The 112,319-nt window shown below is 48.5% G+C and overlaps 2 protein-coding genes across 7 annotated transcripts; one reads left to right on the forward strand and one right to left on the reverse strand.

Annotated features, from left to right (window-relative positions):
• Positions 1-9,441: 9,441 nt before the first annotated feature.
• LOC143827096 (dynein axonemal heavy chain 3-like) lies at positions 9,442-86,426 on the reverse strand. Its single transcript, XM_077316341.1, has 33 exons — positions 85,152-86,426; positions 83,208-83,307; positions 82,538-82,675; positions 78,126-78,227; positions 72,139-72,364; positions 70,856-70,925; positions 67,837-68,014; positions 63,110-63,299; positions 61,284-61,479; positions 60,943-61,068; positions 55,130-55,325; positions 52,321-52,500; positions 50,478-50,614; positions 50,203-50,308; positions 45,790-45,968; positions 44,703-44,887; positions 41,980-42,103; positions 39,612-39,765; positions 36,383-36,527; positions 35,130-35,341; positions 32,491-32,582; positions 31,792-31,906; positions 30,831-30,947; positions 28,328-28,507; positions 24,861-24,997; positions 24,357-24,558; positions 23,048-23,140; positions 20,727-20,837; positions 18,714-18,828; positions 16,585-16,783; positions 12,050-12,160; positions 11,295-11,408; positions 9,442-9,546 (listed from the first exon to the last, which is right to left on the reverse strand). The coding sequence occupies exons 3-31, from the start codon at positions 82,568-82,570 to the stop codon at positions 12,058-12,060; spliced, it is 4,203 nt and encodes a 1,400-aa protein (XP_077172456.1). The 5' UTR covers positions 82,571-82,675; positions 83,208-83,307; positions 85,152-86,426; the 3' UTR covers positions 9,442-9,546; positions 11,295-11,408; positions 12,050-12,057.
• LDAF1 (lipid droplet assembly factor 1) lies at positions 83,349-107,316 on the forward strand. 6 transcript variants are annotated; one of them, XM_077316345.1, is made up of 7 exons: positions 86,584-86,668; positions 95,290-95,520; positions 97,541-97,623; positions 98,379-98,517; positions 103,040-103,208; positions 104,553-104,691; positions 106,270-107,316. In XM_077316345.1, the coding sequence occupies exons 4-7, from the start codon at positions 98,446-98,448 to the stop codon at positions 106,361-106,363; spliced, it is 474 nt and encodes a 157-aa protein (XP_077172460.1). In that variant the 5' UTR covers positions 86,584-86,668; positions 95,290-95,520; positions 97,541-97,623; positions 98,379-98,445; the 3' UTR covers positions 106,364-107,316. The 6 variants fall into 6 exon arrangements, with proteins under 6 accessions (XP_077172458.1, XP_077172457.1, XP_077172460.1 ...); XM_077316347.1 differs by lacking the exon at positions 97,541-97,623; XM_077316343.1 differs by lacking the exons at positions 86,584-86,668; positions 95,290-95,520; positions 97,541-97,623 and adding an exon at positions 83,349-83,490.
• Positions 107,317-112,319: the final 5,003 nt, after the last annotated feature.

Genomic DNA, 112,319 nt, shown 5'->3' on the forward strand with positions numbered 1-112,319 from the left:
TGCCATGAGAAGGGGAGGAGTCAGCTACAAAATGGCTGCTTAGGGAAGGGGAGGAGTTAGCTACAAAATGGCTGCCTAGGGAAGAGGAGGAGTCAGCTACAAAATGGCTTCCTAGGGAAGGGGAGGAGTCAGCTACAAAATGGCTGCCATGAGAAGGGGAGGAGTCAGCTACAAAATGGCTGCCTAGGGAAGGGGAGGAGTCAGCTACAAAATGGCTGCCTAGGGAAGGGGAGGAATCAGCTACAAAATGCCTGCCATGAGAAGGGGAGGAGTCAACTCCAAAATGGCTGCCTAGGGAAGGGGAGGAGTCAGCTACAAAATGGCTGCCTAGGGAAGGGGAGGAGTCAGCTCCAAAATGGCTGCCTAGGGAAGGGGAGGAGTCAGCTACAAAATGGCTGCCTAGGGAAGGGGAGGAGTCAGCTACAAAATGCCTGCCATGAGAAGGGGAGGAGTCAACTCCAAAATGGCTGCCTAGGGAAGGGGAGGATTCAGCTACAAACTGGCTGCCTAGGGAAGGGGAGGAGTCAGCTACAAAATGGCCGCCTAGGGAAGGGGAGGAGTCAGCTACAAAATGGCTGCCTAGGGAAGGGGAGGAGTCAGATACAAAATGGCTGCCACGAGAAGGGGAGGAGTCAGCTACAAAATGGCCGCCTAGGGAAGGGGAGGAGTCAGCTACAAAATGGCTGCCTAGGGAAGGGGAGGAGTCAGCTACAAAATGGCTGCCTAGGGAAGGGGAGGAGTCAGATACAAAATGGCTGCCATGAGAAGGGGAGGAGTCAGCTACAAAATGGCTGCTTAGGGAAGGGGAGGAGTCAGGTACAAAATGGCGGCCATGAGAAGGGGAGGAGTCAGCTACAAAATGGCTGCCATGAGAAGGGGAGGAGTCAGCTCCAAAATGGCTGCCTAGGGAAGGGGAGGAGTCAGCTACAAAATGGCTGCCAAGGGAAGGGGAGGAGTCAGCTACAAAATGGCTGCTTAGGGAAGGGGAGGAGTCAGCTACAAAATGGCTGCCATGAGAAGGGGAGGAGTCAGCTACATAATGGCTGCCTAGGGAATGGGGGGAGACAGCTACAAAATGGCTGCCATGAGAAGGGGAGGAGTCAGGTACAAAATGGCTGCCTAGGGAAGGGGAGGAGTCAGCTACAAAACGGCTGCCATGAGAAGGGGAGGAGTCAGCTACAAAATGGCTGCTTAGGGAAGGGGAGGAGTCAGCTACAAAACGGCTGCCATGAGAAGGGGAGGAGTCAGCTACAAAATGGCTGCTTAGGGAAGGGGAGGAGTTAGCTACAAAATGGCTGCCTAGGGAAGGGGAGGAGTCAGCTAAAAATGGCTTTCTAGGGAAGGGGAGGAGTCAGCTACAAAATGGCTGCCATGAGAAGGGGAGGAGTCAGCTACAAAATGGTTTCCTAGGGAAGGGGAGGAGTCAGCTACAAAATGGCTGCCTAGGGAAGGGGAGGAGTCAGCTACAAAATGGCAGCCTAGGGAAGGGGAGGAGTCAGCTACAAAATGGCTGCTTAGGGAAGGGGAGGAGTCAGCTACAAAATGGCTGCCATGAGAAGGGGAGGAGTCAGCTACATAATGGCTGCCTAGGGAATGGGGGGAGACAGCTACAAAATGGCTGCCATGAGAAGGGGAGGAGTCAGGTACAAAATGGCTGCCTAGGGAAGGGGAGGAGTCAGCTACAAAATGGCTGCCATGAGAAGGGGAGGAGTCAGCTACAAAATGGCTGCTTAGGGAAGGGGAGGAGTCAGCTACAAAACGGCTGCCATGAGAAGAGGAGGAGTCAGCTACAAAATGGCTGCCTAGGGAAGGGGAGGAGTCAGCTACAAAATGGCTGTTTAGGGAAGGGGAGGAGTCAGCTACAGAATGGCTTCCTAGGGAAGGGGAGGAGTCTGCTACAAAATCGCTGCCTAGGGAAGGGGAGGAGTCAGCTACAAAATGGCTTCCTAGGGAAGGGGAGGAGTCAGCTACAAAACGGCTGCCTAGGGAAGGGGAGGAGTCAGCTACAAAATAGCTGCCTTGATAAGGGGAGGAGTGAGCTACAAAATGGCTGCCTAGGGAAGGTGAGAGTCAACTACAAAATGGCTGACATGAGAAGGGGAGGAGTCAGCTACAAAATGGCTGCCTAGGGAAGGGGAGGAGTCAGCTACAAAATGGCTGCCTAGGGAAGGGGAGGAGTCAGGTACAAAATGGCTGCCTAGGGAAGGGGAGGAGTCTGCTACAAAATGTCTGCCATGAGAAGGGGAGGAGTCAGCTACAAAATGGCTGCTTAGGGAAGGGGAGGAGTCAGCTACAAAATGGCTGCCTAGGGAAGGGGAGGAGTCAGGTACAAAATGGCTGCCATGAGAAGGGGTGGAGTCAGCTACAAAATGGCTGCCTAGGGAAGGGGAGAAGTCAGCTACAAAATGGCTGCCTAGGGAAGGGGAGGAGTCAGCTACAAAATGGCTGCCTAGGGAAGGGGAGGAGTCAGCTACAAAATGGCTGCCTAGGGAAGGGGAGGAGTCAGCTACAAAATGGCTGCCTAGGGAAGGGGAGGAGTCAGCTACAAAATGGCTGCCTTGATAAGGGGAGGGGTCAGCTCCAAAATGGCTGCCATGAGAAGGGGAGCTCCAAAATGGCTGCTTAGGGAAGGGGAGGAGTCAGCTACAAAATCACTGCCTAGGGAAGGGGAGGAGTCAGCTATAAAATGGCTGCCTGGGGAAGGGGAGGAGTCAGCTATAAACTGGCTGCCTAGGGAAGGGGAGGATTCAGCTACAAACTGGCTGCCTAGGGAAGGGGAGGAGTCAGCCACAAAATGGCCGCCTAGGGATGGGAGGAGTCAGCTACAAAATGGCTGCCTAGGAAAGGGGTGGAGTCAGGTACAAAATAGCTGCCTAGGGAAGGGAAGGAGTCAGATACAAAATGGCTGCCATGAGAAGGGGAGGAGTCAGCTACAAAATGGCTGCCTAGGGAAGGGGAGGAGTCAGGTACAAAATGGCTGCCATGAGAAGGGGTGGAGTCAGGTACAAAATGGCTGCCTAGGGAAGGGGAGAAGTCAGATGCAAAATGGCTGCCATGAGAAGGGGAGGAGTCAGCTACAAAATGGCTGCCTAGGGAAGGGGAGGAGTCAGCTACAAAATGGCTGCCTAGGGAAGGGGAGGAGTCAGCTACAAAATGGCTGCCTAGGGAAGGGGAGGAGTCAGCTACAAAATGGCTGCCTTGATAAGGGGAGGGGTCAGCTCCAAAATGGCTGCCATGAGAAGGGGAGGAGTCAGCTCCAAAATGGCTGCTTAGGGAAGGGGAGGAGTCAGCTACAAAATCACTGCCTAGGGAAGGAGAGGAGTCAGCTATAAAATGGCTGCCTGGGGAAGGGGAGGAGTCAGCTATAAACTGGCTGCCTAGGGAAGGGGAGGATTCAGCTACAAACTGGCTGCCTAGGGAAGGGGAGGAGTCAGCCACAAAATGGCCGCCTAGGTATGGGAGGAGTCAGCTACAAAATGGCTGCCTAGGAAAGGGGTGGAGTCAGGTACAAAATGGCTGCCTAGGGAAGGGGAGGAGTCAGATACAAAATGGCTGCCATGAGAAGGGGAGGAGTCAGCTACAAAATGGCTGTTTAGGGAAGGGGAGGAGTCAGGTACAAAATGGCTGCCATGAGAAGGGGAGGAGTCAGCTACAAAATGGCTGCCTAGGGAAGGGGGAGTCAGCTACAAAATGGCTGCTTAGGATAGGGGAGGAGTCAGCTACAAAATGGCTGCCTAGGGAAGGGGAGGAGTCAGCTACAAAATGGCTGCCATGAGAAGGGGAGGAGTCAGCTACAGAATGGCTTCCTAGGGAAGGGGAGGAGTCTCCTACAAAATGGCTTCCTAGGGAAGGGGAGGAGTCAGCTACAAAATGGCTTCCTAGGGAAGGGGAGGAGTCAGCTACAAAATGGCTGCCTAGGGAAGGGGAGGAGTCAGCTACAAAATGGCTGCCTAGGGAAGGGGAGGAGTGAGCTACAAAATGGCTGCCTAGGGAAGGTGAGAATCAGCTACAAAATGGCTGACATGAGAAGGGGAGGAGTCAGCTACAAAATGGCTGCCATGAGAAGGGAAGGAGTCAGCTACAAAATGGCTGCTTAGGGAAGGGGAGGAGTCAGCTACAAAATGGCTGCCTAGGGAAGGGGAGGAGTCAGGTACAAAATGGCTGGCATGAGAAGGGGAGGAGTCAGCTACAAAATGGCTGGTTAGGGAAGGGGAGGAGTCAGCTACAAAATGGCTGCCTAGGGAAGGGGAGGAGTCAGGTACAAAATGGCTGCCTTGGGAAGGGGAGGAGTCAGCTACAAAATGGCTGCCATGAGAAGGGGAGGAGTCAGCTACAGAATGGCTTCCTAGGGAAGGGGAGGAGTCAGCTACAAAATGGCTGCCTAGGGAAGGGGAGGAGTCAGCTACAAAATGGCTGCCTTGATAAGGGGAGGAGTCAGCTACAAAATGGCTGCCTAGGGAAGGGGAGGAGTCAGCTACAAAATGGCTGTCATGAGAAGGGGAGGAGTCAGCTACAAAATGGCTGCCTAGGGAAGGGGAGGAGTCAGCTCCAAAATGGCTACCTTGTTAAGGGGAGGGGTCAGCTACAAAATGGCTGCTTAGGGAAGGGGAGGAGTCAGCTACAAAATCACTGCCTAGGGAAGGGGAGGAGTCAGCTATAAAATGGCTGCCTGGGGAAGGGAAGGAGTCAGCTATAAACTGGCTGCCTAGGGAAGGGGAGGATTCAGCTACAAACTGGCTGCCTAGGGAAGGGGAGGAGTCAGCTACAAAATGGCCGCCTAGGGATGGGAGGAGTCAGCTACAAAATGGCTGCCTAGGAAAGGGGTGGTCAGGTACAAAATGGCTGCCTAGGGAAGGGGAGGAGTCAGATACAAAATGGCTGCCATGAGAAGGGGAGGAGTCAGCTACAAAATGGCTGCTTAGGGAAGGGGAGGAGTCAGGTACAAAATGGCTGCCATGAGAAGGGGAGGAGTCAGCTACAAAATGGCTGCCTAGGGAAGGGGGAGTCAGCTACAAAATGGCTGCTTAGGGAAGGGGAGGAGTCAGCTACAAAATGGCTGCCTAGGGAATGGGAGGAGACAGCTACAAAATGGCTGCCATGAGAAGGGGAGGAGTCATGTACAAACTGGCTGCCTAGGGAAGGGGAGGAGTCAGCTACAAAATGGCTGCCACGAGAAGGGGAGGAGTCAGGTACATAATGGCTGCCTAGGGAAGGGGAGGAGTCAGCTACAAAATGGCTGCCATGAGAAGGGGAGGAGTCAGCTCCAAAATGGCTGCCTAGGGAAGGGGGAGTCAGCTACAAAATGGCTGTTTAGGGAAGGGGAGGAGTCAGCTACAAAATGGCTGCCTAGGGAATGGGAGGAGTCAGCTACAAAATGGCTGCCATGAGAAGGGGAGGAGTCATGTACAAACTGGCTGCCTAGGGAAGGGGAGGAGTCAGCTACAAAATGGCTGCCACGAGAAGGGGAGGAGTCAGGTACATAATGGCTGCCTAGGGAAGGGGAGGAGTCAGCTACAAAATGGCTGCCATGAGAAGGGGAGGAGTCAGCTCCAAAATGGCTGCCTAGGGAAGGGGAGGAGTCAGCTCCAAAATGGCTGCCTAGTGAAGGGGAGGAGTCCTCTACAAAATGGCTGTCATGAGAAGGGGAGGAGTCAGCTACAAAATTGGCAGAACACCAGCTGCGGACAATAAGGACTGAGTTATGAAGTGAGAGCACCTGTCTCAGACAATCAGGACTGAGTCAGGGAGAACACAATCCTGAGCCAATCAGGACTGAGTCAAGAAGTGAGAGCACCAGCACCAGACAATCAGGACTGAGTCAGGAAGTGAGAACACCAGCCTCAGCCAATCAGTACTGAGACAGGAAGTGAGAGCACCCGCCTCAGCCAATCAGGACTGAGTCAGGAAGTGAGAGCTCCTGCCCCAGCCAATCAGGACTGAGTCAGGAAGTGAGAACACCATCCTCAGCCAATCAGGACTGAGTCAGGAAGTGAGAACACCAGCCTCAGCCAATCAGGACTGAGACAGTAAGTGAGAGCTCCTGCCCCAGCCAATCAGGACTGAGTCAGGAAGTAAGAACACCTGCCTCAGCAAATCAGGACTGAGTCAGGAAGTGAGAGCACCTGCCTCAGCCAATCGAGACTGAGTCAGGAAGTGAGAGCTCCTGCCCCAGCCAATCAGGACTGAGTCAGGAAGTAAGAACACCTGCGTCAGCAAATCAGGACTGAGTCAGGAAGTGAGAGCACCCGCCTCAGCCAATCAGGACTGAGTCAGGAAGTGAGAGCTCCTGCCCCAGCCAATCAGGACTGAGTCAGGAAGTGAGATAACATGCCTCAGCCAATCAGGACTGAGATAGGAAGTGAGAACACCATCCTCAGCCAATCAGGACTCAGTCAGGAAGTGAGAACACCAGCCTCAGCCAATCAGGACCATCCGCCAGCCAACAGACTTGTTTAATCACAGATCTCCAGAGGAATTTCAAAAACACTGGCACGAGGACTTGCAATGCCTGTAAATTTCTATTCTATAACTTTCTCTGACTTTGGAATACTGCAAAAAAAATTCTATAAAAAAGGGACTGGTAGAATCAGGAAAGGCGGATGTTGCAACCAGATTAGCCTTACGGTCAATTCAAGAGGACAGGCAAAAAGACATCCTTCTTCATATAAAATAAAATCAACTTCAGAGTTTATTGCCACCCGATGCCATTACGGCCACTAGTTTGAAATGTCTTCAAAAGGATGGTGGGAGATTCTAGATGACCCAGGAAGTCCCTTCCAACTCTATGATTCTATGCTCCTATGATTCTATTAACACATTCTTGGACAACAGGCTGCTGTTTCTGATGGATGAATGGAACCTCCATGTTCAGAGAAAGTTTACCTCTGAATACCAGTTGCTAGAAGGCCATACCAAGGGGAGCCTTTGCTTTTGTTTGTATGCCTCCTCTGGGCATCCAGCTGCCCCCTGTAGGAAACACTGTTGCTGAAAAATCTGGGCCCCTAATTTATTCTGAGAGGGCATTTCTCTCACAAGTTGTACACGCCACCTAGGCGTTTCCGGTTTATGGCGAGCCTGTGGATTAATGTGCTCCAAAATGTCTTGCCTTGCTCCAGTCTTGCAAACTGAAGTCTGTAGCTTCCTTTATCAGCTCAATAAGTCCTAATAACTAATCGCCCAGTCAATATCTCCCTGTTTCCTGTTTGAATGGCAGCACGTAAACCTCGGGATCGGTCACCTTACCTGGAAGAGGGGAACATCCTGTGCCAGGAATTTTGCTAAGTTAACATCCAGCAGTGCCCTGAGCAACAGGACACTTTCATTCTCCTCCGGGTACTTCAGTTTCAGGTTCCCTGCTGCTGTCAGGACGGATTTCACCGCACGCATCCCGTAGTCATAGTGATGCTGTGAAGACAGCTGCTCCGAGCAAAGGCGGTAGGTTGCGACAATTTTCTGGGCAAGGCTGCGAAAGAGGAGAACATGCTGACACTTAGACACCGCAGGGGGAAAAGCGGGGAAAAGCTACTGTTTGGGGAAAAGGGATATGGCCAAGTCAGCTTGTTTTAAAAAATCTAGGGCTATTCAACATGTCCTGACCTGGGTGGTCCATCCGAGTCTGTTCTTATCAGATCTCAGGAGACCACCAAGGAAGTCCGCAGTCTCTGCGCAGAGGCAGGCAATCGCAAACCGACTCTGAATCCCCGGATCATTTAAAACAGGGGCTAAAAATGTATTCAGATTTCTCCCTCTGCTAATGGTCATGTTTCAGCTGATTTGGGGAGGCTGGGTTTTCAAGGCAGGAGACATTCAGAGGCGGATTCATTCATTCACTCATTCATTCATTCATTCATTCAGCCATCCATCCACCCCTCCCTCCCTCCCTCCTTCCATCCCTCCCTCCCTCCCTCCTTCCCTCCTTCCTTCCCTCCCTCCCTCCATCCTTCCCTCCCTCCCTCCCTCCCTTCCTCCTTCCCTCCCTCCCTCCCTCCCTCCCTCCTTCCCTCCCTCCCTCCCTCCCTCCCTCCCTCCCTCCTTCCCTCCTTCCCTCCTTCCCTCCCTCCCTCCCTCCTTCCATCCCTCCCTCCCTCCCTCCCTCCATCCCTCCCTCCTTCCCTCCAACCCTCCCTCCCTCCCTCCTTCCCTCCAACCCTCCCTCCCTCCCTCCTTCCCTCCAACCCTCCATCCCTCCCTCCCTCCTTCCCTCCAACCCTCCCTCCTCCATCCATCCATCCCTCCCTCCATCCTTCCCTCCAACCCTCCCTCCATCCCTCCCTCCTTCCCTCCTACCCTCCCTCCCTCCTTCCCTCCAACCCTCCATCCCTCCCTCCAACCCTCCCTCCCTCCATCCATCCCTCCCTCCCTCCATCCCTCCCTCCCTCCCTCCCTCCCTCCCTCCTTCCATTCATCTATTCATTCACAAGCAAGGCCAAGTTCTAAAGGCGGCTTTGAGGTGTGAACAACTTCCCCTCTGGGTGGTAGTGAGTGACAGGTAGGTTTTTTAAATGTGAATTCGTTACCTGTAAAAAAAAAAAAAAGACCCCAAAAGCACACACCCAATTTAACTTACCTCCTCGAGTCAAGGAATCCCATGGAATAAAGTGAGATTTCCCCAATCAAAGCGTAATCCGGGACCATCATGGCTACGGTGCGGAACAATGCCTAAAGAAGCACAGAAAGTTGAGCGGGGAAGCAGCTAAGTGATCCCGTGACCTATTGAAAAAGGTTCCACAGGGAAACAAAGGCCTGTTTGGTCTCTCAAGGTGCTGCTCTCTAGAATCCAAGTACAGGGGAAATGGGTACATTTTATCAGGAACCAGAGGTCGGAAAAGGGTGGGGCTGGTTCAGGCTACCGTCTCATCTTATCTTAAAACCGCCCGCGGCGCCCTAAATAATTCACTAAGGGCAGAGTGGGAGGAGTTAGGGCGGGCTCAGTCCGTGATGAGGAAGGGTGCCGATTGGCTCCTTCCTCCGGACTGGCAATCGGAGGGTCCAATCGGCAGGTGCTTTGCACCTGCCGATTGGGCCCTCCGATTGCTCGCCCGACCCCCCCAAAAAACAAAACAAAACAGAATCCCTGGCCAGTCTGGCCTGGAAGAAATTTGCCTCCCGATCCTAAAGTGGCAATTGGCATTTCCCTGGGCATGCAAGAAAGGCCCACAAGAGCCAAGCACTAACACAATCCCTTCTGCCCACCCACTCCCTAAGTTCACAGGATCAGATGAAGGGAAGGCAGCTAGAGAAAGGGCCAAGGAAGACTTGATGGGGGTAGCATCTGCCCTGTTCCCATATAAAGCAGGAGCATTAGGAAAGGATGTGTGAGAAGAACAGCAATCAATTTCAGCTCTGCTAGAAGAAGGAGGAAACATTTACCTTCAAGTTATCAGGAAGTTCTGCCCGTCCGGCATACCCCGGATTCATCGTGATGAACACTGCACAGGTCGGATTAAGGGAAATCTCTGTGCCCTCAAAGATGAACGTTCTGAGCTTCCGCATAATGGCCTGCTGGATGCTGAGGATCTGCTGGGCCACTACAGACAGCACTTCAACCTACGCAGACAAAACAAAAAGTCATACATCTAAAGGGCAGCTAGGTTGGAGTCCACTGCCACTTTAGAGCAGAGGTGGTCACACTGTGGTTCTCTAGATGTCCACGGACTACAATTCCCATAAGCCCCTGTCAGCACATGCACATGCCAGCACATCTGGAGAGCCACCGTTTGGCCACCCCTGCTAGAGGCTAACAAGACTTTGGGGGCGTAAGCTTCGGATAAAGGTTCTTTGACTCTCGAACGCTCATGCCCCCAAAATCTTGTTGGCTTAAGCTGTTCTAGCTGTTCTCCTGCAGGTCAATGTGGCTGCCCTCTGCTATCTACAAATAAAAACCAAAATTGGAGTCCAGTGGCACCTTCAAGACCAACAGAGATTTATTCAAGGCGGGAGCTTTCAAGCGCATGCACGCTTGAAAGCTCCCACCTTGAATAAATCTTTGTTGGTCGTAAAGGTGCTCTTGGACTCTTGATTTTGTTGTGCTACTTCAGACCAACACTTGAATCTACATATAAAGACATCATCAACTAAGAGGGGGGGGCTGGCAGGAGGTAGTCAGGTTTGGAGGTCTTATGCTGCAGAGCATCCCTGTAAAGCGACCCCCCCTGGGGTCATGTCCATGGGTCATCCAGGTCAAACAGCGTAGTCCGGCCATCTCTGAAAGGGTGCTCAGGGAGCAGAGCCAAAATCTGAACAGGGAGCTGTCCAGCAATGGCAGCCTGGACAGCTGAGAGCTGAACAGCAAGTGGCTGAAATGGGTCACAGACACACGGCCTTGGCAGCTCCCAAGAAGCAACTGGCAAGGTTCATTGCCCTATAAAGCAACTTTTCTTAACCAGGGTTTTGTGAAACCCTGAGGTTTCTTGATGGCCCTGGAAGAGCTTCCTAAATTGGGGGGGGGGGGAAGTTAATTGATTTATTAGGTGATATGACCATATATTAACCCCCCACCCCACTCCCAAAGATGGCCAATGATGGGCCTGGAGGGATGGGAAGGGGAGGGGCCCCAGGTGGGCGTGTCTACAGCTCTGCTTCCCAACCATATTCATTCCGCACAATTGCGCCCCTTCTGGGGTTTCTGGAAGCCTGAAGGGGTGTCTCAACAGTAAAAAGGTTGAGAAAAGCTGGTCTGAAGTGACACAAATCTCCTCTTAATGTTTGTTTCCTGCAACACTCTCAACAGAACCACCCCCCTGGAATAAATGTTACCTGCATCTATTTTTTTTTAAAGTCTCACTGTGTTCTCCTGCTTACATGCCCCATTTTTGTATGCCAATAAAGGTTTTCCGACTCTGAGTCGTGTCTCAATTCAACAGCTATAAAGAAAACTTCCCTATGCGATACAATGGCAGGGACTGTCAAACAAGCACTCGGGTCAAAAGAAGAGCATGGTTGCAAGTTAAGCTTAAAGGTAAAGGTATCCCCTGTGCAAGCACCGGGTCATGTCTGACCCTTGGGGTGACGCCCTCCAGCGTTTTCATGGCAGACTCAATACGGGGTGGTTTGCCATTCCCTTCCCCAGTCATGACCGTTTACCCCCCAGCAAGCTGGGTGCTCATTTTACCGACCTCGGAAGGAGGGAAGGCTGAGTCAACCTTGAGCCGGCTGCTGGGATCGAACTCCCAGCCTCATGGGTAGAGTTTCAGACAGCATGTCTGCTGCCTTGCCACCCTGCGCCACAAGAGGCTCTCAAAGTTAAGCTTAGCAGACCGTAATGGTGATGAGCACCTCGGCTAGAACAATGTTACCTCGATTCTGTTGAACTCATCGAAGCAGGACCAGGCTCCAGCTTGGGCCAGCCCTTTAAAGAATTTGCCCATGGCTTTGTAATCAAGCCCGTCTGAACAATTGAAGACAACGCACTGGAAGAAATGATAGAGAAGGTGAAAGTCCAAGCGGCTACAGGACCGCTGTCGGCCTGCCTTGGGTTTTACTAGCTTCCTTTCTCCCTGGCAGGGATGCAAATTGGCTCACATCAACCTCTTTTCTTCCATTTGATCCTAACAACCATCCTGTGAAGGAGGTTAGGATGAGAATGTGTAGCTGGCCCAAGTATGCCCAGCAAACCACCATGGCAGAGTGGGGGGTTCCGTGATATTACTGCTTGGTCAGAACAGAAGAAGAAGAGTTGGTTCTTATATGCCGCTTTTCTCTACCTGAAGGAGGCTCAAAGCAGTTTAGTCACCTTCCCTTCCTCTCCCCACAGCAGACACCCTGTGGGGTGGGTGAGGCTGAGAGAGCCCTGATATTCCTGCTTGGTCAGAACAGTTTTATCAGTGCCGTGGCGAGCCCAAGGCCACCCAGCTGGCTGCATGTGGCGGAGCGCAGAATCGAACCCGGCATGCCAGATTAGAAGTCCGCACTCCTAACCACAACACCAATCTGGCTCTTAGAGTTTCACCCTTTGTTCAAGTCTTCAAGAACGTCTGATGGCCTCTGAAAGTTCTCCCCCAAAAAAGAGTATCTCCAAAGAACCTCCAAGAGAGGCTCAGTCAAATGGTACCTGCTTAGCTAGTGCTTTTGCAAGGTCTTTGGTAGTTTCCGTTTTACCGGTCCCTGCAGGGTCCTTCCGGGGCGCCCCCAAGGTTCAGTTTCAAAGCTCCCCATTAATGTTCTAAAGAGAAAGGTGGGAAAAAGCAAGAGGAATATGATCCACAGGCTCTGGGCACTGCTCTGTTTCTAGCCCTTTATGCCATGTTTCTTCACACAGCTTGCGACACTAAGGAATATGTTTAAAAATATTAAAGGTAAAGGCATCCCCTGAGCAAGCACCGGGTCATGTCTGACCCTTGGGGTGACGCCCTCCAGCGTTTTCTTGGCAGACTCAATATGGGGTGGTTTGCCAGTGCCTTCCCCAGTCATTACCGTTTACCCCCCAGCAAGCTGGGTCCTCATTTTACCGACCTCGGAAGGAGGGAAGGCTGAGTCAACCTTGAGCCGGCTGCTGGGATCGAACTCCCAGCCTCATGGGCAGAGCTGTCAGACTGCATGCCTGCTGCCTTTCCACTCTGCGCCACAAGAGGCTCTTTAAAAATATTGTTGTTATGTGCGAAGTCGTGTCCGACCCATCGCGACCCCATGGACAATGATCCTCCAGGCCTTCCTGTCCTCTACCATTCCCCGGAGTCCATTTATGTTTGCACCTACTGCTTCAGTGACTCCATCCAGCCACCTCATTCTCTGTCGTCCCCTTCTTCTTTTGCCCTCGATCTCTCCCAGCATAAGGCTCTTCTCCAGGGAGTCCTTCCTTCTCATGAGGTGGCCAAAATATTTGAGTTTCATCTTCAGGATCTGGCCTTCTAAAGAGCAGTCAGGGCTGATCTCCTCTAGGACTGACCGGTTTGTTCGCCTTGCAGTCCAAGGGACTCGCAAGAGTCTTCTCCAGCACCAGAGTTCAAAAGCCTCAATTCTTTGACGCTCGGCCTTCCTTATGGTCCAACTTTCGCAGCCATGCATTGCAACTGGGAAGACCATAGCCTTGACTAAACGCACTTTTGTTGGCAGGGTGATGTCTCTGCTTTTTAGGATGCTGTCTAGATTTGCCATAGCTTTCCTCCCCAGGAGCAAGCGTCTTTTAATTTCTTTGCTGCAGTCCCCATCTGCAGTGATCTTGGAGCCCAGGAAAATAAAATCTGTCACTATCTCCATCTCCATTTCTTCCCCTTCTATTTGCCAGGATTAAAAATATTATCCCACCCCTAAATAAACAAAAAAAAAAAAGCGCAATGAGAGGCTGATAAACTAACCTACAACATTTAAGAAAAATCAACACACCGACAATTCTTTTTCTCAAGCGGGGAAGGCCTTCCACAAGTTGAATGGGGAGGAGTAAATCTTGAAAGAAGTCTACATGCACGCAAATTAACAAGTGGGTGCAATGATCATGTAGCATAGCCAACTGTTGCACTGACAGGGGTGTTTTGGTTTGTCGGTAGACGTGTTACAAAACAATTACCGTGTGTTTCTGTTAAATCTTTGAGTCAAAGGACAGAAATCAAGAGCATTTTCCTTTGAAGGATGCCATACTTCCAATTGTCCTTTCTCCCTCCTGTTTTCGTAGCTCCAAAAAGTGTTTGTATGCCCCTAACTAAAGCCATGCAATCTTGGGATGTGTTTGCAGATATTTCCAGTCTTAAATACATATCCTGCATTCTGCAGGGGGTTGGACTAAATGACCCTGGCAGTCTCTTCCAACTTTATGATTCTAGGATCCCCCCAAAATAACTATTTTTCAGATATATTCAGGTATCTGAATATATTCCCCCCCCCACACACACACACATAAAGAAATGAAGAAGGCAACAAGGGTGACTGGGGGCAGATGGAACTGGACCCCGTGGTCTAATCTGCTTGAAACTTGGGAGGTCCACAGTGGACAATCAGGACTAGAACCCTGAACATTTTGGCTTCATTCACTTGAAAACCAGCCACTCCAGCCAACCAGAAAGTGCCCATAATGCGACATTTCCCAAACATCAAACAAACCTAAACACAAATCCCAAATTGATACTGGCGATGCAAAGAATCTGCAAGACTGGTATGGAATCCGTTCTTGGAACCCAGATCTGGAAAATACTGGTTTCTTTTCCAAAGGGACACCCCAGTACAATCCCTAGTGCCAGATGGGGACTGGTAGTTGTGTTTCCCTGACGTTGTCCTTTTCGTTTATAAAATACGTCACACCTCAAATCAGCAACGGAATGCATCCCGATCAAAAGCCATCTATTCTGGGGGGGGGATCCAATGATACCGAACTTCAGCAGAGAAAGCTTCAGGCTGTGTGTTTTGAGCAGATGAGGGATTTATGTAAGTCTCAAAGCCAGTTCCTGCCCCTTTACAGCCAAACCCACAAAGTTTTGCTGCATGCTCACAAACGCTCGTACTCTGAATAAAACTGTTGGTTTTAAAGGTGCCATCGGTCTCAAACGTGTGTCATAGAATCATAGAATCACAGAATCATAGAGTTGGAAGGGGCCATACAGGCCATCTAGTCCAACCCCCTGCTCTATGCAGGATCAGCTCTTAGAATCATAGAATCATAGAGTTGGTAGGGACCATACAGGCCATCTAGTCCAACCCCCTGCTCTATGCAGGATCAGCTCTTAGAATCATAGAATCATAGAGTTGGTAGGGGCCATACAGGCCATCTAGTCCAACCCCCTGCTCTATGCAGGATCAGCTCTTAGAATCATAGAATCATAGAGTTGGTAGGGGCCATACAGGCCATCTAGCCCAACCCCCTGCTCAACGCAGGATCAGCTCTTAGAATCATAGAGTTGGAAGGGGCCATACAGGCCATCTAGTCCAACCCCCTGCTCAACGCAGGATCAGCTCTTAGAATCATAGAATCATAGAGTTGGAAGGGGCCATACAGGCCATCTAGCCCAACCCCCTGCTCAACGCAGGATCAGCTCTTAGAATCATAGAATCATAGAGTTGGAAGGGGCCATAGAGGCCATCTAGTCCAACCCCCTGCTCAACGCAGGATCATAGAATCATAGAATCATAGAGTTGGAAGGGCCCATAGAGGCCATCTAGTCGAACCCCCTGCTCAACGCAGGATCATAGAATCATAGAATCATAGAGTTGGAAGGGACCATACAGGCCATCTAGTCCAACCCCCTGCTCAACGCAGGATCAGCCCTAAGCATCCTAAAGCATCCAAGAAAAGTGTGTATCCAACCTTTGCTTGAAGACTGCCAGTGAGGGGGAGCTCACCACCTCCTTAGGCAGCCTATTCCACTGCTGAACTACTCTGACTGTGAAAAGCTTTTTCCTGATATCAAGCCTATATCGTTGTACTTGAAGTTTCAACCCATTACTGCGTGTCCTCTCCTCTGCCAGTACAAGAGTGTCAGTACAAGAATGAAAGACAAGCAGTCTTGGGGTGAAGCAAAAACAACCCCCAGTCCTGTATTTGACCCTGTTCCCACGTAGGTGTGTACCCAAGCCCACGGTTCTTGCTGCCAGTCGAGCCATGGAGCTCTAGTCACTGGCCTCATTCGAAAAAGCCAGCTCACAGGTATTATGTATCTGGCAGCTCTGAGGAACCAAGCATTTGAAATGGTCCCTGATGGAAGGAGGACACAGTCATTGTATACACAGTCATTGCTTTAAGATGCTGAGGGCTGATCCTGCGTAGAGCAGGGGGTTGGTCTAGATGGCCTCTATGGCCCCTTCCAACTCTATGATTCCATGATTCTATACATTCACGGCATCAGAAAGGCTGAAGGACGGGGACTGAATCTGATCCTTTAGGGCCAAGCCTTGCAGATTTTTAATTTAGTCCGGTGAGCTACACAGGGCCAGAATGAATTGCTGGAATTATTTATCGGTCTGCGGCAGGGAAGAAACCGAATCACAAATCTCACGCCAGAGAGGCACGGAGAATGTCTGTCCGAAATCCTGCCCGATTATGAGCACTAGAGCCTCTGGAAATGGTTCGATCCTTGCTCCAGTGTATTTGACAGAGAGACACCCCTTTGCCTGCGTATTTCACCGCAAGGCAGCGCACAGTTTCAACGGCAAGGGAAAAATAAATCCCAGCTCGGTGCGCTATTCCTGTAAGCGTCAGGCGTCTCCGCTCAAGGGGAAACGTTCCAACTTTTAAGTCTCCTCTGAAGCTGGAAACAATAAGACTCACACAGACACCTCGTTGAGACTTATGCCTGGTTTTACCACTTCCTCGGTTGAAACATTTCCTCTTCAGCTTTCCCCACTGAGGACTGCAAGTCACTTACAAAGATACGCAAAAATCCAGCTCAAAGAAGCCATACAATGCAGGAGCAAGAGAGAGCCCTTGCAGAAGACCAGCGGGATCTCAGATGCATTATGTTTTTTCTATGTCTTGGCGAGAGCCCGGTTTCCCATCTGCTTCTTGACTGAAATGCCCAGTGACTGCAGGGAAGCACTGCCTCCTGTCCCTGGCCTCCTGATGCTCAGCCTCCTCCTTACGTTGATATTCTAGCTGAGTCCATCGCGGTTCAAAGCCAGCTCCGCTACATCAGAGCAAGTTTTGGGGGTTTCGCGTCTCCTTACCTGTAGCATCGGTCGGTGAGGGGCGTGATCACCAAGCGCAACGAATTCCCCAGGTACTCGTAGCCGTATCTGGCTTCCGTCGTAATCATCCGGACCGTCACGTCCCCGTCTTCCCAGTAATATCTCAGCTGAGAAATCCACTGGAAATCGTTCAGGTCGGAAACTCGGTCTTCGGCCAGCTTCGCCACCACGTCACGAGCTGCAGAAGCGAGCAGGCCTTAGAAACCAACTGGGATCTTGAGGTTAAGCATTTTATTTTTTAAATATAGATTTCTATTTCTTCCAGAACAGATAGAAATAGAGTAGATACATCTAGTAAGCATTGGTGAAGCAATTGTTTAGAGTCTAATCATATTAGAACCCGCTCCTTTCTCCATCTATTTTACTTTTTTAAATAGAATCATAGAACCATAGAGTTGGAAGGGGCCATAGAGGCCATCTAGTCCAACCCCCTGCTCAACACAGGATCAGCCCTAAGCATCCTAAAGCATCCAAGAAAAGTGTGTCTCCAACCTTTGCTTGAAGACTGCCAGTGAGGGGGAGCTCACCACCTCCTTAGGCAGCCTATTCCACTGCTGAACTACTCTGACTGTGAACATTTTTTCCTGATATCTAGCCTATATAGTTGTATTTGAAGTTTAAACCCATTACTGCGTGACCTCTCCTCTGCAGCCAACAGAAACAGCATCCTGCCCTCCTCCAAGTGACAACCTTTTAAATACTTAAAGAGGGCTATCATGTCCCCTCTCAACCTCCTTTTCTCCAGGCTGAACATTCCCAAGTCCCTCAACCTATCTTCATAGGGCTTGGTCCCTTGGCCCCAGATCATCTTCGTCGCTCTCCTCTGTACCCTTTCAATTTTATCTACGTCCTTCTTGAATAGTTCAGGTAAGGACCCCATTGTTCCTGAAAGGCTTCTTCTGGTTTTCCATTAACCACTAATGTCAATTTGGCCATCTTGGCGAGATCTGCCAATTTGCTCAGCCAGTCTTCTATTGACGGTAGCTCCTGCATTTTCCATTTTCTAGCCAGCACTAGCTGCCGTAGTCTTGTAGAAGAATAGACTTCTTGTGTGTGTTGGGAGGCACTGCGGCAGTAGACTTAATAGGAGGTTAAGCATTTAGCTTTCCTACATGGCTCTGACTCACAGGGGCTTTCCAGAGGGGGGGGGGGGAGAGAGAGAGAGAGAGAGAGAGAGAGAGAGAGAGAGAGGGAGGCCTTCTCTGACCCGCTATCAGACTGGGAATGTCTGAGATCAGGGGTGGCCAAGTGATGGCTGTCAAGATGTCCATGAACTACAATTCCCATGATTCTCATGGGAATTGTAGTTCATGGACATCTCGACAGCCAAAGTTTGGACACCCCTGCGTGGAGGCAGAGCGTGGAGGCAGATGCGGGAGCCCTTCACAAACTTCCCTGCTGAACAGTATTGGTCACTTAATGTTGTTGATCAAAGAACTAAAACTGCACTGGGGAAAAATTCCTTACCAAGGAGCTGACCTGGATAGCCCGGGAAAGCCCAAACTCATCAGATCTCAGAAGCCAAGCCCAGGCTGGCACGTGGAAGGGCGACCTCCGAGGAATACCAGGATCATGATGCAAGGCCAAGCAACACCAAACCGCCTCCAAATGTCGCTTGGCTGACCGTCAGACCATCTTAGCATCTCCTAACTATATTTCACACGTGCCACACGATCAATCAATCAATAAGCCTTACCAAGGAATTCACAAGCAGAGATGTAGCAGGCATGGACCGGGGAGCTAAAACGGCCCTGGAGCAAGCTAGGCTAAGTGGCTGGCAGCTGGGTCTGTTCTTTCTGCAGGGCCACGGCCAGCGGCCCTCCAGGGGCCCACTGGGAACTTTCCCTGTACGTGAACAGACCAGCCTGCTTCTGCAGGCAGGGATTCAGCTAAAGTGGAGAGCTTTAAAAGAGGTTCAGTGGGATTCAAGAGACTAACTGAACTTTCGAGCCGCAATCAACGATGCTAAAAGGTGTTTTAGCCCCAGCTGAATGACGCCTAACCAAGCCCACGCTTCCTCCCACGGCCCTCGTGTCAAGAGGCACACGGCTTCTCCGTTTGCAGCCGGCGGCCCCTGCATTCTCCCGTTCCTTGGCCCGACTGCTTACCGTGCACGTCGATGACAGTCAACGCCCCCAGGGTCAGCCGGGCCCCGCTGGACAGCTTTCCGCGCACCAGTTCGACAATTTCTCCAATCTGTATGTTGCTTTTCTTCAAAAAAAGCTGACACCCCCCCAAAAAAAATTGAGAAGCTGTTGCTCCAGGGAAACCACAGCATAAGAGACACAGGCATACAACCTCCAGTGCCCTCCACCATCCCCTAGTGCAGATCAAAACCCCCTTCAACATGAACAACCAGGACTGAGGCTCTTCAGACTTGGAGGCCACCCAGGATTTGCAGAAAGGGGGACGGGGTGAACCTCCACACATGGTACAGGAGATGGCTTTAGCAACTCAAGGTGCCAGGCAGTTGCTTGGCGGTGGTGGCCATCAGAAACAGGCACAAGGGGGTTGAGAACCAGCTTCAACTTGTTTCTTCAGCATGTCTGCTTCTCCCCACACTTTGCCGGTCAGCAGGCAGCAAAGCGGGAGGGTAGACCAGGGGGCGAGCAGGCCGTAACACCAAGCAGGCAGCCACAGGGATGGAAGACAGAGAGGGCAGGTAGGCAGGTGAGTTGGGCACGTGTGTGCATAACTGGGCAGAGTGGGAAAGCCAGGTGGGCACGTGGGAGAGCCAGAGCAGGACTAGGATCATCCTTCTCCCCAGAGTCCTCATGTAGCCCGATCTGGTCAGATCTTAGTCCTTAGATTGGGGACACCCAAGGAAGACTCTGCAGAGGGAGGCAACAGCAAACCACCTCTGCTTTTCACTTGCATGAAACCCCCTTGCTGGGGTCACCGTACGTCTAAGCTAAGCAGGGATGGTACTTAGATGGGAGACCCCCAAGGAAGGCTCTGCAGAGGGAGGCAATGAATGGCCAGCCACCTCTGCTTTTCACTTGCCTTGAAAGTCCCTTCCTGGGGTCAACATAAGACGAGCATTGACTTGACAGCAGTTACGAGAGCCCCCCAGGCCCCGCCCACCGCTTGTGACCGTTTTATTTGCCTTCCATAGCTCTGCTTCTTGGACCAGAACCCAGCCCAAACGAAGCACTGTTAAAGTCCTTCCATTCCAGGGGCAGAGTTAGAAATGCATAAAAATATCCACCCTGCAAATGGATGAAATTTAAAACTGCTTTGGACAGATTGTGCCCTTTCTTTAAAGATAAGTGGTAGATCTATGCAGAACCTGTGGAATCTCTAGAGTGGCAGGAAAACTGGAAAGTTTAAGGCTTTGCATCTAATAATACTTTGAAAAGTTTAAAAACATAGAGATTGCTCTCTCATGAATTCTCTAACACCAATTTGAACTCCCAAGACAACCTCAAACAACATCTCCAGGGAGCCCAAACTGATGTTGCAGGTTTCTAAAATCTCGTTTGAGGTGAGTGGCTGAGGATCGGAGAAGGGAGGAAGAGAAGCGGCAGGACGGGAGTGCAAGAGAGGGGAGGGGGGGAAAGAGAGGAAAGCAGCGACTGGTACAGGCTGAGAGGAAAGGAAGTGGAACAAAAGGCAGTGCAGAATTAGGAATAGGAAAATAGGAATAGGGTGGAGGGAGGGAGGGAGGGGGGGTGGGGGGGGGAGGGAGGGAGGGAGGGATGGGTGGGTGGGTGGAGGGATGGGTGTAGGGAGGGAGGGAGGGAGGGAGGGATGGAAGGATGAATGGACGGACAGATAGGCAGATAGACAGATGGACTGGAAAGCCACATTTTGTCTTCCACTGCCTTAGATTCTCTACTTTTTAATAGAATATACATATGGGCTATTTGTAACAGAATATATGTATATGGAGTATTTTCACAATACAGGGGAATGCAGTGATCAAGTTTTGTGTCACCTGTTGCATGAATCATCCACACCTTATGCTTTTTGTTCCGCAGCACTGTAAATACATTTATCAGTAGACACACACACACGCACACACGCACACACACACACACAAAACTCATTTGTACCAAATGCAATCTTAAAACTGACCGACTCTCAGCATTTGGTTGTTATTTTTTTTTAAACAGGCTTACTTGTAATGTCCTTTGTACTATGGCTTCTGACACTTCCTTTGTCCAGAAGATGGATGACACAGAGATGACTATTTGTCCAGGCCACTGGAGCACCCAGGTTTTGCGGGGAACCTTTTAAAACACAGCGACAAATCTCAGCGGTTGCCTTGAGCGTTACATCATTTGAAAAACAAGCAGGGAGTAAGCATCGAATGAGTATGTCAAAGAAAACTCCCTCCGTGCCAAACGACAGCGACAGAGCTCCCTGCATTCTGCACACGACGGATAATGCACTTTCAGTGTGCTTTTGCAGCTGGATCGACCTGTGCGGAACAGGAAAATCTGCTTCTCAAATCCGACATGTGTGGAATGAGCCCCGGCATTTGAGGTGAAAGAGAGGGTTTGTCTTTTAAGCTGTCGGTGAGCCCACCTGAGAGCATCTCCAGGACTTGCCGTCTGCTTCTTAAGGCTCCTTCGCGTATTACAAAAGAGGTATGCAGAAGTGTCTTGTTTGTAGGAGGCTAGCATGAAACGTGCACATGGACAATTGCTCCTGGCCTTTTGCCAGCATGTGGGCTACAGTGAGTAGGAAGCTGCTGACCTTCACGGCTTCTAATGCGCCCAGGGCCCAAATAAACAGCTCTCCTGTCCAGATCTCATTTTATACACGAGTTCCACATTACACCAAAAGAGACAGCTTGGTATAGTGAAGGGGTAGTCAAACTGCAGCCCTCTAGATGTCCATGAACTACAAATCCCAGGAGCCCCTGCCAGCAAATGCTGGCAGGGGCTCCTGGGAATTGTAGTCCATGGACATCTGGAGGGCCGCAGTTTGACTACCCCTGGTATAGTGGTTAGAGCAGCGCTTTTCAACCTTTTGACCGTGGAGGAGCCCCTGATATAATTTTTCAGACTTTGAGGAGCCCTGGAAGGGATGTCACCTGGCCACGCCCCAGAAGTGACATCACTCCCCACACCTGTAGCCCTCCTTTGCTCCCTCCTTTACTATTCCTATGGCAGATCTGCCTCACGTATGCCGGGAAGAAGAATAGGAGCTAAGAGGGCAGTTCAGAACAACCCCCATACCACGGCACTTTAGAGCTCCCACAGATGCCTAACTGGGAATTACTGGGCTAGAGTATTGTCCTAGGATCCTGGGAGTCCCAGGTTCAGATCCTGCCTCTGCCTTGGGAGCTTGTTAGGGGGGACCATGGGCTAGTCAAATTCTCTCAGGGTTGTTGTTCTAGGAGAATGGGAGAGGGCATAAACCTGCTTCTTTGGCCATTATATCTTCTTTAGCCACCAAAGGCTGGTTCTGTCCTTCATCACGTTTGTTTTTGCTATAGGGGTTAAAAAATGAGACTGCTTTGGGCTAGGGGTTAGAACGCTGCCGTGCTTTAGGGTGTGAATTAGAGTGCTTGCCATTTGCTCTCTGCTGCATTACTGTACAGCGGTGTCTTATTTTCCTTGTCCCTGGGATGTTGGATCTACAGCCTGGACACTTCACACCCAAATTGGTACAAGGGGGGCTGGTGGGTACTGGAGGCCAAAGCTGCCTAGTGCCCATCTTTCCTTTCGTCTTGGCAAAAGCCTTGTAGGAGCAGCCTGTTATTTTCCAGTAAGGAAACTTTTCTCCTGAGTGGAGTTTGCTTACTGTGGCAATTGGCTGAACAGAGGGGAGAATTTGCTTTTGCCTTATATCTCTACGTTTACAGTGGTTGTTCATTTAGTTTGAGGAAGAGGGCCTGCACTTGAAAGCTCACGCCTTGAATACACCTTTGTTGGTCTTAAAGGTGCTATGGTCTTCCCAGTTGCAATGTATGGCTGCGAAAGTTGGACCATAAGGAAGGCCGAGCGTCAAAGAATTGAGGCTTTTGAACTCTGGTGCTGGAGAAGACTCTTGCGAGTCCCTTGGACTGCAAGGCGAACAAAGTCCTAGAGGAGATCAGCCCTGCCTGCTCCTCAGAAGGCCAGATCCTGAAGATGAAACTCAAATACTTTGGCCACCTCATGAGAAGGAAGGACTCCCTGGAGAAGAGCCTAATGCTGGGAGTGATCGAGGGCAAAAGAAGAAGGGGACGACAGAGAATGAGGTGGCTGGATGGAGTCCCTGAAGCAGTCGTTGCAAACTTAAATGGACTCCGGGGAATGGTAGAGGACAGGAAGGCCTGGAGGATCATTGTCCATGGGGTCGCGATGGGTCGGACACGACTTCCCACCTAACAACAACAACAAATTGGACTCTTATTTTTGTTGTGCTACTTCAGACCAACACGGCCACCCACTGGAACCTATCCTTATGGGACCAAGTTCATCTTGAAGAACAAGTATGTCGCTATTACCTGGGCATACCCTCCAATGCCATCTTCTATAACATTTCGGATGCTGGACAACATCATTTCTTCGACCTGTGATAACCATTTCTCAACCATGCCCTTGAAAATGAAAAAAAGAACGAAAATCATAAGGACTCTATGGAGATCTAAAGAAAACGGGGCTTAATTAGGACATGAGGGAAGAAATTCCATCAGTGTTTAAGGCTCTGCGGCAGAAAACCTTCAAAGGGAGAATGCAGGGAGACGCTGCTGAGATGGAATTTATATGCAACTGTCAAACTCTGACTCAACAAGGACTTTGAATAGTTATCTCACTATTAAAAACCAAGTGTCCATCATACCAGGTTTAAGTACACTGTTCAGATTCATGAAATTTTGCCAATTCATGAGTGTTAGGAAGTGGCCCACATCACTCTGATGGTCAATAATTCACACTTTTGACTGTTTTTTGTTTTCATTTAAACTCTGAATTATAATCCCATCATCTATGAGCCTTCTTGCTCTCCCACAACTACTTTTTAAACTTTTTGTAGCTTTGGTATATACATCCCTGCCTGCAGAATGTTAATGCTTCACACATCCACTGAAGTAGGTTCTGGCTCACAAAAGCTCTTGCCATTTCAGGCTCATAATCCAATCAATTTTTAAGGTGCTACCGGATTCTGCCATTTTGACTGGAAGGACTGTATTCTTCGGCAGGGGTAGTCAATCTGTGGCCCTCCAGATGTCCGTGGACTACAATTTCCATGAGCAAACGCTGGCAGGGGCTCATGGAATTGTAGTCCACGGACATCTGGAGGACCGCAGGTTGACTACCCCTGTTCTACAATACAGCCTGCCAAGGAGCATTTTTCTCAGTGTAAATTTGCACTCTTGCGAACACGACTATCAGGTCAATGAACACAAGATGTATGATGAGAATCTAGGCCAGGGGTAGTCAAACTGCGGCCCTCCAGATGTCCATGGACTACAATTCCCAGGAGCCCTTGCCAGCATTCGCTGGCGAATGCTGGCAAGGGCTCCTGGGAATTGTAGTCCATGGACATCTGGAGGGCCGCAGTTTGACTACCCCTGATCTAGGCACACAGAATAGAAGAAGCTGGAGTTACTGGTTTTGTTGTAAGTCTGCGCCAGGCTAAACCCGATCATTATATACTTACAAGATCAGAAGACTGGCTGTACAGATGTTACGACCCATGAAGCAATTAGCCGTGCAGCCTGAAAAACCAACCTGTACAGTTTTATGACGTTGTGGGAGTGCATCATGGATATATTATGGAACGATACTTAAAGAATAATGCGGAGGAAAATTTACTTTGGCCTGCGCCGGGTAGATCTTCCGGATAAAAGGGACGACTTCCTTCTCCGAACTGATCATGCCGGTAATCTCCAAGTCCTCCGTGAACTCCAGCTTGGCGATTCCCTCAAAGCACTTTTTCAAGTGGGGCTGGACGCGGAGAGGGTCTTTGGTCTCAGACAAAATCTCCAGCAGTTCATCATTGGAAAGGAAGAAGAATCTGTCCAAGAGACATTTTTGGGAAAACACGAAGGTTGGTTTGTTTTGACACCAGGAGCAGGGACGCGGAGCTCTGCCTTGTGGCTCTCTGGCTTTAAGAGGGTACGTTACATTTTAGCGCAGGGGTAGCCAAACTGCGGCCCTCCAGATGTCCATGGACTACAATTCCCATTTTTAAAATATTTAAAAAATTAATCACCTCCTACCCATTTGGGAAACCCTCTCAGGGGCTTCATGAAACCCAGTTTGAGGCAGCATCCCCGGACTTCCTTGCCTTCCAGGTCAGGGCGCTGAGGAGCCTACCTGGGGAAAAATAACCTTTTCTTTTCCAGGTAAGTATTCAGGCCCTTCTGGATGTCTTCCAAAAGTATATTAGCTTCCCGGAGCCTGTCTAGCATCTTCGGCTGTTCGGTCGCAATAAGCACTCTGGTATCTTTCACCTACAAAATAGCACAAGATATTTGGTACATCCATTTGTTTTGTAAAATCAGATCCCTTAGAGAGTTATCTATCTTGTTTGCTTTTTTCCTTCAAAGTGGGCACCCCAAAATGTGTCAGAGTCTCCTTTCTCCATCAAGCCACTTGTCCTCACAATGATCACCCTGTGAGGCGGGTTAAGCGGACAGAGTGAGACGGGTCCAAGGTCACCCAGCCAGCTTCTGTGGCTGAGTGGGGGATTTGAATCTGGGTCTCTCAGGCCCTCCTCGGACGCTCTGAACCACTATGCTGTTCCACAAAGACACTCTTTATTACGGTCAGAGACAAGCATAAAATAATGTGATACATCTGTTAAAACCAGAATTTAAAACATCCTAAAATACATATTACAGAAGAAAACATGCAGTAAGAATGTACACAAAACAACAGTTGTCCAGCTAGAATCACAGAATAACAGAGTTGGAAGGGACCTCCTGGGTCATCTAGTCCAAACCCCTGCACTATGCAGGACACTCACAACCCTATCTGCAGAGGAGAGGACACGCAGTAATGGGTTGAAACTTCAAGTACAACGATATAGGCTAGATATCAGGAAAAAAATTTTCACAGTCAGAGTAGTTCAGCAGTTGAATAGGCTGCCTAAGGAGGTGGTGAGCTCCCCCTCACTGGCAGTCTTCAAGCAAAGGCTGGATACACACTTTTCTTGGATGCTTTAGGGTGCTTAGGGCTGATCCTGCGTTGAGCAGGGGGTTGGACTAGATGGCCTCTATGGCCCCTTCCAACTCTATGATTCTGTGATTCTATTACTCATCCACTGTAACCAGCCACCCCCTTGAATCTTCACAGAATCATCCCCTCCAGCTCTCCAGCCTCTGTTTAAAAACTTCCAAAGACGGAGAACCCACCACCTCCCGAAGAAGCCTGTTCCACTGAGAAACCGCTCTGACTGTCAGGAACTTCTTCCGGATGTTTAGACGGAATTTCTTTTGAATTAATTTCATCCCATTCGTTCTGGTCTGTCCCTCTGGGGCAAGAGAGAACAACTCTGCTCCATCCTCCATATGGCAGCCTTTTAAATACTTGAAGATGGTTCTCAGATCCCTTCTCAGTCGTCTCCTCTCCAGGAGGACGTTACAGCGTGCTAAAGAAAAGCCCCTCCTATGACTAAGTATTACACTGGTAATTATTATACTGGTTAGGTATGTCATCTATTGGGTTCGCTGACAATGAAGGATGGGTTGCTAGCTAGATCTCATTGACGTTGACGTTCTATGCCCCTTAATCTCTGCTTAACAGCCTCTTTGGCCTGATCATATCCCATAGCTGTAGAATCTGCACAGAAACTCAAGGAAATCTGAGGCAGTGAATAAATGGTCCTGTAGTGAGATAGTAGCTTAAATTTTTGTTCCTGAAACTTTGGTTCAGGCTTCGGCCCTGCAGAATCTTTAGTGGGCCTCCTGAGAAGGTCTTTCCTCTCCTAATGCAGGAATGTACAGCCAATTCGTTGCACCTGTGCCCTTGAGAAGCCTCACACTGTCCGCACCCTACTGATAAGACAATTGGCTTCAGTTGTTCCCAATTAACTTGTTGTGAGAAATGTGCCTTGAGTGAGATGGGTCGACATTACATCATCTGATTTAGGATTGGCTCATCTAGCCTGACATTAGTAACCCTACTGGTTAATTAATAAATTGTTAATTTGGATATGACTGGCTTTTGTGTCCAAGACCCCACGTGGGAATCAGCCATAAAGGTTTTCTATTGTAACATCCTGTTGTTCAGCTTTTGGGGGAACCTTTGCCTGTGCCTTGGGAACCTGCAACTTTGAAATTCTGTCTTGTCATCCTGCCATTCTTGTGAGTATCATGTGTTAGCCAGAAATATTATATCATGTTTTAGTTTTCTCACTGCCAGTGTATAATTATGTGTGCACCTTAATAAATATCAATTTATTTTTTAGAACTTTGTCATTTGATTCTGAGACAAGCTAAGACGGAGCCTAGCCTGCCTAACTTGTGCCATACTTCCAACTAAGCCTTTTGACTGTGGGACTTGTCCCTGGACAGGGTCAAGCTCCCTGGTGATTCCCTGATAGGCTTCAAGACTGCCTCTGGGTCTTGGGTGCCTAGGGACCCATTCAGAGGCGCTGGCAGACCACCAACCAAGGAGGCTGGGCTATCTGCCTTCTTGGGCTTTGTAACTGTTTTGTCTTCTCGTGGGCCACCCTGTTCCCTAACGTCTGCAGACTTGGCTTTGGGGAACTGGGGTGTGACCACAGGTCCCAAACTCATATATTGCCCAACGACCACCCTGTGAGGTAGTCATTTCCAAAACTCAAGTGGGCATTGGACAATATATGGATTTGGGACCGTTTATTCACTGCCTCAGATTTCCTTGCGTTTCTGTGCATATCCCATACTCTGCAGGAGCTCTGGGGAGAACACCAAGGATGCCCTTTTAGTTCCCACATTTCACTGCCATATAGATGGGTAACCATCTCCAGTGGTTAGTGGAGCTTGGCCACGAGGGGGAAAGGATAATCTAAGCCAGTAGTTTAGAGCAGCTCTCCTAGGTTAATCACTGCTTTTTCTCCAAAGAAATGAGGACTAGCTTCAAAGCCCATTCCTAAGAACAGGCCTTAAAAGGGTCCCCTTCGGCCGCAGCTCACAGCCAGATCAAGTGGGGCAGGCGGGGGCTGGGCAGCTTGTTAGCAGGGCCTCAGTTCCTTAGCAGTCCTTAATGAGCAATCAGCAGGCAAGGAGGCCCTCGCTAGCAGGGCCAGTCTAGCAGGCCAAGGGGCCCTTGTTAGGAGGCCATCCACCGCGATCCTTTGCCCAAGGCCCTCTCCCCTTACCTGCTCCTGGCTCCAGGCACTGAGAGCAAAGAGGCTAGAATCCAGGGATGGCGGGCGGGAGCTGCAGGGGCAGGGCCAATCAGGGCAAAGCTGGCTGTACCCTGATTGGCCCTATTCCAACTTGGACAGCCAGACACCTCCCATCCCCTCGGCTGTTTCATAAATATATAGAGGAACAACAACGGATAAGGATACGTCAACAGATTGCTGTCCCACCTCTCTCATGACAACAGCCATATAGGGAAGGCTTCGGGCGTTCTGCTGGTGGCCCTCCTGATGGCAGTGGTTTTGACCACTGTGCAACCTAGAGGGATGGCCTGGACAGGCCACTGGCCTGATCCAACGTGGCTTCTCTAATGTTTTTCTGAATGAGGCCCATGGTGGCCAACATGGCTGCCCAGCAAGCTCTGTGGCTGAGCGGGGCTTTGACTCCTGAGGGGAAATGCCACAAGCACCTGTATGGGAGACAAGAACTTACTGCGTGGGTCATGATGTCCTTCCAGTACCTATCGACTATTTCAAACTTCCTGCCCTCTTCTGGCATTTGAGCAATAATGTCTTCTGAACTGAAGATGGGCTCCAAGTAAAGCCAAGTCGCTTGACATTTCAGCCAGTTGTCGAGAATCTCCTGCATCAGGACGAGTTTGTCTTCCCACCTCTGTGAAGAGATCGTTTCACTTTCAGCTCTCCACGGAGCTCTTCTGGATTCTCAGAAAGGAAGCGACACCTAATACAACACACGGATTTCTCTACTGTTTTGTCAGGAGCTGTATTTACACCAAACTCAACATTCCCATAATCAAGACCTAAGAAGGGCAGAGTCTGCACTTACTTTCTTTATTCCATTGTCAATCCTGTTGAATTCAGATCGCTTTGAACTCAGGTCTTCCTCTCCCCCTCCCCCATTGAAACAGGAAAGTCTTCTGCATATGGTTAGGGTAGTTCAGAAGGGGGGGTGAGCCAAGCCTCTTTCTTTCTTTTCTTGAATGGGGGGGGGGAGAAGCCAAGCAGGGAGCCTCTTTCTTTTCTTGGGAGGGGGGGGAGAGGATCGAAAAAGGGAGAGGAGGGAGGAAAAATCCAGGACCGACAGAAGTTGAGAGAAATTAGGGGCTTCTCCTTTAAGGCAAGCTTGTCACATGACCAGGTGTGGCCTATCAGAGGTTCTCTACCACAGAGTTTGTTTTCCCAATCCGGATTTGAAAAATATTGAGGTTTAAAAGCACTCTAAGATATCGCACAATAAAGGTAGGGTCACTCCGGATCAATCCTTCTTGCTGCAGAAGGAAAATTTAAATTGCCCCAAATCCAAATGGAAATCGCAATCTGTGTAGAGGGCAGGGACTGAATCGACCTGGGGTTGGAATAAAAGCTCCGTGCAGCTTACACCAAGGATGGGGAGGGTTGCCCGATGCTAGGAGTGACAGAACTGACCTCACTGTTGAAGCTGCACAGCAACATGACGAAACACAAGGCCTGCTGTCTCAGGAAGTGGCTAAAGCTATCAAAATGGCACCCCAACTCTTGCAAGATTACGGGAACCTCACAAGAGTTTAGGAAGCCCTAAAGAGTTTAGGATATCCCAGCCTAGGACAATCCCACCGGATTTGTTTCTTTGATTATCTATTGGGTTTATAGCCCCCCGCTCTCGGAAACTGGCCCGCGGCGGGTTACCCAAAACAATCTATAAAATAGATTAATAAAATCCCTTTAAAACCCCATTAAAACTCCAATTTCTCCAATACAATAATACAAAACTTCAACAGATGGCAAAACCATAAATCCCCCTTAAGAAGGCAGCATGGGGAGGGACCAAGATGACCGGTGCCAAGATGTTCAGGCACCAATAGGAAAAGCAGACCCATACTACCTGCTCTGGCACTGGCCTTGACCATAAGCCTGGTAGAAGAGCACCATTTTGCAGGCTCTCCAGAAGTCAGAAAGCTCTCAGAGAGCCCACAGCTCCTCCGGGAGCTCATTCCACCAGGTAGGGGCCAGGACCGAAAAGGCCCTGGCCCTGGTCGAGGCCAGGTGAGCATCCCTAGGGCCAGGAACGGTCAACAAGTTGGTACCTGCAGAGCGCAGGGCCCTGCAAGTGACATTGGGCTGCAAGTGACAAGATGGTCCCTCAGCTATGTGGGTCCCAGACGGTGAATAGCCATAAATAGCTCTGGAAAACTACGCAGAGTTGGCCCAAATTAGTACTTGCATGGGACATAACCAAAGAAGTCCATCATGGCTAAGGAGAGACAGGCAGCAGCCAACAAACCACCTCTGAGCATCTTCTTGCCTTGATAACCCTATGGGGGTTGCAGTAAGTTGGCTGCACTTTCAACCACGACTGGGCATGTGCAGCTTGCCGGTCAGTATTGACAGAGGGAAGGGATGGAGACAAGGAGGGTGCTATTCTAGTTCTTGCCCAAAGGTCAAGCAGCAGCAGCAGAGAGGAGAGAGGATGTGTTGAACTCTTCCCTCTCCCTTCCCTATCTCTCCAAATTCAGATTTGGCCTCGTGCCTAGTCTTACTATGAGGGTCCAGCTGATCGTGCACAAAAGTGGCCACCCCCTCCCACATTTGTGTTCTGCACCGCCCCCCAAACAGGGAACCAAGTATGCAGATGTTGTTAGCCCACATCCAGATCCTTGACCTGCATCCACACAACAGTTTTCCCTGGAATCTGGCAGAAAGGGGAGAAAGAGCTGTTGTTTCATCTACATAAACCGATGATCCAAGAGCATCAAAGCTCTGGGCGACTCCATTCAGCCATTTCCTACAAGGGAGACAATATGGCCAACCGGTGGCCACCCAATGAGCTCCACAGCTCAAGGGCCAAGAGCACAGAGGAAGAGATTGGTGGTCTCCAACCTAGGCCTTCCCTGCATCCCACATTGGTTCTCCAAACATTTTAGGAGGGGAAACCTTCAGGAGAAAAAGAACTGCATGGAAACAGACGGGACGAGAGACGTCCCGCTTCGTCTTCTTACGCGGCATTCGGTTTCTATCGGTTTGATAAACGGAGAGCCACACATCGTCTGGGTCTTGACAATGTGGTCGTCAAGCAGGAGCTGGATGTCGTCGATGGAGGACAGGATGCTGGTGTCCTGTCAATAAAAGCACACGGGTTGAAGCTCGTTATTTAAGTTTCGTTCCTCTCTGGTCTTAGAATCACAGAATCATAGAGTTGGAAGGGGCCATAGAGGCCATTTAGTCCAACCCCCTGCTCAACGCAGGATCAGCCCTAAGCACTCTAAAGCATCCAAGAAAAGTGTGCATCCAACCTTTGCTTGAAGACTGCCAGTGAGGGGGAGCTCACCACCTCCTGAGGCAGCCTATTCCACTGCTGAACTACTCTGACTGTGAACATTTTTTTTCCTGATATCTAGCCTAAATCGTTGTACTCATAGTTTAAACCCATTACTGTGTGTCATTTCCTCTGCAGCCAACAGAAACAGCCTCCTGCCCTCCTCCAAGTGACAACCTTTCAAATACTTAAAGAGGGCTATCACGTCCCCTCTCACCCTCCTTTTCTCCAGGCTGAACATTCCCAAGTCCCTCAACCTATCTTCATAGGGCTTGGTCCCTTGGCCCCAGATCATCCTCGTCGCTCTCCTCTGTACCCTTTCAATTTTATCCACGTCCTTCTAGAAGTGAGGCCTCCAGAACTGCACACAGGACTCCAGGGGTGGTCTGACCAGTGCCGTATACAATAGTCTTCAAACGTCTTCAAGCAAAGTCTTCTTCAAGCATAGTCTTCAAGCAAAGGTTGGAGACACACTTTTCTTGGATGCTTCAGGATGCTTTGGGCTGATCCTGCGTTGAGCAGGGGGTTGGACTAGATGGCCTCTATGGCCCCTTCCAACTCTATGATTCTGTGATTCTATGAACTATTAAGGACGAATTAGAGCCACCCTCTCCCCCCAGGCGATTGAAGAACGGGGGACTCACCGTGTCCCTATACTTGACAAAATTGAAGCATATGTTAACCCATTCCATTTTCATCTTCTCCATGTTCTTCTCCAAGGAGTACTCTTTGCTAGCTGCTGCCCCAATGGGCTCCAACCTAGAGGGAAACAGAAAGTAGGGAAGAAATCAGAACAAACTAACACATCCTGGAAGGGGAAAAGAAAAAATACAGAGGAATGTTCTCACTGAATTTGATTGCAAAATCAACCACCTAAAGCTTTGAAGGGCCCATCACTGCACAGCTGTCTCTGTACAACTGTGGGGAGATGGCTGCCCCTCATTAGAGTCCTCACACACTAGCTCTGGACCACAGGATTGGACTAGAAAACCTCCAAAGTTCCTCCCAGCTCTGGAAGTCTAGGACTTGGTGGGGAGGACTCTATGATTCATATCACTGGTCCACCACAAGCACTTCTAGGTCATTCCACAAGCGGAACCAAGAGGTGTGTGAATGGAGTTCCAGATCGCTGTATGACAAGAACAAGGTGCCTTTCCCCAAATAGCCCACACATTCAGTTCTTTAGTTCAGCTCCGAAAGTTATCACTTTTCCCATAAACATGAGTTGTAAAAAAAAACCCCACAAATTTTAAACGCTTCCTGGAAACGGCAAGCAGCACGAAATGCTTAGACTTTGTAGAAAAATACCCAGAGGAGATAAAAGACGGGGAGGTCTTCCTTACTTCTCGATGTGCTTTGACAGCCCATATTCCAACATGTTCATGAGAGAGGTTGTTTCATCAGGTCTGATCTCGTAGCCAACTATGTCGCTGATCTGGAAGCAAAGGGGAGAGAGATGGCAAAGAGTAAGATAAAAAGGTAAAGGTATCCCCTGGGCAAGCACCGGGTCATGTCTGAGCCTCCAGCGTTTTCATGGCAGACTCAATTCGGGGTGGTTTGCCAGTGCCTTCCCCAGTCATTACCACTTACCCCCCAGCAAGCTGGGTACTCATTTTACCGACCTCGGAAGGAGGGAAGGCTGAGTCCACCTTGAGCCGGCTGCTGGGATCAAACTCCCAGCCTCATGGGCAGAGCTTCAGACTGCATGTCTGCTGCCTTACCACACTGCACCACAAGAGGGTCATCGGCAAAGAGTAAAGGCTTGTAAAGATGGCAGAAAGCTGGAAAGCCTGTCATGGCCCCGTCTCCAGAGGGTGCCTCTGCACCACTGCCTGAGCTCATTCTGCCAGCTCCCTCGGAGGAAGAAGTGGAGGAGCTGGAGCAAAGCAGTAGGGAGCCACAACCAGGTCCCAGCCGGACAAGCACCGTGCCCTCTGCACCAGCATTGCCTCAGCCTGCAGCAACACCCCTGAATAGCCCAGACTCATCTCCAGAGCGCAGGAGGGAATGCAGGAGGACAACGTTGGCAACACGCAGGCAAAGTGCTCAGCTTAGACTACAGCAACAGGCGAGGTTGGGCTCAGGTGGGGCTCATTCATCGGAGGAAGGCTGAGTGCCAGGTGCTGCCACTTGGTGTGACAGCTCAGCTTGTTCTTAAGCACAGCCGAAGTGCTTCCCAGTGTGGCTGCAACTTTGTGCACATGTCCACCCGTTGCTTTGACTGGTTTCCTGCTCCCCAACGCTTCGGCGAAGCTCTGCTTGACTGACTCCCGGCTTGACCGTGCTTCACCCGACTAGACTACGCTTTGATTGAATGCTCCACAGATTCCTGGCTTGACCTTGGTAAAGATAAACGACAACTCTTTCGGTTCTCCTCTGGACTTCATCCACTAGCAATTCCTGATAAGACCCGGACTGGACTTTTGACTACTCTCTGGTACGCGCTTTGAACTTGCTTGACTTTGTAACCGTGCTTGCCCTTGCACTAACCTTGGTTAGGGCTGATCCTGCGTTGAGCAGGGGGTTGGACTAGATGGCCTGTATGGCCCCTTCCAACTCTATGATTCTGTGATTCTGTGATTCTATGATTCTAACCCTGCGTGTGCCAGGCTAGGGCAGCACACAGCCTGTCGCTTGGATCCTGTGTACTGCTAGAAGGCCCTTCCCAAGGATCGGAGACCTCTCTGGGACAGCATGGTAATGGGATGTAGAAAGGGGGATGGATGAGAGAAAATCTGGGATGTCCTTTCCCCGAAGGGCAGCAGAAGGACCTTCTGCTCACTGAAGTCAAGAGCCCCTTTGGATGCAAGCCTATAGAAATGTTTCCATTATCATGTAAAGCTCTGCCAAAACTACCGAAACTACCTTTCTGGTGGAGTGAAATACTTTTACTCCGTTAATCTCACTGACTTGTGTTGAGAAACAGCGATGCACGGACAGCTCAGGAGGAAGGCCATGCCGAAACCCAAGGTTTTGTTTATTTGTCTGTCTGTCATCTGCTGTTCTCACTGGGAGGCGAGCTGGGTTACAAATGGACTAGAACTAACTAGTCAACCGGCAAGCGGATTACAAAATAAGAACGATAACCATATATGAATGATGAAGCAAAGGTTCCTAGCGAAACAAAGCCATTGGGTCAGTCCAGCAGGCGGATTTCAAAATATGATCATCACTGAGTCGGACAGCGAAGATTCCTAGAAAAACAACATCATGCCGTGGGGATGGAACTGAAAAACGCATAATCCTGAGCAGAGGTCACTGCCTGGGCTGATCCATTACATCACAGGTTACATGTTCTATTCCCCTACCAGAACACCCTCTTGTACAATTCTGTCTTGCACATTTTTGCAAGATGATAGGAGAACAGGGGCCTTCCTGATAACATCCAGCAGACTGGGGGAGCCTTGTCCCAATGAACAATGTTGGAGCTAAGGAATATAGCAGGAAAGACAGTCCTCCAGGTACATTAAGGCAGTGGTCCCCAACCCCCGGTCCAGGGACCGGCACCGGTCCGTGGGTCAGTCGGTACCGGGCCACAACTCCTCCTCGTCCTCCTCCCCGGCTGCTGCCTCAGGGTCTGCCCTGCCACTCTGCCGACAGCTCACCATAGGTGCTCTCCGGCGGCCACTATGGCTGGGCTCCCCCTTGGCGTGGCACTGCACAGCTGCTGCTGGCAGCGCCCCCCAATGGGCAGTGGGAAGTCAGGGGCGCCAGCGGGAAAGCAAGCAGAGCAGGGGCTCAGGCGGCAGCAGTGACATCCCTCGGCAAAAGACTAACCCCCCCTTGGGGCCTCAGCAAAATTGTCAAGCGTTGACCGGTCCCCGGTGATAAAAAGGTTGGGGACCATTGCATTAAGGGACTTGTCAGCCACAGAAACTGAGCCTGTATATCCTCCTCCTTTTTCAACACATCTGCTGCGTACAGCCTTAAAGCCCGTGTTCATCTGACAGCCCACCCCTGGCCCAAATACACTTGACAGTACCTGCTCCCAGTGTCTGTCCTTCATCCCACGATTGCAGGCGATCGAGAGGACCGGCAGGTGCTGCTTGAATTTGTCGATTTTAAATTTGACGTTCTCTGCCAGGCGCTTCGGCCCCGGTAGGTCTAGAAAGGTCTTTGTCAGTTTGTACATGGTCCTCCACATGGTTCCCACATCTTCGGTGATTTCCTCGGCATTCAAGTCCTGGAGGGGCCCTGCACAAAGAGGGAGGGGGGGAGCACTGTCAGGAGCCAAAATGGGCCCCACTAAAGTTTCCTGGCAAATCACAGAATCCTAGAGTCGGAAGGGACCTCCAGGGTCATCTAGTCCGACACAGAAATTAAGTAAACATCCAAACATAGAATCATAGAATCATAGAACCAGAAAAATTACTCTGGTGAGAGTATTCCATACTGGAAGAGTTTTGCACTGCCCTGGTAACTGCAGAAACAAACATTAACAATTCCCTCAGGAACGAGCTCCCCGAAGAGATCAGGGCCCTGTCCGAACTCCCAAAATTCCACAGGGCCTGCAAAAGGGAGCTCCTCCACCAGGCTTTTGCCTGAGACCGACAAAAGGTTCCCCCTCAGACATCCCCTCCATGGCCTGAACCAGTCTGTCCTCTCTAAGGGCCTTAGCTAAGTTCCTGTTCATGTTATATTGCTGCTTAAGATCACTGGAATGGTGTTATTTAGATCTGTTGTCGTTGTATTGGTTCAAGTCATATATTAATTCGTTCCATGTATCCCCCACATGTGGTATGTAAACCGCCCTGAGCCATATGGAATAGAATAGAATAGAAAATAGAATAGAGAATAGAATAGAATAGAAAATAGAATAGAAAATAGAATAGAAGAGAAGAGAAGAGAAGAGAAAATAGAATAGAAAATAGAATAGAAAATAGAAGAGAAGAGAAGAGAAAATAGAAGAGAAAATAGAAGAAAAAATAGAAGAGAATAGAAGAGAAGAGAAAATAGAATAGAATAGAAAAGAGAAGAGAAGAGAAGAGAAGACAGAATAGAAGACAGAATAGAAGACAGAAGAGAATAGAGAAGAGAAGAGAATAGAAGAGAAAATAGAAGAGAAAATAGAAGAGAAGAGAAAATAGAATAGAAAATAGAATAGAGAAGAGAAGGGAAGAGAAGAGAAGAGAAAATAGAATAGAATAGAATAGAATAGATTAGATTAGATTAGAATAGAATTTTAAAAAACGGTTTGTTGCAAACACCCTATCATCATGCAGTAAAAATCCTCACCATTCATCCATTCCTCCGACTTTACGCTAAAATTATACGCTGTCACCCAAAGCTGCTCAAAGGGCTGTTTGTTGGCAATTATGGTCCGCAGCAGTGGAAATTGGCTCTTCTCTCGTTCAAGCAGCTCCTCTTCCCTGTTAATAGTCTGTTCACAAGAAAAGCAGGATGTAAAAGAAACAAGTTCTTTATTTCAGGCATTGGGAAGAAGCACTAAAATGATGTTATGCCATTTGTGATTGTGAGCTGCTCTGAACCCTCTGGGGAAGGGCAGCATATAAATAGAAGCTGCAATAGTTTTATCTTTCAGGTGGGTGGTCGTGTTGGCTTGAGAAGAAGAGCTGGTTCTTATATGCCGCTTTTCCCTACCCGAAGGAGGCTCAAAGCGGCTTCCAGTCGCCTTCCCTTTCCTCTCCCCACAACAGACACCCTGTGGGGTGGGTGAGGCTGAGAGAGCCCTGAGATTACTGAAGAAGAAGAAGAGCTGGTTCTTATATGCCGCTTTTCTCTACCTGAAGGAGTCTCTTAGTGACTTCCAGTCACCTTCCCTTTCCTCTCCCCACAACAGACACCCTGTGAGGGAGGGGAGGCTGAGAGAGCCCTGAGATTACTGAAGAAGAAGAAGAGTTGGTTCTTATATGCTGCTTTTCTCTACCCGAAGGAGGCTCAAAGCGGCTTACAGTCTCCTTCCCTTTCCTCTCCCCACAACAGACACCCTGTGGGGTGGGTGAGGCTGAGAGAGCCCTGAGATTACTGAAGAAGAAGAAGAGTTGGTTCTTATATGCTGCTTTTCTCTACCCGAAGGAGGCTCAAAGCGGCTTACAGTCTCCTTCCCTTTCCTCTCCCCACAACAGACACCCTGTGGGGTGGGTGAGGCTGAGAGAGCCCTGAGATTACTGAAGAAGAAGAAGAGCTGGTTCTTATATGCCGCTTTTCTCTACCTGAAGGAGTCTCTTAGTGACTTCCAGTCACCTTCCCTTTCCTCTCCCCACAACAGACACCCTGTGAGGGAGGGGAGGCTGAGAGAGCCCTGAGATTACTGAAGAAGAAGAAGAGTTGGTTCTTATATGCTGCTTTTCTCTACCCGAAGGAGGCTCAAAGCGGCTTACAGTCTCCTTCCCTTTCCTCTCCCCACAACAGACACCCTGTGAGGGAGGAGAGGCTGAGAGAGCCCTGAGATTACTGAAGAAGAAGAAGAGTTGGTTCTTATATGCTGCTTTTCTCTACCCGAAGGAGGCTCAAAGCGGCTTACAGTCTCCTTCCCTTTCCTCTCCCCACAACAGACACCCTGTGGGGTGGGTGAGGCTGAGAGAGCCCTGAGATTACTGAAGAAGAAGAAGGGTTGGTTCTTATATGCCGCTTTCCCCTACCCGAAGGAGGCTCAAAGCGGCTTCCAGTCGCCTTCCCTTTCCTCTCCCCACAACAGACACCCTGTGGGGTGGGTGAGGCTGAGAGAGCCCTGAGATTACTGAAGAAGAAGAAGAGCTGGTTCTTATATGCCGCTTTTCTCTACCTGAAGGAGTCTCTTAGTGACTTCCAGTCACCTTCCCTTTCCTCTCCCCACAACAGACACCCTGTGAGGGAGGGGAGGCTGAGAGAGCCCTGAGATTACTGAAGAAGAAGAAGAGTTGGTTCTTATATGCTGCTTTTCTCTACCCGAAGGAGGCTCAAAGCGGCTTACAGTCTCCTTCCCTTTCCTCTCCCCACAACAGACACCCTGTGAGGGAGGAGAGGCTGAGAGAGCCCTGAGATTACTGAAGAAGAAGAAGAGTTGGTTCTTATATGCTGCTTTTCTCTACCCGAAGGAGGCTCAAAGCGGCTTACAGTCTCCTTCCCTTTCCTCTCCCCACAACAGACACCCTGTGGGGTGGGTGAGGCTGAGAGAGCCCTGAGATTACTGAAGAAGAAGAAGAGTTGGTTCTTATATGCCGCTTTTCCCTACCCAAAGGAGGCCCAAAGCAGCTTACAGTCTCCTTCCCTTTCCTCTCCCCACAACAGACACCCTGTGAGGTGGGTGAGGCTGAGAGAGCCCTGAGATTCCTGCTCGGTCAGAACAGTTTTATCAGTGCTGTGGCGAGGCCAAGGTCACCCAGCTGGCTGCATGTGGGGGAGTGCAGAATCGAACCCGGCATGCCAGATTAGAAGTCCACACTCCCAACCACTACACCAAACTGGCCCTCATAGTTTGAGACCAGGGGCATCTTGGAGACCAACATGCACACGAACGAAAGCGTAGCCCCAGAATTAAACTTTGTTGGTCTTCAAGGTGCCCCTGGGCTCAAACTTTGTCCTAGTTTTACCTTTGCAAGTTTCCCCCTTGAATAGGGGCAGGGATAAGAAACGTGATCCCGTGCAGAATGAGCTGGGATTATCCATGCACCACCGGAGAACTCCCAGGCCATTCTCGTACGCTCTTCCCGATGGCCAAACTCTTCCCTTGTGGGCACGGAATGCTATGACACTGTTGGCAAAACAAAACCAGAGTCCAGTCGCACCTTGAAGACTAACAGAGATTTATTCAGGGCGTGAGCTTTCGAGGGCAAGTCTGAGGAAGAGTGCTTTCCCTCGAATAAATCTTTGTTGGTGTTAAAGGTGCGACTGGACTCTGGTTTTATTGTGCTGCTTCAGACCAACACGGCGACCCGTTTGAATAATTGCTGACAAAGTCTGTCTCCAACTGCAAGGAAGGACTGAGAGGATGCTGCATCGTGTGGATCAGGGGTAGTCAAACTGCGGCCCTCCAGATGTCCATGGACTACAATTCCCAGGAGCCCCTGCCAGCATTCGCTGGCAGGGGGCTCCTGGGAATTGTAGTCCATGGACATCTGGAGGGCCGCAGTTTGACTACCCCTGGTGTAGATAGTCTAGACCAGGTGTGGCCAAACTGTGGCTCTCCAGATGTTCAGGGACTATAACTGGACTACTACACTGTCAGAGAGCTCCTCCAATCAGGCATTTGACCGAGATGAATCCGACCTAAAACACCTGACCCCAAAACATCTGGCAGTCCCCTTCAAGCCACCCCCTCCATAATCTGAATGATTCTGACCCCCCCCTGCCCCCAGGGGTTCCGTTAAGGCTGTTCTATTGAAATTGTCTTATCCAAATCATTAGCCAGGTCACCGCTGCTGGACTTCCCATATCAGAACAGGCCAGGCTGTCCTCATAGTCTTACTTGCGGTGAAATTAGGGAAACATGTGCCAGCCAAGGCCCCAGTAGGAAAGCACTCACTTCGTATTCATTCAGAGCTTGATCCAGGTTCTTCTCCAGCTCACGAAACTTCTCCACGTTATTCTTCATTTCTTCCATGGTCATGACTTCCTTCTTGCGGAAGCTCTCCACCTCCCTGTTGTAGCCTTCCAGGATGGCCTCAAACTCAGAGCACCTGGGGGTGAGGAAGGAAGGCAGGGAGGTCGCAAAGCACGGAATCGTAGAGGTGGAAGGGACTTCCAGGGTCATCTAGTCCAACCCCCTGCACTATGCAGGGCACTCACAACTACCTGCTGACTCAAAGTGGCCCCAATTTTCTGCCCAAGCGATCCCCACCACCAAAAATCTCCAGAATTTAGCCTGGCCTGGAGGGAATTCACCTACCATCCCACAGTGGTGATCAGCAATTCCCTGGGTAGGCAAGGAAGGGCCACAAGAGACAAACACCGGCACATCCCTTCCTGCCCACCTACTCACTATCTGCCTAAATGCATAAAATCAGCATTTCTCTCAGATGACTATTTAAAGGTAAAGGTATCCCCTGGGCAAGCACTGACCCTTGGGGTGACGCCCTTCAGCGTTTTCATGGCAGACTCAATACGGGGTGGTTTGCCGGTGCCTTCCCCAGTCATTCCCGTTTACCCCCCAGCCAGCTGGGTACTCATTTTACCGACCTCAGAAGGAGGGAAGGCTGAGTCCACCTTGAGCCGGCTGCTGGGATCGAACTCCCAGCCTCATGGGCAGAGCTTCAGGCTGCATGTCGGCTGCCTTACCACTCTGCACCACAAGAGGCTCTTAGATGACTAGCCTCTGCTTAAAAACTTCCAAAGATGGAGAACCCACCACCTCCCGAGGAAGCCTGTTCCACTGAGGAACCGCTCTAAATGTCAGGAACTTCTTCCGGAGGTTTAGCTGAAAATTCTTTTGAATAAATTTCAATGCATTGGTTCTGATCCAGCCCTCTGGGGCAACAGAAAATATCTTCCAGTTCCCTTCTCAGCATCAAAACCCAGGTGTAATGAGACAGGTGCCTGTGTTTGGCTGCCCATGTCTAAGGTACGACTGACCATGGGAACGGGCTGGGTTTTAACAAAAGCAGAAGGTGGGGATGAGGGGAGCGAAGCCCTGCCCTCTCCTTTGCTTTACCCTGCTTCCAGCATGATCCATGCTCTCATGGCCCAAGCTGGGAGAAAGTTTCAGGTGAGCTGTCCTGTTGGTTTGCAGTAGACAGGGGTAGTCAACCTGTGGTCCTCCAGATGTCCATGGACTACAATTTCCATGAGCCCCTGCCAGCATTTGGACATCTGGAGGACCACAGGTTGACTACCCCTGCAGTAGAAGATTGGAATCCAGTTGCACCTTAAAGACCAAGGAGATTTCGATGGTAGAAACTTTCAAGCCTCTTTCTAAGTAGCTGACAGATTCTGAAAAAAGAGAGCTTCAGTTCTTGAAAGCTTCTATCCTAGAGTCTCGTTGGTCTTTAGGATGCTACTGGATTGAAATCTTGTTCAGGCTGGTGGGGAAGGGGGAAAACGCCTTAATGTGATGGAATAAGTCCCCCGCAGGGCTTTACGCTCAACGGGGGAGAATCTCCTGATCGTTCCTGGCCCTAGAGAAGCGCGCCTGGCCTTGACCAGGGCCAGGGCCTTTTCGGTCCTGGCCCCTACCTGGTGGAACGAGCTCCCGGGTGAGCTGCGGGCCCTGCGGGATTTACCAGCTTTCCGCAGGGCCTGCAAGACGGAGCTCGTCCGCCAGGTTTTTGGTTGAGGCCGGGGTCAGCGAATGAGTGCCAACATTCCCCCCCCCCAGGCCTAGCATCTCCTCCCCACCGCTCTGATAGCAGGGGTGGGAATAATAACTTCTGCCATGTTGGGATTGTTTTAAAGTCTTTTAATGGGTATTTTAATGGGGATAGGACTGTTGTGACCCACCACGAGCCTACAGGGAGTGGCGGGAAATAAATCTAAATAATAATAATAATAATAATAATAATAATAATAATAATAATAATAATAATAATAATAATAATAATAATAATAATAAAGGACGCAGAAAGAAGGGCAGGATTTAGTTCCATTAAGCGGCAGTTTTGCTAAAAATGGGCCTGTGCATCCTCTTGCTTGAGCTGTGAATTGTGGGGACAGATACACAATCACACATACACACAGAGTTCTCTTTCACAACTAGCTTAACCCTTATTCGGGGTTTTTAAAAACCTCAATAATGCTGTACTATGTTGTAAAATTTAGACCCAGTGTCAATGTAGAGTTTTTATCTTTGCATTTTAACCAGTTTTCAAGTGTGAGACAAACACTTTGAGGTTAACACTGGATCCCTCTCTCTCTCTGTTTAAGTTCACGAGGTTTGGATTCCCCCGTCGCAAACTTGCCTTTTGATGAGAGTGAGCTCCACGTGATCCCTCCTGTTCATCAGCTGATTCCTGCTGGTTTCAAAGATGACCTCAATCTCGTCTGGCCAGTGGAGGACTGTGCTGTTCAGTTTGATGTCCTCATCTAGAATCATAGAATCATAGTCCCCATGGTGTAAGCATAGGTTTCTTAGAATCAGAGAGTTGGAAGGGGAAGAAGAATCATAGAATCATAGAGTTGGGAGGGGCCACACAGGCCATCTAGTGCAACTCCCTGCTCAATGCAGGATCAAAGAATCATAGAGATCATAGAGTTGGAAGGGGCCACACAGGCCATCTAGTCCAACCCCCTGCTGAATGCAGGATCAAAGAATCATAGAGATCATAGAGTTGGAAGGGGCCACACAGGCCATCTAGTCCAACCCCCTGCTCAATGCAGGATCAAAGAATCATAGAATCATAGAGTTGGGAGGGGCCACACAGGCCATCTAGTCCAACCCCCTGCTCAATGCAGGATCAAAGAATCATAGAATCATAGAGTTGGGAGGGGCCACACAGGCCATCTAGTCCAACCCCCTGCTCAATGCAGGATCAAAGAATCATAGAGATCATAGAGTTGGAAGGGGCCACACAGGCCATCTAGTCCAACCCCCTGCTCAATGCAGGATCAAAGAATCATAGAGATCATAGAGTTGGAAGGGGCCACACAGGCCATCTAGTCCAACCCCCTGCTCAATGCAGGATCAAAGAATCATAGAATCATAGAGTTGGAAGGGGCCACACAGGCCATCTAGTCTAACCCCCTGCTCAATGCAGGATCAAAGAATCATAGAGATCATAGAGTTGGAAGGGGCCACACAGGCCATCTAGTCCAACCCCCTGCTCAATGCAGAATCATAGAGTTGGAAGGGGCCACACAGGCCATCTAGTCCAACCCCCTGCTCAATGCAGGATCATAGAGATCATAGAGTTGGAAGGGGCCATAGAGGCCATCTAGTCCAACCCCCTGCTCAATGCAGGATCAAAGAATCATAGAATCATAGAGTTGGAAGGGTCCATAGAGGCCATCTAATCCAACCCCCTGCTCAACGCAGGATCAGCCCAGAGCATCCTAAAGCATCCAAGAAAAGTGTGTATCCAACCTTTGCTTGAAGACTGCCAGTGAGGGGGAGCTCACCACCTCCTTAGGCAGCCTATTCCTCTGCTGAACTACTCTGACTGTGAAAAATCTTTTCCTGATATCTAGCCTATATCGTTGTACTTGAAGTTTAAACCCATTACCCATTAAACCCATTACTGCGTGTCTAGGAAAACAACACTGGAGGAGCGTCCGCTGAACAGACAAGACCGACATATCTGGATTGCACTTCCGGGGCATCGCGCACATTATCACAGTGATGCTCGTGACAGCCTTGTAAAGCGGGTCAATATTCTCATTCCCCTATTGCAGAAGGGATTTTTTAAACAATATATATTCATTTATTTAACTATATTTATAACACCACCCTCCCTTGCGGCTCAGGGAAGTATACAACAAAAAATGGAGTACAATAAAAAAAAAATTGGTACACTACACAAGCATTCATGAACTTATATAGAGAATTTGTAACTTCACTGACATTTAAAGGCATTATAACTTTACAGATTCTGCATCTGTAGTAATTGTTAACTGCAGTAATTGTGGTTGTCAGTCTTTGAGAGCATTTTCGGGTTACACTGAATGTACTCTGGTGGTGGGAGGGTCCCCCTGGGTCTCTAGTCCTGTTTTCTTTGATCCTGACCAAAGGCTTGGCGGAAGAGCTCCATTTTGCAGGCCGTGCAGGTGAGGCTCACATTAAGGCCACCTGGTGAACTTATGGCTCAGGTGAGATTTGCACTGGCAACAGGAGGTCCCTTCCAACTCTATTATTCTATGACTGGCTTCAAAGCCCGTTCCTAAGAACAGGCCTTGAAAGGGCCCCCTCCCCTGGCCCCCAGTCAGGCAGCTTAAGGTGGCTTTGGGCCGCAGTGCACAACCAGATCAAGTGGGGAGAGTGGGAGCTGGCCAGCTCATTAGCAGGCCCAGCCTAGCAGGCCGGGAGGCCCTTGTTAGCAGGCCCTGCTTAGCAGGCCAAGAGGCCCTTTGCCCAGGGCACTCTCCCCTTACCTGCTGGCTCCAAGCACTGAGGCGCATCTGAGAGCAAAGAGGCTAAAGTCCAGGGACGGAGGGCAGGAGCTGCAGGGGCAGGGCCAATCAGAGTGCAGCCAGCTGCACCCTGATTGGCCCTATTCCAACTTGGACATCTGGACACATCCCCCCCCCCCCCCCCAGGCTGTTTCACAAATATATTGAGGAACAACAATGGATAAGGATTCTATAATTCTTCTAACCATCCACCGCTTTTTTCCCAGGCCACTAAGTTACAGGAGTCCTAATCCTTGTAACCAACTACAGACCAAGAATATCAATTAATACGATGTCCTACACCCCCCCCCCCAATAACACTTGTATCCTCTTCCCAGGAGCTCAAGGCAACACACACTAGGTGATGCTATTTTACCCTCACAATAATTGTGTGAGGTCGGTCAGGCCTCGAGAGCCTGATCCACGGATGCCGCAGGCTCCCTAAGACCTCAACTGGTACTTTGGAAAGAAAGCCAGGGAGTTTGCAATCCCAATCTCCAGAGGAGAACATCTGAGGGAAACTCAGGTGAGGATTTTCCAAACGTCTGGTTTGAAAAGAGTTGCCATTTTCCGACCGTACATGGGAGATCAGCGTAGTTCATCAAGAATTCCAGCCGGTAGATGGCCTCTCGGATCTCACGCCGCAGCTTGAAAACAGTCACCTCGCTGGATTTCTTCAAATACGCCGTGAGCTCGACAAGCTCTTCTGTGGTCAGTGGCACTTCGGTGACTTTGTCTGCAATTATATTGTACTGGTTGCAAATGCTACAACAGGAACAGAAGAGAAACAGGTCATTCCAACAGTCACGGTAGAGGAAAAACGTTTTGGGGCAGTCGCAAACAGTCCTAATAATTTAATAATTCTGCGGCGAGCCGAGTGAATCTTCATAAACGAGATGCCGTCGCTAATCTGTTCCAGACGGTTAATGACACTCTGAGAACACCGTCTACAGTTCCATGATTCTGCCGCTTTTTCAAGGGCTGAAGGACAGGAGGTAAGAAACAGGATGGCCTTCCAAAAGGACAGACAAAGTTGTGGGTGGGAGGTCTATCAATGGCTGCTCATCGCAATGATCCAATCAAACACAGCAGGCCCCTGCGTACAAGTTGTGGGTGCAACACCAGGGCGAGCTCCAGCCTTCATGCTCTGAATTATTATTGTTAATACTGATGCGAAAGCAGAAAAATAGGCTCCCAATAGAAATAAAGGGATCAGAAATGAACTCCAATTGGTGGCCCGCAACGTAGCAAAAAGTTACAATGACAACCATGGGGAACCTTCATTGGCTCTCCAGGGGAACTGGTTGGCCATTCTTTGAGATGAGATGCTAGACTTGGGTAGATCATGAGTCTGATCCAGCAGGGGTCTTCTTATGTTATGTGGAAGAGGGATACGGAAGAGGGAACAATGGTACCTTCTCAGCACTAAGGAACGACATGGCTTGTTTGTTTGTGACTCACGGTGTAGCAAAAAGTTACAGTGGCAACACAGGGAAACAAAAAAGAAACTGAAGAGGGAACAATTGCACCTCCTGCCCAACACGAAGGAACATGTATCTTTTGGCTTGTTTGGCCCATAATGTAGAAGCTTTTCCGCTGCCCTCCCGAAATCTGCAGTCTCCCCACGCCCCTGCTCTGGACAGCCCGACATCCTCTCTGCCACTCACCCCCAGTTCAGTTCCCTGTTTTCCTCGACTTCAAACTGAATCAGCCTGTCCTTCAGCTTCTGAGTCCGAAAACAAAGTTCCTCGTTCAGCTTCAAGGCATCCAGGCAAAACATGGCCAGGGGGACCGTGACATGCATGGAGGCAATTTCTTTCTTCAGCTTGGTCAAGCCATCGATCTTCTGCGGGGGGGGGGGGTTTGAATAGACATAATAATAAAGATTAACGACAATAACACCCAGTAGGGTCATTTCAGGCTGTCTCCAAGAACCGTGGCCCTTATTCCTACAGAGTCCGAGGCAACATAGATCAAAATTGGAAAATACTAAGCAACTATAACCTTACATGCTTTCAGGATGGATGACTAAAGATGAAAATCTGCTCCTCTCCCCAGTCCTCTGTTCTGGATGGATACATTAACTTACACGAGATAATGGAATCCCTGAATGTTTGACCTACGCATGCTCATTCATTGTGGAGTCAGCATGCTGCTAGGACAGACACAAAAGATCCAGCATCTGGTTTCATGCATTTTTTTAAACCTTAATAGCAACTGCAGGAGAAGGAGGAGTTTTATACCCTGCTTTTCACTGACCAAAGGTGGCTCAAAGGGGCTTACAATCGCCTGCCCTTCCTCTCCCCACAACAGACACCCTGTGGGGTAGGCGGGGCTATCAGGACTGTGGTCACCCAGCTTGCTGCATGCGAAGGAGCAAGGGATCAAACCCTGCTCACCAGATTAGAAGCCGTCCCTCTTAACCACTACGCCATGCTAAAAGGTGCATCCGGGCATAGTACAGAGGAAAGGAATACCTCCTCCCTCCTCTACCCCTTTTCCCGGATATAAGACACACAGATACATAAACTTCCTACTAGCCATCAATAGGGAAGAAAACAGATGGAAAAAGGATTTATGCTAGGAAAATGGGACAGGAGAAAGTGTTATCCCCTCCCAGACCCACATGCTCCAAACCCCCCATCCCAATCCACCATGACAGCCGCTCTGTAACCTTAAAAAGACACTGGGAGTGGGATAATTTTTCACAGTCAGAGTAGTTCAGCAGTGGAATAGGCTGCCTAAGGAGGTGGTGAGCTCCCCCTCACTGGCAGCCTTCAAGCAAAGGTTGGATGCACACTTTTCTTGGATGCTTTAGGATGCTTAGGGCTGATCCTGCGTTGAGCAGGGGGTTGGACCAGATGGCCTCTATGGCCCCTTCCAACTCTATGATTCTGTGATTCTATGATTCTAATTGTCCCGGTGGTGATCTGGCAGCTTGCCAGAGAAAAACCACTCTGGCCGTTATTTTCCAATATAAAATTACACAGCCCCTTAATTTGAATGGAAACAGAAGCCCCTGGTTATCCACGGCTCTTTACTTCAACTTTGCTTTTCATCCTTCACTGTTCTGCCATCCAGTTCAAGAAGCCAGCAAGGGTTTAAAGATTACCAATCTCAGGAGGAAAAGGCTGCGTAAAAAAGCCTGAAGTCAAAACTTCCAGGGCTCTCGACGCTGTGAAGTTTTACCGGGGGCTGAGAAGCGCTAGCTGGAGTTCGGCGGCAGCACGGACAAAAAAGGGTTTTATCTGGGAATCTGTGATTCAGGGCACAGTCCAGGCGCCACCCTGCGAGGGACTTCTGATCCTGACATAAAAGCCTGCTTTCTCCTTGCAAAAGGGTCCAGATCAGAATTCGAAAAATTAACATACGGAACGCTGGCTGGAGCTGAACTTTACATCACAGGCCACTGTCACCCTTTGAAATAAGAGCTGCTTCAGTATTCACTGCAGTTCCCACTCTTTTTGCTGAGGACGGTCACCAGCAGGGCCTTGGGGGCTCCCTCTGACCCCGGCAGATTTGGGAAGGAAACCCACACAATTGTGCTGCGTTTCCCCTCACACCCGGCATCCTTAGAATCATAGAACGATAGAGTTTGAGGGGACCTCCTGGGTCATCTAGTCCAACCCCCTGCACTATGCAGGACACTCACAACCCTCTCGCTCATCCACTGTCACCTGCCACCCCCTTGAGCCTTCCCAGAATCAGCCTTGGTCAGGAGCTTATTAGAATCACAGAATCCTAGAGTTGGAAGGGGCCACACAGGCCATCTAGTCCAACCCCCTGCTCAACGCAGGATCAGCCCAGAGCATCCTAAAGCATCCAAGAAAAGTGTGTATCCAACCTTTGCTTGAAGACTGCCAGTGAGGGGGAGCTCACCACCTCCTTAGGCAGCCTACTCCACTGCTGAACTACTCTGACTGTGAATTTTTTCCCCCTGATATCTAGCCTATATCGTTGTGCTTGAAGTTTAAACCCATTACTGCGTGTCCTCTCCTCTGCAGCCAACAGAAACAGCATCCTGCCCTCCTCCAAGTGAAAACCTTTCAAATACTTAGAGGGCTTTCATTATTGAAGGCCTAGTAGTAATGGCTTCTGGGATTCTGGGAGGAGGTCAAAACGTATGGTGATCCTGAACAGACCACGGAGAAGATAAACAACAGAAGCACAGGCTCAGCTTTCCCAGGGGTGGGGAGGCCGCCAAACATCCAAAAGCCATTAAACCAACAGCGCTGACTAATCTTTTCAGATTCAACTCAGACTTTACTCCAAAGCATGGTTTATATTCATCACAGTTTAGGACCCAAGTCGTGGTTTGCTGTTCAGGGCCACAGAAAACCTACCTCCCTGATGGGCCTGCGGCATGTCCAGCCACTTCCCATGGGGAAGAACCAGGAACATCGGGCCTTGGGGAGGCTGATCCCCAAATATTTATTATTTATTATATTTTTATACCACCCTCCCCGAAGGCTCAGGGCGGTTCGAATAAAACAGAAGCAGTGCAGGTAACTTATTTTCACAATAATAAAGTGACAACAACAAACTACCATAGAACAGTAGAAAAACAGAGAACATTAAATGAACGCCTACTGATAGCCCAGTGGGTTAGGTGGAATCATGGTGGGTGCCCTAGTTGGGAGGCTCAGGGGGAGGGCCCGTGGGAAGTGGGGGTTCAGGTCGACCTCAACCAAATGCCTGGCAGAGGAGCTCCCTTTTGCAGGCCCTGCGGAACTGTTCGAGTGACCTGATCTTGTCCAAGGAAGATCCAGCACCCAAGATGAAGAAGCAAGCTACTCCTGCCCTAAGATACCTTGTAAAGGTATCTTTGCAAAGCCATCCTAAGGGGGGGAGGTACATTTTTCTGCATCCACTGAAGACAATGGGCTTAGAAGGCTGTAACGGGTGGCACAAAGCACCTCGCCATGCTTATAGCAACAGTGACTAAAGGGAATATTTTAAACTTGAAATTTACCTGGAAGTGCCCTATTCTTTTAATCGAAACTGTCATGGGACAAATTAACACCCCCACCCATTAAATTCCCTTAGGAAGGGTGTCAGGAGGACGCTGGCTCCATTCTGAATACAATTCAGTTGGGTTTTCAAGCATGCCCCAGGAAAACTGGGGCTAACGCTGCTTGATCATTTGGTTTCTCATCCTCTGAGCATCCATGTTCATAAACTGCCTAAAGAAATGTACTATGATGAGACTCCTTGAGCCAAGGAGCACCTTTTCTTATGTGTTTTGCTTTCTGCGCTTCCAGTTGCCCTGATATCGCTCAGCTGGACAAAGCTTGGTTAACAGACATTTAAGCTGGAGGCTGGTTCCTTGGGCTCTGCAAAGGACACTCTTAGGCAGGTACATATATGCTGTCTAGACAGCTAAGATATGCTGGCCCCAGCAAAGGGCTGTCAAAGCAGCTGAGAAGTAGCCTTCCTGCCATGACCTTCCTCTACAGCAGTGGTCCCCAACCCCCGGTCCGGGGACTGGGACCGGTCCCTGGATCAGTCGGTCCCGGGCCGCAGCTCCTCCTCGTCCTCCTCCCCAGCTGCTGCCTTGGGGGCTGCCCTGCCACTCTGCCACCGGCTCACCTTTGGTGCTCTCCAGCGGCCGCCATGGCTGGGGCTCCCCCTCGGCATGGCACTGCACAGCTGCTGCTGGCAGCACCCCCCCAGCGGGCGGCGGGAAGTCAGGGGCGCCAGCGGGAAAGCAAGTGGAGCAGGGGCTCAGGCAGCAACGTCCTCGGCAAAAGACTACCCCCCCCCCGGGCCTCAGTAAAATTGTCAAGCGTTGACCGGTCCCCCGTGATAAAAAGGTTGGGGACCACTGCTCTACATGATCTTCTCGGGTGGTCTCTTTTCCAAGTACTGACCCTGCTTTGCTTTTGATTTACGGCTTCCTAACAAGGGGCTTCCAAAGCAGGTGAGAAGCAGAGTCGGTCTGCGTGACCTTCCTCTGCACAGTCTTCCTTGGTGGCCCCCCATTCAAGTGCTGACTGCTTAGCTCCCAAGAACTGACAAGATGGGGGCTATACCATACCGCTTTACAAGCCTACTTTGAGAGATCTATACCGCACTGTTACCTCCACAAAGTCATCCAGGTCGTGTCTTTTGCTTAAGAATTCCGTCACGTCTTGTTCTGCGTTGTTATTCAAGAGATCGCTGTACTTTCGGTACACATTTAGGTATCTTAAACACAGGGGGGGGGGGGGAGAAAACGTGAAAGAAACCAGCATTCTCCAATTGGGGGTCAAGGGCAATGAAACAGCAACTACGCCCACCCATCCCACATGCAAATATTATAACCACCCGCTCTCCTTTCTTTACAAGGTCAGCGGAATTAACAGCATGTACTCACTTCTGTGGACCAACAATGTTGCGGTCAAAGATCTCCGCCATTTTGCTTAAGAAATCTGAGACCAAAGATTCATCTTCTTGCACCGTGCGGAGAATTAGGTCTTCCCCTTTTAATTCTGGGAAAAGTTTAACTTGTACCTGGAAAGAAATGTGCCGCAAGAAAGGGAGGACGGTGAAAAGAGGATCAACACGGTGCGATACCCCCGGAGAAGACTCGCTTAAGTGAGCAATTTCATTGGCAACGGCCAACCATGCCAAAGGGGAAAAAAGCCAGCCCAATTAAATAAATCATCTGCGTCTGATCTACCCTGAAAGAAATGAAAGTCTGCTCTTAGGCTTCACTTGGAAACGTATCCTGCTGAGTCCAAGGGGGCTGGTGCCCTCGCTCATGTTGGAAACTTGTTGGTCTATGGCCATATTGAATAAATAGTTAGAATCACAGAATTCTAGAGTTGGAAGGGGCCATAGAGGCCATCTAGTCCAACCCGCTGCTCAACGCAGGATCAGCCCTAAGCATCCTAAAGCATCCAAGGAAAGTGTGTCTCCAACCTTTGCTTGAAGACTGCCAGTGAGGGGGGGGGGGCTCACCACCTCCTTAGGCAGCCTATTATAATAATAGTTCATCACGTTCTAACCCCCAGAGCCCCACATCTGAAATTCAGTTGTAAAAATGTTAAGGCTTCTGTAACTGGTGAGAAAGTTACAGAAGCCTGCTTGGACCGAGTTAATGGTTAATGCCTGCTTGGACCGAGCCCTGTGAAGATAGGTTGAGGGATTTGGGAAGGTTCAGCCTAGAGAAAAGGAGGTTGAGAGGGGACATGATAGCCCTCTTTAAGTATTTGAAAGGTTGTCACTTGGAGGAGGGCAGGAGGCTGTTTCTGTTGGCTGCAGAGGAGAGGACATCCCGCTTCCGAAATGGCCAATGATGGGCCTTGGACGGGGTGGGAAGGGGAGGGGCCCTGGGTGGGCGTGTCCACAGCTCTGCTTCCCAACCATATTCTACATCAGTGGTCCCCAACCTTTTTATCACCAGGGACCACTCAATGCCTTTTACTGAGGCCCGTGGGGGGGGTAGTTTACTCCTCTACTCTCAACCACTGCCCTAGCGCTCTCTGATTGCTATGGTAATGTTTAAACATCCCTTCAAAATAAAATACAGACACGCCACAACAATGAAGTGTGTTGTAAAGGGCTGGGGGGGATGAAGTAAAGGGCCGCGGGGGGGGGGAGAAGGCGTTCTTCGGGGCCCACCTCCAATTAGTCAAGGGACCACATGTGGTCCGCGGCCCACAGGTTGGGGATCGCTATTCTACATGATTGTACCACTTCCAGGATTTCTCAAAGTCTGAAGAATGTTTCAGGGGGTTCCCCAGGGTAAAATAACCGAGAAAGCTGCAGCAGAGTTTAGAAGAGTCCTTAGTTGAGGATTTGGTTCCTAATCTGAGGAGTGCAAACTGACGGGGGTCTCAAACCTAGGATCCTAGCAGCCAGGGCCAGGGTCGGTTCAAAGCTTTACAGCTGTGAGTTTCATCTGTAGTTGATTTTCACTTAATGCTGTTGAAATGATGGTTATTATCTGCTGCTACTTTTAATGCTGTAGCTTTCATGATGCTGGTGTTGCCATTTTCTCTTAAATGGCGGTTTTGCAACCCTTCCTGCGGGCTCATTCTATGGATGGAATGACTGGGCAGGTAAATGATTTATAAATAAAGAAACCAATGGAAAAATGATCCGTGGGTGCTCAGAATGAAAACGCCATGGATAAATAGCATGGATTTTTGCAAAAGTACTGAGAATTTCGGCTTCCCGTCATGTTTGTCATCGATTCTACAAAACGTACAGACCTTAGGCAGGCCCTCAGAATTCGTGAGGATCTCCAAGAAGCAGCGGCAGATTAAATTCCAACAATCTATCATGCGAGGCTGAAATACAATCGACGGCTCTTCCACGTCCAGCTTGATGACTAGCACTTGTGGTATGAAGAATTGCATCTCATTATAGGTTTCTCCAAAGTCGTTTCCCTCCTCGGAAAAAAAAAGGAGGAAAGACAAATTACGGGTGGTGAAGGGGAAAGGGGCAGAATTTGGGGGAATTACAGCCCCCTGCCGAAAAGACAATTCAAAATGAAAAACTGAGCTAAGCAGAAAGGAGCTGGTGAGAAGAATGCACAACCTATATTAGCACAAGTCTACCCAGAATCTTGTTTCTTTGTTCCATAAGAAGAAGACCTCTTGATAGTCTGTTGAGGGTCTCCTTCGAAATCTCTACCACTCCTCTTCCCCGTCTGGCCACCATTTTGTTCCAGTTCCTTCTGTCGCTATTTCAGTCTTTTACTCCTGCCTCTCTAGTATAATTCAGTGAGATTTGGCATAGCTCTAGTCATCCATCCCCCCAAAAAAACAAAAAGCAGAAGAACTTGGAAAAGCAGCCAGAAAGATCAGAGCAAGGGAGAATCGTCCTGACAAATTATAGGCCCCCATTCACACCTAAAATGCAAGAGGTAAATGTCACACAAGGGCAGGATAAACCAGCATTGCACACTGACTAGTTTTTGGCTGACTTATAGAATCATAGAATCATAGAGTTGGAAGGGGCCATACAGGCCATCTAGTCCAACCCCCTGCTCAATGCAGGATCAGCCCAGAGCATCCTAAAGCATGATAGATTATGTAATGCAATGATGCACTGTACTCTTATGTAATGACTTCATATAACCTGGTCTGAATGTCTGTAATAAATTTTGACTGATTGATTGATTGATACCTGATGCACTGAGTGTTAGTAGCTTAAAGCGACCATGTTTTTTAAGAATCCAAAACCTATCTCTGTTACTGGTGTACACAGAAATAGTTGAATTTTTGCCTCTGAACAACCTTGGGTGACCCAAGCATCTTGGGAGCTTGAAGAAAAACAGCTTCAAAATGGACTACAAAAGGGAATCGTTATTCCGTTGCCAGATGAATGTCGTATTTAATGTGTGCTTTGACATTTGGATGAGCATTCATTCTCTAACGGTAGTCATAGCCGATAAATTGTATCTTGTTTGATCCATTTTTGTAGTAGGTGAGTGTTGATCATTAGGAAAAGGCACAAGCCAAACCAGGAAACAAAATTCATCACAAACGTCGCCCCTGTTTGTGGTTCACGAACAGAAGTTCATGACAGGTCTACCGTTGATAGTAGTACCTGTAAAAGGGACTTAGGAGTTTTGGTGGACAATAAGTTGGTCATAGAATCACAGAATCATAGAGTTGGAAGGGGCCATAGAGGCCATCTAGTCCAACCCCCTGCTCAACGCAGGATTAGCCTCAAGCATCCTAAAGCATCCAAGAAAAGTGTGCATCCAACCTTTGCTTGAAGACTGCCAGTGAGGGGGAGCTCACCACCTCCTTAGGCAGCCTATTCCACTGCTGAACTACTCTGACTGTGAAAATTTTCCCCCTGATATCTAGCCTATATCGTTGCACTTGAAGTTTAAACCCATTACTGCGTGTCCTCTCCTCTGCAGCCAACGGGAACAGCATCCTGCCCTCCTCCAAGTGACAACCTTTCAAATACTTAAAGAGGGCTATCATGTCCCCTCTCAACCTCCTTTTCTCCAGGCTGAACATTCCCAAGTCCCTCAACCTATCTTCATAGGGCTTGGTCCCTTGGCCCCAGATCATCTTCGTGAGATGAGATGTTTCAGACTGTCATGTGCCCCCAAAATGGCTGAGCAGCCAGAAGTCGCTCGCTCCCTGATGCACAGCTGTTTTTCGGGCTTTCTGCAAACCCCACTGAAAGGTCCCCTTCAAAGCGGTGTGGTTTCAGTTCATGAACAGACCTCTTGGTTCCGTTCATGGTTTGGCTTGTGGTTTGACCCTGAGCCCCAAATTGAACCAGACTGCATTTTCCTGATCTGTGCCCATCCCTAATACTGAATGCAATCCTTTTTAAATACTTTCTTTGCTGTTGTTTTTATATTATACGTCTAGTACAGGAGAGGACAAATGGTGGCTTTCCAGATGTCCATATGCTCCAATCCCCATGAGCCCCTGCCAACATGTGCCCCTGCCAGCAGGGGAATTGTAGTCCATGGATATCTGAAGAGCCACATTTAGGCCACCCCAGCTCTAGTAGAAGGAGAAGGAGAAGGAGAAGGAGAAGGAGAAGGAGAAGGAGAAGAGTTGGTTCTTATATGCCGCTTTTGCCTACCCGAAGGAGGCTCAAAGCGGCTTACAGTCGCCTTCCCTTTCCTCTCCCCACAACAGACACCCTGTGAGGGAGGGGAGGCTGAGAGAGCCCTGATATCACTGCCCGGTCAGAACAGCTTTATCAATGCCATGGCGAGCCCAAGGTCACCCAGCTGGATGCATGTGGGGGAGTGCAGAATCGAACCTGGCATGCCAGATTAGAAGTCTGCACTCCTAACCACTACACCAAACTGGCTCTCTAGTAGAGAGAACTAGTAGATGAGTACTTCTGTTTTCTTACAGAATTGTACTAACAAGCAGCATACTAAGTTGAATTTGCTCCTCATGACTCCCTGAGAATTCTACAGCAGGTGCAAGAGTGTGACAGGACATCTCTAGAGGTCCAGGCTGTATATCCGCAACAGGAACCTTATCCAAAGAGCTCCGAAAGCCAAAGCAACACCACCAGCCCTGCCCCTACCTTGTGTATCTTAAAAAAAGTAAGGAGGTCTTCTAACGAATTAATGACCATCTCCCGAAGCTGCAAGGACATCAAGATCGCTACCGAAGCAAAATATTCTTCTATTTGCTGCGACGACTCAAAGTCATTCTGCGGGGCGAAGTGAAGCCATCTGTCCTTCTGCTCGATAAAGAGGTCCGCACACGTTGGGATCCACCTGTGATACAGAATACCAAGGGCAGAATGGTTCCTAACTATGGGGTGGACTCAACCAGGGCCTATTCTGCACACAACAGATAATGCACTTTCAATGCACTTTCGAAGCAGATTTTCCTGTTCTGCACAGGAAAATCCAGCTGCCAAAGCATATTGAAAGTGCATTATCCTACGTGTGCAGACTAGGCCCAGCTTTTCCACTCACTTATTTTCTTACTATGCCCCCTGTCTTACAGGGCTTTTATCCATACAGGTCTCAGGAGCCTTGACCATGACCGTTTATGCACTAGGAACTTCACTGCTCCAGCTCTCATGCAGGAGCAAAAATCGGGGGCAGATGAAGTGCACCAGGCCAAATGCTCCCCCGTGTGGGTACAGGAAGAGGTGGGGCAACCTGCCACGACTAAAACTCCAGCCTGCAGCCTGGCGTGAAACCTCCAGTGCATAAACGGTCCTTGCGAGGGAGGGTCAAAGAAAGGCATTCCTTTATTTTCATCAGCATCACCATGTTCAAATAGGCATGAGCGCATGCATGAAGGTAGAGCGTTTTGGACCAAGCTCTCTCATACCTGCGAGCTGAAGGCCGGTATTATGCGCATAGGATTCTGATTACAACTCGGAGTTGGTTGTAATATCGAAAACTTCTAGGATGAGTTTCAAAATCACAGGAGGAAACGACCCACGATGAAAGGTCTACTTTGAAAACGGAACGAAATCTAGAGTCTGTTCTGGTTGTTTCATTTACCATTAAAGTAGAGGCTGTATAAATATATTGTTAACTGGTTTTGATAGCCTGGGACAGGTTCTCTCTTATGGGTAGTCCGTCGTAAAACTTGTGGCTCCAAAACTGACCAAAACAACAAACGCCGGAAATAATGTTCTCATAGGAAGAGATGCCCTTGTCCACATCTACTCAGCAAACTACAGCCACCGAAAGATTTTGAGGCTAGGGGCAGGGTTTGGAAGCAAAATGTGGACATGAGTACAGAAATACCAGAGTAATGCATTCCCCTTTGGTTTCCAATTTGATCTGGGAAATCCAAAGAGCAAAAAAAAAAAACAACCCAGCACAATATGGAGCAGGGGTACTCAAACTGCGGCCCTCCAGATGTCCATGGACTACAATTCCCAGAAGCCCCTGCCAGCATTTGCTGGCAGGGGCTTCTGGGAATTGTAGTCCATGGACATCTGGAGGGCCGCAGTTTGACTACCCCTGATATGGAGGATGGTGCCAAACATGACTGGCAGCTCAGAGACTGTACAACCTCGGAATAAACTTTTACCCATTTTGCTTCTTTTTCACTTTGTTTAGACTTCTGCCAGTGGCTTCAGGAGAAGCCCAGACTGCTGGGATCTCATGGGCAATGTCAAAAATAAAACCATCCCCTAAAGTGAGACATCGAAGATGGCTTGTTTTCATAGGATGCCCTTTCTCCATAGATCAGGGGTGGGCAAACTGTGGCCCAGACCAGCTGGGCTACAGGGCGCATAAAGATGTTAAAAAGTGTAGAGGAGAGTATCGCCCCCTGAGGCCCTCTTCATGGGAGCCCAAAAGGGGCTGATAACTCCTCCCCGACCGCAAACCCTCTGTGTCCGGTTCCGGAGAAAGGAGACTAGCCACTTTAGTGCCGACCCCCTAATCCCAGCCCCGGCAAGGCGGTGTGCTAATATGTCGTGGTCGACCACATCAAATGCGGCTGACAAAAGCATGAGAAAGGTTGAACCACCTCGATCCAGCTGGCGGCAGATATCATAGAATCATAGAATCAAAGAATCATAGAATCATAGAGTTGGAAGGGGCCATACAGGCCATCTAGTCCAACCCCCTGCTCAACGCAGGATCAGCCCTAAGCATCCTAAAGTATCCGAGAAAAGTGTGCATCCAACCTTTGCTTGAAGACTGCCAGTGAGGGGGAGCTCACCACCTCCTTAGGCAGCCTATTCCACTGCTGAACTACTCTGACTGTGAAATTCCACTGCTGAACTACTCTGACTCTAGTTCCACTGCTGAATTCCACTGCTGAACTACTCTGACTCATCCATCAAGGCGACCAGCGCAGTCTCCACCCTATGGCCAGGTCGGAAGCCAGACTGGTATGGGTCAAGGGCCGAAGTTTCTTCCAAGAATGCTAGGAGCTGGAGAAAGGGGATTGGTTGCCTGGATTGATTGACAGGCAGAAGCGCAATGCGTATCTGGTGTGTTGCTCTCTTCCGCCATTTCCAGCAGCAGATGTGGAGGGTGAGACGTGTCAAAAGGCGGCAGACACAGGCAAGACAGCAAAAAGGTGAGGAGGGGCTGGGAGGCGCGATATGATTTGGCGCTATGCTGTGCAGCTGGCGTAATGCAGAATGTGCAGAAATTGCCTAGGACTGAACTACAAACGTATCTGAGGGTTCCTAACTTAGCATCTACAGCCCTGCCCACTTCTCCTGCTGTTACAGAGCCCTACAAATTGTGTTGGTTTTAAAACGGATTTAAATGTTCAACAGCAGAGGCCACTGGAGCAACGGCATTCAAAATCTTCCTTGGCTCCCATCTAGTTGCCTCAACACATTTTCGGTCAAGACTTTGAAACAAAATAGCCTCAAGCAGGATTTGCCAGGGTCCAAAGAAGAAAAGAATGGCTTTCGGAGGTCAGGTATTGATTAGGTGTTCCGTTCACAGGAAAGCTCTCTCAGGGCAAAGCTAAAAACAGTAACACCTTATTCCTCCTTTCCAATAAACACAAAGGTTTCCCCGTGTAGAAGATCAAACGGCACCAGCTAATAGTCAATTCAATCCCCCAAGCTGAATCCAATTCTGCTCTCTTAGCTAAGGCCGAATTCCTCTGTCATGAAAGACGTTTTTCAGCTCCTCTCCTGCCAACGAGTCTTTGTGTATGGGAAACAAAACAGCGGCTTTAAAAGAACCAGTATTTGGGTTTCTGAAGCAAACCGATGGCCATGCAGAAATACTGATTTAGAACTACATTTCCTGCACCTTGATCATTGCATGTATGATTCCCGTCTTATTTACAAGAGAATTCTAATCAGCCTAGTCAGGAGTGGCCAAATTGTGGCTCTTCAGATGTCCATGGACTATAATTCCCTGGCAGCAGGGGCTCATGGGTAGTCCATGGACCTCTGGAGAACCACTTACTTTGTTTATTCCATTGTCAATCCTGTTGAATTCAGATCGATTTGAACTCAATTCTTCCTCTCCCCCCCCCCCATTGAAACAGGAAAGTCTTCTGCACGTGGTTAGGGTAGTTCAGAAGGGGGGGGGGAAGCCAAGCCTCCTTCTTTCTTTTCTTGAAGGGGGGGGGGAGAGGAGCTAAGCAGGGAGCCTCTTTCTTTTCTTGGAGGGGGGGGGGAGGATTGAAGAAGGCAGAGGAGGGAGAAAAAATCCAAGACTGACAGAAGAGAAAATGCAAACTGAAATTTGGCCACCTGGGATGGAATGGCAATCTTACTGTTCGCACAAAATTGGAACTAACAGAATCGTAACATGACAGGGCAGGAGGGCTTGTGCCCTTGGTGCTAAAGCACAGCTTGGTGTTATGCCTGAACCAGCAATGTGAATTATGGGGTGAATACTATGTGCGACATGTTAAGAAAGGGCCCAGAACTGAAAAGGTACTGTTTTAAAAGCAAGATGCATCCCTTGCTTGTAAAAGAAGACCTTGCAGTAAGGTTTTCAAACCTGCCACTCAAAATAACAGACTAGAAATGCCTGTTCCTGAATAAAGATCACGTCTGGCGTTTAAAGCAGCAAGCTGAAGGGAACCTTATAAGAAACAGCATGCTCTCAAGGGAAGTACCAAATTCCCCATAACAAAACCCAGAACTGTGGTCCACCCCACTGCATCCATGGTTTCTTATTCCCTGGATATAGCTAAGAAATATAGCTCATACAGACATCTCCAGTTCTTTTGAAAAAGAAGAGCTGGGTTTTATATGGCGCTTTTCTTTACCAGGAGGCCTCTCAAAAGCGGCTTACAATCACCTTCCCGTTCCTCTCCCCACAACAGACACCCTGTGAGGACGGTGAGGCTGAGAGAGCCCTGAGATTACTGAAGAAGAAGAAGAGATGGTTCTTATATGCTGCTTTTCTCTCCCCAAAGGAGTCTCAAAGGGGCTTACAATCACCTTCCCTTTCCTCTCCCCACAACAGACACCCTGTGAGGTGGGTGAGGCTGAGAGAGCCCTGAGATTCCTGCTCAGTCAGAACAGCCTTCAGAGCTGTGGCAAGCCTAAGGTCACCCAGCTTGTTGATTGTGGGGGAGTGTGGAATCACACCTGGCTCACCAATTAGAAGTTGGCCCTCCTAACACCAAGCTGGCTCTCTTTGAGACTGAAGTGCATGAATACTTGAACTGTGCTACTTTGGGACTCCTTTATTTCTAAGCATGGGCTGAGGTGAGGCTGTGAAATACAGAATCTCCCAGCTTCAATCCCGAGCATCTCCAGTTAAAACAGTGCTTCTCAACCTTCCTAATGCCACGACCCTTTAATCCAGTTCCTCATATTGTGGGGACCCCCAACCATAAAATTAGACAAGGGTTCTTTCGCAGAAATTAAACCGAAACTGAACAATGGTGTGAAGATCCATAGTTCGTGTTTGTATATAAATGTTTTTTTTTCCGGGGTTTCTCAGTTAAGTTCTGCCTCTTGTCCCACCATGCCGATCTCGCCCTTTTCCGCAGACGGACAAACGCTCTATCTTGACCTACCCCGCAAGGCCGTTGTGTGGATGGCACCCCCCCCGGCCAAGCTGATTGCCCTGCCGTGACCCCTATGAATGGGTCGTTGGACCCCCAAAGGCAGGGGTAGTCAAATTGCGGCCCTCCAGATGTCCATGGACTACAATTCCCACGAGCCCCTGTCAGCGAATTGTAGTCCATGGAAATCAGGAGGCCCGCAGTTTGACTACCTCTGCCCAAAGGGGTCTTGACCCCCAGGTTGAGAACAACTGAGTTAAAGGATCTGGCAGAGGGTGATGTGAAAGACCTCAGCCGCTGATGCCAGTCTGAGCAGACAACACTGATTCAGTATAAAGCAGTTCTATATGTCTTTGTGTGAACAGTGGTTTTTGTCTGGGCCTGAATATCAGCTTAACCATAGCATGTCAGGATCACTGCTTGTTCCTGCCATGAATTGACATGAGTTTCTCCATGTTTGTTTACTTTGCTTTGTCTTATTCTGTTCCTGGGGCCCCATGTAACCCAAGGCCCATATATTATGCCTGCATGCCTGAAACCGAAACTATGTTGCTGCATCCTGTTATCTCAGGTAGCTGTGAATTATTTGTCTTTTGAACCTCCCGGCTGGGTCTGCCTTTTGTAACCATAACATCTTATCTTGTCCAGAGGCAACCAAGGACGTGCGAGTTGTAACACTGTGGTTTATGGCACCTGGTGCCTCCTTTCCCCCTCCCCTGGGAATTTTCAAGTTTTAGGCGGGAGAACACTATTGATAAGGGGAGGCAAATCTGACCTCAGGCAGATTTGACTTCTTTAGCTTAGGTGTATGAAGTAACTTCTCAATAAACACTTTCTTTATTAAAGAAGCTTGTTGTGAGTTCTTGCAACGCTTGACACAGCACAGGTAGCTTTGGTGGTTCATAAGGGATAACTGACCTGTTCTCGAGGACCTCGTGGGCCTCCTGGCAGTGCTTTCGGATTAATTCTTCAAATTCGCTGGGAAGCAGCGGCAAATCTCCTTCCAGTATTTCTTTGGTACGAACAAACCTCAGTTCATGAAACCTTTGGGAGAACAAAGGTATACAGCTGTGATGGGCCGAAAATAAAACAAAATGTTACACCGACTGGGCAGTGTGCCCTTCTCCAAACGTTCGTTCAAGGAGTTTTCAGAAGGCCACTTACAGGTGATTAACATCCCCTCCAAGGAAACATTCAGGGGGTTGGACTAGATGACCCCGGAGGACCATTCCAACCCTATGAGCATACGGCTTACTTACTCTGTGAACCAAAGGTGCTGCAAAGTAAGCATCATGGGATTCACTATGAAGAGGTGCTCCTGGTTCCAGCTTTTGACCTCTTGGTACACCTCGTGCCACGGGACAGGGGCACGGATCACTCTTTGAGGAAAAGGGCGGGGGGTGCTGTGGATAAAGAGCCTTTTCCTCTCCTCCGGATCCATCAATATGTAATCAACTAGGGAAAAATCACACAGAGCAGGGTAAGAATAAGTCAAAGGCCAAAAAAAATTAAAATGCTCACACAAACCTGTGTTTGGATGTAGTTGTGGTCTGTGCAATGCTGGCTGCATGTGTTCAAGAGCCACCAGGCTGAGATTTTCACACATGAAGTCACAAATGTTGACAAGTTGATAAAATGCGGTAGGGATCCTAATTCTACCAGGTGGATCGATAACTGGTTGACTAATCGTACCCAAAGGGTACTTGTAAAGGGTTCAGCATCCTCTTGGAGAAGAGTGACAACTGGAGTGCTCCAGGGATCTGGCCTGGAGCCTGTGTTGTTCAACATATTTATAAATGACTAGTTTCAAAGCCCGCTCCTGAGAACGGGCCTTGAAAGGATCCCCTCCCCTGGCCCCCGGCCAAGCAGCTTAAAGTGGCTTTGGGCTGCAGCTCACAGCCAGATCAACTGGGGCGGGTGGGGGCTGGGCATCTCATCAGCAGGCCTGGGACAGAGCTCCTTAGCAGGTAGTCAGCAGGCCGGGAGGCCCTCGTTAGCAGGCCCAGCCTAGCAGGCCAAGAGGCCCTCATTAGCAGGCCCTCCATCAGGACCCTTTGCCCAGGGCCCTCTGCCATTACCTGCTGCTGACTCCAGGCACTGAGGCATCTGAGAGCAAAGAGTCCAGGGACGGGGGGCGGGAGCTGCAGGGGCACGGCCAATCAGGCAAAGCTGTCTGCACCCTGATTGACCCTATTCCAACTTGGACAGCCGGACACGTTCCACCCCCCAGGCTGTTTCACAAAAATATAGAGAAACCATGGATAAGGACTGGATGACGGTTTAGAGGGGATACTTGTTAAATTTGCAGACAATACTAAACTGGGAGGGCTAGCAAACACAACCGCAGACAGGATGATCTTGGTAGGCTCGAGAAGTGGGCTAAGCTGAATGAAATGAAATTTCAATAGGGACAAATGTTCTGCATTTAGGTAGGAAAAACCAAACGCACCAATATAGGATGGGGAAACATTTGTCTTGGCAGTCGCATGTGCGAAAAGGATCTAGGAGTCTTAGTAGACCACACATTGAACAAGAGTCAGCAGTGGTCTAGTACCGTAATAATAAAGACGAGTCAGCAGTGTGATGGTGGCTAAAAAGGCAAATGGGATTTGGGGCTGTATCAAATGGAGTATCGTGCCCAGATCACGGGAGGTGATGCTACCGATTTGCATCTATATTTTAATACTGCTTTGAGGCCCATTATTTACTTATGCATGTTTTTAAGGAGAGCCAGTTTGCTGTAGTGCCTAATCTGGCATGCCAGGTTCGATTCTGCGCTCCCCCACATGCAGCCAGCTGGGTGACCTTGGGCTCCCCACGGCACTAATAAAACTGTTCTGACCGGGCAGTGATATCAGGGCTCTTTCAGCCTCACCCACCTCACAGGGTGTCTGTTGTGGGGAGAGGAAAGGGAAGGTGATTGGAAGCCTCTTTGAGCCTCCTTCGGGTAGAGAAAAGCGGCATATAAGAACCAACTCTTCTTCTTAAAAGCACAGCAAAAACACAGCAGACAGAGGTAACGGGGGCTCCTTGCACGTGCACACACACCCCAAAACGGAAGCCTCGCACAATCATCTCTTCTTACCAACGTTTTTCATGAGCCAGATGTGATAATCATCCTGGACCTCTTCTGTCAAGCTGCTGAGCAATGCTTCTAGGTTTGGGTCGGTGAGAAAATCACTCGAGATGTGCTCCAGAATACTTTCCATCACTTCTTTAGGCTGCGGTGCCAGCATGTCTTTCCGGACGCCTTTATGTATGTAATAACAGTATCTCTGCAAAACCCAAAGCGTCCAGAGAGAGAATGGCCAACTAGTAAGGCGGAACTAGAATAACAGGAAATTAGTTTTCTAAACTCTGGCTTGACCACTGATCCTGGGTGGTGCAGGGGGTTGGACTAGATGGCCTGTATGGCCCCTTCCAACTCTATGATTCTATGATTCGGTTCAAGGAATGCTGCAGATATATTGTGTTTAACTACATGTGTTTAACTATATATCTGCTTCCGGCTTGCTATTCTGGAATTGCTCCTCCCCCTCTTGCTGGTTTCCTGAGGCCAGACAAAGATGTGACGCTCCATTTCCGGGAGTCCAGCCCACGTGGCAGTTGCACTCTTGGCTGGTGGTGGAGAGGAAACAACGTGGCTAGGAAGGGGACAAGCCAGCATGGACTTTATTTTGCTACATCCTCCTCTGCTCTTGTTGAGAATCAACTGTCCCACAGTCCAATTACATAGAAGCGGTAAGTGTAGCACATGCAGGAGTTCGAGATCCCAGCTGGAGATCATGAGAACAGCCAATGGGGAACAAGGAATACTGCTGTCCTGCATCCAATGAAATGCCAGAGTTAACGGCCAGTGTGAGGTCTCCCTTTAGGTAAGGTGACCAGATTTTAACCTTGGTAAAGCGGGACACCATTGACCGGGGGGGTTCTTGATTAAAAATTTGGTCTATATGGAGCAACAAAAAGTTTCATAGAACGCACAGAACGCAAAATAGTATTGTAGTATATATTTTTTAATTTCAACGTAAGTACAATTTGCCAGGTGCCCCCAGATGTCCCTCCAAAAGTGGGACAATCTGGTCACCTTACCTTTAGAACCAATGAGGTGACCAGGTGGGGCTCTTGGTAGGTTTCTGAGGTGGAACACATCTTCCGGCGCGCCTCCTCAAATGGATATGAATATGGACATGAACATCATAGTCCGGCCCATGGAGCACGCCAGAAGATGTAGAGGAGGCCGAGATAGTAGAGGAGGCCGAGAAAGCCAGGGGCCTTGGCAGTGACCTGTCCCGTGCACGAGGCCTTGGCAGAGGCCATGCTGGCCCCAGGGGCCTAGCCAGTGCCTGTACGACCAGGGGGGGCTGAGGGAGCCATGGAGGCCATGCAGGCCTGAGGAGATAGTAAACAGGAAGAGGAAGGGGGAGAGAGGAAGGGAAGGCAGTGTCTGTGTGTGTGTGTTTGCTTGTGAGGGAGAGAGACTGGGAAACCAACAGGTAAGGGGGGGAACGGGTGGGGGAACGGGAGTCTCTATATGCCTGTGTATGTGTGTTTGCAGGTGAGGGAGGGAGGGGGGAGGAACCAAAGAAGAGGTTGGGAAACCAACAGGTAAGGGGAGGGGGGGGGGAGTCTGTGTTTTTGTGTATGTGTGTTTGCAAGGGAGGGAAGGACCATGTTTCGGGACCTTGACCATGTAGCCCCAGAGCAGGTATGTGTTCCACTGTGTTCCTCTGAGCATCAGGCTGTCAGTCAAATGTATTCTCAGTTCTGCCTCTTGTACCACCATGCCTAGATTTTTTAGAAATTTATTACAGTTTGCACCAGACATAAAACAGAGGAAATTATACAAAGCATCCCAGATAAAACATGATGTTAAAATACAAATACAAATGCATCTATCTATCTATCTATCTATCTATCTATCTATCTATCTATCTATCTATCTATCTATATCTATATCTATCTATATCTATCTATCTATCTATCTATCTATCTATATATCTATATCTATATCTATATCTATATCTATATCTATATCTATATCTATATCTATATCTATATCTATATCTATATCTATATCTATATATAATTAAAAGTAACTTTAAACCTTGGTAATAAAATGTATAGTGGATTATTAAAACTAGAGCAGAAATAGCTTTGAGCCTGAAACTAGATCCTCATATTTCATTTCTCATGGTGGACCCCACAAGCTCCACAAACTCCACATACTATAGAACAAAATTTAGCAACAGGCTTAGTGATCCATGCCTAGATCACACGAAAGAGCTGACTGAACTTCCCGTTGTCCCGGCTTCCTTGAACCCACGGATTCATTGGCAAGTCTCAGGCAAGCGGCTTCTGGCTACCTCATTCCCCAGCAAGGAGGGCAGCCACCAAGCCACAGCCTGTAGAAAGTCAGCGTTGTATAGCAGATGCCATGGGGAGATCCGGTTTCATATCTATGTCAAGCCATAAAGCTCATCGAGTGATCTTGGACTGGTCACTCACTTGACTCAGCCTCAATGGATGCGGATATCGACAGCCTTCAACAGATTCAGCTCTACTTAGGACTGCACTCTGGCCCTCTTTAGACGGACTGCGTACAAAAGAGGGCTGGCCGAATGGAAGAATCCAAACTAGAAAAATTCAACCATTTGGCTGGTGCAAAAATGTAATCTTTTTGGTTGTAATTATTCCAATTTATTTTAAAGGTATTGCCTTCCTATCTATGATGTACAAACAGAAACCAAAAGCGGGTTCCGGATAAACGCAACGTTTTTTCATAGAATCATAGAGTTGGAAGGGACCTCGTGGGTCATCTAGTCCAACCCCCTGCACTTTGCAGGACACTCACATGCCTATCGCTCATCTACTCCCAATCGCTCATCTAACCTGCCATCCCTTTGCCTTCACAGAATCAGCCTCTCCGTCAGATGGCTCTCCAGGCTCTGCTTAAAAATCTCCAAAGATGGAGAACCCTCCACCTCCCGAGGAAGCCTCTTCCACTGAGGAACCGCTCTGACTGTCAGGAACTTCTTCCGGATGTTGAGACGGAATTTCTTTTGAATTAATTTCATCCCATTCGTTCTGGTCCGACTCTCTGGGGCAAGAGAGAACAACTCTGCTCCATCCTCCATAGGGCAGCCTTTCAAAGACTTTCTTTTTCAATAGCCCGTTTTCAAAGTTGTTCTCTTCCTCAGTGGTTTTTATCATAGAAATCGTTCCTCAGGCTCAGTGTTTCATGGATGTTTCTTTACTGCTCTGGGTATAACAGCAAAGGATGGCTTATTATGAGACCGAAAATTGACCCACTGTAAGCAAAGGGGGAAGCAGGAGCCCATGTTAGTGGCTTTTGTTTGTAACCAGTCTCATGGACACACGGAAAAAAAATAAGAGTCCAATGGCACCTTTAAGACCAACAAAGACCTTTTTAACTCAAAAGGACTGATTAGCAGATAATTATCGTCACAAAATCATAGAGTTGGCAGGGGCTACACAGGCCATCTAGTCCAACCCCCTGCTCAACGCAGGATCAGCCCTAAGCATCCTAAAGCATCCAAGAAAAGTGTGTCTCCAACCTTTGCTTGAAGACTGCCAGTCATATGGCATCATATGACTTAATCTGGATATGATGACACAGTTTACTAATTTGCCCCAATTTGCTTTGGCCTTATATCTCCACAGTTATGATGGTTGTTCATTTCGTCTGAGGAAGAGCGTGTGCACTCGAAAACTCACGCCTTGAATTTTTTAAATTTATTTATTACTTGAATTTATATACCGCTGTTTCCATTCGAGCTCACAGTGGTTTACACAATAAAAGAAAATACAATAAAACCCCTTAAATACCCCGATTACATTGTTAAAATTATTAAACTAAAAGATGGCGGCACTAATAAATCAATTTATAAATCTTTGCTGGTCTTAAAGGTGCTTTTGGACTCTACTTTTGTTGTGCTACTTCAGACCAACACGGCCACCCACTTGAATCAATTCATGAACACACTGTCTGTGATGATCTCTTGATTGGTTTAGTCTCTCGTTTCTGATGTCCTCCTCCTTTTCCTTTGGCCACCTGTTTAGGAAGTCTGTGATGACCTCTGACCTCTACAATACGGGCATCATTTCCTGGACACAAGTCAGGATTCTAAATCACGATTGAATCCTGGTTTAGAATGCTAGATTGAGGGCAAGAAACAGAATTCTAATCTGGCACAGCACCCAAATTCAGATGTCACAACCAAGATTAAGGTGACCGGATTGTCCCACTTTTGGAGGGACATCTGGGGGCACCTGGCAGATTGTATTTATGTTGAAATTACAATACTATTTTTGCATTCTATGCGTTCTATGAAAAAATTTTTTGCTCTATATCAGGGGTAGTCAAACTGCGGCCCTCCAGATGTCCGTGGACTACAATTCCCAGGAGCCCCTGCCAGCATTTGCTGGCAGGGGCTCCTGGGAATTGTAGTCCACGGACATCTGGAGGGCCGCAGTTTGACTACCCCTGCTCTATATAGACCAAATTTTTAATCAAGAACCCTCCCCCCCCCCGGTCAATGGTGTCTTGCTTTACCAATGTTGAAATCTGATCACCTTAGATCAAAGATACCCTAAAGCAGGAAGTCTTTGCAGGTGAGGAGAACATCAACGTAAGAACTAATCCAGTTCCTTGTGAACAAATTGGAAATAGGAGGCATCCAAACCCAGTCCGACCGTCTTGGATGCAGGCTTCTAGCCTTTTTCTTTTTACCTCGTTGCAAAGGAAGTTTTAAAACGTTGCTCCGCATCTGAAAAACAGCACCGACTTACTTCAAGATCACTCTCTGTCGGGGGAGTCTCCTGTACGCTTATTTCCTCCTCATGATGGAGCATGACCACCAGTTGTTCTTCTGGAGTCAGTGGCTGTTTGTCAGAATACTGTGGCACTTTCCTTTCTGGCGTTCCATGGTGAATCTGTGATGCCTCTAGTCCTGATACTGAAGGGACCCTGAAAAGAAAGAAGACCTGTTTGTGTTGAGCTTCCGGGAAGAGGCAAGTAATAAATTCCAATAATTATAATGATAAATTATTATTATTTCAGGAGCACCGATTTTCATTTATTTTTTCCATATACATAACTGGTCACAAAGCAAATATGGAGGAACAGGAGACTACGTATCCCAAAGGATGAGAAATGAGAAAACCATGACCTTGTGTCAAGATTTTTCAAGAACAAGAAGAAGAGTTGGTACTTAGATGCTGCTTTTCTCTATCAGGAGGAGTCTCCAGGCAGCTTGCATTCGCCTTCCCTTTCCTCTCCCCACAACAGACACCCTGTGAGGGAGGTGAGGATGAGAGAGCCCTGAGGTTACTGAAGATTAATAAAAAGAGTTGGTTACACTACTCATATTTTTATTTATTCAAGGATAACATTGAAACTCTGCAACTGCTGCTTGGCTAAAAAGAAAAGGAGTCAGTTCTTACACGCCGCTTTTCTCTACCTGAAGGAGTCTCAAAGCGGCTTACAGTCGCCTTCCCTTTCCTCTCCCCACAACAGACACCCTGTGAGGTGGGTGAGGCTGAGAGAGCCCTGAGATTACTGAAGAAGAAGAAGGGTTGGTTCTTATATGCCGCTTTAATCAATCCAAAGGAGTCTCAAAGTGGCTTCCATTCGCCTTCCCTTTCCTCTCCCTACAACAGCCACCCTGTGAGGTGGGTGAGGCTGAGAGAGCCCTGAGATTACTGAAGAAGAAGAAGGGTTGGTTCTTATATGCCGCTTTACTCAATCCAAAGGAGTCTCAAAGTGGCTTCCATTCGCCTTCCCTTTCCTCTCCCCACAACAGACACCCTGTGAGGTGGGTGAGGCTGAGAGAGCCCTGAGATTCCTGCTCGGTCAGAACAGCTCTATCAGGAGTCTCAAATTGGCTTACAGTCCCCTTCCCTTTCCTCTCCCCACAACAGACACCCTGTGAGGTGGGTGAGACTGAGAGAGCCCTGAGATTCCTGCTCGGTCGGAACAGCTTTATCAGTGCTGTGGCGAGCCCAAGGTCACCCAGCTGGCTGCATGTAGAGAAGGAGCGGGGAATCAAACCTGGTTTGCCAGATTAGAAGTCGGCCCTCCTAACCAATATACCAAGCTAACTCAAGGGGTGGCTAAGAGCCAAACTACACATCACCCAGGAAATCCACCAGTGCATATCTCCCCCGTGGCGCTTATGAGGGCTGAACTGGGATTACCATCTATAAGGGTGCCGATTAACCTAATCACCCTGAAATTTTGGCTGAAATGCACACAAAAGGACTTGGATTCTCCTAGCTGCCAGAGCTTAAAGTTAACTTTTGACAGCGACAGAAACTTATGCAGTGTGTATAAACAGTGTTGCCTTGCGGCATTCTATGCTAGATGGTCTAAGATGCAGTACTAGAAGGTGGTTCAATCGCTCATTCTACAGCAGACCCTCTATTCAAACGTTTTAAGAAAACTCACAACAGATCCTCATACCTGGAGAGTTTAGATTTCAGTGCTTCCCTAAAGCAGTACACAGTGGTTGCTTCTCCCACCTCCCCTTGTCTGAATGCACTTGTATACGTGAGACTAAGGACGGGATTGTTGTGCCACAGTAGGCACAGTTTCTATGGCAGATGCCCACATACTACGAGGGATAAGCGTTGTGCTTTTCAGGTCTATGTACACTGAATTCCATACACTTTGCAGCCTGTTCAACAATCACACCCCCAGATCAATGTCTGGCGTGACTAGATAGCAAAATGTTTTTTAAAAAATATAAAGTTAAATGTTGCCAACCCACTTGAAGTCCCATGTTGTTTTCCGATATGGCTCTCTTTATTCCGTGGGCGAATAAGCTAAGTGTGATATTCTCTGGCATCTTGGTCACACTTGCCGAGTGGCAGGATTTGAGCCCAGAAAATGTGTTTTTCTGCTCTTTTTCTTCTAAACCAGACTGCATTTTGGCTGTGGATTCTCAGACTAAAGAAGAGTATTTTCACAGAATCACAGAATCATAGTTGGAAGGGGCCATAGAGGCCATCTAGTCCAACCCCCTGCTCAACGCAGGATCAGCCCTAAGCATCCTAAAGCATCCAATAAAAGTGTGTATCCAACCTTTGCTTGAAGACTTCCAGTGAGGGGGAGCTCACCATCTCCTTAGGCAGCCTATTCCACTGCTGAACTACTCTGACTGTGAAAATGTTTTTCCTGATATCTAGCCTATATCGTTGTACTTCAAGTTTAAACCCATTACTGCGTGTCCTTTCCTCTGCAGCCAACGGGAACAGCCTCCTGCCCTCCTCCAAGTGACAACCTTTCAAAGAGGGCTATCATGTCCCCTCTCAACCTCCTTTTCTCCAGGCTGAACATTCCCAAGTCCCTCAACCTATCTTCATAGGGCTTGGTCCCTTGGCCCCAGATCATCTTCGTCGCTCTCCTCTGTACCCTTTCAATTTTATCGACGTCCTTCTTGAAGTGAGGCCTCCAGAACTGCACACAGTACTCCAAGTGTGGTCTGACCAGTGCCGTATACAATGGGACTATGACACATTTTATGTGTTGCAGGCTGTCTGCCAGCTTCTTCTTTCTCCTTTTTCTTAGTTTGGCATTTCATGTCACAGCTTTCTACCTACAACACCTGGCCTAGAGCCAGGTTTGCGTCTAGTGGTACCTTTAAGACCAATAAACTGGATATAAGCGTTCATGGGCACGCACACAAAAGTTTATCCCCAGAACTAAACTTTGCTGGTCTACAAGGTGCCACTGGACTCAGAATTTGTTCTGCTGCGATCCACCTGAACATTGGCCGTATTAATTCGGAGCTGATAAACTGAATGATACCTGTCAAATTCATGAGCACTTGGCAGCAACAATTTCTGCTTCTTCTCAGAAGGAACATATTCTTTTGGAGCTACGAGACTCAGTCAAGGGGGGAAAACAGATGGGAGAAACAAGACAGACATTTTATTTATTTCCTTCATTTATACCTCATCTTTCTCTATCGGGACCCAAGGTGGCATACGGCATTCTCCTCCACAACTGACTCAAAGGCTGAATTTGCTGCACTGAGGATTTATTCCAATCCCCGGTCGATTCAATCCCTGCCATCTACACTGAATGCGATTTTTGTTTTGATTTTGGCGATTTTAATTTTCCCTCTGCAACAAGCAGGATTGATCCGGAGTGACCCTACCTTTCCCCCGCAATATCCAGGAGTGCATATAACCCTCAATATTTGAAAAATTGGCATGAGTAAAGGGGAAGCTCTCTGCTTTTCCCCCAACTAACTGGCTGCCTGTAGCCTCCAATGCTGTAGGAAAGCCCTGATTGGCCAGGACGTCAGTTCCAAGGCTTCCTTGTTCTCAGGTTGCAAGCCTTCCCTTATAAAGAGGAAGCCCTAACTTCTCTCGGCAGAGACTTGCCTCTTGGATTTATTCCCCCTCCTCTGCTGTCTCCAATCCTCTCCCCCCACTTTCAAGAAAAAGCCTCCTGTTGCGCTTGGCTCCACCCCCTCTTCTGAGCTTCCCTAATCACGTGCAGAACACTTTTCTGTTTCAATGGGGAGGGGAGGGAATAGAGGAAGACCCCAGTTCGAACTGAATTCAGCAGGATCCACAACAGAATAAACAAAGCAAGTGCAGAATCAACCAGCTGCTGCCTCGGGGGCTGCCTTTGGTGCTCTCTGGCGGCCGCCATGGCTGGGGCTCCCCCTTGGCGTGGCACTGCGCAGCTGCTGCTTGCAGCACCCCCCAGAGGGTGGTGGGAAGTCAGGGGCGTCGGCAGAGAAGCAAGTGGAGCAGGGGCTCAGGCGGTGGCAATGTCCCTTGGCAAAAGACTGCCCCCTCCCCCAGACCTCAGTAAGATTGTCAAACGGTCCCCGGTGATAAAAAGATTGGGGACCCCTGGTCTAGTTAACAGCATCATGCCTTGCAAAAAAGCACTAAGGGTTCCAGAAAAAAGGAACCAAGAAATAATCAACTGGTAACCTCTGGGTACCCAAAGCCTTTGTGCTTTCCCTCTCCAATCACTCCACTCTGTCGTAACAATGGAGCTCGAAAGCCTTTGCTAGCTAAAATGCAGGAATATTTGAGAATATGTCAGACATGAGTCTGTTTGTAGGATACATGGAGATTCTGCCCTCTGTTTAGTTGACCCCGAGGGCCGTTTTGGCTTTATGATCGACGGGATCCTCTGTAGGTCTTTCATCTTCAAGTCACGGGCCGTGAGGGTGTAATTGTTGGCGATGGAGTCACTAGGGCTTCGGAAATAGCGCTGCTCTTTAAATGGAGCCGCCAATGTCCAGGACGCTCTCTGCATCAGAGAAGGGTAATAGCTGCTCTTTTGGATCAGCTGAAAGACACAACAAAGTCTGGTGATTCTCTTGGCTGAGGAGCTTCTCAATTTACATTCTCATATAACTCACAACCATTATGCATTACCCAGGGGTAGTCAACCTGTGGTCCTCCAGAGGCCCATGGACTACAATTCCCACAAGCCCAGCACTCAGAAGAGCCACAGGGGTCATGTCAAAGAGACACATGTGGTTCCCCAGCTACTGTGAGCAGCACTGGATTAGAGTGTTCTACTAGAACCTGAGGAAACTGCGGTTAAATCCCCACTCTGCCATGAAGCTCATTGGGTGACCTTGGACCAACCGCACTCTCTCCTTCACAGGGTTGCTGTGAGGATAAAACGAGGTAGGACACATATGCTGTCCTGAGCTGCTTGGGAAACCAGGAGAAGAATGGACTCGCTAGACAGAAATGAGTTCCCCCTGGAATCGGACAATGCCCTGTTTATATATTTCCACATTTCATAAAGACTCATGCTCAGGCATGACTTTGCTACAGATTTCTGCTCCTGCAGGCTCCCCAATCATGCTACCAACATGGTCAATAGTATATCTCACACCCATGCACCCCAAAAATCTATCTTCAGCCCTATGCACCATGACCTCAAGACAGTTCTCTTACAGTTTCTTTCCATAGTAATGTCAGTAATGTGGAAGGAAAGACATGGTGTGTCCAAAGGTAAACTGGTTCCAATGGGGCAGATGGCAAAGGCAAGACAAAAACCCTTACAATCGATCAAAATATTCCTCGAGAATTCTTCCCAATTAAGCCAGCAATTTCATACTCAAGGGAAGAAGCTGGGGAAATTGGCTCACCCCAATTTACAGTAGCACGACGACAGCCAAAATCCATTCCATTGTGGAACCTCCTGAGAAGCAGAGTATTAAAACACAAAGCGATATGTCTTGGTTGTTAGAAAGGCAACATGGAGAAGGCCTTTTTCCTATCGTCTACCAGAAGCTTTAGCCCAAAACGATAATAAAAAGCTCAACTGATTTCTGGGGAGGGAGGGGGGGAGAGCTGATAAGTCATTATAGGCCCAGCAATGGATTTTGGCCTCCTGATTGACAGGGCTCATCTTATCAGTAAGGAAACAGGCAGCAAATCCCTATTGCGGGGCTGTTTGAGAGACGTTTCTCTAAGCGCATGGTGTGGGTCTCTCTTCTGTTCTGCTCAGACGACACTGATAACTATGCCCATCGTCTTGGCAAGTGAAAGGGGAGGGGGGGTGTTGTTCCAGCCGCGGAACTAGCTTCGGCAACAAGGTCTCTGCCACATTTAATAGTAAATGAGTCCCCAGGAGACACGGGGTCAGGGAAGAAGAAGCCTTTTGAAAAATGGATGAGACCATTTCAAGGACAGAGCCGGAAACCTCTAGGCCCCTGCAAACAGTAGCAGTGGGCATAAAAGAACAAAAATTGTCACTTGCAGGGAGGCTTCCACGGATGGGTGGAGAAGGATGGGGCCAGCAGCTAGTCTCTTTTAAATATTTATTTTTACAACTGGGGGAAGCATCCGCCATTAATGACTAACGTGGGCAGTTTTATTTCTCCAATGCTTTTGTGAGCCATGACCAAACTCAAAAGGGCTGATTGGCTTCCGCAAAATATGGCTTAATTTGGATATTTTGACACAGTTTACTAATGTGCCACAATTTGCTTCGGCCTTATATCTCCACAGTTATGATGGTTGAAGAGCCTGAAGAGTGCCTTGAGTAAATCTTTGTTGGTCTTAAAGGTGCTGTTGTGGTTGTTAGGTGCGAAGTCGTGTCCGACCCATCGCGACCCCCTGGACAACGATCCTCCAGGCCTTCCTGTCCTCTCCCATTCCCCGGAGTCCATTTAGGTTTGCACCGACTGCTTCAGTGACTCCATCCAGCCACCTCATTCTCTGTCGTCCCCTTCTTCTTTTGCCCTCGATCGCTCCCAGCATCAGGCTCTTCTCCAGGGAGTCCTTCCTTCTCATGAGGGGGCCAAAGTATTTGAGTTTCATCTTCAGGATCTGGCCTTCTAAGGAGCAGTCAGGGCTGATCTCCTCTAGGACTGACCGGTTTGTTCGCCTTGCAGTCCAAAGGTGGCACTGGACTCTGATTTTTGTTGTGACACTTATCACTGTTTTAGAAATTCTCCCCGCTAGGTGAGGCAGCATCTCGGCTCCAGTAGCACGCAGACACGTCATACAGAAGGAAGGCTCAAAGGGAAGATGGGAAAACCGAAACTAAAGAGGAACTTGGCAGAGGAAAGGGCATCTTAGGGTCTTAGGAAAGGGTCTCTTAGCTGTTTCATTTCTCTTCAGTTGATTCACCAGTTAGCCATTACGTTAAAAGTTCAGTCCTCTTTGTGGGCACATTGGTATGCTGGAGTGGAAATCTTTCTTCAAAGGAAACATATCGTGTCCAGATCTGGGTGCTGCAGATCAAGACGGATATCGACAAGTCAGAAAAGGCAGCTAGGATGGCTGCGGGGCTGGGATCCTTGCCTTACGAGGAGAGGCTGCGTCTCTTGGAGAAGAGGAGGGCAAAGGGAGATGGATCCTTGCGTAAAAGGTTGACATGTTGAAAAAGGGGCCAACTGGTCTGCTGCGGGACTCTGAGCAACGGATTCAAATTACAGGAAAGGAGTTTCTGCTTAAATATCAGAAAGCGTTTTCTGAGGGTGAGGGCTGTTCACAATATGCTGCCTCGGAGGGTGGTGAGGTCTCCTTCGTTGGAAGTTTGCAGAAGGAGGTTGGATGAGCTGCTGTCAACAGTGTGTGGTTTTTAAGGCCCCGAGGTGGGGAGCTGGACTGGATAGCCTCTTGCGGTCTCTTTTAGCTCTGCGTGATTCGGATTCGGAAATACGTGGAGATTAGAAGGGGTGGAGCGTGAGAGAGAAAAGAGTTGGGGAGGGACTTAAATATAATGCCCTAGATTCCACCTCTCAAAGAGGTTTCTTTCTTCAGGGGATATTTTTCACCAGGAGATCAAGTGTCATCCTAGGGACGCTCCTGCCACCAACCCATCCTTGACGGAGGTAGTAGATTTACGCTCAAGTTCTCGTGGCATCTCTCTCCTTCCTTTTTGGTTGTTAAAAACCCTCTGAAAGATAACGATGGCTAAGGCGTCTAAAAGGGGAACATTTCTAAGTAGTTCGTTGATCCTTCTCCCTTCCCCAAGTTCTTTTCTAAGCAGCTCAGCCTCCGTCGATCAGGGGGAGAGTTTGTTTTAATTCTCAGCTGCTTATTCCCAGTGCATCTTTTAACTTTTACCCCTCAATGAGAAAAGCAGCCCTTAGCTCCGCCTGAAGCTGTCTGCAAGGCCCCATAACAGAAGGTTGACAGAACTAGTACACATAGTGGAAATTCCTGCCCAGAACCACTAACAGTGCCACAGCTCTCCCTCTAAGCCAGAGGTAGTCAACCTGTGGTCCTCCAGATGTCCATGGACTACAATTCCCAGGAGCCCCTGCCAGCGTTCGCTGGCAGGGGCTCATGGGAATTGTAGTCCATGGACATCTGGAGGACCACAGGTTGACTACCCCTGCTCTAAGCCATCCTCCATCCTGTCCGGATCCAGCCCAAACACTGCATGACAATAAATGGCCTATGTTCCCCAGCTCTGGGGGGGCCTGTGGGTGGCCGAGGTTCCTGGAGTCCACCCCCGGTGGTTCGGCACTCTGGTTCTTCCCTCCTGTGCAAGTAGGAACAAAACAAGAGCAGCGGATTCGCGTGCAGAATCCGGTTTAGCGGCCCTCCCTTCACTTTTGCAGCCGAGGTAGAGCAACACAGCCTTTGGGAGACTTGCAGATATGCTGGGAGATGAGGGGGAGGGTGCTGCTGCCTCTCAGAGCCCTGATCCCCTTGAACAAAGGCTTGCCTGGACAAACTCCTGGATTGTAATCACTGCCTGCGCCGTCTTCCGGTAACGGGTGCTGGAGGTGATGTCCCTGCTGAAGCAATTCTGGCCTTCCACGGTGCCATTCCAAGGCTGGAAAACTCATTTCTTTTTTGTCCATCCCTCGATCTTGTCTTGTACAGCCACTGATTTTCAGCGGTTCTTTGATTTGAACCTGCTTCTCCATTCTTAGTGTGATGCTATAACACTGGCTAATTAATTATGAGGCTACAGAGCTGCCTAGGGACCCATCAGAAGGATGTGATAGCCTCCCTGTTGTGCATCTGTCTGCAGATAAAAAAGACTGGTTGTGATCCTGGAAAAGACGACGGGAAGCTGAGAGAGACTGATGGGAGCTGGCAGAAATGCCTGGAAAGCACAAGATCTTTCTCTCTCCTCTCCCCGGGAGTCTGACGTGGACAAGTCGAGCTGCTGTCCAGCACAGGTGACTTTTTGCAGTGCTTTACTCATAAATATGGCAAGTACCAGAGACATTTCCTAAATTTCAAGTGCTCTCTTCTCTTAGGGAAGTGTGTCCTTGGACCCAGAGAAGCGGGGAACATGGAAGGGTCGTTTATCATCAATCTCACTCTGAATTGAATATTTGCTGTCAAAACATACTTTTGTAATGAGGACTTTCCTGTTGTTTTCCTTGGAAATCTGATCGGCAATCCCACCCTGCCTTTTTTTTCTGCAGAATACCCCTTGATTCAAATCAACTCTTCTCAACTCTTTTACCATTGAGAAACCCCTGAGACATCCTTCAGGCTTTGAAAAAAAAACCCAAAGTGGCATGATTGTGCAGAACATGGTTGGGAAGCAGAGCTGCGGACACATCCACCCACAGTCCCTCCCCTTCCCACCCCCTCCAGGCCAATCGTTGGCCATGGGGGGCGGAGTCAGGCCAACATGCTCTACGCAGGCCTTCCCGTATCCTTGACCTGGAAACTGCAATTGGTGCAGAACGCAGCGGCCAGGACTCTCACCAACACACCGTAGAGATCTCACATCCGGCCTGTACTTCAACAACTCAGCTGGCTTCCAATTGAATTCCGGATCAGGCTTAAGGTTTCGGTTCTTACCTTCAAGGCCATATGCAGTCTGGGCCCAATGTGTCTGAGAGACCGTCTCTCTGCCTACACCCCCAAAAGAGCATTACGCTCCGCCACTGCCAACTGGCTGGTGATCCCTGGCCCCAAACAAGCACGTCGGTCCTCAACGAGGGCCAGAGCTTTTTCTGTCCTTGCCCCCACCTGGTGGAACGAGCTGCCTGAACCCCCACAATTTCACAGGGCCTGCAAATGGGAGCTCCTCCACCAGGTATTTGCCTGAGACCAACCAAACCCAAATAACATCCACAGGTCCCCCTCAGACATCCCCTCCATGGCCTGAACCAGCCTGACCTCTCTGGGGGCCTTAGCTAAGTTACTGTTCCTGTTATATTGTTGTTGCTTAAGATCACTGAAATTGTGTTATTCAGAACCACTGTTTAGATTATTGTTGTTGTATTGGACTACGTTATACGTTAGGTCGTTCCATGTATCCCCCCCCCCCCCGTGATGTTATCTGTGAACTGCCCTGAGCCATATGGAAGGGCGGTATAAAAATATAATAAATAAACAAACAAATTTTTAAAAATCACAATAAAAATCACAATAAAAATCACAATAAAACTAAAAATAAAAATCACAATAAGTGTTTAACAATTAAAAAAATGTATACAAAGTTAACTAACTCCCATCCATTCAGGAAACCCTTCCAGGGCCATCAAGAAACCGCAGGGTCTCATGAAACCCTGGCTGAGAAAGCCTCATTTAAATAGACAACTCCGTCCAGAAGGTGTTTAAGCAGCCTCAGCCCCATGGGAAACGAACCAGCTTGCACATACCTGATACAGTTCGGAAGGATCTTCAGAGGCTATGCCAGGCAAAGGGGGTAACTCTGGTATTCCTTTGGAGTGGCTCATATTGTAAATAGAATCATTTTGTGCCTGGAAATAAGAAAAGGGAATGTTTGTTAAAAGCTTGTTGGATTAGCCAGACATACCAAAGCACCAGCAGAGTTTGTCACTGGATAGTTTGTCACAGTTTGTGACAAAGCGCCAGCGGAGTTTGTCACAGAAGTCATATGAGTACACACTTAAAAAAAAAATCTATTCCACTTAGTAAATTGCATTAACTATCTCCAGAATACAGGAATACCTTGGAAGGGCCAAAACCAGGTGAGCCAAGAAGCTCCGGAACTATTCGGAATATTGCCTAACAAATTACCCCAAATTTTGGAAGAGATATTTGAATATATGGTGACAGCAGCTAGAATTCTCCACACAGCAAAATGGAAATCAGATGTCTGTCCAAGCTAAGAAGCTAAGAAGAATGGGAAAGTAAACTTGTCAATTCTGCAGTAATGCTTATTTGCAAAACAGATCGATTTCGAAATCTGAAGAGATGGATCTTTGATTATGTGAGCAGGAGACAAAGTTAGAATGGGAAACAATCTAAAAACTGTACATAAAAGTATTGCAGTGCATATAAACGATTACAATGTTTATGTGCACTGAGAATAAGTTGTGAATATAAAAATATAAGGAATTGGATTTTGAACGAAATTGTATTTTGTTTCTGTTGCGAGATACATAATAGATTTGCTTTTGGACGGGTATATTGAGAGCTATAGCCAGTTTTTCAAAATGATGAGATATGTAGAATAGGGTGTAGTAATGAGGAGATTAATAATATAGAGCAGGGTAGTCAACCTGTGGTCCTCCAGATGTCCATGGACTACAATTCCCATGAGCCCCCGCCAGCATTCGCTGGCAGGGGCTCATAGGAATTGTAGTCCATGGACATCTGGAGGACCACAGGTTGACTACCCTGATATAGAGTACATCAGTTGTGAAGTCTGAAATATTGAGTGTTTGAGGTAGAGACTGTTGTATTTTATGGAGACTGTCTTATAGATTGTAATAAAGAGGAGGATGGGGAGAGGTTTTTCCTGTTAAAAGAGAGAGAGAGAGAGAGAGAAATTTTAGTGGAGTGAAAATGACACAGATTTTCTCTTTGGAGTACACCCCTCACCCTTCCTACAGGACTTTACTGTGAGTGATATAAATCAAGGATTTTGTAATACCGACACCACCTAATTAATAGAGCAGGATTTCATACAAACCTATCAGCTTAGGCTGTATTTGCTAGCTATACTTAAGGTAATTATATGCTGACGTGGTTTATTGTTCTTTAGAATGCCCTGCCTAATTATACGCCGTTTGGATCCAACTCATGAATGGATTACACATGGGAGCAGTTGCAAATGACATACCACGAGCAAAACACCTTGGAAATCTTGCGAGATTTGTGTATCGTAACTCAACGTAATTGCATCAACAAAAAAGCCATCCGTTTCCAACCGTTAATTAAAGGCTAATGGTTTCAAAAGTTTCTCTGCAGATAACATACTTAGCAGCCCAAAGGAGATGAAACCAGCCTTGGCCCTGCAAGACCTTAACTCAGGGGTAGTCAAAATTGTGGCCCTCCAGATGTCCATGGACTACAATTCCCATGAGCCCTGCTGGCAGGGGCTCATGGGAATTGTAGTCCATGGACATCTGGAGGGCCGCAGTTTGACTATCCCTACCTTAACCGTTATGCAGGGCCTGCTAGAAAGAGCTGTTCCCCCAGGTTTATCATTGAGGCCTTGAAGGACCACTAAGAACTGCAGGCCTTAAAGGTAAAGGTAAAGGCATCCCCTGTGCAAGCACCGGGTCATGTCTGACCCTTGGGGTGACGCCCTCTAGCGTTTTCATGGCAGACTCAATACGGGGTGGTTTGCCAGTGCCTTCCCCAGTCATGACCGTTTACCCCCCAGCAAGCAAGCTGGGTACTCATTTTACCGACCTCGGAAGGATGGAAGGCTGAGTCGACCCTGAGCCGGCTGCTGGGATCAAACTCCCAGCCTCATGGGCAGAAGTTCAGACTGCATGTCTGCTGCCTTACCACTCTGCACCACAAGATGTTCTTCGGGGGTAAAGTTACTTAATTTTAAATATATATTTTTAATGGGTAAACATTTATCAGGTGATAGGGCCATATATGGTAATGTCAAACCCCCACCCCACCCCCAAAGATGGCCAATGATGGGCCTGGAGGGGGTGGGAAGGGGAGGGGCCCCGGGTGGGCGTGTCCACAGTTCTGCTTCCCAACCATATTCTGCACGATTGCACCACTTCTGGGGTTTCTCGAAGCCTGAAGAATTTTTCAGGGGTGTCTCAACAGTAAAATGGTTGAGAAAAGCTGGTCAGAACTGACACAAATCTCCTCTTAATGTGGAATCAAAGAATCCTAGAGTTGGAAGCGACCTCATGGGTCATCTAGTCCAACCCCCTGCACTATGCAGGACACTCATAGTGACTGTTATTTAATGTATGATGTTCTATGATTGGGTCAAGAAAAAAGGGCCTGGCCCCTACCTGGTGGGATGAGCTCCCAGAAGAGCTGTGGACCCTGTTGGAGCATTCCGCAGGGCCTGCAAGACAGAACTCTTCCACCAGGCTGAGGCCAGGCAGAGTCCCCGGGATTATAAGATCGGGTCCCCTCCTCCTTTAGGTTTCCCCCCTGGGTTTTCCTGGGCCATTTGCTAGACCTGGTCCAGAGCTAGTGGGTAATCCATTCCCCTGGTTACATCAGATGACCGTGATGACATAGTTGTTGATGCCAGGGTACTGGGCCATAGGGGAGGAGTCTTCATTTTTTGTCATCTTGGAATCAATTGGGTTATAGTATATGTTTGATGAAGGTTTTATGATGTTTTATGGAGTGGTAAGGCAGCCGACAAGAGCCTCTTGTGGCGCAGAGTGATAAGGCAGCCGCCTGAAAGCTTTGCCCATGAGGTTGGGAGTTCGATCCCAGCAGCCGGCTCAAGGTTGACTCAGCCTTCCATCCTTCCGAGGTCGGTAAAATGAGTACCCAGCTTGCTGCTGGGGGGTAAACGGTCATGACTGGGGAAGGCACTGGCAAACCACCCCGTATTGAGTCTGCCATGAAAACGCTAGAGGGCGTCACCCCAAGGGTCAGACATGACTTGGGTGCTTGCACAGGGGATACCTTTACCTTTACCTTTAAGGCAGCCGACATGCTGTCTGAAAGCTCTGCCCATGAGGTTGGGAGTTCGATCCCAGCAGCCGGCTCAAGGTTGACTCAGCCTTCCATCCTTCCGAGGTCGGTAAAATGAGTACCCAGCTTGCTGGGGGGTAAACGGTCATGACTGGGGAAGGCACTGGCAAACCACCCCGTATTGAGTCTGCCATGAAAACGCTGGAGGGCGTCACCCCAAAGGTCATACATGACCTGGTGCTTACACAGGGGATACCTTTACCTTTTTATGGATGTGTTAGGATTTTATTGATGGTGAACAAGCCAGCTACGCTGGCAGTGGCGGTATAAAAATGTAATAATCTAAACTATATATCCCATGACATTCCGTGTAAACCGCCCTGGGCCGTATGGAAAGGTGGTATAAAAATCTAAGAAAATAAATAGTTATGTCGACCTGCCCCCACCATGGCCAATGATGGGCCTGGAGGGGGCGGGCCCTGGGTGGGCGTGTCCATAGCTAGGCTTCCCAATCATATTCTGCAAATCACACCATTTTGGGGGTTTCTTGAAGCCTGAAGAATGTTTCAGGGGTTTCTCAGTGGTGCAAAGGCTGAGAAAGGCTATTCTGAGGCCACTACTTTCAATGGACTGTCGTTTCTAACTGCTTAGAACTGGTTACGCTCACAGCTCAGAGCAAAGCCCTCCTGCCACCAATGTTACCCTAGCAACAATCCTGTGAGGTAGGTTGGGCTACGAATGACTGACTGGTCCAAGGCCCGGCCAGCGAACTGCAAGGGAGTCTGAGGATTTGAACCCGTCTCCTCGCCTAGGCCCACACTCTCCCTTCTCCGCCACACCACTTCTGCGTGTTAATTTTAAAAGTAGTATAACAAGGACATTTTGGAGGGGCCAGTCAATCAGTTAATGGGCAAAAGCTATTTAAAAACTAATCCCCAGGGAAGTCACATCCTTCCAGTGCTGCCAAAGGCTATTCCCCAAACTAATACAGTTGAGCTTATCAGTTTTGAGCCACATTAAAGACGGTATATTCCGCCCCTGAACACCATGGAGCTTTCTGAACTGCACATTCTGCAGTCAAGATAATGAAGGATCCTGGATCGGAGACAGAGGGCTCTACTTAAGCTTTTCAAAGCCTTTGGAGAATATAATATTCACCCCCAATGCCCACATCTCATAATCCCTCACTTACCCTCACAATCTTGGGAATTTCTCTGGGCTTCATTATGAATTTTTCGTCCGCTTAACAATCAGCTTTCTGGATTGCTTCCAACGTCCAGATTAAATAAATATCCTCATGAATTCTTAGCTGATGGTTTATTTCAACTACCTGCGAGAACAGAAGAACCTTTTTTCAGGACCTTCTTGCAATCAAAACTGCCACCCACCCCAGTTCCCCAGCCACCTGTCAACGTCCTTCCAGCCCACCAACCCGAAAGAAACATTTATTTCCGCTTAATTCATTTATCTCCCCTTCTTTTCAGGCCCTGGTCTAGAAAGGATTTCCCTTGGTGCCGATCTTCCCTACTCAAATCCAGCCACCCCACACTCAAGTTTTGAAACCACTCCGATTTCAAACGTCCACACGCCAAAACTTCTTCTGTGCTAAGATTCTCCCCTTCTCACTCAGCTCCAAGTGACTAGGTTCACCCCGACCACGGCTATCAGGAACTTTTAATCTTCCTAAGCTCTCTTTAGCACTTCCTGTCCAATCCAACTTGCCCCAGCCTTGAAAACAATTCACCAGCTTCTAGAAAAGCAGGGGAAACAAAACTGTCTCTAGGAGAAAGCAAAGGGAAACATCCAGCCTCTGGCCAACTCCCAGGAGCATCGGAAGACTTAAGGTAGTTCGTTGCCTCTACCTGGTGCAATCCCAGAAGACCCGTTTCGGAGGCAGGTTTGCGGCTTCCAACTCGAAAAGAACTTCTGTATATGACTCTCTTTCACTTGCAGTCTGGGTAACTAAGGTGACAGCATTACTGTTGCTAAGTAACACAAGAAGGATTCTTTTTCTTGTCCTTCTCACACCCCCCCCCACTCCATCCCCTCCATATACCCTGATGGTTGGATGATAGAAAATTCAGCTCAGATCTGGGTCCTTTTTTGACAGACAGCATAAAACACAGTGACGGTTATCCCTGAGAGGTATGATTTGCTTGGGCAATGGATTATGAATATGGGAGATATTTTATTCACAAAGGAGAGAACTGAAACAAGGCGGGAGGGAAATTAGGGCCATGTGAAACATCCCAATGTTTCATACAGGAGAAGGGATAGATTCCTCCCTCCGCCCCCCCCCCCAAAATGCATTGTGGGCTGTGATTTGGGCCAAAACTTTGGACACTGAATTAAGCTTAAATTTGGGTGTTCGATTCTTTTTGTCCCACATCTCCCAGTTTGCCCAGAGATAACAGGCATCATTTATTTGGGGGTGGTTGTGGGTTGTTATTTCATTTCGGTTTTAACGAATGTATTTTTAAAGAATTACTGTAAGCCACATGTGTTTTGCATGAGCCTCTTGTGGCACAGAGTGATAAGGCGGCAGACTGAAGCTCTGCCCATGAGGCTGGGCGTTCGATCCCAGCAGCCGGCTCAAGGTTGACTCAGCCTTCCCTCCTTCCAAGGTGGGTAAAATGAGGACCCAGCTTGCTGGGGGGTAAATGGTAATGACTGGGGAAGGCACTGGCAAACCACCCCGTATTGAGTCTGCCATGAAAACGCTGGAGGGCGTCACCCCAAGGGTCAGACATGACTCGGTGCTTGCACAGGGGATACCTTTACCTTTACCTTACATGTGTTTTAATAAAATTAACTAACGAAGTGGGTGGAGTTGCCAACTCAAATGGGAAATTCCTGGATATTTGGGGGTGGAGCCTAGAGATGGTAATGAGCCACTTGTGGCGCAGAGTGGTAAGGCAGCCGCCTGAAAGCTTTGCTCATGAGGCTGGGAGTTCGATCCCAGCAGCCGGCTCAAGGTTGACTCAGCCTTCCCTCCTTCCGAGGTCGGTAAAATGAGTACCCAGCTTGCTGGGGGGTAAAGGGTAATGACTGGGGAAGGCACTGGCAAACCACCCCGTATTGAGTCTGCCATGAAAACGCTAGAGGGCGTCACCCCAAGGGTCAGACATGACTCGGTGCTTGCACAGGGGATACCTTTACCTTTACCTTTACCTAGAGATGGTAAGATGTAGACATGGAAGCTGAGAGGGGGGGTGTTTGGGGAGAGACCGTATCATGTGGTAGAGGCCTGCCTCTATAGCAGCTGTTCTCAGCAGAAAAACTGCTCTCTGCAGTCAGGAGAACAGTATTTTTAATATTCCTTTCCTGTTACTCTTGTGAATTATCAATGTGCTTGTCTTGCAAATGTGCCAGTTTTGTACAGAAATGCCCCAGGCTGGCACTGTTGCAATTCAGGCTCCGCCCCAATTTTTTCTCTCTTCTGTTACACTGCTTCCCATGCCACAGAAAACTTCAATCCTGTTCACAAGTTACACCGAACACACCTACAATCTGTGTACCGCACACATTTCGTTTTCAAAACGCACATGTTGCGTATTGAACCCATGTACAGCTGAGAGTGATACCAACCCTCCTTCCATCCAGCTGCTGGATCCCTGCTTTGAGCTGCTGAGTGAAGACAGATGTCTCCTCCAGCTGGCCTGGTGTAGTGGCCTCTAATCTGGGGAGCCGGGTTTGATTCCCCACTCCTCCACATGCAGCCAGCTGGGTGACCCTGGACTAGTCACAGCCCTTTTAGAGCAGTTCTCACATAACAGTTCTGTCAGAGCTCTCTCAGGCCCACATACCTCACAAGGGTGTCTGTGGTGGGGAGAGGAAAGGGAAGGCGATTGCAAGCCGCTCTGAGACTCCTTCTGATTTGATTCGCCACTCCTTCAAAGGCAGTCCTGTTAGAGTCCTGTTAGAGTTGTTCTCAAGGAGTTCTGTCAGAGCTCTCTCAGCCTCACCTACTTCACAAGGTTGTCTGTGGTGGGGAGAGGAAGGGAAGGGGATCGTAAGCTGCTTTGAGCCTCCTTCGGGTAGAGAAAAGTGGCATATAAGAACCAACTCTTCTTCTTCAGTAATATCAGGGCTCTCTCAGCCTCCCTCCCTCACAGGGTGTCTGTTGTGGGGAGAGGAAAGGAAAGGCGACTGTAAGCCGCTTTGAGACTCCTTCGGGTAGAGAAAAGTGGCATGTAAGAACCAACTCTTCTTCTTCTTCAGTAATCTCAGGGCTCTCTCAGCCTCACCCACCTCACAGGGTGTCTGTTGTGGGGAGAGGAAAGGGAAGGCGACTGGAAGCCGCTTTGAGTAGGTAGAGCCGCTCTACCTTTGGGTAGAGAAAAGCAGCATATAAGATCTAAGTCTTCTTCTTCTTCAGTAATCTCAGGGCTCTCTCAGCCTCACCTCCCTCACAGGGTGTCTGTTGTGGGGAGAGGAAAGGGAAGGCGACTGGAAGCCGCTTTGAGACTCCTTCGGGTAGAGAAAAGCGCCATATAAGAACCAATTCTTCTTCTTCTTCAGGAATCTCAGGGCTCTCTCAGCCTCCCTCCCTCACAGGGTGTCTGTTGTGGGGAGAGGAAAGGGAAGGCGACTGGAAGCCGCTTTGAGACTCCTTCGGGTAGAGAAAAGTGGCATATAAGAACCAGCTCTTCTTCTTCAGTAATCTCAGGGCTCTCTCAGCCTGCCCTCCCTCACAGGGTGTCTGTTGTGGGGAGAGGAAAGGGAAGGCGACTGTAAGCCGCTTTGAGCCTCCTTCGGGTAGGGAAAAGCGGCATATAAGAACCAACTCAGGTAGGTAGGTAGGTAGGTAGATAGATGATGGATGGATGGATGGATGGATAGATTTCTATTCTGCATTAGATAGATAGATAGATAGATAGATAGATAGATAGATAGATAGATAGATAGATAGATAGATAGATAGATAGATAGATAGATAGATAGATAGATAGATAGATAGATAGATAGATAGATAGATAGATAGATAGATAGATAGATAGATAGATAGATAGATAGATAGATTCCCCCCCTGGGGGGACCCTGCCTGAGGCGGCCTGACCAGTCCCCCTGCCCTCCGGCCTTGGCCCGGGCAGCCTTCGCCTCTCCTCGGCCGCTCCTCGCGGGCCTGGCGGGGCCTGCCTGGGCGGGCGGCGGGGCGGAGAAGGCGAAGGAGGCGGCGGCGCTCGCCTCAGCCCCGGCGGGGGAGGAAGCGGCGGAAGAAAAGGGCCGGGCCGGGCCGGCTGGGAGGCGGCGGGAGAGAGAGGGAGAGGGAGAGAGAGGGAGGCGAAGGCGCCCAAAATGAGGCCGGCGAGCGGCGGCTGAGGTAAGGCGGGCGGGCGGCCTCCTCCCTGATTGGCTTTGCGGCTGGGGGAGCTCCGAAGAGAACTGCGGCCTCGCCTCAGCAGGGCAGGCCGGGATCCGGGGAGGGGGCGGGGGACGGGGTGGCTCGCACAATGGCAATTGCGTGGACCCCAGTCGCTCCAGACGTCCACGGACTACAATTCCCAGGAGCCCCTGCGCGCGAACGCCGTCTGTCTCAGTTGCGTTCGCGGGCAGGGGCTCCTGGGAATTGTAGTCCGCGGACATCTGGAGGGCCGCTTTGGACCATCCTTGAAACCGGTGCAAACCAGGGTTGCCCTCACCTGCACCTGTTGTCCATCTGTGGCTGCTCCTGGGCAGGTAAGATGTCCCCTTGGGTTGCATTCTGAGCACACCTGGAGCAGGATGGGGGACCCCATGCATGGGTCAGAGATTCCCACCTCAACAGGGGTAATCAAACTGCGGCCCTCCAGATGTCCGTGGACTACAATTCCCAGAAGCCCCTGCCAGCATTCGCTGGCAGGGGCTCCTGGGAATTGTAGTCCACAGACATCTGGAGGGCCGCAGTTTGACTACCCCTGGTTTTGACGCAGTGGGGAGTACCAGAGAGAGAGACATCAGTAGAAACTAAAATGGGGGATAAAAGTGGATCGCTACGGGTAGTAAAAAATAAATAAATGCAAAAGTATTGCTACGTAAAAATAGCGGGAGAATAAAACAGTGTTAAAAGCAGTGTATTGACGGGAACAAATAATATGCTATTGTAGGTAGGGGGGAAGGGTTATAACAGGTAGAGAAGAAGGGGGAAGAAACCTCAAGGAAGTTCACTGCAGGGACGAGGAATCAGTACAGGGATTTTGGCATTTTCCCACTGTGCAGGACAAGGGCGATGGACGGCGTGTTTTGAAAGTATGCTGGTGTTAGTGACCTTCGTGGGTGAGGCACAGATCCCAGCCCGACCCCATGCACCTTAAGGGAGAGGGCTGCGGGCCCTGCGGGATTTGTCAGGTTTCCGCAGGGCATGTAAAACGGAGCTGTTCCACCAGGTATATGGTCCAGGCTTGAAGCAAACATCGTTGGGACCTCCTTCTCCTCCCCGCTTGTAGTGGGGGTGGGAGTCGGGTTTTTGCTTATCTTTTCCCGCCATGGTGGGGATGCTTTTATGCCTTTTAATGGGGTTTAAATGGGGTTTTAAGATACTGTGACCTGCCACGAGCCCCAAGGGAGTGGCGGGAAATACATTGAAATAATAATAATGATGATGATAAAGAGAAGACCCATTTGGTTAGAATCATAGAATAATAGAGTTGGAAGGGATCTCATGGGACATCTAGTCCAACCGCCTGCACTATGCAGGACACTCACAACCCTATCGCTCATCCACTGTCACCTGCCACCCCCTTGAGCCTTCACAAAATCAGCCTCTCCAGCCTCTGTTTAAAAATGTCCAAAGATGGAGAACCCACCACCTCCCGAGGAAGCCTGTTCCACTGAGGAACCGCTCTGACTGTCAGGAACTTCTTCCGGAGGTTCAGACTTCTTCCTGATAGCTCTGGGTGGGTTAAAATAAGTTAAATAATCAATTCCAAAAAACAGGATACATATTAAGTATTAAAAACACCCGTAAATAACATGAAGCCTAATTTCAATAAAACGTGGGGAATTCTAGCTTTTTCTTTGCACGTGGCCTTGAGCCCCCAGCCATGTTGGGGTTCTGGAAGGGATCAGGATGGTGCCTTGCAAGGAGAAAGGGACACTGGGCTATTCCACTGCTTCCGGTCAGGGTGTGTGATCAGGTTGCTGCACATATGACCCAGGTGCCATATGACCCAGGTGCCAAATGCAGCTCTAATGCTGCATTTCTGCACTGGATCTGTGCTTTGTATCGTGTTTAATATGCCATATTTCTTCAGATTTCTGTAATACTAGTACAATGCTTTTTAGATGTCTCAGCAGCTTAGACTGTGTAATCCAATTTGAGTTTCAGTGAGGAAGCTGAACTATAAATAAATAAATAGCGTCTATAAATAAATGGGCCCAGAAAGACCTTGGGACACTGGAATAGGCCATTTTAATCCCAGATACGTTTGGGATTAATGGGATGTATTTGGGATATACATGCTTAATGGAATACTTTCTCCCTCTCTGCTGCTTCACATATCCTTAAAGTGGAGAACTCTGACCTATCCCTGGTTTTAAAGTAAAAACTTAAGAAGAGCCTTGCTGGATTAGAACAAAGGAACATCTAGTGCAGCTTCTGGAAAGCTCATGGCTGTAAATAAAGTAGCACTATCATTCTGTCAGTAAGGTAAAGGTAAAGCCAGTTTGGTGTAGTGGTTAGGAGTGCGGACTTCTAATCTGGCATGCCAGGTTCAATTCTGCGCTCCCCCCACATTCAACCAGCTGGGTGACCTTGGGCTCCCCACGGCACTGATAAAACTGTTCTGACCAGGCAGGGTATCTGCTGTGGGGAGAGGAATGGGAAGGCGACTGTAAGCCGCTTTGAGCCTCCTTCGGGTAGGGAAAAGCGGCATATAAGAACCAACTCTTCTTCTTCTTCTTCTAAAGGTATCCCCTGTGCAAGCACCGGGTCATGTTTGACCCTTGGGGTGACGCCCTCCAGTGTTTTCATGGCAGACTCAATACGGGGTGGTTTGCCAGTGCCTTCCCCAGTCATGACCGTTTACCCCCCAGCAAGCTGGGTGCTCATTTCCCCAACCTCGGAAGGAGGGAAGGCTGAGTCAACCTTGAGCTGGCTGCTGGGACTGAACTCCCAGCCTCATGGGCAGAGCTTTCAGACTGCATGTCTGCTGCCTTACCACTCTGCACCACAAGAGGCTCTTCATTCTGTCAGTAGCTGTGGTAATTAAAGGGAACCTCCATGTTCAGAAGCAGTCAGTCTCTGACCACCAATGTCAGGAAAACAACCAGGAAAGGAGCCTTCAACAGCCTCTGTGCCGTGTTGTTTGATCTTCAGCGGATGGTGGCCACTGATGCTGGAGTAGGTGGACTTCTGGTCCGATCCAGCAGGGCTCTTCTTCGGTTCTTAAAGTCAAAATAAATAAATTAACTGCGCCAGAAAGCAGTTGGTCCTGAACCCCACCCCCTGCAGCTTGGGCTGTCGGCTTACTTTTAGATTCAGATGGGTCGCCGATTGTTAAAGTCTCTTTAATCCGCTCCTGCGGATTCTTCAGGGAGCTAAGCAGGGTTGGCCTTGGTGACCACTGGGATGGAAGACCAGCAAGGAAGTGCAGGGTCTCTGTTACCCAGAGGCGGGCAATGGCATTTCCCTCCCTGCAAATCCTTGTGGGCCCTGTGCTTGTCAAGTTGCAAGCCTGCACACCCAGGGAGTCTCCCAAGCAAACAGATATCCCTACTTTGTCTGTGGATTAGCCAGTTTATGCGCCCTTTCATCATTTACCCGTCACTTTACTATCAGATACAGTGATTCACACACATGCACACCCAGCATCTGATGCATTGTCACCAAGCTCTTCCATACCATGTTAACAAATTCATAATGATTACGGACACCAATTTTGCAATCACAGCCGGCTGGCTTGCTTAGTGAAAGCACGGCATGAATACCAAGCATGTCTGTCCGACAGGCATGCCGCACTCTCAGGAGATATGGACTGTGTGTGACGCTAACAATGAATCCTCTCTTTCCATTTGCCCCAGAGAAAATAATGCAGGACAGGAAGCAGGAGAGAAACCGAGCAGGTTCCTATTTGCATTCTAGGTCGATTTAAGCGTCATGCGCAAGAACTGCTCTTCAACAGCCATTGGGCGTGGTCGCTAAAAGGAGCCCAGTGTGCTCACAAAAGAGAGATTTTAATTAAAGAAACTGGGTTAGCAAATAGAATAGGCCAAGAGGGCACTCTCAAAAAGCAAATAGAGTTGTAGTCCGTTGCATTGCTTAGAGTAGCTCCTTCCTCTGGGGGCAGCGGAAGGAACCAGAGGGACAATGAGGAAATTTGGGGCAGTAGGGGGTGGTGAGGAATTTGGGGGCAGCAGAAGGGGCAGCAGTCTGATGCTTCCTGCAGCAACGGCGTATTCCTAGCAAGAGAACAATAAAATCAGAGTCCAGTAGCACCTTTAGGACCAACAAAGATTTATTCAAGGCATGAGCTTTCGAGTGTGAGCCAGAGAGTTTTCTTGTCCTCCACATTTTCCTTCCATGAAAGCTTCTATAGCATCTCCCCTTCACCTGTTTCCTTCTCTCCTTCCAACCCACCAGCTAACCTACTATTATCTGCCCCCAATCTCCAGCTTTCCTTCCATCCTCCTGGGACCTCTCTCCAGGAAAAGTCTGATCTGGTTGCACAGGGACAGCTGACAAACTAATCTGAGTTAGATGAGGGTACCCAGGTTGGACACAGAAGAATGGTGAGAAACCTGCAAGGATTTGTGCGGGGGGTGGAGAGACGCCTCACTTTCCCTCGTATTGCTCTCAACACACTATTTCTTTTTTCTTTTCTTCTGGGAGCCCTCCACTTTCCCCATACTTGGTTTTGGGCCTGGCTGAGAGGAATCTGCTTGGTGTAGTGGTTAAGAGCGGCAACTTCTATCTGGCGAGCCGGGTTTGATTCCCCGCTCCTCCGCATGCAGTCAACTAGGTGACCTTGGGCTCATATAACGACCTTAGGCAATGATAGAGTTGTTTCAACTGAGCAGTATTATCAGGGCTCTCTGAGCCTCACCTACCTCACAGGGTGTTTGTTATGAGGAGAGGAAAGAGAAGGTAATTGTAAGCCACTTTGAGACTCCTGGTAGAGAAAAGTGGCATATAAAAATCAACTCTTCTTCTACTACTACTATGGCAATGCCCTGGAAAAAGCCCTGCTCCCTGCTCTGTCTTTTACTGTCAGAAACCAGAGCTTGAAGGCTGGCAATATTGTTGTGGTAGCAAAAGTTACTGAGCGCACGTGTTTCTCATAGAATCATAGAGTTGGAAGAGACCTGGGTCTAACCTGCTGCACAATGCAGGACACTCATAACCCTATCGCTCATCCACTGTAACTTGCCACCCCCTTGACCCTTCACAGAATCAGCCTCTCCGTCAGATGGCTTTCCAGCCTCTGTTTCAAAATCTTAAAAGATGGAGAACCCACCACCTCCCGAGGAAGCCTGTTCCACCGAGGAACCGCTCTGACTGTCAGGAACTTCTTCCGGAGGTTTAGACGGAATTTCTTTTGCATTAATTTCATCCCTTTGTTCCGTCCCTCTGGGAGTCGCGGATAAACCACATTGCTCTCTTCCGCCATTCCCAGCAGTTCTTGTGGAGGGTAAGAAGCGCGAAAAGGCGGCAGACTACCGCAAGGTGGCAAGAAGGTGAGGAATGGCCGGGGGCGCGATAATATTTAGCACTATGCCATTCAGCTAACGTAACGCTGTATTTTGCGATGTGCGGAAATGCCCCCAGAGAGCCCCTAGAAATGCCCTAATGAGGCCTAAATATCTCCACAAGGGATGTTGAGAGCAGCTGGGAGTTAAAGGAGAAAGGTGGGGGGAATCGTCATGCCCTGGCCCTTGAGAGCTGCCTTAGAGGATCTTGAGATTGCAGAGGGGGTGAGATTTCAAAATCCTCTCCAGCCCACTGTTCCACGCGGGTTACCAGCTTCTCAAATATGTACCTAACAATGTACATAACGGTTTGAGAAAATTAGTTTAGATGGCAGAATGCCAGCTTCCTTTCCTTTGAGTCTTTTATCTGTATGACTTTTTTTCCTGGGCACTGCGCCCACTCGTTCTCTGGGGGCAGTTGAGTGCTGTATTCCCACGGAGATGAATTACCTACTCACCAGCAGAAGAAGCTCCTTTGGCACATTCCACCCACATAGCTGATGTCTGGTGCTGCATGGGGATAAGCCAGCCACATTAAGGGCCCTGTTGACTACCTCATTGGGGATCTGACTCTTTTGTGCTCATGGGTGGAAAACTGTGTCATAGAATCATAGAATCACAGAGTTGGAAGGGTCCCTACAGGCCATCTAGTCCAACCCCCTGCTCAACGCAGGATCAGCCCAAAGCATCCAAGAAAAGTGTGTATCCAACCTTTGCTTCAAGACTGTCACAATGACTCGTCTCTCCGTTCTGTATTTATAAGAAGAGAAAATCTATACAGTGCAGTGATCTGTTTTAGATGATTTTATGGCCTGTGAGTTGGGTAAAAGAAAGGGATTGGGAGGGTTAGAGATGCAGCGAGCAGATTCTAGCTTCCCTTCTTTCTTTGCTCAGAGCACCGTCTTGCTCTTGACTTCTAGGAGCCGCAAAGAACGGGCGCTATAGAAATCCAAATAAATAAACAAGTAGTTCGTTCTCCCATGAGCTTTTAACTCTGCAACCAACGCTCACATTTCAGTCTACTTCATGTTAAGATAAGAGGCCTTGGGCTTTTTCCCCTAGTTATGCCACTCCCTACTCTAATCCCAATGGTGGGGATGAACTGAGGGACTTCCAGCCCAAGGTGGCTGGTCTGTCCGTGGGGGTAGCAGGACCTTGGGCACTGGGGTTCCCAGTTCATGGGTGGGCATTTCTCTTGGAGCAGTTCCTATCACCAACAGACGATAGAGCCTGCTGTCATGGGTTTCAGCTACCTGTAACAACGTTTATTGTAGTGGTCCAAAATTCTAAACATAAAGTGTTGTTGTTGAATTACGTGTACACATCTGTAGAATCACAGAATCATAGAGTTGGAAGGGGCCACACAGGCCATCTGGTCCAACCCCCTGCTCAGCGCAGGATCATCCCTAAGCATCCTAAAGCATCCAAGAAAAGTGTGTATCCAGCCTTTGCTTGAAGACGGCCAGTGAGGGGGAGCTCACCACCTCCTGAGGCAGCCTATTCCACTGCTGAACTACTCTGACTGTGAAAAGCTTTTTCCTGATATCTAGCCTATATCGTTGTACTTGTAGTTAAAACCCATTACTGCGTGTCCTCTCCTCTGCAGCCAATGGGAACAGCCTCCTGCCCTCCTCCAAGTGACAACCTTTCAAATACTTAAAGAGGGCTATCCTGTCCCCTCTCAACCTCCTTTAGTATAGAACTGTACCAGCTAGATATCGGGTGGGGTGGAGATTCGCAGTCAAGACTAGTTCAGAAGGAGAATGGGTGGCCTGAGGAGTCTTCAATCAGCAGTTGGACAGATACTCAACTGGTCTCCCCAGGCCTAATCTGAGACTGTCACAACTGCACAATGTTGCTGTTCTTGCTGTAATCTTAACTATGGAGCAGCCTCTGCTTTTGAAAGAAGAAGAGTTGGTTCTTAGATGCCACTTTTCCCCACCCGAAGGTGGCTCAAAGCGGCTTACATTCGCCTTCCCTTTCCTCTCCCCACAACAGACACCCTGTGAGGAAGGGGAGGCTGAGAGAGCCCTGAGATTCCTGAAGAAGAAGAAGAGTTGGTTCTTCTATGCCGCTTTTCTCTACCTGAAGGAGTCTCAAAGCGGCTTACATGGGGCCTGTGTTGTTCAACATAATGATAAATGATTTGGATGAGGGATTAGAGGGGATACTTATTAAATTTGCAGATGATACTGAACTGGGAGGGGTAGCAAACACAACTGAAGACAGCAACAGAATACAGGATGATCTTGATAGGCTCGAGAAGTGGGCTAAACTGAAGAAAATAAGGTTCAATAGGGACATATGTAAAGTTCTGTATTTAGGTAGGAAAAACCAAATATACCAATATAGGATGGGGGAGACTTGTCTTGGCAGTAGCATGTGCGAAAAGGATCTAGGAGTCTTGGTAGACCATACATTGAACATGAGTCGGCAGTGTGACTCAGTGGCTAAAAAGGCAAATGGGATTTTGGGCTGTATCAAACAGAGTATTGTGTCCAGATCACGGGAGGTGATGGTGCTGCTTTACTCTGCTCTGGTTCGGCCTCACTTGGAGTCCTGTGTACAGTTTTGGGCATCCCAGTTGAAGAGGGATGTTGACAAACTGGAACATGTCCAGAGGAGGGTAACAAACAGGGTGAGGGGTTTGGAGACCAAGACATATGAAGAAAGGTTGGGGGAGTTTGATCTGTTAAGCCTGGAGAGGAGACGACTGAGAGGGGATCTGAGAACCATCTTCAAGTATTTAAAAGGCTGCCATGTGGAGGATGGAGCAGAATTGTTCTCTTTTGCCCCGGAGGGACAGACCAGAACCAATGGGATGAAATGAATGCAAAAGAAATTCTAAACATCCGGAACAAGTTCCTGACAGTCAGAGCAGTTTCTCAGTGGAACAGGCTTCCTCGGGAGGTGGTGGGTTCTCCATCTTTGGAGATTTTTAAACAGAGGCTAGATAGCCATCTGACGGAGAGGCTGATTCTGTGAAGGCTTAAGGGCAGGGGTAGTCAAACTGCGGCCCTCCAGATGTCCATGGACTACAATTCCCATGAGCCCCCTGCCAGCAAATGCTGGCAGGAGGCTCTTGGGAATTGTAGTCCATGGACATCTGGAGGGCCGCAGTTTGACTACCCCTGCTTAAGGGGGTGGCAGGTGACAATGGATGAGCAATAGGGTTGGGAGTGTCCTGCATGGTGCAGGGGGTTGGACTAGATGACCCATAATCCAACTCTATGATTCTATGATTCTACATGCACCTTCCCTTTCCTCTCCCTACAACAGATTCCCTGGGAGGCAGGTGAGGCTGAGAGAGCCCTGAGATTCCTGTGCAGTCAGAACATCTTTGCCCATGCTGGGGCGAGCCAAGCTCAACCACCTGTCTGTCTGTGCGGGAGCGAAGAATCAACATAAGTGCACTCAGCATTCAACTGCACAAAGAAGGGAAAGAGCTAATGGGGGAACGATTTATCCACTGTGTGTTTTCCCTGTAGCAACCATGACAACAGAAATGAGGTTTTGTGCTTCCTGTAATCATCAAATAGTTGTGAAATGTTTTATTCATGCTCCATAAGTAACCGTTCCAGCTGATAATGCTTTTAGAATGGAGAGTCAGGGAGCTATTTATGTTTAAACAACGAAAGGAAATTTCCAAGTGCCCTAGAAGCCTGTTCTTCTCTGTTCCTGTGCAAATGAGTCAGAGCGACCCATTTACACAGCTTGGTCGCAACCGCTCTGGCGGGATTTGTACGACAGCAAATTCCACAGAGGTGGTATTCCTCGGCGAGGTTGTGAGCCAACTGGCAGCCTTCCCAAGACTACAAAAATATGAGCATGACAACGGGAGATGTCATTGAGATGTATGGGACTATAAAGGTATCCCCTGTGCAAGCACCGGGTCATGTCTGCCCCTTGGGGTGACGCCCTCCAGCGTGTTCAGGGCAGACTCATGTTATTAATTCATTTACCAAATGTATAACTTGCCTTCTGAGGTTTTATTAAATCCAAATTTGCCACTGAGTCTCCCAGAATCCTCCAGATCACCCCCTTGCCCCCCCCACTCCCTGCCACTCTTGGTCTTGAAAAGCTCTCAGCCTCATGGAAGGGCAGTAAAAGGTAAAGGTAAAGGTATCCCCTGTGCAAGCACCGTGTCATGTCTGACCCTTGGGGTGACGCCCTCTAGCGTTTTCATGGCAGACTCAATACGGGGTGGTTTGCCAGTGCCTTCCCCAGTCATTACCGTTTACCCCCCAGCAAGCTGGGGACTCATTTTACCGACCTCGGAAGGAGGGAAGGCTGAGTCAACCTTGAGCCGGCTGCTGGGATCGAACTCCCAGCCTCATGGGCAGAGGTTTCAGACTGCATGTCTGCTGCCTTACCACTCTGCACCACAAGAGGCTCATATAGTCAAGATGGCTATAGCTCTATGTAAACACTCGACTTATTAGGAAACAAGAGATTCGTTGTCCAGATCACCTGTTGTGCTTGCTTAGGATTGCGACTGGAGTTGCTAATTGTGAAGACGTTATATCTCCAGGCCAGCCCTGAAGGTCAAGCCGGAGCTTCACTCTTACTATATAAGACAGCTGATGGACTGCTATTGAAGCTGATATCGCACTGTTCCTCTTGGGAATGGTTTCATTATATTGCTGTACAAAGGATTATTTCAGTGTTTGATTTTTTAAAAGTCTAAATAGCAATTTTTTTGTATGGCCTATACCCAAGGAGCCTCTTGTGGCGCAGAGTGATAAGGCAGCAGACATGCAGTCTGAAGCTCTGCCCATGAGGCTGGGAGTTCAATAGCAGCAGCTGAAGGTTGACTCAGCCTGACAAATAAGAACCAACTCTTCTTCTTCTTCTTCAGTAATCTCAGGGCTCTCTCAGCCTCCCCTCCCTCACAGGGTGTCTGTTGTGGGGAGAGGAAAGGGAAGGCGACTGGAAGCCGCTTTGAGACTCCTTCGGGTAGGGAAAAGCGGCCTATAAGAACCAACTCTTCTTCTTCTTCAGTAATCTCAGGGCTCCCTCAGCCTCCCCTCCCTCACAGGGTGTCTGTGGTGGGGAGGGGAAAGGGAAGGCGACTGGAAGCGCCTTTGAGCCTCCTTCGGGTAGAGAAAAGCGGCATATATGAGCCAATTCTTCTTCTTCTTCTTCTTCTTCTTCTTCTTCTTCTTCTTCTACCCTTCTTTCACACATGTCGTGATCAAAATCAGAAGCTGTCATGGAAGGTTGCCAATATGAATGGATGGATTGCCTGTCGAATTCAAAGAGAATTTAAGGAACACAGTTAAGCACCTAATTTAATTAATCTTAAACCTTTTGCAATACACTGTATTTTCTATAATTTTTTTCATTTTAATGCTGTGTTAATTTGAAGCTTTTAATCCAGATTTTATTGTCGGACTGAATTTTTAAGCACGGTCACCAGGGACATCGCCCTGTGTTTCTGAGAAACATTCTTCAGAAATGCCAAAGCACTGTTCAGCATTGCAACGGGTTTTGCAATCGTCTTCCCTTTCTTCTTTCCACTGCAAAACAGTTTCATTTAGAAGAACTGCCAAGTCGAAGTTGCTTTAACCCTTTGCAGGGTTATTATGAGGATAAACAGAAGGAGAACTGTAGGTGAGATCCTTGGAAGATCTTTGCCTTTTGACTGTATAAATGAACGAATGATCCTTGGAAGAAAAGCAGGGTCAAAATGTAACCGACGGGTAGCAATAAACAGGGTCTCACTGGCCACTTGACCAAGCCGGTGGCTGAATTTGGAGGGAATGGAGGACGGACAGGGAGGTGTGAGACGTGGAGACCAGTCAAACATTTCTCAGGGTGGATTCCCCACATTTCCTTGGTTTGCATTCAAACATCATGAGACTGTTGCTTACAAACCACAGTTAGTTGTGAGGCATAAGGTCCTACAAACTGGGGGGCGGGGGGGGGGTCTTCATGTTGGCTGAATGCAGAGCCTGAGAAACAACAGCCTTGATGTTGAATAGGCTGCCTAAGGAGGTGGTGAGCTCCCCCTCACTGGCAGTCTTCAAGCAAAGGTTGGATACACACTTTTCTTGGATGCTTTAGGATGCTTTGGGCTGATCCTGCGTTGAGCAGGGGGTTGGACTAGATGGCCTGTATGGCCCCTTCCAACTCTATGAATCTGTGATTCTATGATTCTATGTTCTTTAGTGTGCAAAAGAGATTTTCTTGCAAATATATCTCTCTACCTGGGTCTCAGCATTAAGCACATATTGGGTATAAAGGTCTCTGTTCGGAGTTTTTCAGCTTTCTGCTCTGTAAGTAAATATGTGGGTGTGAGTCTAGCTTAGTATTATTAAGGCCAATTGTAAATATTCTCTCTCTCTCTCTCTCTCTCTCTCTTAAAGGTTGGATGGTTGAAAATACGCTAATTTGTCCAGAGGGAGGTTCAGGCTTTTGACTGAAAGCTCCATCATGGCTAAAGAAATGAAGGATCTCCAGGAACGGTGGCGTGGCATGATGAAAACCGTGCACAGCAATTCACATGTGAGTTTTGAATGTCTAATTCTAATCGTTCCTAAGGAAGTGTTTTCTCGGGCTGACAAGAAGGAAACAGTCGAGAGAAACGTATTTCCACCTTGTGGGGCGACCGGTCTGCTTCTCGATTTGTCAGCGTACATAGTTTCTCCATCCCTGTTTTATCCTAACAACAGGCCTGCGAGGTAGGCTACGCTGACATTGCGCGGGGCGGGCCTGGGACCATGAATCGCGATCGGTGGCAGACTGGGGATTGACCATAGATCTGCCCACTCCTGGGCTGTATACATTTTTTAAAAATTCCTTAAAACAATGGCAAAAAATTACAAGGCACAGTCTCAGTCCTGTCTTTGTTCAGATTTGCAGAAAGGAGATAGGATTGGCATCAGTTTGCGTTCTGGTTCGAAAGTGAAGCCAGGTGTGCTCTCCTGGGAGGCTCTGCATTAAGAGGCAGTAGCCAAGCTGGCATGAGATGCACTTCAATCAAAGCCAGCCGCTTCCAGAACCAGAAGCAGCAAGAGAGCAGATCCCTGGCCCAGACCCTCCCAGACTGCTACTACGAACCCCCAAGTCCCCTCCAGTATTCTCTGCCTTACCAAACCACCACACTGGCTCTTGTCAGGGATCCAGAGCAAGTTGTCTGTCGATCAGGCCGAGTTTGTTCCCTTGGCTACTGTCCTCACAGCATCTAAATAAGTCAGGTCAAAACAGGTGTGTAGAAGTCAGTGAAAAAAGGCTGCCAGCTTTCACAGAGAGAATGTGTATTCCCCCCTTCCCCCTTTGTGCTTTTGCCAGTGTTGCCTGGGCTGGTTCTGAAGGACACAGAGAATATGGAGATTCCTGATACATTATCATAACATTAGATTTGCAAATAGATATAATTGGTTGAAAGCCTCAGAGGTCAACTAACCGCAGATGTTATATTAATTTTTGACTTTGATACTTGGCTGAATGGGCAGCTTCTGGCCTTGACCCGGGATGCCCCCGAAAGGTTAGCTGAATTGCGTTATTAAAATGTTCTGCTTTAAATGACATTCCTGACCCCCTCCTTTGTCCATGTTTTTTCTCTTTATGGAAAGCCTCCCAATTAAGCCTCTTGCGGGTTTCTGCTGCTGCATCAGGTGGCTCTAATTTTGCCTTTTTAAACAACTACCTTTTTTTTTAACATGAATGAAAGGAGCATTATTTTGAGCTCTATTCAGAGAAGGACTTGTCAGGCTTTCAGATCTTTTAATAAGAACTGGAGTAACTAGGCTAGGGACGTACATTTTTTTTAATTAAGTTTTATTCCTTAGGAATAACTAGGAATAATTCAGATACAAACAAAAAGCCAAAATACAGGATATATATTACAGAGCTGCTTGTAAACATCAGCTGCACAAACGTGAAACAATCTTCCTTTTATGGATCAAAAAAATCAATTTTTCCATGTAATATGTAAATACACTCTGATAATTTTAATAGCCAATCCTTGTTCAGAATTATAGTCTAATTTTGAGCGAATGTTAACCTTGAAGATGTTACAGCATTAAGTAAGAAAGTCACAAACATCTTTAAGAAAGGAAATCCAAATAATTCAGCAGACAATTCTTAGGGGAGAATGGAAACTCTTTCCTTATACCTTTAGCGATAACTGTAGCAATCCTATTCCAGAATTTGACCACTCTACAACATTCCTACCAAGTATGTATAAAACCAGTATGTATAAAACTGGTAGCTCAAAATACCCAACATTCCCCATTAATCCCTTGGCAAATTTTTGCCAATATATCGGAAGAGAGGTCCCATTGATACAGCATTTTTATTACATTTGCTTTGGCAGAACGGTTTCCAGAAAAAATAAGATCATTCCTTAACCTTGAGGTCTAAATCTCTGAGTTTATTGGGGCTTTTAGATCTTTTAGAGAGCCACCTTGGTGTAGTGGTTTGGAGCGCTGACTTCTAACCTGGTGAGCCGGGTTTGATTGCCCGCTCCTCCCCCACATGCAGCCAGCTGGGTGACCTTGGGCTCGCCACAGCACTGATGAAGCTGTTCTGACCAAGCAGTGATATCAGGGCTCTCTCCAGCTCACCCACCTCACAGGGTGTCTGTTGTGGGGAGAGGAAGGGAAGGCGACTGTAAGCCACTTTGAGACTCCTTTGGGTAGAGAAAAGTGGCAGAATTTTGTGCAGAATCTAACAATTCTTTTCTGCTGTTTGTATAAGCATCCAATAGCTAACTATATATCTTAGCAAATCTATTACTTTCACTGGTTATTGCTAAAACCTGTAAAGTGCCATTCTTCATCTTTATGCAGTAGTATATTTGGGAATGGGCATGTTTTCCAGCCTGCAGCACACACCTGAGAACAGGTAGAGCCGGTATCCAGTGCAGACTGCAGAGCCCTGAAAATAGGCAGAGACTCTTGGGCTCCACTGCTTTTAATTAACCAATTAACAGTAACCCTCAAGCTCTGTAACAATATTCCAGGAGCTTCCGTTTGCTGCTAACATACCCGTCATGTTGTTAAAGGGTTGGGACATCAAAGTAGGTTGTGCTGTAGATTTTTTTGTTTGCTTATTCATTACATTTGTATAGAGCCTCTTGTGGTGCAGAATGGTAAGGCAGCAGACATGCAGTCTGAAAGCTCTGCCCATGAGGCTGGGAGTTCGATCCCAGCAGCCGGCTCAAGATTGACTCAGCCTTCCCTCCTTCCGAGGTCGGTAAAATGAGGACCCAGCTTGCTGGGGGTAAACGGTAACGACTGGGGAAGGGAATGGCAAACCACCCCGTATTGAGTCTGCCATGAAAACGCTAGAGGGCGTCACCCCAAGGGTCACACATGACCTGGTGCTTGCACAGGGGATACCCTGACCTTTACCTTTTATTGCCCTTCCATGAGGCTGAAAGATTTGCAAGGCCAAGAGTGACAGGGAGTGGGGGGGGGTGACCTGGAGGACTCTGGGAGACTCAGTGGCAAATTTGGATTTAATAAAAAGAAAGGCAAGTTATACATTTTGTAAATGAATTAATAAAACAATTTTAAAAAATTAATTGTTCCTTGTTATCACCGGTAAGATTCTTGAGCTTTATATTAGAAAGGAAGACAGGGCCGGTTTATGGTTGAGGCCGGGGGGGGGGGGGGCAAGGGAGATCTGATTGGGGCTCCCCCAGCGCTTGGCAGCGTTAAGACCATCTGCTAACTGTGGCCCCTTCTCCCCACTCCCTTTATTAGATGTTTTATTGGGGGATGGGAGATTGAGGACTACTAGCCGTATTTGGGGGTTTCTTGTATTTTATTTTTTGTTGTTGTTCTTGAACTGTTTTAATCGGGTTTTATTGGGGGGTTTAGCATGGGCAATTGTAACCCGCCACAAGCCAGTCTCGGGAGTGGTGGGAAATAAATTGAAACAACAACAACAACAACAACAACAACAACAACAACAACAACAACAATAATAATAATAATAATAATAATAATAATAGTGTGCCAGCCCAAATATAGTAACCTTGGAAGGGGGTCCTGTGTTTGATGGACGCTCATTCATCCACCTCCAGCCAAGACAGATCGGTCTGCCTACCTGAATGTTTGCCCGCTGATGGTTTTCTTATTATGACCCTGTTTCCTTTTGTAAGAATTGCATTTTCCTGTATAGGGGGGTTGAGATGTGTGTTACGTTTTTGGTTGCTGTTGTTGTACTAAAAATACTGAACTGGGAGGGGGGGGGTCTCAGTGAAGAAACAAAAAGAGAGCAATACAGACGCACCGGGAAACCAATATGGCAATAGAATATCCACATTGGACTTATATAGAGTCGTCTCTCTTCAGTAATTCTTTTATTCTTATTTCACACAAGTCCCAACAAGTTTTGCCTTACAGCTTTTTCAAGGGACGGTTCTTGGAAAATACAAAGGTAAAATTAGTGGTTGTTCAACATTGATATTAACAAATTAACAAGCAATGGTCATGAATACATACTTTTATATTTAAGGACCAACTTCCACTTATTAAGAAATCTCTTGACAGAATATCTTGAAAAAGCTATAAGGCGAAACACGTCGGGACTTGTGTCAAATAAGAATTAAAGAATTACTGAAGAGAGACGACTCTATACAAGTCCAATTTGGATATTTTATTGCCATATTAGAGCCTCTTGTGGCGCAGTGGTAAGGCAGCAGACATGCAGTCTGAAAGCTCTGCCCATGAGGCTGGGAGTTCAATCCCAGCAGCCGGCTCAAGGTGGACTCAGCCTTCCCTCCTTCCAAGGTCGGTACAATGAGGACCCAGCTTGCTCTTGCTGGGAGGGTAAAACGGTAATGACTGGGGAAGGCACTGGCAAACCACCCCATATTGAGTCTGCCATGAAAACGCTAGAGGGCGTCACCCCAAGGGTCAAACATGACCCGGTGCCTGCACAGGGGATACCTTCACCTTCACCTTTACCTTTACCTATTGCCATATTGGCTTCCCAGTGCATCTGTATTGTTCTATTGTTGTAGCCGTGGCATTTAAAATCTGATCACATTCCTCTTTGTCCATTCACACCGTAGGTTGTTGCTTTTATGAACTCCCAGCTTGGCCAGTACTTAGACAGGCACCCCTTTGTCGCCCTGTCCCTGCTGGTGTTCATGGCAGTGTCTGCGGTGCCGGTGGCCATCTTTCTAGTTTTCGCGATTTCCACCAGTGTCATCGCCTGCATCGGCGTGGTCATCGTCGAAGGTACTGCCTTACCATTAGGGAAGCGGGGAGAGCTGGAATTCCTTTCCCTGTTTAAGTACGCCCTGCTGAAAATAATAACATGTATCACTAATCTGCAATTTGGCCGTTTCTTGCGTTTTAACAATTCCCTTATTCCACTGGGTGTTTTTATTTAGTCTCAGAGTTGGGAGGGATCCGTAGGGAGGGATCTAATCCAACCCCCACTCAGTGCTGGGACTACCGTTATAACATCCCTGACAATCAGGAATTCAGTAACCACCAATGACAATGAATCTACCACTTCTCAAGGGAGACAGTGAGAGCGGTTTCTCAGTGGAACAGGCTTCCTCGGGAGGTGGTGGGTTCTCCATCTTTGGAAATGTTTAAACAGAGGCTGGAGAGCCATCTGACGGAGAGGCTGATTCTGTGAAGGCTCAAGGGGGTGGCAGGTGACAGTGGATGAGCGATTGGGATGTGAGTGCCCTGCATAGTGCAGGGGGTTGGACTAGATGACCCAGGAGATCCCTTCCAACTCTGTGATTCTATGGTTCTAAATTCTGTCTAAACATCCGGAAGAAGTTCTTGACAGAGTGGTTCCTCAGTAGAACAGGCTTCCTTGGGAGGTGGTGGGCTCTCCATCTTTCGAGATTTTTAAATAGAGGCTGGATAACCATCTGACGGAGAGGCTGATTCTGGGAAGGCTCAAGGGGGTGGCAGGTGACAGTGGATGAGCGATTGGGATGTGAGTGTCCTGCATAGTGCAGGGGGGTGGACTAGATGACCCAGGAGATCCCTTCCAACTCTGTGATTCTATGGTTCTAAATTCTGTCTAAACATCCGGAAGAAGTTCTTGACAGAGTGGTTCCTCAGTAGAACAGGCTTCCTTGGGAGGTGGTGGGCTCTCCATCTTTCGAGATTTTTAAATAGAGGCTGGATAGCCATCTGACGGAAAGGCTGATTCTGGGAAGGCTCAAGGGGGTGGCAGGTGACAGTGGATGAGCAATTGGGATGTGAGTGTCCTGCACAGTGCAGGGGGTTGGACTAGATGACCCAGGGGGTCCCTTCCAACTCTGTGATTCTATGAGACAGTTCCAGTTTCAAGCAGTATGAGGAGGTTCCTTCTCAACCTGCGGACTGTGACTGTCTCACAGAGGGATCGGAGTTTCAAACTCAAGTCGTGGTGTCCACACCCTCCCAGTGGTGGGAAAAGTAGATTGTAGCAGAGTTGCCCGTCACCCTGAATCCCTACCCTTGAGAAATAAGAATTCCTTCTATTTCACTAGATAAGCATGCAGGCTTTTTGTGTGCTACGAGCTGTTTCTACCAGACTACCTTCGACATCACTGTTTCTTGCCCCTTCTCCAGGTTTCGTGGTATCACTAGGGGGCATCACCCTGCTTTGCATGCTCGGGGGACTGGGATTGGTGTCCCTGGCCGTTTCTGCTGTGCTGAGCATTAGCTATTTGGCACTGACCACCATGCTCAAGTACTGGTCTGCTCCAAAGTAAGTATTGATGGGCACCGTTGTTGCAACCAACTGTGTATTTGGTAGCAGTTAGGATTTTGCTTTCGTTCATTCATCACGCAATTCATACTGGTTCCTGGAGCGGACTTAGGTTAAACAGGAAATAGGTCCAGGACGCATAAGCCAACATTGCCTTGGCTCTCAGCTGTCTGACGATCACGTGTGTTTTCCAAGCCTTGGCACTTATCAAAACCCCTTCTAGTGGAGAGGCAGAGTGTAATCGCATACACCTGTCTTCCTCTTTACATATCTTCTTAATTTGTATGAGAACTGCTCTCCTATACCTCTCTGAGAGGGGACATGATAGCCCTCTTTAAGTCTTTGAAAGGTTGTCACTTGGAGGAGGGCAGGATGCTGTTTCTGTTGGCTGCAGAGGAGAGGACACGCAGTAATGGGTTTAAACTTCAAGTACAACGATATAGGCTAGATATCAGGAAAAAAAATTGTGAGTGGGATGTGAGTGTCCTGCATAGTGCAGGGGGTTGGACTAGATGACCCAGGAGGTCCCTTCCAACTCTATGATTCTATGAGTCTTTGAGTCTATGATACTGTATATATTTTCCCTTCTTTGGAAACAATGGAGGATAGAATTGGACCCCCTAGTCTAGTCTGTTTCAAACTTTGGGTTCAATATAGCAGGACCACCCCAATAAAATACGGGTTTGGGGGAGTTTTTTGCCATGTAAGAGGGCTGAGCTATTTATTTATTTATGTTTGGATTTGTATCCCGCCTCTCATGACTTTTGTCGCCTCGAGGTGGCTAACAATTGAAACCGTAAACAATATCTCGTAAAACCCCATTAAAGCAGCAAAACCACACACATAATGTCCCATAAGATGGCGGAAAACAATCTACCCCAACCCAACTCTACTGAATCCAGCCAGAATGTAACTCGACTATAATAATAATCCCGGGATGCCCGGCTAGGGCGGGGCGGAGAACCGGATTGTACTAGATTAACACAGGCCCAAATGGAACGCAGTGCCCCCTTCTGGAATGGCTTCTCTAGAAGGTTCTGCTTCCGATCTGTGTGGTCGCCCCTGCAAAATGGCTCTCGTCATGAGCATGCTGATGCCTTTGCAATAGAACGATCCTTGGAACAGCATAACCACCCCTCTCACGGAGCCCAAATGAATGGCATTACAACGATATAGGCTAGAGATCAGGAAAAAGTTTTTCACAGTCAGAGTAGTTCAGCAGTGGAATAGGCTGCCTAAGGAGGTGGTGAGCTCCCCCTCACTGGCAGTCTTCAAGCAAAGGTTGGAGACACACTTTTCTTGGATGCTTTAGGACGCTTAGGGCTGATCCTGCGTAGAGCAGGGGGTTGGACTAGATGGCCTCTACGGCCCCCTCCAACTCTATGGTTCTATGATTCTATCCCAGTTTTTTAAAAGCTTTTCAGGAGATCCAGAAGCACCCAGAGAGAGAGAGAGTCTAATGAAGAACGTCCTGGGAATTCTGAATCACAGACCACACTAGCCTATTAGGCTTGGCTTTCTGTGGGCCAGGGAAGCAGGATGCCTGAATCTGCCACTTTTCTCTTCTCTGTTTTGCAGCGGTCCATCAAAGAACGAAGGAGCAAACGGAATCGGCTCACTGCCCAACAGCTCTCCTGCCCCCGACGACCCTGCCGCTCGTAAGAGTGAATAAATTGACCCGGCTCTCAGGACCCTCCATGCGGCAGCGCTTACAGCATACGGCCTTGAAGGAACTGTTCCGTTCTCAAAACATCTGCTGTCAGAGTGGGCAAAGCAAAACTTACAGAAGCAAATATAAATGAATCTATTAAATTTGGTGGCTGCTCCAACGTGGCGAATAATCCAGTAATTGCAAGCAGGATCTGGCTCCTGTTCCGTATTCTCCGGGTTTATCTCCTATGTAGGTCACCGGCTGTCTGTCGTGTGTCAAGGCAGGAGTGCCTGCTGGTTTGATTGTATAACTTCAGAGGTGAAAGGTCGTCCGCTAACAAGGTGTTAACTGTCAAGGGCGCCAAGGCGCCACACTTGTTTAATTTTGAATGTGGAAAACCGCTTTCAAGCCTTAAATTTCTTTCGACACCTTTTTGATGGAAACCAAAGCCTGGGCCCTGTTTAAAGGTAGCTGGGAATGGAGTTAAAAGAAGAGGGTGTTTATCCTTAGCGTTGTGTAGCGGTGTGTGTGTGTGTCTTCAGTGATCCTTGTGAAGATTCTGTGTTTTAGATTTGGCAGTGATGTCTTTCTTCTCTCCCGCCCCCCCTTTTTTTTCTCTTCCTCATGAAAGCAGCTGCAGAATTGGGGGGGTGTCGCACAATGCCAGATGGTTCAGAATTGTGCCTTAGGGTACGTTGTATGGTTTAACACAGGGGTAGTCAAACTGCGGCCCTCCAGATGTCCATGGACTACAATTCCCAGGAGCCCCCTGCCAGCGAATGCTGGCAGGGGGCTCCTGGGAATTGTAGTCCACGGACATCTGGAGGGCCGCAGTTTGACTACCCCTGGTTTAACATATCTGTATTTTGGGTCAGGGTTTTCACATTGGGAAAAAAATATACTCTTTTTTCTTTTTACATAACTGGGAACGTTGTTCTCAGAGAGGCTTGGTCATTAAAACTGCTCCTTGTCAAGCTGAGTCACCTCTTTTGACTTTCCTGGATCCTGCTCATGCAGTGCGGCGTGGTTCAGACAAAATGCTGGCATGGTCTGGTGCCATATGAAAAAAAAAGGCGAATGCCATTTTGGGCTGTATTAACAGGGGCATCACATTAAAATCACAAGAGTCATAGTCCCATTGTATACGGCACTGGTCAGACCACCCCTGGAGTACTGTGTGCAGTTCTGGAGGCCTCACTTCAAGAAGGACGTCGATAAAATTGAAAGGGTACAGAGGAGAGCGACGAAGATGATCTGGGGCCAAGGGACCAAGCCCTATGAAGATAGGTTGAGGGACTTGGGAGTGTTCAGCCTGGAGAAAAGGAGGTTGAGAGGGGACATGATAGCCCTCTTTAAGTATTTGAAAGGTTGTCACTTGGAGGAGGGCAGGAGGCTGTTCCCGTTGGCTGCAGAGGAGAGGACACGCAGTAATGGGTCTAAACTACAAGTACAACAATATAGGCTAGATATCAGGAAAAAATGTTCACAGTCAGAGTAGTCAGAGTACTTAGGCTGCCTAAGGAGGTGGTGAGCTCCCCCTCACTGGCAGTCTTCAAGCAAAGGTTGGATACACACTTTTCTTGGATGCTTTAGGATGCTTAGGGCTGATCCTGCGTTGAGCAGGGGGTTGGACTAGATGGCCTGTGTGGCCCCTTCCAACTCTATGATGCTATCCTAAGAGAGATTCAGGGGGCCGCCATATTGGTCTGCAGGAGAATAGGTAGATTTGAGTCCAGTAGTCAAGGCTATGGTCTTCCCAGTTGCAATGTATGGCTGTGAAAGTTGGACTATAAGGAAGGCCAAGCGTCAAAGAATATGTTGAACAACACAGGCCCCAAAACAGATCCTTGGGTTACTCCACTTGTCACTCTTTTCCAAGAAGATGCGGAACCATTAACAAGTACCCTCTGGGTACGATTTGTCAACCAGTTATTGATCCACCTGACAGAATTAAGATCCATACCGCATTTTACCAACTTGTGAACAAGAATATCATGTGGAACCTTCTCAAAAGCTTTACTGACATCCAGATAAACTATGTCCATGGCATTCCCTTGATCCAGCCAGGTAGTCACTTTCTCAAAAAAAGATAAGTTTGGTCTGACATGACTTGTTCTTTCGAAACTCATGCTGAGTCTTAGAAATCACAGCTCTTAGTTCCAGCTGCTCAAGGACCGAGTGTTTGAATATTTGTTCCAAAATTTTGCCAGCTACAGATGTCTAGCTGACGGGTCGATAATTACCCGGATCCTCCTTTTCCCCTTTCTTGAAGATGGGGACAACATTTGCCCGCCTCCAATCGTCTGGCACCTCACCTGTTCTCCAAGAAGTGTCAAAGATAATGGACAGAGGTTCAGAGATGACATCTGCAAGTTCTTTTAGTACCCTTGGATGCAGTTCATCTGGCCCAGAAGACTTTGTTGCATTTAAAGAAACTAGGGGTTTGTGGACTGCCCCAACAGTGATCCTAGGCCACCATTCCCGTCCCCCGTGTTGTGTTACGTTTTTGCCACATTGATCACTATTTCCCTCACAAGAGAAGACCGAGGAGAAATAGGAGTTAAGCAGTTCAGCCCTCTCTTCATCATCATCTGTTATAATTTCACTTTCTTGGCCTCGCAGTGGTCCTATGGTGTCCCTATTCTTTTTCTTGCTTGAAATATAACTCAAGAAGCCTTTTTTTGTGATGTTTAGCATTTCTTGCTAGCCTCAGCTCATATTGAGCTTTAGCTTTTCTAACACTCCCCCTACAATTATTGGTGATTTGTTTATACTCATCCTTGACAATTCCTAAGGACTCTTTTTATTCCTCAAATCTTTTGACAACTGCTTATGGAGCCACCTTGGCTTCCTTAGGATCCTTCCATCTTTTCTTCTCAAGGGAATTGTTTGTGATTGAGCCTTCTTCTAAGCCAAATTCTTGTATTCTGTTAACCTTTGCACGAACAGCCCTGCTCTCATAACACTGAAATCAATACGGTTGCTATGATTTTGGCCCTCAACGCAGTAGTTATCATTCTCTTATTTCACAGTTTTCCTGAAAGGTGTTTATTGCAACGGTGGGTGGGCAGGTAGTTGTGAGTTCCTGCAGGGGGTTGGACTAGAGCAGGGGTAGTCAACCTGTGGTCCTCCAAGTGTCCATGGACTACAATTTCCATGAGCTCCTTCCAGCAAACACTGGCAGGGGCTCATGGGAATTGTAGTCCATGAACATCTGGAGGACCACATGTAGACTACCCCTGAACTAGAGGACCCTGGAGATCCCTTCCAACTCCATGGTTCTATGAAACCATTTTTAGCTGCCTTTCTGAACTTGTAGCACTCAAGCCAGCTCACAATATAAATCATCTGAGTCATAAAAAAGTACCTTTAGCAATTTCATAAACATTACTGCACAATCAGTCCAACTAAACATACAAAACAGCAGAATATTGTTAATACAAATATAGGGCAGGAACAACTACAATGATTTAGATCAAAACAGGGTACGTAAATCCCTAGAACAGGTCGATAAATCTTACAGAAACAATTACAGACCAATATGATTTTTAATTTATTTACGGTCCTTCGACCAGCAATTTCCAACAAATGGATAAAATCACACCATCAACGTTTAAAGCAGTGACATATGCAGCTTTTCTCCTAGTTCTTTAACACGCCTGGTGATTGTAGATGCAGATAAACTGACACAACAAACACAAGATACCTTCTCAGGGTACATTTCCCCCATTACGTTAAGAATGCATTTTTTAACAAATTCACCATCACAGAATGGTCTACCACTCTCAACAATACATTTAGCAACATGATAGCTGGCTCTCAAAGTAGGCAGGCTCTCTTGAACATACTTTCTAAACCTGTTTTGCTGCAAAAACATCGACAGTTTGATAGAATCATAGAGTTGGAAGGGACCTCCTGGGTCATCTAGTCCAACCCCCTGCACTGTGCAGGACAATCACAACCCTCTCGCTCACCCACTGTCACCTGCCACCCCCTTGAGCCTTCACAGAATCAGCCTCTTCATGAGATGGGTCTCCAGCCTCTGTTTAGAAATTTCCAAAGATGGAGAACCCACCACCTCCCGAGGAAGCCTGTTCCATTGAGGAACCGCTCTGACTGTCAGGAACTTCATCCGGATGTCGAGACGGAATTTCTTTTGAATTAATTTAATCCCATTGGTTCTGACACGTCCCTCCAGGGCAAGAGAGAACAATTCTGCTCCATCCTCTACAATGTAGTCTACATGACAGCCTTTTAAATACTTGAAGATGGTTATCAGATCACTTCTCAGTCTCCTCTCCAGGCTAAACAGAACAAGCTCCCCCAGCATTTCCTCGTACATCTTGGTCTCCAAACCCCTCACCATCTTTGCTGCCCTCCTCTGGACATGCTCCAGTTTGTCAACATCCCTCTTCAACTGGGGTGCCCCAAACTGAACACAGGACTCCAAGTGAGGCCGAACCAGAGCAGAGTAAAGCGGCACCAGCACCTCCCGTTATCTGGACACAATACTCTGTTTGATACAGCCCAAAATCCCATTTGTCTTTTTAGCCACCGTGTCACACTGCTGATTCATGTTCAATGACTGGTCTACTAACGAAGAGGCTGATTCTGTGAAGGTTCAAGGGCGTGGCAGGTGACAGTGGGTGAGCGAGAGGGTTATGAGTGTCCTGCATCGTGCAGGGGGTTGGACTAGATGACCCAGGAGGCCCCTTCCAACTCTGTGATTATGCTGACATTAGGATGGCGTCTTGGAGAGATTTGCAAGCCCTATGACGAGCAGCCAGTGTGCTTGCCCCCTGCCGATCTGTGAAAAGAGGAATGGAAGGGGATCACAATCCACTTTGAGACTCCTTCAAGCAGTGAAAAGCAGGGTATAAAAAACAGCCCCCCCCCCCCGATGCTTGTTCATGGTGATCTCAAGCCAGTCATGTAGTGGTTAGGAGTGCAGACTTCTAATCTGGCACGCGTTTGATTCCCCACTCAACCACATGCAGCCATCTGGGTGACCTTAGGCTAGTCACAGTCCTGATGCTGTTCTGACAGCAATTTCTCTCAGAGCTCTCTCAGCCCCACCTACCTCAGGGTGTCTGCTGTGGGGAGAGGAACGCTATTGGAAGCCACTTTGAGACATCGGTATGAAGGGCCCTGAAAGCCAGCTTGGTGTGGTTAGGGAAGCGGACTTCTAATCTCGCAAGGTGGGTTTGATTCCCCGCTCCCCCTCCACATGCAGCCAGCTGGGTGCCCTTGGCTTCATCACAGCGGTGATAGAGCTGTTCTGACGGAGCAATAATCTCAGGGCTCTCTCAGCCCCACCTCCCTCATAGGGTGTCTGTGTGGGGAGAGGAACGGGAAGGAAATTGTCTGCCGCTTTGAGACTCCTTCGGGTAGAGAAAAGCAGCATATAAGAACCAGCTCTTCTTCTTCTTCTTCAGTAATCTCAGGGCACTCTCAGCCTCCCCACCCTCCCAGGGTGTCTGTTGTGGGGAGAGGAAAGGAAAGGTGATTGGAAGCCGCTTTGAGCCTCCTTCGGGTAGAGAAAAGCGGCATATAAGAACCAACCCTTCTTCTTCTTCAGCAATCTCAGGGCTCTCTCAGCCTCACCCACCTCACAGAGTGTCTGTTGTGGGGAGAGGAAAGGGAAGGCGACTGAAAGCCGGTTAGAGACACCAGACGCCTGCTGGGTGACCTCGGGCCAGTCCCAGCTCTCTCAGAGCTCTCTCAGCCTCACCTCCCTTGCAGGGTGCCTGTTGTGGGGAGAGGAAAGGTGGTGAATGGAAGCCACTTTGAGACTTCTTTGGGTAGAGAAAAGCGGCCTATAAGAACCAAGCTCAGGGAGAGAAAAGCAGGAATATCAGGGCTCTCTCAGCCTCACCCACCTCACAGGGTGTCTGTTGTGGGGAGAGGAAAGGGAAGGTGATTGTAGACTCCCTCAAGTAAAGAAAAGTGACATGTAAGAACCAACTCTTCTTCTTCT

This window comes from Paroedura picta, chromosome 17, assembly GCF_049243985.1.
Source record: "Paroedura picta isolate Pp20150507F chromosome 17, Ppicta_v3.0, whole genome shotgun sequence".
NCBI lineage: Eukaryota > Metazoa > Chordata > Lepidosauria > Squamata > Gekkonidae > Paroedura > Paroedura picta.

Excerpts from the sequence above, each read along its gene's own strand:
- LDAF1 (XM_077316343.1), top strand. The coding sequence starts at position 98,446 with ATGGCTAAAGAAATGAAGGATCTCCAGGAACGGTGGCGTGGCATGATG. Across the intron at positions 98,518-103,039 it reads CCGTGCACAGCAATTCACAT|GTTGTTGCTTTTATGAACTC; the intron begins GTGAGTTTTGAA and ends TTCACACCGTAG. Across the intron at positions 104,692-106,269 it reads AAGTACTGGTCTGCTCCAAA|CGGTCCATCAAAGAACGAAG; the intron begins GTAAGTATTGAT and ends TCTGTTTTGCAG.
- LOC143827096 (XM_077316341.1), bottom strand. The coding sequence starts at position 82,570 with ATGAAGCCCAGAGAAATTCCCAAGATTGTGAGG. Across the intron at positions 61,480-63,109 it reads CTGGCTCATGAAAAACGTTG|TTGATTACATATTGATGGAT; the intron begins GTAAGAAGAGAT and ends ATTTTTCCCTAG. Across the intron at positions 28,508-30,830 it reads CGATAGAAACCGAATGCCGC|AGGTGGGAAGACAAACTCGT; the intron begins GTAAGAAGACGA and ends ATCTCTTCACAG.